The following is a 144,179-nucleotide window of genomic DNA, read 5'->3' on the forward strand; positions in this document are numbered from 1 at the left end:
GTATTTTTTTTTTTTTTAAATCTGACATTTCCGCGGCGATACCACATATGTTTATTTTTATTTACACTGTGTTTTTTTATTATTGGAAATGCCGGGTGATACAAACTTTTATATTAGGGGAAGGGATAATTGAAAGGGTTATTGATTTTTTTTACACTTTTCTTTTGCAATATTATAGCCCCCATAGGGGGCTATAACATTGCATTTACTGATCTTTAACTGTGTTCAATGCATCTCCATAGGGATGCATTGATCAGGGTTTTCGGCGATTGATTGCTCAAGCCTGGATCTCAGGCTTGAAGCATTCAATCGGCGATCGGACAGCAGGAAGGAAGGTAAGAGACCTTCCTTCTGTAGTACAGCTGTTCGGGATGCCGCGATTTCACCGCGGCGATCCCGAACAGCTCCCTGAGCTAACCGGCACTTTTTACTTTCACTTTTAGCCACGTGGCTCAGCTTTGAGCGTGTGGATAAAGGGTTAATAGCGCGCGGCACCGCGATCAGTGCCGCGCGCTATTAGAGGCGGGTCCCGGCTTCACTATGACGCCGGGCCCGCTGTGATATGATGCGGGGTCACCGTGGGACCCCGCGTTATATCACGGGAGCGGGACCAAGGACGTACTCATACGTCCTTAAGGGGTTAAAAGAGACACACTCAGACTCACTAATGACACACACACACAAAAAATTTTTTAAAACTTTAGAAGACAAGATGGCTAGATACCCTTCTGTAACCACACTTAGGCAGATAGTACGTCTACGGTCTCAACTGAAAGATATTGCAGTGGGGAAAGCTGAGAGACTTCTTACTTTCACAAAACAAATATTACATGAAAGCTAATAAACCTGACTGTTGGCTTCTCAACTAAATTCCCAATCTGTTCAAACAAATCCATTTGCATTGACAGACTCCAACGGTCACCTGGTGTATGACCCCACTAAAATGCCTGACTAGTTCCATGATTTCTATTATAAACTATATAATCTAGCTCCCCCCCCCCCCCCCCCCCCGTCAACACAGGATGGTGGAAACATGTCTCAGATCCAAACTTATCTCACCGCCTGTGGTCTCCCAACGATTAAACCTGATGAATTATGTTCACTAAACTCCAGTTTCACAGGAAATACAGAAGGTTATTCAGGAATTGCCACTTCCATATATTTATTATAAAACGCATTCTGAGATACTTTACCCACACCTGTATTTAACTCCTTTCTGCTAAAATACCCCCATCCCACCCAATATCTTAAATTCCTACATCACAGTCATCCCAAAATCCCAAAGTCAGGCAAATACCCATCTGATTGCTCAAGTTATAGGCCCATTTCCCTATTAAATTCAGATTTGAAAGGATTTACCAAACTGCTCGCTAATAGATTAGGCTCTATCCTCCCTTCCTTAACCCCTTAAGGACCACGGGTTTGTCCGTTTTTGCACTCTTTTTTTCCTCCTCACCTTCTAAAAATCATAACCCTTTCAATCTTGCACCTAAAAATCCATTTTATGGCTTATTTTTTGCACCACCAATTCTACTTTGCAGTAACATCAGTCATTTTACTTTTTTGATTGCTTTTTATACATTTTTTCATGATGTAAAAAGTGACAAAATACGTTATTTTGGACTTTGGAATTTTTTTGCGCGTACGCCATTGCCGTGCGGTTTAATTAATGATATATTTTTATAGTTCGGACATTTACGCACGAGGCGATACCACACGTTTATATTTATTTTTATAAAAAATTTGTTTTTTTACACTTTTTTTTGCAGTGTTATAGCTCCCATAGGGACCTATAACACTGCACACACTTATCTTATACCCTGTTCACTGCAAAGCCATGCTGGATGATCGGATCGCCGCGGCAGCGCTGCGGGCGATCCGATGATCCATTTAGAGTACTGCACTGCCGCAGATGCCGTGATCTGTATTAATCACGGCATCTGAGGGGTTAATGGCGGACATCCGCGCGATCGCGGATGTCGGCCATCACCGGTGGATCCCCGGCTGCTGCTAGCAGCCGGAACCTGCCGTGTATGACGCAAGCACCATTCCGATGTTTGCGGTCATACACAGGATGTAAATGTACATCCTGGTGCGGGAAGTCCCAAACCAGGACGTACATTTACATCCGTGGTCGTTAAGGGGTTAAAGTAGGTGCTCCCAGAAGATAGTAAAGTACAGAAACCCCTTATTAGGGAAGCTCTCTGTAGGGATTCCTACGCTTTTAGGTAGAAGCCCCCTGTAGGTAGGTAGGAAACCTCCCTTTTTAACCCCTTGCCGCAGAATGCCGGGTTTATACACTGGAGGGTTATGAAGCGAGCTCGGGAGCTTAGCTCCCATCATACCAGCACGGTCCCGGCTGCTATCAGCAGCCAGGACCCGTGGCTAATGCCGGACATCGCCGTTCTGGCAGATGTTCGGCATTAACTCTTTAGACACGGCGATCAAAGTTGATCACCGCGTCTGAAAGTGAAAGTAAAAGTATCCTGGCAGCTCAGTCGGGCTGATCGGGACATCACGATAAAATTGCGATGTCCCGATCAGCTAGAACACAGCAGAAGGGTGCCTTACCTGCCTCCTGTGCGTCCAAACGGCGACTGATTGCTCAAGCCTGCATTTCAGGCTTGCAGCAATCAACAGCCGATAACACTGATCAGTGCAAAGCTATGGTTTTGCAGTGATCTGTGTAAAAGAGCAGTGTGTGCAGTATTATAGCCCCCTATGGGAGCTATAACACTGCTAAAAAAAAAAGTGAACAAAAAAAGTTAAAAGATCATTTAACCCCTTCCCTCATAAAAGTTTTAATCACCCCCCTTTCCCATAAAAAAAAAAAAAAAAACTGTAAATAAAAACAAACATGTGGTATCGTCGCGTGCGTACAGGCAAAAAAATTCCAAAGTCCGGAATAGCGTATCATATGGATTTCTAGGTGCAAAATTGAAAGGGTTATGATTTTTAAAAGGTAAGGAGGAAAAAGCGAAAGTGGAAAAACGCTATGCCCTTAAGGGGTTAAAGTAGGCGCTCCCAGAAGATAGGGAATCCTTCCCTTTTAGGTAGAAGTCCATATTAGTTAGGTAGTCAGATAGGTAGGAAACTTCTGTTAAGTAGATGCCCACATTAAGTAGTTTCCACCAAGTCCCCTTGGAAATAAAAATACTACTACCTTTCCCTCAGCTCTTGCGCTGAGGCATCTGCATCCTCTGCTTGCTTAGTGGTACAGGACTTTCTTCTGAAAACTGTGCTTGTGCAAATGTCCAGTTTCAGCAGATATTACCAGTATCGGGACATCCCGAAAGTATGTTGCTTATAATGCAGCTAGTGAATAAAGATCATTATAAGCACTTCTCATACGTCCTAAAGCAATTACGGTGGGTTTCAAACAATGTGATTAGAAGTGTTGATCTAGAGCAGTGATGGTGAACCTTTTTGAGCCCGAGTGCCCAAACCGTAATGCACGCCAACTTTTTTTCCCTCAAAGTGCCAGCACAGCAATTAAATCAGAATACACATTAGGTTGGCAGTATAGTTCCCGCACATTAGGTTGGCAGTATAGTTCCCGCACATTAGGTTGGCAGTATAGTTCCCCGCACATTAGGTTGGCAGTATAGTTCCCCCACATTAGGGTTGGCAGTATAGTTCCCCCACATTAGGGTTGGCAGTATAGTTCCCCCACATTAGGGTTGGCAGTATAGTTCCCGCCACAAGGTTGGCAGTAAAATCCCCCCCCCCCCACAAGGTTGGCAGTAAAATCCCCCCCCACAAGGTTGGCAGTAAAATCCCCCCCCCCCCCCCCCCCCCCCCAAGGTTGGTAGTAAAATTCCCCCCACATTAGGCAGGCAGTGTTCCCCCACATTAGGCAGGCAGTGTTCCCCCACATTAGGCAGGCAGTGTTCCCCCACATTAGGCAGGCAGTGTTCCCCCACAGACATACAGCCTCCAGCCATGTACAGTGTATGGCTGCAGGCTGTATGTCTGTGTCTAAACACAGAAGAAACCTGTAGTAATATAGAGAAAAAGACCGCAAAACGGCGCCTCGTGTATTACCCTTTAGAGTAGGTAAGGAGAAGAAGGAGAAGTAAAGCCCCTTAAAAGTGGCTGCTCACCTTGGAGAAGGAGAAATAGTGCATATCACCTCAATCAGAGGTATAGAGGTGGAGCAGGCTGCTCAGCCGGAGGGTCCGCAGGAGTCAGGTGAACCTGTCCTGTTGAAGCATGCGAAGAGGTAGAGAAAAAAGGACCAACGATTTTTCCAGGCGCTGCTAGCTCAAAAACACCGGAGGCATGAGTTATAGATGAAAGATCCTGGCAGGGATCATGTTTATTAAAAAAACACAAAAGTATAGATGACTGACCCATGTGACATCTATACTTTTGTGTTTTTTTTTTATAAACATGATCCCTGCCAGGATCTTTCATTTATAACTCATGCCTCCGGTGTTTTTGAGCTAGCAGCGCCTGGAAAATCGTTGGTCCTTTTTTCTCTACCTCTTCGCAAAACACCGAAGAGGACGTCCCGCTGGTCACTTACCATGCGCGCATCATCCTCAATCCTCCCCGATGCTCCGCTCTGCTTTACGGGCGCACACACGGGACATCAGTGACGTGACATCCCTGCGTGCTGTACCTCCCGGCGGTCCCTGCTTTTAAGCTAACGCGGGACCGCAGAGAGGTAACCGGGACATCCTTGTGTCCCGAAATGACCTTTCGGGACACAGGGATGTCCGGAATGTGATGGGGGCCTGTGGCCGCGTGCCCACAGAAGTGGCTCGGCGTGCCACCTGTGGCATGCGTGCCATAGGTTCGCCATCACTGATCTAGAGCATGGTTCTGAAATAAAAATGTAACATAAATATTAGTCATAATATAAAGCTTTGTTTTCCCCAGCAATTTTTGTGATTTGATATTTTGTAAATTATACTTTGACAAGACAAAAAAATTCAAAAAGTTGCAGGATATCGTTAAGTTACCCTTTATTGCTTTGAAGTAGGACATTATTTCAATTAACTATTCGCAATTAGTCTTAATTTAACAATACTGTCTGCATGATGTACTCAAAATAACTATAGAAAAAAAATACTTAGTGCAAGTCCAGCTTGCCAACATCATCCAATGAAAAATAACATCCGATTATTAATTTTGGTTAAAAAATTCATGTCTGTCAATGTGCATGTTCACAGTGGAAGCTATTTTAAAGGTTTACACATACAAATAAAAACATACATAGGTTTTTTGTTTTACTTTTCTTTACTGGCCTATAGTAAACCTTAAGTTAACAGTGTGTGAAAAGCCAGAAATTAGTCAGTCAGATTTGTGGGCTTTGTATGGAATGGCTTTTTATGCCATAAATAAAAAAGTATTAAGCAATACCATAGCTTGATGAAAAGAAAAAAAAATGTGAGGGATTTATTTTATTTGATGCATTAGGAGGCTGTTTTTGTGGATTCCCCCCTAATTCTGGATCTTGTATTTTTTTTCTTATTGACAGACGTTATTTTTTTTTGCCATTTTTGCACAACACACATTGCTATGTGCATTTAAGCAGGAATTGCCCCAACCCTATATAAAAAAATGACAACTGTGGAACACACAGTATCTCATATAGTATAGATTCATTATCGTTATAAGGTCTCAGGTGTAAAACGGGGGGCAGCTATCTTAAATTTGGTGTTATCGCTCTCACACTCAAATTCTTGTCACTGGTAGTTCAATGTGACACCCTGTGGCAAAAAAACTATGGGGATCTCAAACTTTTGCCTTACATAAAGATGGCCTAGGCTATAAGAAGATTTTCAAGACTCAGGAAAAAAAAAAAAAAAAAAAAAAAGAGTTGCAGAACAATGGGCAAGACCATATTGAGGTTTCACAGGACAGGTTCCACATAGAACAGGCCTTGCCATAGTCAACCAAAGAAGTTGTGAAGTGAATGTGTTCAGCATTATATCCAGAGGCTGTCTTTGGGAAAAAATAAAAAAAAGACATAAGTGTTGCCAGCATTACCACAGAATTTGGCAAGATGAACTGTCTGTGCTTGTCAGTGCTTAGACCATACACCACACACTGCATCAAACTGATCGGCATGGCTGTCGTCCCAGAAAAAAAATCCCTTCTATTTGTGAATAACAAGAAATCCCCCAAACAGTTTTCTGAAGACAAGCAGACTAAGGACATCAATTACTGGAACCATGTTCTGTGGCCCAATGAGACCGATACATTTTATTTGGTTCAGATGGCATAAAAGTGTGTGGCGGCAACCAGATGAGTAGTACAAAGACAAGTGTGTCTTGCCCACGGTCAAGCATGATGGTGGGATTGTCATGATCTGGGCTTGCAAGAGTGCTGATGGCACTGGGGAGCTACAGTTAAATGAGAGCCATGAATGCCAACATGTACTGTGACATACTGAAGGACAGAATGATCCCCACGATCAGAGACTGAGCCACGGGGCAGAATTTTAACATTATAATAACCTCAAACACACCTCTAAGACGACCACTGCATTGCTGAGGTTAAAGGTGGTGCACTGGTCAAGTAGGTCTCTAGACTTAAAACCCTATTGAGCATCTGTGGGGCAACATCAAAACGGAAGGTGGGGGAGCGCAGTGTCTCTAACATCCACCAGTTTCGTGAGGCCTTCGGTGGCAACCTGTGAAGCTCTGGTGAACTTCATGGCCAAAAGGCTGGAAAATAGTGGCCACATAAAATAGACACTGTGTGCAATTTGGACATTTCTACTTAGGGGTGTACTCACTTTTGTTGCCAAGGTTTAGACATTAATGGCTGTGTGTTGTGTTATTTTGAAGGGACGGAACATTAAAACACTGTTATACAGGTAGCAGAGGGTAATTTCTTCAAGATATAAAATATTTTCAAAAAGGCGAGAGGGGTACTCACTTGTAAAACATTGAATGTACGTGCTGCTCTCGGATCTCAGACAAACTGCACTAACAAAAAACCGACTAGCATTAGGCATTTCTTGCACACTCACTGCTGATATTATTGATACCATGAATCCTTTTATAACTTATATATTCATCTATATTAGCTGTTGCTTAAAATAAAGCTAAGCCAACCATTTTTAAAAATGAGCATGCTGTCTCCAGGGTATAAAAAATGTTTCAAATAATTTTAGCTCACATAATGTCCCTCATATCATTGTCCTGAACGTATGTCTGGTGGACGAAGCTGTCTGTCCCCTTCAGCCAGAAAAATCTGCATCGCTTTATAAAGCATATGCACTCCAAGACAACGTCGTCGTGTCAGTGTCCAGTTTTGGGCCTGTCCATAGTAGATACCCTTCTTTTGATTAGTTAGCATTTTTAACCCTAGAAAAAAAAATAGAGGATTATATATAATCATTTACAAAAAAAAAAAAAAAAAAAAAAAAGATACAAATTGTCAGGGTATTTCAACCTAAAAATGAAGCAAAAATAGACATCATTATTGAATTGTGTTACCATTTTGTAAACAGACACCATGTTGGATTTCTTCCTCGCAGGTTCATGCAAAGTTTAAATTGGCACTGTCAGATATAAAAACTTTTGATATTTTGTAAAGCATGCAAAAACAATAGGTTTTGCAATTGCCTTCATTAGAAAATTTTTAGTATTTCATAGTGAAAAAGCAAGTCAAAGAACTGCCCCCCTGCCTCCTGGAATACATTCACTGCTTCTGTGAACACTGCTTCGACCTGGACTCCAGGACGTTTTGGAGGGGGGAGGGGCTGTACACACTGCAGAGACTAATGTGAAGAGAAGTGGAGGGGGAAGGGCAGGAAGCCTGCTGCCGTCTCTCACACAGCAGACATCAATGAGAGAGGCAGAAACATGCATTGCAGATGAAAAAGTAAGTGTCTAAGCGTGTATGTATGTGTGTGTGTGTGGATATATGTGTATGTGTGTATATCAGTGTGTCTATCTAATGTGTATGTGTAAGAATATATGAATCCTGTGTGTCTGTGTGTGTAATAAAGGGGGACTACAATCATATCCTCATGCGGTTTCAAAACTAAAACTCCCAGCATGCCTGCACAGCCAAATGTTGTGTGGGCATGCTGGGAGCTGTAGTTCTGCAACAGCTGGAGGCACCCTGGTTGGAAAGCACTGGACTGAGGAGAGGGAGGGGGAGGAGGGGGAGTGGTTATCACAGTGAGTACCCACCCCCCTGCTTCTGGTAGATAAAATTAAGGTATTTCAGAAATAAAGTCAATTCTGAGAGAAATGTAGGTCACAGACACATACAAAGTACATGTATATGATCAGGATGAGATACTGAGCAACATATAACAGTTTTGTTTTTTTTGAGTGATCTGACGGCTACGCTTTAAGCCTAAATTTCCTAAGTTTCGATTCTTTTAAAGTAAATGGAAGGTATTTCTCTCCTATACACTAATTAATAAGATTCAGGTCTTACTGAGAGGGAGAACACAGGTAAAGGAAGGCAAAGCTGAAAAAAAAATTATGAATGTTATTTCTTTGAATATTAACCCCTTCACACACCCCTCTTATTTTTTTGACCTAAGAAGCTGTATTAGTGTTTATTTTTTGCACCATTAGATGTAGCTTTTAACAGTACAACTTTTGTTTCATTCTGGCTTTTTGATCACTTTGAAACTTCAAACCCTAGAAAAAATATAATTAAAAGAGTTAGCACTTTTGGCATTTAGAGCAGTCATTCAGCGATCGGACAGCGAGGAGACAGGTAGGGACCCTCCAGCTGTCCAGCAAGCTGTTCGGGACACCGCGATTTCATCGCTGCGGTCCCGAACAGCTCCACTGAGTTAACCGGCACAGTTTACTTTAGACGCGGCAATCAACTGTGATCGCCGCGTCTGAAGGGTTAATTCCGGGCATCACCGCGATCTGTGATGTCCGGTATTAGCCGAGGTCCCCGGCCATTGATAGCCGCCGGGACCGATGGGATAAGACGTGAGGTCAGCGCGTTATATCGCGGGAGCCCGCTCATGACGTAAGCATATGTCATATAGCGGGAAGGGGTTAAGAGGTTAAAATTTTGTATATTTTAAATATATTTGATATCATTGTGTGTGTGATTGTTCAAACTATTAAAGGGGTATTCCGGGATCTAACATTTTCTCCCCTATCCAAAGGATAGGGGTTAAGATGTCTGATCACGGGGGGCCCGCAGCTGGGACGCCCCACGATCTCCCTGTAGCACCCGAATTGTATGTGGGGCTGCGTCTCCAGTATCGGAAAACGTCCGGTTTCCGGTACTGGAGATTTAACGTCACGCCACGCCCCCTCCATTCATGTCTATGGGAGGGGGCGTAACTGCTCCATAGGTCCCAGTGTCACACCCCCCCGCGATCAGACATCTTATCCCCTATCCTTTGGATAGGGGAGAAAATGTTAGATCCCGGAATACCCCTTTAATAGTTTGAACAATCACACACACAATGATAACAAATATATTAAAAAAATATAAAATTTTAACCTCTTAACCCCTTCCCGCTATATGACATATGCTTACGTCATGAGCGGGCTCCCGCGATATAACGCGCTGACCTCACGTCATATCCCATCGGTCCCGGCGGCTATCAATGGCCGGGGACCTAGGCTAATACCGGACATCACAGATCGCGGTGATGCCCGGAATTAACCCTTCAGACGCGGCGATCACAGTTGATTGACGCGTCTAAAGTAAACTGTGCCGGTTAACTCAGTGGAGCTGTTCGGGACCGCCGCGATGAAATCGCGGTGCCCCGAACAGCTTGCTGGACAGCTGGAGGGTCCCTACCTGTCTCCTCGCTGTCCGATCGCTGAATGACTGCTCCATGCCTGAGATCCAGGCAGGAGCAGTCGAGCGGCGATAACACCGATCAATGCCCCGCTGTAGCCAGGCAGTGATCTGTGTAGAAGATCAGTGTGTGCAATGTTATAGCCCCTTATGGGAGCTATAACATTGCAAAAAAAAAAAGTGAAAATAAAGTGTTAATAAAGATCATTTAACCCCTTCCATAATAAAAGTCAGAATCACCTCCCTTTTCCCAAAAAAATAAATAAAACAGTGTAAATAAAAATAAAAATATGTGGTATCGCCGCGTGCATAAATGTCCGAACTATAAAAATATAATAGTAATTAAACCATACGGTCTATGGCGATTTGGATTCACTTCCAGGCCGTGGAAGAGGGGTGGTTGTGGTAAATATAAAACAAGTACACTAAGCGATTGTTGAGCTAGCGATTGTGTGTCTGTATACAAGAGTGAAGTATACAAATGAGTGAGTATAAAAGTGATGGGACTTAAAATTAAGGGTATACTGTAAGAAATATTGTGAGCATTTGAGTGCATTTCTGTGTTTTTTTTTTTTTCCCTCTCTCTGTCTGGGAGGATTACAGGTGGAGAGAGGGTGGAGTAACTAAATAATTAGCAGCTGATAAATTGCAGCTGTTTGCAGCCAGCTAGCCATCTGGATTCACTTCCAGGTACTCTCTGGGGTAGAGGTAGGGGAGGATAGTGGGACGGAGGTGCAGGACAGTCAGGCAGTTAGCTGGGTTACAGTTAGAAAACGGGGTAGAGGGAAAAGTGTTAGGGAGGCTAGTCCTGAACTGGCACACTCCAACAAGTTTGCCCGGTTGGCAGATGAGGGGGATGCCATTTCAGAGCTAGTGGTACTGCAGCAGGACTCTGCTTCCTGGTGCTCGAGTTCGGCACATCGTGGATCGGGTTGACAGGTTGCTGGGTGGGGCTGGAGAAGACCCAGCAGTCATGGCACATATTGGCACCAATGACAAAGTAAGAAATAGGTGGAGTGTCCTTAAAAATGATTTCAGGAACTTAGGCTGTAAGCTTAAGGCAAGGACCTCCAAGGTAATGTTTTCTGAAATATTACCTGTACCACGAGCCACACCAGAGAGGCAGCGGGAGATTAGGGAGGTAAACAAGTGGCTCAGAAGCTGGTGTACGAAGGAGGGGTTTGGGTTCCCACTTCGCTGTCGGTTACAGGCTCTACCGTAGGGACGGGCTGCACCTCAATGGGGAGGGTGCAGCTGTGCTTGGGGAGAAGATGGCTAGAAGGCTGGAGGAGTGTAAACTAGGGACTGGGGGGGGGGAGGGAACCTACAACATAGAGGGGGAAGATAGTGTAGATAGAGGGGGGGACTTAATAATGTACCTGGGGGTGGAGCAGAGGGAGGGGTTAGAATAGTTAAAAGGGATAGGCATCATAGGAAAAAAAAACATGCACCATTGAAGTGCATGTTGACTAATGCAAGAAGTCTGTCCAATAAAACTGACGAACTGGAGTTGAAAATTTCTGAGGAGGATTATGACATAGTAGGTATAACAGAGACTTGGTTGGACGATAGCTGCGACTGGGCGGTCAACATACAGGGTTATAGTCTATTCAGGAAGGATCGGACAAAACAGAAAAGGGGAGGAGTTTGTCTTTATGTAAAGTCCAATTTGAAGACCGCACTGCTGGAGGATATTTGGGAGGGAAACGATAATGTGGAGTAATTATGAGTAGAAATATATGGAGATAAAAATAAACAAATTCTGATAGGGTTTGCTATAAGCCACCAAACATAATGGAAGAGCCAGAAGATCAATTATTGAGGCAAATAAACAAGGCAGCAAATCAAAATAATGTGATAATAATGGGGGATTTTAACTATCCTAATATAAACTGGGAGACTTAGACCTGTCAATCTCATAAAGGAAACAGGTTTCTGACTATAGCTAAAGACTATTATCTGTCCCAAATGGTGCAGGGCCCTACCAGAGGGGGTGCCCTACTAGACTTAATATTAACCAACATACCTGACAGAGTAATTAATGTGCAAGTAGATGGACACCTAGGAAATAGTGATCATAATATAATATATTATAACTTGTTCTTCATTAAGGGAATCTCGAGGGGCCACAAAAACAATGAACTTTAGGAAGGCAAAGTTCGATCAACTCAGAGAAGCCCTTAACAATATAAAATGGAATAATGTCCTCAAAAAGAACAATACTGACACTAAATGGGAGACTTTTAAAAATATCTTAAAGGGGTAGTCCAGTGGTGAAAAACTTATCCCCTATCCTAAGGATAGGGGATAAGTTTGAGATCGCGGGGGGTCCGACCGCTGGGGCCCCCTGCGATCTCTCTGTACGGGGCCCCGGCTCTCCGCCGAGATAGCGGGTGTCGACCCCCGGACGAGGCGGCGGCCGACACGCCCCCTCAATACATCTCAATGGCAGAGCCGGAGATTGCCGAAGGCAGCGCTTCGGCTCTGCCATAGAGTTGTATTGAGGGGGCGTGTCGGCCGCCGCTTCGTGCGGAGGTCGACACGCCCCTTTCCCGCGGGCTGTCGGGGCTCCGTACAGGAGATCGCGGGGGGCCCCAGGGGTCGGACCCCCCGCGATCTGCAACTTATCCCCTATCCTTAAGATAGGGGATAAGTTGTAAACCACTGAGTCACCACTGGACTACTCCTTTAAATTCTCACTGTAAGATGTATAAACCTTATGGGAATAAAAGGGTCAGAAATAAAAGAAAACCAATATGGATGAATAAAAATGTTAAGGGGGCAATAAATGACACAAATAAAGCATTTAAATTACTAAAACAGGACAGCAGTGAAGAAGCATTAAAAAAGCTATTAGAGAAAAATGTAAAACATGTAAAAAACAGATAAAAGCTGCAAAAATAGAGACAGAAAGACTCATTGCCAAAGAGTAAAACTAACCCCAAAATGTTCTTTAACTATATAAATAGCAAAAAGGTCAAAAATTAAAGTGTAGACCCTTTAAAAAATGCTGAGGAAGAAATTATAAACGGGGATCAGGAAAAAGCATATATATTAACCCCTTAAGGACTCAGGGTTTTTCCGTTTTTGCACTTTCGTTTTTTCCTCCTTACCTTTTAAAAATCATAACCCTTTCAATTTTCCACCTAAAAATCAATATTATGGCTTATTTTTTGCGTCGCCAATTCTACTTTGCAGTGACAGTCATTTTACCCAAAAATGTACGGCGAAACGGAAAAAAAAATCATTGTGCGACAAAATCGGAAAAAAAAAAAAACGCCATTTTGTAACTTTTGGGGGCTTCCGTTTCTACGCAGTGCATATTTCGGTAAAAATTACACCTTATCATTCTGTAGGTCCATACGGTTAAAATGATACCCTACTTACATAGGTTTGATTTTGTCGCACTTCTGGAAAAAATGCAGGAAAACATGCAGGAAAATTTATACGTTTAAAAATGTCATCTTCTGACCCCCCATAACTTTTTTATTTTTCCATGTACAGGGCGGTATGAGGACTCATTTTTTGCGCCGTGATCTGAAGTTTTTATCGGTATGATTTTTGTTTTGATCGGACTTTTTGATCACTTAATTTTTTTAATGGTATAAAAAGTGACCAAAATACGCTTTTTTGGACTTTGGAATTTTTTTGCGCATACGCCATTGACCGTGCGATTTAATTAATGATATATTTTTATAGTTCGGACATTTACGCACGCGGCGATACCACATATGTTTATTTATAAAAAAATGTTTTACACTGTTTTATTTTTTTTTTATGGGAAAAGGGGGGTGATTCAAACTTTTATTAGGGAAGGGGTTAAATGACCTTTATTAACACTTTTTTTTTAAATTTTTTTTGCAGTGTTATAGGTCCCATAGGGACCTATAACACTGCACACACTGATCTCCTATGCTGATCACTGGCGTGCATTAACACGCCTGTGATCAGCATTATCGGCGCTTGACTGCTCCTGCCTGGATCTCAGGCACGGAGCAGTCATTCGTCGATCGGACACCGAGGAGGCAGGTAAGGGCCCTCCCGGTGTCCGGTCAGCTGTTCGGGATGCCGCGGCGGTCCCGAACAGCCCGACTGAGCAGCCGGTCACTTTCAGTTTCACTTTAGAAGCGGCGGTCAGCTTTGACCGCCGCTTCTAAAGGGTTAATACCGCACATCGCCGCGATCGGCGATGTGTCGTATTAGCCGCGGGTCCCGGCCGTTGATGAGCGCCGGGACCGACGCGATATGATGCAGGATCGCGGCGCGATCCTGCTTCATATCGCGGGAGCCGGCGCAGGATGTAAATATACGTCCTGCGTCGTTAAGGGGTTAAACAAATTCTTCTCCACTGTATTCACAGTGTGATAAGGTAAACTCACCAGTACAGGTCACCTGTCTAACCCAGGAAGAAGTACAGTGCCGCCTACAAAAAAATCTAAATAGACAAATCACCAGGTCCAGATGGCATTCACCCCGTGTTCTAAAGGAATTAAGTAATGTAATAGACAGACCCCTATTTTCATTAAAAATGAAAATGCAAAAACGGAAAATACCCTGCGTCATTAAGGGGTTAAGGACATAGTCAATTTTCATTTTTTTTGTTTGTTTTTTTTTCTTATTTTTCTACCTACAGACCATATGAGAGCTTGTTTTTTGTGACCAATTGTACCTTGTAATAAGATCTTTCATTTTACTATAAAATGTCCCGCAAAAACCTTTTAAAATGTATTATTTGTGAGAGGAAATTTATAAGAAAACTGCAATTTTGCAACTTTTGGTAAAAATGATACATTATTCTGTAGGTCAATGTGATCCCTTTCTGTGGCCCCTTGGCACAGAAAGCAGTTAGGGAAAGCATTAGATTAGGAAGAGACAGTTCGGGGTTAAAAAAAATTTGTCTGTAGGTGTCTGCAGCACCTTTAGCTGCGTGACCACTGCTAAATGTGTCGACGGGCCCTCTTAGCTATAAAAGAGCGGTCCGCCACAATTAGCTAAAGCCCACCCGCCACTGATCAGTCCCGTAGTACTGAGCAGCGTTTTTTTTTTGTGGTGCGGGCACTTTTTCGGGTTAAAGCGTCTTATTTTATTTTTTGCACCTATAGGCGGTCCGTGCCACCAGTAGCAGGCATGTACTGTGTGGACGGACCGTACCTGTGTGTGCAGCCTGCCCCATCACTGTCAGTGATTTATCACTGATCAGCGTTTTTTTTTGGGTTCAGGCAGGTGCTTTTTTTCGGGGTTAAGCGTTTTATTATTATTTTTTCTGTTTTTTTGTGTGGGGGTCTGTGTACTTGCCACAAGCCACTGTTCTGGGCTGAGCGGCAGGACTCCCCACTGACTTCTGCGCCCCCTATTGCCACCAAGTGCTAATCAGTGTGCACATCACTGATTAGGTAAACTTTTTTTGGCGCAGGGTTTTTTGCGCTAGAAGTCTTTTTTTTTAAGATTCTTTTTCTTTTTTTGTTTAATTTTATATTTTTATATTTCTGTTCTTAGGGCGGGTTAGTTACTGTAGGTTGGGTTAGGGAGGTATTATCGCACCACACCACACGCAGCACACACACACCAATAAAGTTTTTCCCCCCACATTTACACATTTCACGCCCCCATTAGAGCAGGGAAATGGCCCGCAGGGCGCTTTCATCGGAGGAGGCATATGCCATACTTGCCTCCGACTCTGAAAGCGTCTCAGAGGACGAGGAAGACCCCACCTTCCTTATTTCCTCGTCCTCTTCATCATTTTCTGATGATGAGCCACCAAGGCGGCGGAGACGCTGCCAAGTGAGGCCGCAAACCTCCTCTGCTCCTGACCCTGTGCCCCATGCTGGTATGAGTCCCCCTGGCGCTCATACTAGTCAAGCCCCCGGCCAAGTTCACTGGTGCCCAATACCGGCAAACTTGTCTGGACTCAGCCAGCCGACCACGAGCCCGTGATTCCTGAGTTTGTTGGCGACTCAAGAATCAAGATTGACATTGTCAGGTTCACTGAAATGGACTATTTCAGTTTTTTTTCAGTGACGACTGTCAATCTGATGGTTGACCAGACGAACCTGTAATGCCCAACAGTCCGTCGCCGCAAACCCGGGCTCATTTTTAGCTAGACCCAATGGATGGTACACCGTCAATGCGGCCGAAATGAGGACCTTTTGGGGCCTCGTGCTGCATATGGGTCTAGTTAAAAAACCCAGTGTCGGGCAATACTGGAGTGGGGACGTCCTTTACCAGACCTCGCTTTACGGTATGGCCATGACACATCCCCGGTTCAAGGCCATTCGGAAATGTTTGCATTATGCTGATAATTTTGGGAGGCCTATGTCCCGGGGCGGGAGGTTGCTATTGATGAGTCTCTCATCAGCTTTAAGGGGAGACTCAGCTTCCGGCAATACATCCCTACCAAGCGGGCGCGGTAGGGTGTGAAGATGTATTAACTTTGCGTGATTACCTCAGGGTACACTTGCAAGTTTATAGTGTATGAGGGACGAGATTCCCGTTTTGAACCCCCAGAATGTCCCCCCACTCTGGGTGTTAGCGGGAAAATCGTTTGGGGCCTTTTGCACCCATTGCTAGATAAAGGTTACCACCTTTACGTGGATAACTTTTATACTAGTATCCCTCTCTTCCCATCCCTCGCCGCCAGATCCACGGTCGCTTGTGGGACAGTCCGGAAGAATCAAAGAGGCCTTCCACCCCATCCCCTACACGCTCCTATCCCCCGGGGTGAGTCCCGTGCCTTTTCCCATGAAAACCTGTTGCTGGTCAGGTATAAGGACAAGACGGATGTCCTTATGCTCACCACAATTCATGGGAATGGCAGCACCCCTGTCCCTGTGCGAGGTACCGCGGGATTGGTCCTCAAGCCCGATTGTATTCTGGACTACAATCGGTATATGGGGGGAGTTGATCTTTCTGATCAAGTCCTCAAGCCATATGATGCCATGCGGAAAACACTGGTATGGTACAAAAAGGTTGCGGTCTACATGGTACACTACATGGTACAGGTTGCCATGTACAACTCTTTTGTACTGTCCCAGTACGCTGGCAACACAGGGACATTCCTGCAGTTTCAAGAGGAAGTTCTAAAGGCCCTCATCTTTGGTGACCGCCAAGGAGAGGGTCAGAGCACCTATGGAACTTCAGTGCCCCAGAAAAAATGCAGAGTGTGTCACAGGAGGGGGATTCGGAAGGACACCACTACTCAGTGTGACACTTGCCCCGATCATCCGGGCCTCTGCATTAAAAACTGCTTCAGGGAGTATGACACTTCCATGGAGCACAACATTTTTCATCCTTTTCCCTGATTTTAATTCCTCTGAATTATACTCCAATGTACCAGTCCAGAGTACATTGTCCTCCAAATTTTAAAACCAACCCCCCCCCCCCCCAAAAAAAAAAAAAAAACTCCCAAAAGCCAATATCCCAATACCCCTGATAAAAAGGGTCATGGGACACAGGGTCAACAGCTTTGGGGGTTTGCAGTTGCCTCGAATGCGCAACACTCTCTCACCACCTGAGCGGGGTGCGCATTTGAGGTAACAGAATAGGGTCGGCCACACAAATCATATTCCCCGAATGATGATTCAGAGCATAAGGTTTGGGGCGGGCATAATTTTTACTTTCGGCTATACTCTGGGTTATCATTCTGGGAATTGGCATATCAGTATTAAAATTGAAATTTTCATCCCCCCCCATATAGCACACCTAATCCATTCCTGGAAAATAAATTTAGGGAACACCCGTCTGTTCCAAATCTCCCCTTCACCCCTATACACCTCTCCTAGGGGGTGTACTGTTTGTAATAGGCTCACATGTGGGGTGTTCCTTTCTTGTATTTTCCTCTGAATGTATGTAACTGTTAGGTCCGTAAGAAACATCGGCCTCAAATGCGAAGAGTTCTCGCTCATGAGCTCTGTCGTATTTCCAGGCGACAATTCGGAGTCACATGTTAGTTGTTCCCAGAAAGATGAAGTAGAGCATAGGTTGAAAATTGCAATTTTCAAAAGCGACCCTTCATCCATTCCTGGAAAATTTATGAAACACCCGTGCATTTAAAATGTCCTCTTTACCCCTATACCCATTCCTCAGGGTGGGTACTTTCTGTTATGGTGTCACATGTGGGTGTTTAATTTTTGTATTTTTCTCTGAATGTATGTAACCGTCAGCTACTGATATGCCATAGGCCTCAAATGCAAACAGACCTCTATGACTTCTGAGCCCTGTTGTGTGCCCTCCCAACATGTTACCCCATATGTGGATGGGTTTCCATAGTCAGGAGAAAAAGCCCTCCAAAATTTGTAACCCAATTTTTCCAATTACCCCTTGTGAAAATGTAGAAAATTGGGTAACCCCAGACACACACATTTTCATTTTACAGCCCACTGTTCAAAAAACCTGTGAGGTGTAAGTACTCACTGTACCCCTTGTTACCTTCCTTGAGGGGTGTAGTTTCAAAATTGTGGTCACTTGCCGGGGTTTATTTTTTAGATTTTACTTCAGAACCTTAACCATTGCAGTGCAAAGCACCACTTTAGGCCTCAAATCTCATCGGTGCTGTCTCACTCCTAAGCCTTGTTTTGCACCCGCATAGTGCTTTACCGCCATATATGGGGTATATCCTTATTCTGGAGAAATAAGGATTTTGTGGAGCTTTTTTTCTCTTACTACTTGTGAAACTAAAAATATTTTGGTTAATACCAGCAATTTGGGCTGTAAAAGTGAATATTTTGGTTTTTAATACTACTGTTCAAAAAACCTGTGAGGTGTAAGTATTCACTGTAACCCTTGTTATGTTCCTGGAGGGGTCTAGTTTCCAAAATGGTGTCACATGTGGGGGGTTTCTGCTGTTCTGGCATCATGGGAGGTTTGAAAATGCACATAGCCCCCGACTTCAATTCCAGCAAAATTCTCTCTTCAAAAGACCAGTGGCGCTCCTTCTGTTCTGAGACCTGTAGTGTGCCAGCAGAGCACTTAACATCCACACATGGGGCATTTTCTTAACCAGGAGAAATTGGGCTTCAAATTTTGGGGTCCATTTCTCAAACTACCCCTTGTGAAAAAGAAAAATTGGGGTAACACCATCATTTTGGTGTTAAAAATCAAAATTTCCATTTTCACGTCCAACGCAAAGTCGTCAAACACCTGTGGGGTGTTAAGGCCCACTATACCCCTTGTTATGTTCCTTGAGGGGTGTCGTTTCCATAATAGTATGCCATGTGGTTTTTTTTTTTGCTGTTCTGACACCATGGGGGCTTCCTAAATGCAACATGGCCCCCAAAAACAATGACAGCAAAATTTATTTTAAAAAATTCCACAGTTGCTCTTTCCCTCTTGAGTCATGTTGTGAGTCCACAGAGCACTTTATGTCAACATATGAGGGATTTCCATACTCGAGAGAAATTGGGCCCCAAATTTTGGGGGGCTTTTTCACCTAATACCACTTTTAAAAAATGAAAAAAATGGGGCTACAAGAACATGTTAGTGTAAAAAATGCAGATTTAGATTTTTCTCCTCCACTTTGCTGCTATTCTTGTGAAACACCTAAAGGGTTAAACTTTCTGAATGTGTTTTTGAATCCTTTGTGGGGTTTAGTTTCTATAATGGGGTCATTTATGGGGTATTTCTCACAGAAAGGCACCTCAAATCCACTTCAAACTTAACTGGTCCCTAAAAAAATTCAGATTTTGAAATTTTTGAGAACATTTTGAAAATTGCTGCTATAATTTGAAGCCCTCTAATGTCTTCAAAAAGTAAAAACATGTCAACTTTATGATGCCAACACAAAGTAGACATATTGTATTTGTGAATCAATATAACATTTATTTGGAATATCCATTTTCCTTACAAGCAGAGAGTTTCAAAGTTAGAAAAATGCTAAATTTTAAATTTTTTCATCAAATTTTGGAATTTTTCACAAAGAAATTATGCAAGTATCGACAAAAATTTACCACTAACACAAAGTAGAATATGTCACGAAAAAACAGTCTCAGAATCAGAATAATCGGTAAAAGCATCTCAGAGTTATTAATGCATAAAGTGACAGTGGTCAGAATTGCAAAAAAGGGCTGAGTCTGGGTTAAAGGGGTACTTCGGTGAAAACTTTTTTTTAAATCAACTGGTGCCAGAAAGTTAAACAGATTTGTAAATTACTTCTATTAAAAAAATCTTAATCCTTCCTGTACTTATTAGCTGCTGAATACTACATCGGAAATTCTTTTCTTTTTGGAACACAGAGCTGTCTGCTGACATCATGAGCACAGCGCTTTCTACTGACATCTCTGTCCATTTTAGGAACTGTCCAGAACAGCATATGTTTGCTATGGGGATTTCCTTTTACTCTGGACAGTTCCTAAAATGGACAGAGATGTCAGCAGAGAGCACTGTGCTCATGATGTCAGCAGACAGCTCTGGGTTTCAAAAAGGAAAATAATTTCCACTGTAGTATTCAGCAATTAATAAGTACACGAAGAATTAAGATTTTTTGATAGAAGTAATTTACAAATCTGTTTAACTTTCTGGCACCAGTTGATTTTAACAAAAAAAATGTCACCGGAGTGCACTACACTTACTTTACAGCCCCTGCAGCATAGTCAAATAAAAAACATTCCTGGAATACCCCTTTAAGGTGAAAATGGGATGGGCCCTTAACCCCTTAAGGACCAGGCCATTTTACACCTTAGGACCGGAGCGTTTTTTGCACATCTGACCACTGTCACTTTAAACATTAATAACTCTGGGATGCTTTTACCTATCATTCTGATTCCGAGACTGTTTTTTCGTGACATATTCTACTTTATGTTATTGGTAAAATTTTGTCAATACTTGCATTGTTTCTTAGTGAAAAATTCCAAAATTTGATGAAAAAATTGAAAATTTTGCATTTTTCTAACTTTGAAGCTCTCTGCTTGTAAGGAAAATGGATATTCCAAATAAAAAAAAATTTTATTCACAAATACAATATGTCCACTTTATGTTTGCATCATAAAATTGACGTGATTTTACTTTTGGAAGACATCAGAGGGCTTCAAAGTTCAGCAGCAATTTTCCAATTTTTCACAAAATTTTCAAACTCACTATTTTTCAGGGACCAGTTCAGGTTTGAAGTGGATTTGAAGGGTCTTCATATTAGAAATACCCCACAAATGACCCCATTATAAAAACGGCACCCCCCAAAGTATTCAAAATGACATTCAGTCAGCATTTTAACCCTTTAGGTGTTTCACAGGAATAGCAGCAAAGTGAAGGAGAAAATTCACAATCTTCATTTTTTACACTCGCATGTTCTTGTAGACCCAATTTTTTTATTTTTACAAGGGGTAGAAAGAGAAAATTTATACTTATATTTGTAGCCCAATTTCTCTCAAGTAAGCACATACCTCATATGTCCATGTAAAGTGTTCGGCGGGCGCATTAGAGGGCTCAGAAGGGAAGGAGCGACAAGGGGATTTTGGAGAGTATGTTTTTCTGAAATGGTTTTTGGGGGGCATGTTGCATTTAGGAAGCCCCTATGGTACCAGAACAGCAAAAAATCCCCACATGGCATACCATTTTAGAAACTAGACCCCTTGGGGAACGTAACAAGGAGTAAAGTGAACCGTGATACCCCACATGTGTTTCACGACTTTTGCATATGTAAAAAAATATATATTTTTTTTCACTAAAATGTGTGTTTCCCCCCAAATTTCACATTTTTGCAAGGGTTAATAGCAGAAAATATCCCCCAAAATTTGTACCCACATCTCTTCTGAGTATGAAGATACCCCATAAGTGGACCTGAAGTGCACTACGGGCAAACTACAAAGCTCAGAAGAGAAGGAGTCATATTTGGCTTTTAGAGAGCAAATTTTGCTTGGGGGGCATGCCGCATTTAGGAAGCCCCTATGGTCACACAACAGCAAAAAATCCTCACATGGCATACCATTTTGGAAACTAGACCCCTTGAGGAACATAACAAGGACTAAAGTGAGCCTTAATACCCCACAGGGGTTTCACGACTTTTGCATATGTAAAAAAATAATAATTTCACTAAAATGTGTGTTTCCCCCCCAAATTACACATTTTGCAAGGGTTAATAGCAGAAAAGACCCCCCAAAATTTGTAAACCCATCTCTTCTGAGTATGAAGCTACCCCATAAGTGGACCTGAAGTGCACTACGGGCGAACTACAATGCTCAGAAGAGGAGTCATATTTGGCTTTTGGAGAGCAAATTTTGCTCGGGGGGGGCATGTCGCATTTAGGAAGCCCCTATGGTGCCAGGACAGCAAAATAACCCCCACATGGCATACCATTTTGGAAACTAGACCCCTTGAGGAACGTAACAAGGGGTACAGTGAGCATTTACCCCCCACTGGTGTCTGTCAGATCTTTGGAACAGTGGGCTGTACAAAATGTTTAATTTGCACAGCCCACTGTCCCAAAGATCTGTCAGACACCAGTGGGGTGTAAATTCTCACTGCACCCCTCATTACATTCCGTGAGGGGTGTAGTTTCCGAAATGGGGTCACATGTGGTTTTTTTTTTTTGCGTTTGTCAAAACCGCTGTAACAATCAGCCACCCCTGTGCAAATCACCTCAAATGTACATGGTGCACTCTCCCTTCTGGGCCTTGTTGTGCGCCCCCAGAGCACTTTGCGCCCACTTATGGGGTATCTCCGTAGTCGGGAGAAGTTGCATTACAAATTTTGGGGGGCTTTTTTCCCTTTTACCTCGTCAAAATGAACAGTATAGGGCAACACCAGCGTGTTAGTGTAAAAAATTTTTTTTTTTACACTAACATGCTGTTGTAGACCCCAACTTCACCTTTTCATAAGGGGTTAAAGGAGAAAAAGCCCCCCAAAATTTGTTAGGCAATTTCTCCCGAGTACGGCGATACCCCATATGTGGCCCTAAACTGTTGCCCTGAAATACGACAGGGCTCCAAATTGAGAGCGCCATGCGCATTTGAGGCCTGAATTAGGGATTTGCATAGGCATAGGGGTGGACCTAGGGGTATTCTACGCCAGTGATTCCCAAACAGGGTGCCTCCAGCTGTTGCAAAACTCCCACCATGCTTGGACAGTCAACGGCTGTCCGGCAATACTGGGAGTTGTTGTTTTGCAACAGCTGGAGGCTCCATTATGGAAACAGTGGCGTACCAGACGTTTTTCATTTTTATCGGGGAGGGGGGCTGTGTAGGGGTATGTGTATATGTAGTGTTTTTTTACTTTTTATTTTATTTTGTGGTAGTGTAGTGTAGTGTAGTGTAGTGTTTTTAGGGTACAGTCACACGGGCGGGGGATTATAGCGAGTTTCCCGCTGCGAGTTTGAGCTGCCGCGCAAAATTTGCTGCATCGCAAACTTGCAGCCTGATACTCACTGTAAGCCCCCTGCCCATGTAAGCCCCCTGCCCACATTCACAGGGGGGGGGGGGGGGGGACCTCCAGCTGTTGCAAAACTACAACTCCCAGCATGCACAGTTTATCAGTGCATGCTGGTAGTTATAGTTTTGCAACAGCTGGAGGCACACGGGTTGGGAAACACTGAGTTAGGAAACAGACAATGTTTCCCAATCAGTGTGCCTCCAGTTGTTGCAAAACCACAACTCTCAGCATTCTCAGGCATGCTGGGAGTAGTAGTTCGGCAACATCTTTAGAGCCAGATGTTGCCGAACTACAACTCCCAGCATGCTTGGAGTTGTAGTTTTGCAACATCTGGAGGACTACAGTTTGCAGACCACTAATACAGTGGTTCCCAATCTGTGCCCTTCCAGATGTTGCAAAACTACAACTCCCAGTATGCCAAAACTGTCCAGGCATGCTGGGAGTTGTAGTTCTGCAACATCTGAAGGGCCAGATGTTACAGAACTACAACTCCCAGCATGCCTGGACAGTAAGGGCATGCTGAGGATGTGTAGTTTTGCAACATCTGGAAGGGCACAGTGGTCCCAAAACTGTGGACCTCCAGATGTTGCAAAACTGCAACTCCCAGCATGCCCAGACGACATTAAAGCCCAGGTAGTGAGGACGTTAGAGAACGTCCTATGTCCTTAAGAGGTTAAAGGGGTATTCCAGGATTTTTTTTTATTTGACTATGCTGCAGGGGCTGTAAAGTAAGTGTAGTTCATAATATAGTGTCTGTACCTGTGTGTGACGGTTTTCTCACAATTCTTCTGTGATTTTCACTCCAATATTTATTTTTACCAGCATACAAAGTTACTGTTGTCTCAGATTTTTCCCAGCTTGCAATACAGCCGAAACCTGACTCACTAGTCGGCTGATGACAGGGAGCCTGTCTGCTTCAATGGGTGGAGGGATCAATTGGCAACTAATGCAACAGCTGGAGGCACCCTGATTGAAAACCACACTGATTTGAATGGATGCAGCTCATTTATGTTTCAATGGGTGGGGTGGCTGATGTGTGGGAGGGAGGAAGATGGCATTGTGGGATTTGTAGTCAAAAAAAGAAAAGTCAAACAGGAAATGCTAGTTCACAATTAGCTAGCCTTAGTATTATGGTAATCTCACAACACAGACATTTAGCCCCAAGACAAGCGCAGATCCTTCCTAAACATGTCCATTACTGTCTGCCAGGTATGTACTAAAATAAGCTTATGCTGGATAACCCCTTTAAGGACCAGAGCCTTTTTTGCACATCTGACCACTGTCACTAGAGATGAGCTAACTTTTGAAAAATTAGATTCAACCGATTCGCCTGATTTGTTCTAATACGCATATGGAGTGTGCTGGGGTAGTGAAATAATACTGTTATTCAGAATAACATGCAGATTACAGGCATCACTTTTGGAATCACTGCCGCAGAGCGGCACAATGACAGAGCCTGGAGGTGGCATCAGTATGAGGAGACCATACAGTGGCTGAATGACACAGCGTGGAGGTGTTGGCAGCATGAGGAGACCATATAGTGGCTGAATGACACAGCCTGTAGCTGGCAGCAGAATGAGTAGACACTAGGGATGTGAATTGGCAAGAATTTGGCGATATGATACGTATCACGATACACCTATGATGAAATGGATATATCCCGATTCTGTTTCAAAGATGATATACTGCGATTTTTCCTATTAATATAGCTTAGGAAAACCTAATCTGCACATTAATACAACATTCACACAAACATTACCGTATAAAATAAAATACATTTTTTAAAGAACAATGAGGACTTACAAAGTCAAACAAGTGTTTAAGCAGCAAACTGTTGTGCTTGCAGGATTAAGGCTGCATTCACATCACGATTTTTCCAATTTCTCCATCCGACCTGAGTACACGATTTGTATAACTTAAAATCGTATGAAATCGTATATAAAGTCGGATCCATTGACCTCCATAAATAAAATTCTGTATAAAATAAATACCAAGGCATGTGCCTTATCAATAAGGTTATTCCTTCCAGTATGCTTTAAAAAAAAAAAAAAAAAAAAAAAAAAGGAAAGAAAGTGCAATCCTGCTTTAATGCATTTTCAGAGTTAGCAAAAAGGCTAACTTGAACTGTTAAATGTTCATTTAAGCTTTAAGGTGCAATATAATAACAGTAGACAACTATTATAAACTCTACACTTAAAAGTGCAACAGCAAAACATCTTTGCAGTATAACAATGGCCAATGCCTGGAATATCTCCTATGACATGACTAACATAAAAGGAACATGTGAGCTTACTTTTTATTTTAATCTTCAGATTCTTGATGAACACAAGCTGATCTACATGCACAGCTTTAACTACACTTCTTTGTGCAGACTGACACATGTCCCCTGCAGTGGAGACAACTCATTCTGCAATATTCTAATCCTATGTGAGGCGCTATTCCAGGCGTTGGCCTTTGTTATACTGCACAGATGTTTTGCTGTTGCACTTTTAAGTGTAGAGTTTATTATAGTGGTCTTCCTGTTATTAATAATAACAGTAAGACAACTATTATAAACTCTACACTTAAAAGTTAAATCACTTAAATCACTGATGGGGATCATATCTACCTGGGGGCGTGTCTACCTACTTGGGAGCTCTACCTGATGATCAGTTAGGGTTTTCCAATAGGTTTATACAGGCCCTCAGATAAATATTACCCCCGGTATTTAAACAATTATGCCCCTTAAGAATATAGTTTTGCTCCTGGTGATCAGGCATGTTCTCATATTAGGCAAGTTTATCTCACTCCCTCTGAATTCACACAGGTCCGCTGTGTATAAATAAAGTACATCCCTCAGCTGCACGGCTATGAACCTATCACTGCTGACCTGCGGGACCACTTAGATTTTTTACAAAGTTCCTTTCAGTTCCACATCTTAAACATATGACCTATATGGATTCCCTATTGTATTGATGTTTTTTAAAGTATTTATATCTTATATGTAAGTTTTACAGCTTTATGTTTTATAATGCAATCATATGATGCCATCCCTGGGCACCGGCCAGTACTAATGACCACACATTGAGACTATATAAGACATGTTTGTATCATGCTGTTTTTTTATGCCTGTTGTACATTGAGAAAGGGTCATGGGAATAAAGGACTTATTCTTAACCTACACCACTTTCCTTGTGTCTGAGCAGTTTGGCGCCGAACTTCACAAGTGATTTTTTCTGCTCCACATCTGTGGAACACTCGGCTGGATACTGAACCAAGGGGGCCAGGAGACTCCTGGATCCAAGCACTGGTCGGCTGCACCGCATTAACACAGAAAACGCTGTTGAGGTAGTTGTGTCCATATACACAACTACAAAAGGTATGCATTTCCTGCATGTTACCACATTTTGCTTAATATACTGCCCCATGAGAAGCACTGCTGTTTTTGTTTTGCCTTAGTACTACATATTGGGTATTTGAGAGACTCATTGGACCACCCGCAGCGCAATCGCAGGTCCTGCTTTGGTGATCTTCTATGGTATGCCTTCTGGCAGCCTATAGAAGTAGATCGCCGATTACACGGATTAATGTTATGTCTAGGCATAGCACTGAACAGTATTTGCAATTAACAGGGAAAAAAAAAAAACTTGGTATCGCTGTGTGTGGAAATGTACCAACTTATAAAATATAATGTTACTGAAACTGTGCAGTAAATGGCATAAAAAAACAAAAAAAAATTGCTGATTGATGGTCACTACATAAAACAAGAATTTTTTTATTATAAAAAGCGATCGAAGTGTCATCAAAACAAAAATGGTACAGATAAAAACTACAGATTAGCCCTCATACATCCCTGATTAAGGAAAAATAAAAGTGTTCTATTTTTAAGCATACTCAGACCCCTTTCACACTGCTGTTGTGCCCCTTTGGAAAACGGCAGTTGGGCTTTTTTTTTGTTTGTTTTTTTAAATGCCTTTAACGCCTGTTATCCGGACGAGGCACTACAGGTAACAACAGGGCCCAACAGATCCCATTTACTATTATGGGGTCCATTGGGCACTTCTTTTTTAACAGGAGTAGCGGGAGAAAAAGACGCGGCGTGATATATTTTTTTTTATCCCTATTCTCCCCTGCTTCCCTGACTGGCATTGTACTGCCATGTTCAGATGGCAGTGTGAAAGAAACCTAATTTATGTACAAAAAAAAAAAATTATTCATTGTAGGTCATTGTATGGACCTACAAATAAAGATATGTAATTTTTACCAAAAAGCACACTGCACAACAAAAGTGCAGATTTTTGGTCATAATACACTCAGACTTGTCACAGCACTGGCAAGACCAAGTATTAGAGTGGCTTCCAACACATCTGCTCATATGCTACTTTCCGGAGAAGCCCTCTAAAGGGTTACTCCGCTCCCCAGCATCTGGAACAATGAGTTCCTGAACGCTGTGTGCGTGCTTCCGTGTTCACGCCCGCCTCCTCATGACATCACACCCCATTATGTTACATCACGTCCTGCCCCCTCAATGCAAGTCTATGGGAGGTGGCGTGACCCTTTAAAGACCCATTCCAAGCTAATATGTACAGTCATGACCAGAGGGTCCTTTGCATGTGCCCCCATCCTTTTAAGTGGCAACTCCTGTAGCAGATAATGATGCAAGCTATCTAAACCTTTACTCAAAGTCCACTACATATGAGTGCAGAATTGCAACACTAAATAGTTCATATTATGCCTGTAGTTCATTAGTTCATGGGCAGGTTCATAAGAGGCTACCCTCTAAATATCTCAGTGTGTTTATTGCTAGGGCGGGTACTTTTACAGATAAAATGAATAAGTTACCAATGGCATCCACCATGCAGGCTTCTCTTGTGTATGCCTCAACTGGGATAGTGTTTTGAAAACAATGGAGAGACAGCACACCTTGACCGCTTTTCCAAATATCAATAATATGCTGTACTTTGGAACAAGGCTGAAAAACAAAAAAAGAAATATATATTTGAATAAAAACATGACTTAAACAGTTGTTCAATGTCTGATTAGAGAGTCCCCTTAAAGTGTTACTGTCAATAAAAACAACTTTTGAAATTTTTATCAGACATGTCAAAAGTTGTTTATCACACCTGGTCATACTGATGAGACCTGCTGCAATTGTGAGTTATCATCCAGGGAATTGGGCAGCATTGCGCTCAGCTCACCAGCTGGCTGAGAGATCAGTCCATTTTTCTGCATTAACTTTTACACACTGGACTTCATCCCTTCAAGCCTAGCCAATCACCACACAGCACTTACCACAATGGTATTAAAGCATTACAGTCATTAGTAAGAACATTTAAAAACAAAGTGTCAGTGTAGTAGTTTGCCCTTAGACCTGTATGCCTAATAAAAAATATAAAAAAAATCATATGTAAAATACCTTTTAATCTATGTTTTACTATGCTCACTCTTCTGGCAGTCCCCCTGAAGGGTCCTCCTGAAGGCTCGGGTCATTTCTTCAGGAGCATGATGAACTTGCTCCTTCCGTCCTCCCTTTTCATTGTTATGGGGCCTGCATATACATTTTTACATTTGCAAAGCTTTAAGCCTAAGTGCATGTTTTTATAACTAATGCAGCCAAGTGGGACCTAATGTGTTACAAGTACACAAGAAAAAACTTCATTTTATGCAAATTTTGTTTAATATTTTTACATTTGCAAAGCTTTGTGCCCAAAGTGGGTGCTAAAGCAGTCATGTGGAACCTATATGGTGCAGATGCACAAGAAATAACTTTATAAAAGGACCAAAGAGAAATAATTTTGCAAATAAAATACTGACACCTTGTATTGCTTGTCAGTGTGCAGGGAAATGCTCCTCTTCTGAAAGGAGCAGAGCAGAGAGATAACCACACCCACTCAAAAAATAGGTCCAAAATATCAAAGTCTTTTTGGTCCTAAAAGAAGATATCAGAGTTAATTTGCAAAACTGCAATCAAATTTTTCTTATAAAAAAGGACATTCGGAAAATGCTTCGTTTTTAAGGAAGTATTAAATTGATAAAAGGTGTTTCTAGCAACAGTAACTCTTAATATTATTGGTAACAGTACACTGAATAGGTTGACTGTGCAGAGGAATGCTTTACACAGTGCAGTTATGGTAGAGGGTGTTGGAAAAGGGCAGATCTTGTTACCCTTAGGGTGGATATTAACCCTTGATATTCGTGACGCAGGGCGAGGTATGACTGCTGGTTCCTGGGCCAGGCGAGAGGCAAATAATCACTCCCATGCAAGATTACAGAACGGCAGAGAGATGTTTAAGTCTTTACATCTCAGTTTAGGCCCAAGGAGATGACCAGTGGACTTTAGGGAGACTTGTGGGTTCGCTGGGACTTGGACTCAATTATGCAATCCCACACTGACTTTAGACTTGACAATGCTGACTAGACTTCTCCCCTGTATTTAGGCTTACCAGGCTTTGACTTTCACCTGTAGTGGGTTCCACGGTTAGTGGCTGCGTGGTTAGGCCTTGGTCTCCCTCAGGAACACCAGACACTCTCAGGTCTTCACTTGACTGTAGCTCAGCTAATACTGGAACTACAAAGTTCGTAGATAGCCAGCACGGCACTGCTTCCCTATTTGAGTGTAGAACAATGATGAAATGGCAGACTTGGACTAGGAATGCTGGAGGTGGTGCTCTGATTGACAATAGTACATAAAAACGTTTCAAAGAAGCAGGAATATAATCGGCAACTCACCGCACCGCTCCATGGCCGGAGGAAGCATGATCACCGTGCGAAACGGAGTTTGGTCGCCATCCTGTGTCCCCCCCACTACCCTCTTCCCTTGTAACATATTTGTGAGTATGAAATAAAAGAAGATTTATTCAGCTGGTTGCGGTGAGTTGCCGATTATTTTCCTGCTTCTTTGAAACATTTCATAATACTGGAACTAGCTAGCTCCTCCCTGCTATATAAGGGAGCAATTTGGAGGGGTCCCATAGGTCACCAACAAGTCATCTGGTCACTGGCACTTTCCTTGATTAAACAGGCTTAGCAACAATATTTTAAAGGCACAAAATGCCTCAAAAGATTAAAACACCACATAAAATCATAAGAAAATACTGCATATTTAACACTTGACAGTCCATAAGAGGTATGTGGACCCAGGGGACACTGACAGAGAATCAGCCACACAGGACGGATAAGTGTACAGGAGGACAACTCCTGTACTGGGCCACCACAAACTCCCCCTCTTAAAAGAAGCAGTCCTCGGCGTATAGTCCTGGAGGTCGGATGAGATGAAGTGACCATTGTAGGCCACGCCATAACAGTAGTAGAGACCGTTCCTGGAGCATTGCGCCAATGTCCTTCATAGGGCTGGTGAACTGGGGAAAAGAGTTCATGTGGCATTTTGATCAATGTCCATACATACTCGGATAAACGGGATATTTAAACTGAGGTGAAATCAACAATCAGATTTTTTGACTTTGCAACTGCCTTTGTAAGAATTGGTGTTGATCAGGCTTGATCTGGAACTGGATGCATAATTGGAAGTATAGGGACGGCTGGTACTGTGGGAGCCTGTGCATAGGCTGGCATTGCAGTGATCACCTCCAGAGCTCTTGGAGCTGGCACATAAGCTGAGGCCAATGGAGATAAGCCAGGAGCTGAAGATTGACAGATGTAGTTGGGTTGAGTAAGTGAGAACATAGGAAAATCCATAGAGGGACGTATCCCTTCGCCAAGAACATATTCACGGACTAGTCGTCTGGCACATGTAGGCAGTGGTGGTGGTGCCACCGAAAGATCTTTTAGACAGATTTTGATGCGGTTTCGGTAGACGACCTGTAGCTCATACATAGACTTCTGGACTTCATAGACATCGGACTCCGGGTAGGGAATAGCAGTCACTGTGTAAGGCTCGGTCTCCCAGATGGAATCCAACTTGTCCTCTCTAGGGACATTTCTTAGCCAGACTTTGTCGCCCACTTGTAGTGGCTTGGCTGTGGCATGGTGGTTGTAATCATCCTGCTGCCTTTGCCGGGCCTAGACGATCTTCTTACTGACGATCTCTTTGGCTTCTAGAATCCACCTTTGATGATCAGAAACCCACTCGTGAAATGCTTAAGGAGAATTGTTGATCAGGGCTTGCAACCCGAACGTCCGATCTTTAGGTAGTTGTCCATGTCGTCCCATCATCAAGTAGAAAGGGGTATACACAGTAGAACAGTGCATGGTATTGTTATAAATCTCCAGCAACTCACGTATTGGCCGGGGGCCATTCTTGTCGAGACACAGAGGCTGCTTGTAGCATATGGATAAAGACTTGATTTAGCCACTTACAGAGCCCATTTCCTTGAGGGCGATAGGCGGTGGTTCGGAGTTTATTGCAATCGTGGAATTGAAGGAGTTCTTTAAAAAGTTGAGCCTCAAAGGCCGTTCCACGATCAGTTAAGACATACTCAAGCCATCCAAGGGTTTGCACTCATTTAGAGTAGAAGATCTGAGCCGCCGTCTTGGCTGTGAGAGCTTTGACAGGGACAACAATAACAAACTTGGAGAAGTGGTCCATCATGGTGAGAGCATAGGTGTACCCGGACCGGGTAGAAGGCAACTTCACATGGTCTAGCGCGACCAGCATATTGGGTCTGTCACTCTGGATGAAGTGGAGGGGTGCTCTTGCTTCCTTGCTCACATTCTTTGTGAAGTTACAGAAAGAACATTTACTGCACCATTCCTCGGCGGACAGTGGCCTCGGTCTTGTGAACGCCAAAGTGTCTCGACTGGTCATAATATGCATTGAGGACCATTGTCGCGTCTCTTCGGGAAACTAGGATCTGATTAAGTCGATCACCAAAGACCGTATCCAAAGAATTTCAGTACAACAGTCCTTTGTGCACAAACAGGCTTTTCCTGTGTCGCCACAGACTCTTCAGCTCAGCCACAGTGGGCCCTGCGTAGACTGGTTGGTACCTTTTTTGCCAAAAGGTTGTCCAACAGATCCCCCATGACTTGACTTTCAGGGGGTCATTCGAGACAGCACATCGGCATTGACATATGATTTACTGCTTCTGTACTTTATGGTGAAACTATAATTAGATAATCTTGAAGCCCATCGCTGTTCAAGGGCACCCAGTTTTGCAGTGTTCAGATGGGCCAAAAGGATTGTTATCTGAGTAGACAGTAATTGGCGTGGCAGCCAAGTAATCTTAAAATTTTTCTGTTACGGCCCATACCAGGGCGAGAAGTTCCAACTTGAAAGAACTGTAATTGGTATCGTTCTTCTCTGCCCCTCGCAGATTTCGACTGGCGTAGGCAATCACCGTCTCTTGACCATCTTGGACTTGGGACAGGACAGCTCCTAGGCCTTCCAAACTAGCATCAGTATATAGCCTGAACCGCTGACTGTAAGCTGGATATGCCAAGATGGGTGGCTGCGTTAGCAAATGCTTGAGAGCCTGAAACGCTATCTCTTGCTCTTCAGCCCAATCAATAGGTAGTCTTCCCTTATAATTCTCCTTCACCGTCCGCCCCAGAAGAGCTGGAAGGGGTTCTGCAATTTGGGCGAAGTGTGGGATGAAACGGCGGTAGTAGCCGCCAAATCTCAGGAAGCTCCTGACATCTTTCACCGTGCATGGTGTAGGCTAGTTCTTAACAGCATCCACCTTTTCAGGATTCAGCTGGACTCCCTCTGCGCTGACAACAGGGTGCAGGTAATGGACTTGTGGTTTTAGCAAATGACACCTGGATGGCTTGATCTTCAGCCCATGTTTGATCAGGACTTGAAAGACATCTGACAGATGACTGAGGTGTTCCTGGTAACACTTGGAATATACAATGACATCTTCCAGGTACAACAAGACACTCTGGAAATTCAGATGTCCCAGGCACCTTTCCATCAGACTGGAACGTAGCTGGGGCACTGCAGAGCCCATGGGTGTCTTCTTCCGATCCTTCTAGGCCATGGGCACTTGCCAGTACCCGCTGGTTAAGTCCAGGGTAGAGAAGCAGCAGACCCGAGGGCAGTAAGCAACTCCTCAATTTGTGTTAAAGGGGTATTCCAGGCCAAAACTTTTTTTTATATATCAACTGGCTCCGGAAAGTTAAACAGATTTGTAAATTACTTCTATTAAAAAATCTTAATCCTTCCAATAGTTATTAGCTTCTGAAGTTTTCTGTCTAACACAGTAAGATGTCTAGGGGCGGAGTACCCCTTTAAGGAATGTAACAAGGGGTACAGTGAGCCTTAACACCCCACAGGTGTTTGGCGACTTTTCGTTAAAGTCGGATGTGTAAATAAAAAAACATAATTCTCACTAAAATGCTGTTTTTTCCCCAGATTTATAGCACACAGGTGTTTGACAAATTTCCGCTAAAGTTGGACGTGAAAATTTAAAATTAGATCTTTTTCACTAAAATGCTGGTGTTTCACTTAATTTTTCATTTTCACAAGGGGTAATAGGAGAAAAAGCCTCATGTATGAAATACCCCATGTGTGGATGTAAAGTGCTCTGCTGGCGCACTACAATTAGAGATGAGCGAACTTACAGTAAATTCGATTCGTCACAAACTTCTCGGCTCGGCAGTTGATGACTTTTCCTGCGTAAATTAGTTCAGCCTTCAGGTGCTCCGGTGGGCTGGAAAAGGTGGATACATTCCTAGGAAAGTCTCCTAGGACTGTATCCACCTTTTCCAGCCCACCGGAGCACCTGAAAGCTGAACTAATTTATGCAGGAAAAGTCATCAACTGCCGAGCCGAGAAGTTTGTGACGAATCGAATTTACTGTAAGTTCGCTCATCTCTAACTACAATGCTCAGAAGAGAAGGAGCGATATTGGGTTTTTGGAGAGAGAATTTGGTTGGAATAGAAGCCCCCGTGGTGCCAGAACAGCGGACCCCCCACACGTGACATCATTTTGGAAAATACACCCCTCACAGAATGTAATAAGGGGTGCAGTGAGTATTTACATCCCATTGGCGTTTGACAGGTCTTTGGAACAGTGGGCTGAGCAAATGAAAAATTTTTTTATTTTCATGGACCAATGTTTCAAAAATGTCAGACACCTGTGGGGCGTAAATGCTCACTGCACCCCTTATTGCATTACGTGAGGGGAGTAGTTTCCAAAATGGAATCACATGTGGAGGGGGTCCATTGTTCTGACACTATGGGGGCTTTGGAAACACACATGGCCTTCAATTCTGTACAAATTTTCTCTCTAAAAGCCCAATGGCGCTCTCTCTCTTCTGAGCATTGTAGTTCACCCGCAGAGAACTTTACATCCACATATGGGGTTACAAATTTTGGGGGGCTATTTCTTTTCCTATTTTCCCATGTGAAAATGAAAAATTTAGGATAACACCAGCATTTTAGTAAAAATTAAATAAAAAAGTTATTTTCCCATTCAAATTTAACAAAAATTCGTCAAACACCTGTGGGGTGTTAAGGCTCACTATACCCCTTGTTACATTGCGTGAGGGGTGTAGTTTCCAAAATGGGGTCACACGTGTGAAAATCACCAATTTAGTCCTCAATTGTACATAGTGCACTCTCACTCCTAAGCCTTGTTGTGCGTCCGCAGAGCATTTTACGTCCACATATGGGGGATTTCTGTACTCAAGAGAAATTTTCTTACCAATTTTGGGGGTCTTTTTTCCTTTTACCTCTTGTGAAAATAAAAAGTTGGGGGCTACACCAGCCTGTTAGTGTAATTTTTTTTCTTCTTTTTTTTACACTAACAGGCTGGTGTAGCCCCCAACTTTTCTTTTTCATAAGGGGTAAAAGGAGAAAAAGCCCCCCAAAATTTGTAACGCAATTGCTCTCGAGTACAGAAATACCCCATATGTGGCCCTAAATTGTATCCTTGAAATACGACAGAGAGAGCGCCATGCCCATTTGAGGAATATATTAGGGATTACATAGGGGTATTCTACAACAGTGCTTCCCAAACAGGGTGCCTCCAGCTGTTGCTAAAGTCCCAGCATGCATGGACAGTCAGTGGCTGTCCGGAAATGCTGGGAGTTGTTGCTTTACAACAGCTGGAGGCTCAGTTTTGGAAACACTGCCATACGAAAAATCAGCCGCAGCTCAAATTTGAAGCAGGAAACTCACTGTAAACCCGCCCGTGTGAATGTACCCTTAACATTCACATATGGGGGGGGCAAACCTCCAGGTGTTGCAAAACTACAACTCCCAGCATGCACTGACAGCAATGCTGGGAGTTGTAGTTTTGCAACAGCTGGAGGCACACTGGTTGGAAAACCTTCAGTTTGGAACACACACAGTTAGGTAATAGAACCTAACTGAAGGTTTTCCAACCAGTGTGCCTCCAGCTGTTGCAAAACTACAACTCCCAGCATATACTGATCGCCAAAGGGCATGCTGGGAGATGTAGTTATACAACAGCTGGAGGTGCGCAACTACAACTCCCAGTATGGCGAGACAGCCGTTTGCTGTTCGTGCATGCTGGGAATTGTAGTTTTGCAAGATCTGAAGGGCCACGGTTTAGAAACCACCGCACAGTGATCTCCAAACTGTGGCCCTCCAAATGTTGCAAAACTAAAAATCCCAGCATGCCCACACAGCAGTTTGCTGTCTGGGTATGCTGAGATTTGTAGTTTTGCAACATCTGGAGGGCTACAGTTGAGAGACCACTGTATAGTGGTCTTCAAACTGTAGCCCTCCAGATGTTGCTAGCCAACTCATCGGCTCCCGTAGGATCGCTGTACGCCGCATGCCGCACCGGGGGGGGGGGAAGAGAGGATCGCCGCCACCACTGGTAAAGGACCTCCACCGCCGCAGGTCACAGGACCGTTCCCCCATTTTGCCCTGATTACAGTCGGTGGGCAGAACGGGGGAACTGAACTTTAACCCCACCGCCCCCGATCTGCTATTGGTAGGTTGCTTCTGACCCGCCAATAGCAGGGATAGGAGGTGTGGCACCCCTGCCACCTAACTCCTGTCCCTTCAGGGGGACCAGGGGTGTCTTGGACACCCCCAATCCCCCTTATTTTCCGGGTCAACGGGTCACTGGAGACCCGTATTACCCGGAATCGACGCAGATCGCCGGTCTGAATTGACCGGCGATTTGCAGCGATCGCCGACATGGGGGAGGGGGTCCCCTGGGCGATATGCTGGGATGGCTGCTGTTAGATAACAGCAGCCGTCCCGGCCCGATCACACTGTCTGGTGACGTGGCGATCCCGGAACACCGCGCCGTAAATGTATGGTGCTGTGCGCTAAGATGCGCTCAACAGCGCCGTACATTTACAGTGCATGTCCTTAAGGGGTTAAATCCAAGCACTGCATTTTCCAATGGCCGGGCTTGTTACAGTAAGGTCTCTGAGTCCCCCAATATCTATTGAGTGGAGGATTATGGTAACTGGGGTAGTGGGGAGCAGGGGGAGGTTTCCTAGGCAAGGATGGGTCAGGTGGAGCAGGACGGGCGGGAAGCTCCTTAACAGCTTTAGTCAGTTGCTCAATGTCCTGCCTAACACTTTGTAATTCTGAGGATGTGGAGTAGGTTGCACTGTTGCGGGGACAGGGGATGGTGATGGTATAGGCCTGGCCGTCGCCCCTAGTGGTTCCTGAGCAGATGCATTTGGGGGGGTACAAACTTCTTCAAACTCAGTCCAGGACTCAATTACTTGTATAGCCCATCTTGAAAGCAGGAAATGACATGTTGGGATTTTGGACTGCTAACATTCTCAATTGGGCCTTGCCCCACTTATTATGGGCACGATCAATAAATCTGTTCATTCACACTTTGTTGCGTTATACAATCTAACTACTGGACAGTCTCTAGGGCATTCTGTAGGGCTACAGCATACGCTCTTAAGGTCTCACCTGGCTTTTGTCGCCTTTCATACAGTCGGAGACGTACCTCTGAGGGAGAATGGGACTATCTGGTACAGTCCTTAAAAAATCTGTTCCACAGTCCCCTTCTCAGATGCTGGCCAGGAGCGGACCCTGGAGATGTCCTTTAAGCAGTTGCACCTTTTGGTTAGGAGGGAAAAAAAGAGTAAAAGATCCTCCTCTTTGAAATACCTCAATTGTAGGAATGAAGGACAGGATTCCTATAAATACCGATGCAGTGGAATCAGTGATGCTCGCAGGAATCAGGACACTAGCTGCTGGATCAGGTGGCGGGCTTGCCGCTGGAGTTGGAGGGGCGCTGACGTTTGGTTGATCTGTGGTGCTGAGTTCAGACATCTTGGAGATTTTTGAGTGCGTTGTTGCTTTAAGGCAAATGAGGTGCTTTTACTTTTAAGAGAGCTGGCGAGGTGCTGCAGCAGCTTCGGTTTGGATGCTTCTATTTTGTAGGTACTCGATAACAGGAGACTTGAAGGGGTACTCCACCCCTAGCATCTTATCCCCAATCCAAAGGCTAGTGGATAAGATGTCAGATCGCGGGGGTCCTGCCGCTGGGGACCCCCAGGATCTCAGCTGCAGCATCCTGCTATCATTATTGCAGAGAGCACACTCGCTCTGTGCATAATGACTGGCAATACAGGGGCCGGAACATAGTTACGTCACGGCTCCGCCCCCCCGTGACGTCACGGCCCGCCCCCTCAATTTAAGTCTATGGGAGGGGGCGTAGCGGCCATAAAGACCCCTCCCATAGACTTGCATTAAGGGGGCGGGCCATGACGTCACGATGCTCCGGCCCCTGTATCGCCGGTCATTTCGCACAGAGCGAGTGTGCTCTGTGCAGTAATGATAGCAGGGTGCTGCAGCGGAGATCCCGGTGGTCCCCAGCAGCGGAACCCCCGGTGATCTGACATCTTATCCCCTATCCTTTGGATGCAGCAGCTGGAGCTTCCAAGATTGCTGCACCAAGGGAACTTCCAGTTTGGGTCTTGTCAGGGAAGTTTTCCCTTGTGTGACACAGGGTTGTCCTTTTGGTTCCACCTCGCTGGGCTGAAGAGGGGGTCACCACTGTGGACTGTTGTGGGCAAGAGCTGCGGGCGCTCGCGCACGGGAATACCTGGACCAGATTAATGCCTGCAGGTATGGGGATTTTACACAGGGCTACACAACTTCAATACTTTTCACAATGGCAGACAAAAAAATGTTTCTTCACCTCCCCCTCTATTTCACAAGCGCCTCTCAACATATGAGTTTTACTGACAAAGTCCCGTACACTTTTGGGCACAATTTCTTTTCGCATGGACGTGCAAATTTTCGGCAATACAGACAGTTCAGACTGGGGGACAGTTCAGGACCGCTGGTTCCTGGGCAAGGCACGGAGCAAATAATCACGATGCAAGCTTACAGAACGGCAGCTTTACTGAGGCAGACAGATGTTAAAGTCTTTACAGCTCAGTTTAGGCCCAAGGAGATGACCAGTGGACTTTAGGGAGACTTGTGGGCTTGCTGGGACTTGTAGTGGACTTGGACTCAATTATGCAATGCCACGCTGACTTTAGAGTTGACAGACTTGACTATGCTGACTAGACTTCTCCCCTGTATTTAGGCTTACCAGGCTTTGACTTTCACCTGTAGGGGGTTCCACGGATAGTGGCTGCATGGCTAGGCCTTGGTCTCCCTCAGGAACACCAGACACTCTCAGGTCTTCACTTGACTGTAGCTCAGCTAAGACTGGAACTAGCTAGCAGCAATTTGGTGGGGTCCCATAGGTCCCCAACAAGTCACCTGGTCACTGGCACCTTCCTTGGTTACACAGGCTTAGCAAAAATATTTAACTCAATAACGACCACGGACGAGTATAGACGCCCAGGTTGGCAGCCGTTCCCGCACCTGGACGTCTATACTCGTCCATTATTCTCGTGGGTGCTGCCCAGTGCACCCACGAGATCGCGGCAGGGACCCTGCTGCACTGCCAGGACCAAAGTAAACTTCGGTCCCGGCAGTTTTAACCCTTACAGCCGCGGTCGGAAGTGACCGCGGGCTGTAAGTGTTATGACAGAGGGAGGGAGCTCCCTCTGTCTCCTCTGCAGCACCCCGCATCGCGGGGTGCTGTGTGTGGCCGCGGCTGTCCGGGACCGGCCGCACTGCCGGGAGTGAAGTTCACTTCACTCCCGACAGTTTAACCCTTACAACCCTTACAGCCTTAAGTGACCGCGCGCTGTAAGGAGTTCTGACAGAGGGAGGGAGCTCCCTCTGTCTCTCCTGCAGCACCCCGGAGCATCGCGGGGTGCTGCTGCATACCTGGGCAGCCGGGGGTCCTACAAAGACCCCCCAGGTCTGCCCTGGGTATTGCCTGTAGGACGTGCCAGAGGCACGTCCTAATATGCTGCCTGCTAGTGAAAACTGGCAGGCAGCATATAACTGCAATGCTTTGGAATACTAAGTATTCCAAAGCATTAAAAAGTGTAAAAATAAATAAAATAAAATAAAAGTGTAAAAACAAATAAAACATGTAATAAAAGTGTAAAATATATATATATTTTAAAAATACATTTATTAAATGAATCTAATAAAAAAAAATGCATAATGTGTAGGATCACATTGGCGGACATCCGCAGCATGTAATATGCTGCGGATGTCCACCATGTGATCCTACACATTATGCAGCAGTCACGGTAATGAGTTCCCTGCTGCGGCTGGGTAGCTTTGTGTGTCCACTCATAGCGGCGGATTTCCCGCCAGCAGTCATGAGCGGACACACTGAGCTACCCAGCCGCAGCAGTGATGGATATATTCGCCATGAGCGGGTGCCTATTTCCACAACATGGCGGATATATCCATCAGGAGCCTTAACTGTCACAGACAGACGCGTTATACTGCCAGCCGACCAAGGACCAGAGAGGTCCCTGGTCCAGCCAATAACTTGTAGGGGTGTGGTATATAAATGGGGTCACTTGTGGGGGTGGTGGTACTGTTCTGCCCTGAAAGCCAAATGGCGCTCCTCTCCTTCTGAGTCCTACCACGCGGCCAAGGAACCATATATGGCCAAAGCGGGGGTATTTCCGAACATGGGACAAGCAGCTAAATAAAATATAGGGTGCATTTCTTTCAATATCAGAAGTGATGTACAAAAAATATGCCCCCAAATGATGCATTTGTGAAAATTGCAAATTTCGAATTTTTAACACTGACTTTGTAATAATTCCTGCCAAAGAACTATGGTGTTAAAATACTCACTGTACCCCCTAGCGAATACCTTGAGGGGTCTAGTTTTTAAAATGGGGTCATTTGGGGGGGGGGGGGGTGTTCCTATGTTCTACTACCTTTTAATTTCTGCAAACCTTGCATAGCACACAAAAAAAGATGTACTTTTCAAATTTTCTAAATTTCAAGTTAAATTGTTAGGCCTCTAACTAATTTAAAATGTTAATGAAAAACAAAAAAATGACGTCAAAATAAAGTAGACATCTGAAAGTATAAGTTTTATAAACTATTTGGTCAGTATGTACAAATATATGCAACCTATTAGTGTTAAAATAGCAAAAAATTTCATGATTTTACACATTGTAAAAAAAAACTACAAATGATATCTGCTTACTTTTACTATGTACATGAAGGACAACTTGTGACAAAAAAACAATGTCCGAATTATCATGATTGGCAAAACATTACCAGAGTTATTCTCTAATAAAGACAGACATCCCCGATTTGAAAAAACAGGCCTGGTCTTTCAGGGGCGTACAGGTTTATTTGTATTGGTCCTTAAGGGGTTAAAAGCACAAATGCCTCAAAAGATTAACCAACACACAACATAAGAAAATACTGCATATTTAACACTTGACAGTGCATAAGAGGAATGTGGACTCCGGGGACACTGACAGAGAATCAGCCACATAGGACAGATAAGTGTGCAGGAGGACAACTCCTGTACTAGGCCACCATACAGTTCTATACAGATGGCATGTGGAGGGGAGAAGGGGTTACTGATGCACTGGGTAGGTGATGGTGATGTGTAAGCAGAAATTAAATAAATGGCAGCAGCAATGAAGGGGGTTTAGACTAGGTGAGGCTGAGAACCTAAAGGGAAGAAAGGTTACACAGCAGCACTGTGGACAAAATGTAATTCTATTTACACAGGCGACAGCCCACCTGATCTTTATATGGGTGGCGAGAGATTATATGGAAGCCTTGATTAATCTTTGCGGATTATAACAGACAGACTGACTCCGCTTTCAAATACACAACCCAGGTTACCTTCGGTTGTCTCTCCTCTCCTGCACAGAACATTGCTAAACCCCACCCCCACTTCTTGTATTTTGTCCTGGGTCTATTACTAGAGACACGTCTCCTGACAACAGGCAGTGGACAACAGATTGCAAAGAAGAAAGACACCTAGTGGCCAAGACTGTTTTCTGATGGGTAAGGAGTCATTCTTTGTTAAAGGGGTATTTAAAAATATAAAACCAGAGCCATTTCTTCAGAAAATAGCACCACACCTGTCCAGCTAGTTTGTAGCATTGCTGTTCAGTTCCATTGAAGAGATCAGCTCTGTTTTTAATTAAAGTGATATACAAAATGTTGTAAAAGCCTTTATGATTCTAAGGAGGGAAGTTTGAAATAACAGTGACCATTTAACCCCTTAAGGATGGACCCATTTTTTACCTTAATCACCAGGCTTTTTTTTTGTGTCTCTTTAAATGGTAATAACTTTAGAAGGTTTCTCAGCGGAGCGATTCTGAGAATGTTTTTTCGTGACATATTGTACTTTATATAAGTGTTGCATTTTTGCTGACACATGCAGCATTTTTGTGAAAAACTTCAAAATATTGTGAAAAACTGGAAAATTTCTGGCTTTTTTAAATTTTATATGGTGTTCACTGTGCGGTAAAAGTGGTGATATATTTATTCTGTGGGTCGGTACAATTATGGCGATACCCATTTTATGTTCTTTTTTTGAGCAAAATTCATTTTTTACCGTTTTTGTGTTTTCATTTTTCAGACAGCCGTAGCTTTTTTATTTTTGTCCGACATCATTGAGTTACTGCTTATTTTTTGCGGGACAAGCTGTTCTTTTTATTGGTATAATTTTTGCCAAACATGCTTCCTTTTGATCTTTTTTATTCCGCTATTTGTACCAAAACTGGCAAATTTTGCGATTTTTGTAATTTTTTTTAAAGTTTTTTTTTTACATCGTTCACTGTGCGGGATATTTTGCATTATAGCTTTAAAGTACACATCATTAAGGACGTGGCAATGCCTAGTATGTATGATTTGTGTTTTTTTATGATAATACAAGGCTTTTATTGGGAAAGGGGCTTTTATTTTATTTTTTTTACATACTTTTATTGAATAACCTATTTTATTTCTCACTTTTTACAGGTTATACTATGCTGCAATACATGTGTACTGCATCACAGCATCACCTGATGAGCTGAACACACTACTACAGCTTGTGGCTGGATCTCACAGACTTCCATAGCTGGCAGACAGGAGGCCATCAGCTGACCTCCTGCTGCAATAGTAACCAACTGCGTCCCGCGATCGTATTGTGGTGCCGCCGTTTTTGAACAGGGGGAGCCCCCTCCCCCTGTCAACACTATAGAAGCCATGATCAGAATTGATCACGGAATCTATGGGGGTTAATGCTGCCAGGACCGGCGCGATTGACAGCTGGGTCACGCCACCGATCTTCTGCGCTGCACGCGGCAGAGCAGGACAGCAGCAGGAGATATGCATACATCCCAGTGCGCAAACATGTCGAGTGCTGGGATGTATGCATACGTCCTGTAGCGGGAAGGGGTTGAAAGGAGATGCAGTAGTAAATTAATACTAAATAATCATTGTTTTCCTTGCACAGCCCAATTTTAAAGTATGCTATAAAAAGTCATACATTTGCACTATTAACCCCTTAAGGACCAAGCCCATTTTAAACTTAAGGACCAGGCCAATTTTATTTTAGTGTTTTCATTTTTTCTTCCTCGCCTTCTAAACTCTATATTTCCATCTACAAACCTATATAAGGGCTTGTTTTTTGCATGACCAATTGTTCTTTGTAATGAAACCTCATTTTACCCTAAAAAGTGTGGCACACCACAAAAATTAATTTTTTTAGGGAGGGAATTTAAATGAAAACCACAATTTTGCACATTTTGGAGGGTTTCGTTTTCACACTGTACATTTTACGGTAAAAATTACATATGTTCTTTATTCTGTGGGTCAATACGATTAAAATGATACCCATGGCTAGATACTTTTTTGTACCACTTTTTGTACAAAATCAGTGATCTAAAATCTCCTTTTTTTGACCACCTATTACTTTTTCATTTTTCCATATATAGGGCGGTATGAGGGCTCATTTTTTGCGCCATCATCTGTACTTTGTATCAATACCACATTTGCATATATAAAACTTTTATACCATTTAAAAAAAAATTTTTTTTTGAATAAAATGGGACAAAAAAAGCAGCATTTTTATTTTTTACGTTTACGCCGTTCACTGTACGGGATAATTAACATATTTTGATAGTTCAGACATTTACGCACGCGGTGATCCCAAATATGTTAAAAAAAAATTATGCTTTTTGGGGGTAAAATGGGAAAAACTGACAATTTTCGTTTTTATTGGGGAGGGGATTTTTCTAATTTTTACATTTTTCAACTTATTTTTTATTTTAATTGTATTTTTTTAGACTTTTTTTATGTCCCCATAGGGGACTATCTATAGCAATCAATTGATTGCTAATACTGTTCAGTGCTATGCATAGGACATAGCACTGATCAATATTACCAGCTATCTTCTGCTCTGGTCTGCTCGATCTCAGAGCAGGAGACGCCGGGAGACGGACGGAGGCAGGTGAGGGGACCTCCGTCAGCCATTACAGATGATTGAATCCCCGCGGTAGCGCTGCGGGTGATCCGATCATCTATTTTAATATCCGCATTGCCGCAGATGCCGTGTATCGGCCATTACCAGCGGGTCCCCGGCTGCTGATAGCAGCTGGAACCTGCCGTGTATGATGCGAGCACCGCTCTGATGCTCGCGGTCATACACAGAACGTAAATTTACGTCCTGGTGCGCGAAGTACAGCCAAACCAGGACGTAGATTTATGTCTGTGGTCGTTAAGGGGTTAATTTGCTAATTTTTTTTTTTATGATGCATTTTTCTTTTTTAAAAATTAAATTTTAGTTAATACGATGACAACAAACTCTGGGGCCAGTGGCCACTAGTGCTGGGCAGTATACAGGTAACAGGTTCATAACGAATACCAAAATTTTTGTGCTGCACCATATACATTTTTCCCATACCGCAATACCAGTTGGGCCCCTCCCCCTTGGGAATTAAAGGAGAAATCCAGAATATAAAAAAACTGTCCCCCATACTGCCGGCAGTAAAAAAAATAAATGGGTACATACCTTCTTCCGCTTCCCGGGGCCTCCGGTAACTGGCTCCGGTCTCTGCCGCGATCCTCTCCATGGTTGCTGGTGGTCGGCGAGTCATACTGCGCTCAGCCAATCACCAGCCGCAGAGAAGTCCTGGCTCGGCCGGCGATAGGCTGAGCAGCAGTGTGAAGTTTTCGGCCCCGGCAGCAGGTGCCGATGTAGTGAAGAATTTTGTGTCCTGAAGCGTTCTCACACTGCCGCTCAGCCTATCGCCGGCCGAGTCGGGACTTCACTGCTGCCGGTGATTGGCTGAGCGCAGTATGACTCGCCGACCACCAGCAACCAGGAAGAGGATCGCGGCGGAGACCGGAGCCGGTTACCAGATGCACCGGGGGAGAGAAGGAAGGTATGTACATCTTTATTTTTTTTTTTTTTTACTCTCGGCAGTATGGGGGACAATTTTTATATTCTGGAGTTCTCCTTTAATGAATTATCAACACAGCGCTGCGCTGTCCCCACATCGGGGAACTAATCCTGTGTGACCCGCGAGCGCTGTTCTGCTTCTCACCCCCCCCCCAAATTAATTATCAGCCCAGCGCTGCGCTGTCCCCATCGGGGTAAATACTCACATATCACCCGCAAGAGCTGCCCTCCCTCGTCCTCCTGTTTGTTGTGGGCTGCCGGCGCTGACACTCTATACTGTATGCTGTATCCCTATGCCCGGGCTGCAAAAGATAAACAAAAAAAACAAAAAACTTTTAAAGCACCTTCCCCCGTCAGTCCGGACCTGCTTCCTGGGGACGGGAACGTCGGAGAGCTGTCGGCCTATCACCAGCCGCAGCGATGTTCCGCCTCCGCCGGTGATAGGTTGAGCCCACTGTCATGTAAGAAGCCAGCCGGCTTTTTACACGACAGTGGGCTCAGCCTATCACCGGCCGAGGCAGAACATCGCTGCGGTCGGTGATAGGCTGGCGGCTCTGTGATGTTCCTGTCCCCAGGAAGAGCATGAGGGAGACGTAGGAAGGTGAATTAAAGTTTATTTTGTTTATCTTTTGCAGCCCGGGCATAGGGATACAGCATACAGTATAGAGTCAGCGCCAGCGGCCCGCTACAAACAGGAGGACCAGGAGGGCAGCGCTTGCACGTGATATGTGAGTATTTACCCCGATGGGGACAGCGAAGCGCTGGGCTTATAATTTGGGGGGGGGGGGGGGGTGAGAAGCAGAACAGCACTCGCGGGTCACAAGATTTGGGGGGGGGGGGAATACCGTTATATACAGTGGAACCGCCATAAGTTACATAATTACCGTGATACACATATTTGGTCATACTGCCCAGCTCTAGTGGACACAATCATATTGATAGACACACATAAACCACACATCCCCCTCTAAATAAACCAGCCACCCATCCAGAAATTAAGCCACCCAACAGTAATAAAATGGAACAATAAAAGGTGGTTCAGGTCCTTACCTGTTTGCAGCTACCTTTGTAGTGAGTTAGTGCTTCGTATAGATGACAGTATGGTCGAGATCTCTTTCCTTTTCCCACATAAAAAACTGCGCTGACAAAAGTACGGAAGCAATCTAGTTTTGATAAGTCTTGACAACGAGATGGAAGATTTTGAGTGACCCTAAGAAGAAAGTTCTGATTTTATTAGAGGTGCATCTGTTTACACATCCATAGGAAATTTCTCCAAAATACACCAAATTGCTTGCAGAAGTTTTTATTGGTGCAAATTATGGGAAACATATACAGGATGACTGTTTTCATTTAAACAAATTACTACGACCTAAGTCCTGGCACCATGTGCCAGTACATAGCTGTAGTTAAAATTAGTCTTCTCTTACCTGGGATCCAACAATAAGTAATTAAAACTTGATTTCAAGACACCCTCTCTCCACTTTCGTGTTTTATCCGGTTGGTCAAATTCTTGTGAAAGCTCTGCCTCATCTTTGCTGCAGTCCGGAATGTTAAAGGTGTGTAAGGCTAAACAGAGTTCTGGGCTATATTCAAAGGACAAACCTATAATGTAAAAAGTAAAAGTCCACATAAAAAACAAAACAAAAAAAAAACACACACACACACACACACACACACACACAATACTGATTGATTCTAATTACTGTATATGAAACAAATGAAAAAGGGGTTTGGACACTGAAAATAAAAATAAAATAAAAAAAAGCCTACACTATATACAAAACTACAATATAATAGGTATTAGGTACTTAAAAGAAATCTGCGAACAGAGGCAGGCTTTGCTGCCCTGCTACACCTGGAGGCCAAATGTAGCGAGGAGCAGAGTCCCATCCCCCCTGCAAGCTCTCATGGAAGGAGGTGGGCAGTGGAGCTGGGCTGCACAGGAGCGCAATAGAAATGGAATTCCCTAAATATGTAAGTAACCCCTCTTATTACAGCTATTGCCCCACTATAACCCACTATGTTTTCTAAATAGGCTACATTAAAGAGAAACTAAGTTTCTTTGTATCGTCTGTGCAAATCCTTTATATAGATGGTTTACTGGTGTTTCTGATATGTGCATTCTTCTGGGAAATCTGTTAACTCAAATATGTCATCTCTCTCTCTGTTCTACCCCTCACCTTCTCTCAGCAAATCACCAGACTTCATGTATGGAGGGTGTTCACAAGCCCCCTGTGCATGGTGATGTCACCACTGCTTCTCTCCAGCTAATGAATAATCATAAAGCTCTGCTACTGTGCATGCGCTGCTTCTGCCATCTAAGATGGACACAACTGTGCTTTCTGGTGTATCCTGGAAGCGGCGCATGCACTTTAGCCACATATCGGAGTGAGCAAGCAGATGAAACTTTCTGAATATTCATTAGCCAAACAGGCGGAGGACCAAGCAGTGGTGATATCACCAGGCCCTCTCCACACCAAGTATGGTGATTTGCATATACCAAAGAACTATAACAGCTGAACGGAGCCATGGATCTGGCAGTGGTAAGTATAATTTTCATCAGTATCCACTGCACTGAAAGCCTGTACCAACAGATTAGTGCAGATGATACCGGTGACAGGTTCTCTTTAAGACATCCCCTGGAAGAGGAAAGAGGTTGTACACAAGGTGCATCAGTGGGGAGACAGACACAAAGTCTGTCCGGTAATTATCCAGCTATGTGCATGGAATATGCATGCCCTGACAGTGCCGACTTTCCAGTACAGTACTAGTCAGTAGAGGTGATCTATACCATTAAGTACTGTGTTGCTTTTGCATTCAAAGCATACCTGTCTTATGCAAAAACTTATATAAAAAGGTAGATCATAATATAATTTTATATGTAATATACATAGCTTCAAAATGTGTATATTTTTTAGGTGAAAAAATGCTCCCCTTGTCCCTGCAGCTATTGCCTATGTGTTTGTGCAGAGACAAAATACAGGTAGAACAAGCAGGGCTGTGTGCAAGCTTCTTACTTGTCAATTAGCCTGCTCTGTGAGACAGGGGTATGTTACAGAGCCTCAGTGCACAAAGCCCTCCTTTTCCATCCAGCACTTCCAGTGACACATATCGGATAGCTGCAGGGAAACAAACAATATACACTTTTTTTAAAAGGGTCTCTAAAAAAATGAAAGCAATCTGATTGGTTGCATTGAGCAACAGATCATCTTTTCTATACTCAAGTTTTGACAGATCTATCCATAATGTTATCTACATTATATATGAAAGTTTTTGCAAGTGACAATGCACATTTAAAATGCCTGAGCATTATCAGGTTCCTAACACTGCAAGCTGCTTTATGTTATGCTTCATTCCGGGCTCTTTGGCACAAGTGAAAAAGGGACTCGAAGCATTTCTTGACAGCAGGTTGAATGATCATTCCTCAATTCTCGACATTAGAAGACTAACTCCTTCCATGGTTAAACAGTTGGTAAAGCTAAGGGATATTATGCCCATGGAGGAGCACATTGCAGCCCCGTCTGCCTGATTAATTTCTGTTTAGTTCCCCTGGCAGCAGTTCATGGACTTCTTGTTTTCTGGAGTTATTTGGCTGAGCCCTGGTACCTTGCTTTTTGCCCACAAGTCATTGGAAGTCTTCTTCCAATCTTTCCTACCCTACCATTTTTCATTCCCCTTTTCTTATTTTGTACTTCTCGTTTTCTTTCTTACTCCACATCTTTTTTTCATAGGTTTTACCACCCTTTGGCTTTTCAACTTGTACACTGTCTATTTGAGCACTCTACCTATGACTTGCTAGATAGGTTTTTGTGCCACTTTTCTGTTCATTGGGAAGTGATCCTATGGGTTTATGTTACCATAAGTAATTGGATTTAGTGTGGGTGAAATAGCTGTAAAATGCTCTTTAAATAAGAGGAATATATTGTACTGTTCTTGAGCAAAGTATAAATGCTTAGCAATAATATACCCTCTCAGAAGTAAAGGAAGTGTACCTGACACATAAAAGCAAAAAAAGGTCAATGACGACCCATGTAGACCTATCAAGAAAGACAGGCACATCTTCATTCTTCACTAAAACGATGATATCATCATCATCATAGCTTCCAGCCTGTCAATATTTAAAATTTAGTTCTATGGACATTTCAGCTCTGTAAGGTGTGGCTTGTCAGTATTTGGATTTTATGTTCTTCCCCATTATGAATTAGTAAAACAAAAGAAGAACAGGCGCTCCCTTGTGGAGTATCAACGAGATCACAGGTGTGTGGGAAAGAGGGGAAAGTGGAGGCTCACCCTGCTATGTTGTGCAAATTCCAACACAACACGGATGTACGTATGAAGTAGTAGTAGTAGAGGTCTGCAGCCTTCCTGGGAACGGTGGAGATAAATATGGAGACACTTCAAAGATACAGGAGTGCAGGCGCTGACCAAGAAGGGAACAAGTGGAACCAGGTAGGTAACGAACAGATTTAATCCAAATGAGACTCGTTTCACCGCGCTTGCGTGGTTTCATCAGGCATCATTATGAATTAGGGACATAAAAGAAATGGGTTCCTTAAAGGGTTTATCCACCAGACTGGTGATTTTAGTACATACCTGCCGGGCTATATTTTTGTTAACTCAGTATTTCCTGTTTGAGTTCGGTCTTAAAATGCACATCCCATAGTTCCATGTTAGTAAGTGTGACAAATGTTACATTCCTCTCTCCCAAACATCAGCCACCCCACCCATTGAAACACAAATGAGCTGCATTTGTTTTTAAAAGACCCAGTGTTCTCTAACCAGGGTGTCTACTTCTGTTGCTAGATAATCTCTCCCACCAAGTGGTTGTTCCACCAATTGAAGCAGACTGGCTCTCTTCGCACAACTGACTAGTGAGGTCATGTCGAGACGCACAGCAACCTGGGAAATCCCGAGACATGAGTAATTTTGTAAACTGTTAAAAATAAATATTGGGGCGAAAATCACAGAAGAATTTTTAGATCACCATCACACACACACACACACACACACACACACACACACACACACAGGTAAAGACACTATATTATGAACTACACTTACATCACAGCATAATCAAATAAAAATAAATTCCAGGAATACCAATTTAAAACAGTACTCTCAGATGCCATTTAAAGTAAAAATTCCACTTTTTCTTAAGTCAATATAATGTTTGTCCTTGATAATCATTTTTCAGAATGAATCCTGAAATTTAGACTGCAAATTAGTATCCGTAATTGCAATTATGACAAGCAAAATTAAATGACATCTTGCACTGGGTATTTTTTTCTCCTCTTTAGACAATCTTCTAGCATTTAGTTTTTGTTTTTTTTATATGATATTAACCCCTTAAGGACACAGCTCATTTTCACCGTAAGGACTGCTTTTACTTACCATTCTGATTCAGAGATAGTTTTTTCGCGACATATTCTACTTTAACATAGTGGTAAAATTTTGTGGTAACTTGCATCCTTTCTTGGTGAAAAATCCCAAAATTTGATGAAAAAAAATTAAAAATTAGCATTTTTCTAACTTTGAAGCTCTCTGCTTGTAAGGAAAATGGATATTCAAAAAAAAATTTTTGGTTCACATATACAATATGTCTACTTTATGTTTGCATCATAAAATTTATGAGTTTTTACTTTTGGAAGACACCAGAGGGCTTCAAAGTTAAGCAGCAATTTTCCAATTTTTCACAAAATTTTCAAACTCACTATTTTTCAGTGACCAGTTCAGTTTTGAAGTGGATTTGAAGGGTCTTCATATTAGAAATACCCCATAAATGACCCCATTATAAAAACTACACCCCCCAAAGTATTCAAAATGACATTCAGTCAGCGTTTTAACCCTTTAGGTGTTTCACAGGAATAGCAGCAAAGTGAAGGAGAAAATTCAAAATTTCATTTTTTGCACTCGCATGTTCTTGTATACCCAATTTCTGAATTTTTGCAAGTGGTAAAAGGAGAAAATTTTTACTTTTATTTGTAGCCCAATTTCTCTCGAGTAAGCACATACCTCATATGTCTATGTAAAGTGTTCGGCGGGCTCAGAAGGGAAGGAGCGACAAGGGGATTTTGGAGAGAACATTTTTCTGAAATGGTTTTTGGGGGGTATTATACCTTTAGGAAGCCCCTAGGGTGTCAAAACAGCAAAAAAAAAAAAAAAAGTAAAAAAAAAAAAAAAAAAAAAAAAAAAAACACACACACATGGCATACCATTTTGGAAACTAGACCCCTCGGGGAATGTACCATGGGATAAAGTGAGCCTTCATGACTTTTGCAAATAAAAAAATGTCTTACCCTTTTTAAAAATGTAACATTTTTGGGAAAACAAGCATTTTAGGTAATAGCAGAAAATATCCCCCAAAATTTGAAGCACAATTTCTCCTGATTCAGAAAACACCCCATATGGGGGTGAAAAATGCTATGCTGGCGCACTATAGGTCTCAGAAGAGGAGTAGTCACATTTGTTTTTTTTTTAAGCAAATTTTGCTCTGGGGGCATGCCGCATTTAGGAAGCCCCTATGGTGCCTGGACAGCAAAAAAAACTGAAAACACATGGCATACCACTTTGGAAACTAGACCCCTTGGGGAACGTAACAAGGGGTAAAGTGAACTTTAATACTCCACAGTGGTTTCACGATTTTTGACATATGTAAAAAAAAAAAAAAAAAATTCCTAAAATGCTTGGTTTCCCAAAAAATTTACATTTTTAAAAAGGGTGATAGCAGAAAATACCCCCCAAAATTTGAAGCCCAATTTCTCCAGATTCAGAAAAAACCCCATAGGTGGATGTTAAGTGCTCTGCTGGTGCACTACAGGTCTCAGAAGAGAAGGAGCAAAATTTGGCTTTTTGAAATTGTTTTGGGGGGCATGTTGCATTTAGCCTGTCCTCAGGGTGCCAGAACAGCAAAAAAAAAAAAACACATGGCATGATATTGTGGAAACTAGACCCCTCAAGGAACGTAACAAGGGGTATAGTGAGACTTAACTCCTCACAGGTGTTTGACGACTTTGTGTTGAAGTTGGAAATGAAAATGGAAAATTTGATTTTTAACACTAAAATGATGGTGTTACCCCCAATTTTACTTTTATACAAGAGGTAATAGGTGGAAATGGACCCCAAAATTTTAAGCCCAATTTCTCCTGATTAAGAAAACACCCCATAGGTGGACATTTAGTGCTCTGCTGGCGCACTTCAGGTCTCCGAACAGAAGGATATATAGAAAATAATTTGTGGCACACTACCAAATAAATGGTTTTGCGGTACAATGAAAAAAGTTTGCGGCACACTGTACCACATTTTGCTGGAATGGTTTTGGGGTACAATGAAAAATAATAATAGGTGGCACACTAGGCTACAGATTCTAATAAAATGGTGGTGGGGGGGGTAAAACTAACTAAGAAAAAACAGTGGCATGTGATGTGATACACGGGGGCTAAGATGGATCAAATTAAAATTGCAGGGATGTGTGATAAATTTTTAAACATGGGATGCACAGTCCCGGCGGAGTGGGGCAGGTCTTGCACTGGTGTGTAGTGTCCCGGTGGATCCCTCTTTTATAGCAGACCCTGCACTTCTTTTGGGTCCTCCCCTTCTTCCCAGTGTGGGGAAATGCTGCCCTGGCACAATCTGTGAGTTCTCGGAAGTGCTGGGGCCTGCACCTTCCTGGTCCCCAAATATCAGGTTCCTTATGACCACCTCCTAAAACTCCAAGAACGTCCCACTCTGGCTGGCATGTCGGTACAGGACAAAGGCGTTATATAAGGCCATCTGTACCATATGCACAGCCAGTTTCTTATACCACGCCCTTGTCTTTCTCATGGCGCTGTATGGCTTTAGCACCTGGTCAGACAAGTCCACCCCTCCCATGAACTTATTGTAAACCAGGATGCAGTCTGGCTTATGGATTTCTGTAGAGACCCCATGTACAGAAACCGGGGGTGGTGGCTTGGCCATGTATTGTGGTGAGTACAAGGACCTCTCTCTTGTCCTTGTATCTGACACACAATATGCCATCGCTGCACAGTGCCCTGCTCTCATGCTTCCGCATGGGGTGTGCCAGCAGAGGTTTGGGGAGGCCTCTCTGGTTTTTACGGACAGTGCCGCATACTATTGTCCCACGTGCAGTGAGGCACTTGAATAGGGGGACGCTGGTGTAGAAATTGTCCAGGTAGAGGTGGTATCCCTGGTATAGTATGGGGTGCACCAAATCCCATACTATCTTGCCTGTAATTCCAAGGACAGGGGGCACTCTGGGGGTTCAATTGACGAGTCTTTCCCTTCATATACACGAAACCGGTACGTGTATCCTGATGCACTTTCAGAGCTTGTACATCTTTACCCCATACCATGCCCTTTTGCTGGGCAGGTACTGGCGGAATTGTAGCCTGCCCTTGAAGTGCACCGGGGACTCATTAATTGATATTTCCCTTTCTGGGACATATGCCGCCTGGAACACGGCATTTAGGTGGTCTATAAGCGGACGCATTTTATATAGCCGGTCATAGCTAGGGTGGTCTCTAGGTGGACAAGTGGCATTATCATTATAATGCAGAAACCTCAATATCTGCTCAAAACGTGTCCTGCTCATCGCCATGCGGTACATGGGGGTGTTATTCAGCAGGTCGTGGCTCCAGTATGAGCGGATACTGGGTTTCTTCAGAAGCCCCATGCTGAGCATTATACCCCAAAATTTTGCCATCTCTGATGGGGTCGCAGGGGTCCACCTATTCAGATGAGCGTAACTAGAGGTGGGGTGTGCAGTAATATATTGGTTGGCGTAGATGTTTGTTTGTGCAACCAAATGCTCTAGCAGCTCATCGGTGAAAAATAACTTTAAAAAGTATTTTTCTGCCAACCCAGCAAATGGGAATTGTATCCCTGCATTCCCTGTAAACCCAGGAATTTGGGGTGTAAAATGGTCTGGGTCTACCCATGTGGAGTCTGAGGGCTCAGAGGGCTCAGAAAGCCTAGATGGGCCTGGTAACGCAGCGGCCGCTGCAGTGGCCTGCCTGCGTCGCCTCCTTGGGGGTGGCACGTCCAAGTCGGATGAAGAGGAGGAGATTAGGAATGTAGGGTCCCCATCATCGCTCACAGACTCAGTCTCTGAGGCCAAAAATTCCTAGGCCTCCTCCAGCGAATACATCCGCTGTGATGTGCCTGACATGTTGTGCACTTAGGTGTACACAACACAAAAAACAGGGGGTGACTACAAAAGGGGTGAAAGGAAAGGGTTTACTTTTTATAACAAGGGGAGGACAATAGGATCAGTGACAAGGGGCGACGATCACAGGGGCGATGGTCTCAGATGACAGGTGACTCCGAAAACTCAGGTGACACGGGCGACGGACGGTGATAGTGGACAGCTCATTTATATTGAAAAATACTAATCAGCACGCCACAGCTACCACCGGGGACAGGGGGAGACAGTCTCAGGGGGTGATCACTGGAGGGTGATCAAAGGACAGGTGAATGGGTGGTTTCAAGCTTTTTTTTTTACTTTTAATTTTTTTTTAACTTTTTGGAACAGTGACAAGGGGCGACGATCACAGGTGACACAGGGGCGATGGTCTTAGATGACAGCAAACTCAGGTGACCCGGGTGACGGACGGTGATAGCGGACGGCTGATTTATATTGAAAAATACTAATCAGCACGCCACAGCTACCACAGGGGACAGGGGGCGACGGTCTCTGGTGACACAGGGGCGACAGTCACAGGCGACAGGGGTGCGACGATCACAGGTGACAGGGGGCAACGATCACACTGGTGCACGTCGCAGCTATCACAGGGGGACAAGGGGCGAAGATCGCAGGGGGTGATGAGGGGCGAAGATCTCAGGGGGTGATGAGGGGCGATGAGGAGCATAGTGTGTGTGTGTGTGTGTGTGTTTTACAGTTTTTTTTTTTTTTTACTATGTGGCTGATCTGCCATGAAAACGGCACATCAGCCCGCAGCACGTCCCGACTCCTCGCTCTTCTCTGACAGACTGACTGTCAGAAGCGCGATCACTGAGCCAAAAACAGTAGTCACGTGATCTGCGCTCTGATTGGCCAGTCTGTCAGAGAACAGCCAATCAGAGCGATCACACAGCGGGACTGCTCTGATTGGATCCTGTATATGTCATAGTGATCTGCACTGCGGATAGCAGAGGAGATCGCCGGCGGCTGCACTGTGCAGAGCCGCACAGTGAAGCCAGGCTCTAATCGCAGAGCCTGTCAGGGAAAAAGCCAGTCAGAGCGATCACACAGCGGGATCGCTCTGACTGGTTCCTGAACATGTCACAGCGATCCCCTGCTGCCGATAGCAGCGGAGATCGCCGCGGCTTCACTGTGCAGAGCCGCACAGTGAAGCTATTAATACAGGACATATGCATACGTCCAGTTGCACGAACCTGTCAGCAGCTGGGACGTATGCATACATCCTGTAGCAGGAAGGGGTTAAAGAATACCTGTCAAAAATAAACTGTCATATTACTTCGTACCTCATCCTGATCATGTACATGTCATTTCTATGCCTCTATCACCTATATTTCAAAAATAGTATATTAAAGCTTATCACTGTTGTCAAAGCAAGGGGTATGCCCCTCTTGTGGAGGGCGTGTCCTCTTGTCTGTACTGTGCCGACTCAGCTTACTCTCACTCTGCTGACTCATTGCTGGCAGCCCTGCTCTAACACTTTCCTCTCTGGTTTTATGCTGTACACACACACACACACACACACACACACACACACACACTGATTATTGGAGATTGTCTGTACTCTACCATGAAAGACAATGGCCCTAATTTACTTAGAAAATCGGGTTGTAAGTCTATGTTGCATTCTTACCAGACTGCTTTTTTCCCCTGGTATTTATTTTTATGTCGCATCCTGTTTGTCGCACTGGGTTTTGTTGGTTTTGGTTTCCAACTCCTCTGAGTTGTCGGGGAAAAATCCACAACAATTCAACAAATTCGGGTTGGAAACCTTTATAAATAGGTGGGAAAGCTCAGAAATGTCGGGTTACGCCCCTTTTTCGGGTTTGGGAGAATCCACATCGGGTCCGTCGGGAAAAAATGTTGCATCGTGTCGCAGACTGGCGTACGATGTCTGCGACATGGCGCAGACAAAGATGCGGCAAAAAAAACAGACAAAACAAGTCGGGTTTACAATAGTAAATGAGGGCCAATATGGTAAGTGTATAATTTACATCTTCCTATGTCATTCATGTGTGTCATCTTTAGGCAGTCCTGTAATGCTGCAACTTGTAGTTTTAGAATAGTTGGAGGTTCAATAGTGCTGCCTTCAGCTGAGTGTCTACTTTGACTGTCCAGTCTTGCTTTGAGTTTTAGTTTTGCAACAGCTGGAGGCACATGATTGGTAAAATTCTGTGTTACAGTAGTTTTGCTGCAAGCCGTGTTCCTCCTGCAGCCTTGTCCATCAGCTATCTCTTGTCCATGACCATTGGACAAGTCGATGCTGCTGTGGGACTCCGTGTCCCAGGAGGTATGGGGACCCCTAGTAGTGGGATTTTCAAAGGCAGTTTTCTTTAATGAAATCATTATTATTATTTTTTTAATTATTAGAAAAACTATTGTTTTGCCAAGATGTACAACATAAAGGTTTATTTTTATATATCTGACAGTGCCCATTTAATTATTTCCTTCTAGAACAATAGTAAACTACAGTTGTCCCACTGTGCTGGGAACATCCTCTTCACACCACTAACTCATTGAGGTTTATTAACCCCTTAAGGACTCAGGGTTTTTCCGTTTTTGCACTTTCGTTTTTTCCTCCTTACCTTTTAAAAATCATAACCCTTTCAATTTTCCACCTAAAAATCCATATTATGGCTTATTTTTTGCGTCGTCAATTCTACTTTGCAGTGACATTAGTCATTTTACCCAAAAATGCACGGCGAAACGGAAAAAAAAATCATTGTGCGACAAAATCGAAAAAAAAACGCCATTTTGTAACTTTTGGGGGCTTCCGTTTCTACGCAGTGCATATTTCGGTAAAAATTACACCTTATCATTATTCTGTAGGTCCATACGGTTAAAATGATACCCTACTTATATAGGTTTGATTTTGTCGCACTTCTGGAAAAAATCATAACTACATGCAGGAAAATTTTTACGTTTAAAAATGTCATCTTCTGACCCCTATAACTTTTTTATTTTTCAACGTACGGGGCGGTATGAGGACTCATTTTTTGCGCCGTGATCTGAAGTTTTTAACGGTATGATTTTTGTTTTGATATGACTTTTTGATCACTTTTTATTCATTTTTTAATGTTATAAAAAGTTACCAAAATACGCTTTTTTGGACTTTGGAATTTTTTTGCGCGTACGCCATTAACCATACGGCTTAATTAATGATATATTTTTATAGTTCGGACATTTACGCACGCGGCGATACCACATATGTTTATTTTTATTTTTTTTTACACTGTTTTATTTTATTTATGGGAAAAGGGGGGTGATTCAAACTTTTATTAGGGAAGGGGTTAAATGACCTTTATTAACACTTTTTTTTAACTTTTTTTTTTGCAGTGTTATAGGTCCCATAGGGACCTATAACACTGCACACACTGATCTCCTATGCTGATCACTGGCGTGCATTAACACGCCTGTGATCAGCATTATCGGCGCTTGACTGCTCCTGCCTGGATCTCAGGCACGGAGCAGTCATTCGTCGATCGGACACCGAGGAGGCAGGTAAGAGCCCTCCCGGTGTCCGATCAGCTGTTCGGGACGCCGCGATTTCACCGCGGCGGTCCCGAACAGCCCGACTGAGCAGCCGGGATACTTTCAGTTTCACTTTAGAAGCGGCGGTCAGCTTTGATGACCGCCGCTTCTAAAGGGTTAATACCGCACATCGCCGCGATCGGCGATGTGTGGTATTAGCCGCGGGTCCCGGCCGTTGATTAGCGCCGGGACCCACGCGATAATGCGGGATCGCGGCGCGATCCCGCTTCATATCGCGGGAGCCGGCGCAGGACGTAAATATACGTCCTGCGTCGTTAAGGGGTTAAAGTAGTAAACAAAAACATAAAAATGCAATCAAACATGAAATTGCACATCTACTTCAAATTGTACACATCAAAGTTCTCAGGTATGCCATAATTTAATGCTTTCGACAATAGCAAAATACAATCACTACTACATTCAGCATCAGATAAAGTTAATGACATTAGTGAGACATTACAAATCCACAAGAAAACCATATTTGCAGTACATTAAATTATACTTGTGGATGATGTACTAATAGGTTTAAGCTGGAGAGAAATGCAATTTCATGGTATCATACAGTACTTGAATGAGACCAATCAAATGCTTTACTATTAGCTTTGGTGATAAATCTATCGGATTTCTTGGAGTAAAACTAGTAGTGGAATGTACAATTATGGAGCAAAGGCTACAGAAAGGCAATAGCCAAAAGCTTATTGATTCACTATAATAGTTCTCATACAATCCAAATAAAAAAAATGGATCTCATACAAACAATTCATAAGGTTAAAAAGAATAGCAAAGCACACAAAAATACAGTAAGCTAACAATAGACAGACTACACAAAAGTATATCCAGAAAAGTTAATTGACAGTTCAAGAGCAAAAGCAAAAATAAAAACAAAAAAAAACAAAAACAGTGTGGTCTGAAGGCTGGTTTGCGTTTTCCTTTGATAATATGCCCACGAACAGATTAATAAAGAATGCAGTGAGATGAATTGGTATAATAAATGGTGATAGACATGAAGCAAACTGCTGAGAGAAAAAACTCTAATATAATAAGTCTTCTGCACATGTTGCTTCTTTTATGTGGGCAAGACAATCCGAAAACTTTTCCTCTGAATCAGAGCATTTTTACTCTGTTTAAACTGGTAGGGCAGCACCCAGATTGATTGCCCACGTGAAAGTTACACAGGAGCAATACTTATGTATTGAGATTTACAGGGTTGTAAAGAGTTAATTTCAAGAGTTCAGAAGGCAGTGGAAATTATTACAACACAAAGCAAGCTGGATAATGAGAGTTAATGCAATGGGTCCGCTTGGATGACAGGAATAGTTTAAAGGGGTTATCCAGGAAAAAACTTTTTTATATATCAACTGGCTCCAGAAAGTTAACAGATTTGTAAATTACTTATATTAAAAAATATTAATCCTTTCAGTACTTATGAGCTTCTGAAGTTAAGGTTGTTCTTTTCTGTCTAAGTGCTCTCTGATGACAAGTGTCTCGGGAACCGCCCAGTTTAGAAGCATATCCCCATAGCAAACCTCTTCTAAACTGGGCGGTTCCCGAGACACATGTCATCAGAGAGCACTTAGACAGAAAAGAACAACCTTTACTTCAGAAGCTCATAAATACTGAATTGATTAAGATTTGTTTTATAGAAGCAATTTACAAATCTGTTTAACTTTCTGGAGCCAGTAGATATATAAAAAAAGTTTTTTTCCTGGATAACCCCATTAAGCTCCTCCGAAACTTTTATAGTTCCCACTAGTCAGTCAGTTTTTAGTTTATTTAGGTCACAAACTAGGTTAGTTTGTATATGGGTTTCCAAGGTAATATTCCGTTAAACGTGTCTTAAAGGGGTATTTCAAGATTTTTTTTTTATTTGACTATGCTACAGGGGCTGTAAAATGTGTGTAGTTTATATAGTGTCTGTACCTGTGGGTTACGGTTTTATCACAATTCTTCTGTGATTTTCACCCTAATATTTATTTTTAACAGCATACAAAAGAACTTTTGTCTCAGATTTTTCCCAGGCTGCAATGCGGCCGAGACCTGACTCACTAGTCAGCTGATGATAGGGAGCCTGTCTGCTTCAATGGGTGAAGCGATCACTTGGTGGGAGAGAAATCAATCTGCAACTAATGCAACAGCTGTAGGCACTTTGAAAACCACAGGTCTTTTGAATGGATGCAGCTCATTTATATTTCAATGGGTGAGGTGGCTGATGTGTGGGAAGGAGGAAAATGGAATTATGGGATTAGAGTCAAAAAGAAAATTCAAACAGGAAATACCAGTTCACAAAAAGCTAGTCACAGTGTTATGGTAATCTCACAACATAGCCATTTAGCCCCAAGACAAGCACAGGTCCTTCCTAAGCATTTCCATTACTGCCTGCCAGGTACGTACTAAAATAACCTTATGGTGGATAACCCCTTTAACGTTATGACATCAGTAGAGACCCGATGACATGATGGTGGGCACAAAACAGCAGTAGTCTCCGTCAGCTTTACACCCCTGCTCTCCTAATTGTCTGTTTACCTCTCGCAAGATTGTAATTACTTATTACTAAACTCAAAACGTAATGAAAAGTGTTATTTTTTTCCCTTGTAGTTTACAAGAGGATGATGCTCCTGCTCCACCTTTACCCTTAAAACCAAACTTGCATTTGTGAGTTAGTGCCAGGGATATGAATTAGCCAGAATCACCTTTAAATAAAATTAAATTTCCCTCTGTAAGAATTGGAATAATAGACACTATAACTAATAAACGCCAATCTTTGATTCATCCTGTGGCGAGTTATGGTACAAGTGACTTTCTTGCATCTAGTACATCTGGCTGAGCAACACTTCACGGAAGGTGTCTAGTGTGCCATACCGATGATACACAGAGGCATGTACTAAGTGGAATGCACTTAGTACATGCCTCTGTGTATCACCGGTATGGCACACTAGACACCTTCCGTGAAGCGTGTTGCTCAGACAGATTTAACATATGCAAGTAAGTCACTTGTACAATAACTCACCACAGGATAAATTAAATTAAAGATTTGTGTTTGTTAACTCACATGGTCATGGACATCAGGGTAATTACTGTTTTGAAATTCCTATGTCCATGACTATGTAAGGCTGCTTTCACACTTTGAGCATTCATCCGTTACTAAACATCCGTTTTGTGTGAAAATGGATGTATAATAACGTATGAATTAACGAGTGCTAAAGGATGAATAAAAATTAATCCGTTAAGACCCATTATAACATCCCTCATGTATGGCCGTAACACCTCTGCCTACAGACTCCCACAGCAGGGACTACTACTACTCCCATCATGGAACAGACTTGTTTCCATGATGGAGTAGTAATTCCCTGGCTGCAGGAGTCTGCAGACAGCTGGGGAGGCTACATTCGTGTTTGTACTACTACCCCCATCATGGAACAGAGTATGTTCCATGAAGGGGGTTGTAGTACAGGGGCTGAGGGATTTATCGCACCATTTTTCAATTCTGAAACCCGATGCGATCAGAAGTTATTAAGCAGGGGAGCAGGCGGCAAGCTTCGCAACCCTGCAATGTATCAGTGTGTTTTAACTTTCATTTTTAAATCCCCCACGGGGAGCCCTGAATGGTCAGTACCGAGGAGCCAATCAGGGCTCTCAGTGGGAGATTTAAAAATGAACATTGGGAGTAGCAGGGGCCATATCTATATTAAAAGTGCATTGGGGAGGGCAAGATATATGGCGCTGGGGGGGGGGGGGGGGGGGACAGACATATAGCCTATATATATCTTGCCCCCTGCAGCTCATTAATAAATATATACCCGGCGCAAGTATAACGTATCCCTCGACGATGCAAATATATATATGTCACCGCTGCGCTATGAATGAAAAGCATTCTAGCAGCAGCCGGCGGTCCGATGCTGCCGATAGAAATACTTTTCATTCATAGCACAGCGCCGACATACGTATATAGAAGTGCTGTGGGGTGCAGATAACGCTATATGTCTGCCCCCCAGCACTTCTATATACATATACCCCTGCAGTGCTATGAATGAAAAGTATTTCTATTAGCAGTGCATAGTGCCAGCAGATGTCTGCTGGCACTATGCGCTGCTAATAGAAGTACTTTTCATTCATAGCGCTGCAGGGGTATATGTATATAGAAGCGCTGGGGGGGGGGGGGGGGGGGGGGGAGACATATGGCTTTAACTGCACCCCATAGCGCTTCTATATACATATGCCGGCGCTGTGCTATGAAAAGTATTTATCGGCAGCATTGGACCACCGGCTGCTGCTAGAATGCTTTTCTCTCAGAGCAGAGGTGACAAATTATATTAAATTATATATATATTATATATAGCAAGAAGAGAGAGGAGTCCAGCGTCCGATAACTCAGAGGATGATATTTATTTCACCAGATGGTCATAACAGGAACAAAAGGTACAGTGACCCGTTTCGGCCTTACAACAAGGCCTTAGACATACACAACAGATAGTACAAAAAGACAGATTTTTATACATGTGGGTGGGCGGACATGACGCAACGGCACACCTGCATTCACAGGTGGACATGACGTCATGAACCACACCTGCAAATTCTGGTATAACCCGCCCACGGGGTTTGCATAAAAGAATGGACACGATTTTACATTATTAATGCACTTTGAGTTTTTTCCTCTATCCCGGGTCACTGCCCATGTGTTTAAATGTTCTTCAGTCAAGATTTGTCTCAATTTTATACAAAATTTATTTTTTGTATTATATATTGTTTTTTTCGGCTACTCATAATGGTAATTTGTTTTTTCATACAATCTAATCTGACTGACCAACATTTATGTTCCCCTCATTTTCCATTAGTATAATAATTTTTTGATATATCATCATGGTTCAAGCTGTTATATTCATAGTGCGATAGCGTAATTCCGAGATACAGTCACATATGTAAATCATGTGTGAATGTTTCCAGGATATGCGGTTTTTCTTTTTTTTCCTCTTTTTTTGTTATTATTATGGAAGACAGACTTCTGTGACATAAAAAGGATACTGACATCTTTCTTCCTTTTAATATATTTGACATATTTTTGTAATAAAGAAACTGCTTTGTCTATGTATTTTTAACACTGTTTTCATGCAAAACATTTACATTTGGTAAATTACATATAATTTTATAGATTTCTTATCAATGTTCTAGATGTTTTGCAGTGGCGGTTGCTACTAGTTTTTACATGTGGGCGGGTTATACCATAATTTGCAGGTGTGGTTCATGACGTCATGTCCACCTGTGAATGCAGGTGTGCTGTTGCGTCATGTCCGCCCACATGTATAAAAATCTGTCTTTTTGTACTATCTGTTGTGTATGACTAAGGCCTTGTTGTAAGGCCGAAACGCGTCACTGTACCTTGTGTTCCTGTTATGACCATCTGGTGAAATAAATATCCTCTGAGTTATCGGACGCTGGACTCCTCTCTCTTTATAATATATAATATATAATATATAATATATAATATATAATATATAATATATAATATATAATATATAATATATAATATATAATATATAATCTATAATATAATCTATAATATATAATATAATCTAATCTAATATAATATATATATATATATATATATATATATATATATATATATATATATGCTGCGGGGGATACATTATACTTGTGCCGGCCGGGGGGGGGGGGTTTAGGAATATATTTATTAATACCCTGCAGGAGGCAAGATATATAGGCTATATGTCTGTCCCCCCCCCTCCCACTGCGCTTTTAATATAGATATGGCCCCCTGCTACTCCCAATATTCACTTTTAAATCTCCCACTGAGAGCCCCAATACTGACTATTCAGGGCTCCCCGCGGAGGATTTAAAAATGTTAGAACACCCTGATATATCGCAGGGTTGCAGAACTTGCCGCCCACTCCCCTGCTTAATAACTTCTGATCGCATCGGGTCTCAAGTGAAACCCGGTGCGATCAATCCCTCAGCCCCTGTACTACAACCTCCATCATGGAACAGATTCTGTTCAATGTTAAAAATAACGGCCGTTAATTTACCCGTTTCTTGTGATGGAAGAAAAATGAGTGCATGTCCCGTTATTTCTCCAGTCACAACTAACAGCCGTTATTCATGATGGGCTATAATGGTTCATAACAGGTAATAAAAAAAATCCAATAGACTTGAATGGGATTGTTTAACGGCCGTTTAACAAGGGTTTTCTGACGAACATTTGTAACGGATGAATTTTTATAGTGTAAAAGCAGCCTAAGCTAATAAACACCAACCTTTGATTTGGTGTTAAGTACCACCAGGAGTGTTCTCTTTACACTTTGAGACATAAAAAATAAAATAAAAAAACAGTCCCAGCTAATTTAGAACAGTTGGTAGCGATGTATAATAAAAAGAATATATCAGTGTCTTACCTTGTGGTTTATTTGAAGTTTGTTCTTTTAAACGCTTGTCTAATAATAAAATGCACATTTTTCGATTTTGTGTGGTTACTTGTCCAGGATCTTCTCCAAGCCCAATTAATCGGCTGGCAATTTCATTATTGGACAATCTGTAGAGTTCTACAGCCACTCTATTAGGTGAATTTAAAGAAGAGGCCTTGTTTATGGTTACAGTGTTACTTTTATAGTCTCTCCAGTCATATAGTATTGTATTGTTTGAATTTTCTGAAGTATCCGTGTCAGACTGATCTATAGAAGGCAAATGTTTTTCGATAAGTACATGTCCTTTTTCGTTATCTTTATAAAGATATTCAACAGGCTCTGCTTGGCTTACATTTATTGGACGTCCACCAGGTGATAATGGCACTTCCTGGCTGACATCATGGACTGTACTTAGACATAACGATACAGTACTTTCATCAGTTTTTGAAATGCAAGAAAGTTTACTGAAGCTGTACCGTGGAACTTTGCAGCTGTTCACAGCTTTGTCTTCTATTAATGTACTATGAAAAAAAAAATCATTATATGAGGATTCAGGCAATAATTTATTTTCCATGGTTGAACTTGCTTTTCCATTTTTAAGATCAGCAACTCCGCTAAACTCAGATTCACCATCTTCTGTTAGCCATTCACTGTCAAAGCCTTCACCAACCGCATAATTGTTACTAGTGGTTTGCTTTAAATGACGGGAAGATCTTTCTTCTGTCTCTGAAGAAAGGTCATCTGTAAGAAAGTTGGTAATATTGAGCGCTGTTTCTGGCTCAGAGAGTTTTTTCCTATGATCCTGTGTAATTTTGTTTGTTGAGGTCAACTCTGGTGAATTACAGGCCAAAGTATTAATAGTACCAGATGTATTTGACATTTTAATCACTTTGTGTGTCATATCAGGAAATTTATTTGGTGGAGGATCACATTTGGAAGGCCCCAGGAGGCCATCTGGACTCCTCACTCGCCTTCCTCGTTTAGGCATTTTCACAGAGTCATCGAATAGTGAAGTATTCTGGCGAAATTTGTAAGAATGAAGTCTGCTTTTAGTACGTGGTGTAAAGAAGGGGATTTTATCCTCATTATTTATGGATTGTGGAAGAAAATTCTTAGTTTCCAACATCATTTTATTTAAGTGTTCATGAAGTTCAGACACTTCTTTTTTGGATACATAATGTTTTTGGGATCCTATAATAAATGTATCTTCAGCGCTACTAGAAGAGGAGGAATTGACATCTATCACTTTCTGGCTGGGGATATGGCTATGTTGTGTTGATTCTGTTTCAACATTTAATTTAGCAGTGTCAACACATGCTGCTTCTAATCCAATCCTATGGCAGGGTTTTGTAGACATTAACAAGTTCCTTAACTGAATTTGCAAATCCTGGCTGCCATGTTCAGAATTAATAGCTTTAACAGGCAGAGTGGATGATGAAGTGCATTGCATTTCCAAGGCTCTTACAGTTTTCTTTGTACACTCAACTGTAAGTGTACAGCTCCTTTCACCATCAATTTGTGTGCGAGCACCTGTTAATTCGTCCATTTCAATTGCTTTGTTATCTTCTTTCCAGGCATCTACAGGTCCTGAACCATGTGCATGTATGGTGCTGCCTGTATATTTCTTTGAAAGGCCTGTACAGATACCATTGCCATTTGATTCCTTTAAGGAATTGTTAATTTTATCGAAGACCCACTGTCGATCATCACTATTCCATGGGTTTGTATTACATTCCCTATACTTACTCCTTACTTCCTTCTCAGAAGTATTGCCACACATAATTGAAGTCTTGTCCATGTCACCATCATTGTATTCTTTGTTGTAGGTGTAAGCATGGTCTGGAGAGGTTACATCCAATCCTTTGAGTTTTTCAAAAACCTGAATATCTTTTATAATGTGATCTAATTCTGGTTTACTCTTTATATATTGCTGTTCTGATGATTTGATATTGCTGCGTACAGAATTGTTCAGGGTCATTACCTTATGTACTGTATTTCTAGTATTACTTTCACAGTTGTTGTCAACCAATTGGCGAGTCTTAATCGACACTTCACAATCAATTTTTTTGCTTTTGAATGAGTTATCTAAGGTAATTTTGGATTCCTCGCAAGTAGAAAAGTATTCACTACAGTGACTACTTTGTAACGTCCTTGTGACAGGAACAGTTTCTGTTGGATTAAATTTATCTTTCATTATTTTAGTGCAATAATTGATTTCTTCTCTTCTGCATTCCTCTTTTGTAGACATAACTGTTATTTCCTCTGGAACAGATGTTGCTGCATTATCCATGTGGTTATTTGGTGTCACAGTTTTGGGAACTAAAATCAAAGGAGAGATTTTGGTACTGTTTAATGGAGAGTTCTCATAGGTTGATTCAAGGAGTAGTGTAATGCAGCTCAGTTCATCTAGTATAGAGGAATAATTCATCGGACATCCTGCGGACAGAATCATGGGATATAAATATCTTCGATTAGAAATGCATCAGACTAAATGCCTTTTACAATATAAAATATACTTACCAGTCTATTTACAAAAAAATACATCACAAACTTTAATTGTTCTATATTTTACTCAATAGTTATAGCTGCTGTGTAAACATTGTTAACACAAGGTTGCTGCTACTGACAGATTCATCAGAATAGGGCTTGCTGAAATCCATGTGTTTGCCAACTAAAAAACCACATTCAAAAAAGTTTTCAGTTGCAAAAATTTTTGGAACAAATCTACTTTCTTTGAACATACCTTAGGAGAAGAATCAGTAAGCCTTTGAGACTATGTTTTAGACTTTAATTGTATAATTGATAAGCACTAGCAGAGTACATACATTATATCTTTTTTTAAAGATAATTTCAGAAAGAAAATTAAAAAACTACATTTGCAAATCTTTATGTGGACAAAGCTACATGCCAAAATAATCAGTTTTTTTTACTACTGTGAAACTACTAATTTTAAAATACACACAAAAAAACGAATTTCTTCATTCACAGCGCCATACGAGGGCTGTTTTTTTAATGCGCCAATTGTACGTTGTAATGACACTTAATTTAACCATAATATGTACAATGCAACCAAAAGTTATTTGTTGGTGGAAATTGAGAAGAAAACCACAATTTAGCACATTATGTGTGTGTGTGTGGGGGGGGGAGCTTATGCAATACACTTTAAGGTTAAACTGACATGTTTATTCTGCTGGTTAATACGATAAAAGCATGTAGCGATGGGTATCATTTACTATTCTTGTACTGCGTTTAGAAAAATAAATGACAAAGCATTTTGGCCTTAAAGTGTACCGGTCGTAAAAAAAAATTTAATACATTATAGATAATTCAATGATATGTATATTTGTAATATATATTGGTTCAAAAACCACTGAGGACAAGGAGGGCTCTGTGCATTGAGGATAAGCAGGGCTTTGAGCAATGAGGACAAAAAGGGCTCTGTGCCGTGAGGCTCCATGACACGCTCCAGGCTCACACATTAGGATGATTGACAAGCCAGGAGCCTGCACAGAGCCCTGCTTGTCCTCCCCTCACTTCCTGTATTTGGGCTAGTCAGAGAGACACACAAGCAATAGCTGCAGGGACAACTTTTTTCACCCAAAATGTAATTTCTTTTTTAATCCATGTATATTACAAATCTAGATGTAATAGTATTTTCTACATTATATCAAAAGTTTTTGTTAATGACAGGTACCATGCCCTCCGGGCCCGTCTGGAGCCACGAGAATGTCAGGAACGCCCTCTGCTTTGAGTTTCCTCATGACCCTGGGAAGGAGAGGAAGGTGAGGGAACAGATAGGGCAAAGCCCGACCAAGGGATCACCAGGGCATCTACGGAAAGAGCCAAGGGGTCCTGGGACTTTGACACAAAGAGAGGAACTTTTTGATTGTGGCGGGATGCGAGGAGGTCCACGTCTGGAGTGCCCCAGAGGTTGCAGATCTCTGCAAACACATCCAGATGCAGGGACCACTCGCCGGGGTCGGCTGAGGACTGGCTAAGAAAATCCGCTTCCCAGTTGTGCACTCCCGGAATGTAAATTGCTAAGATGGCCGGAACCCTGAGTTCCGCCCAGAGGAGAATTTTGGTTACCTCGGCCATCAACGCTGAGCTGAGTGTGCCGCCCTGGCGATTGATGTACGCCACAGCAGTGGAGTTGTCCGACTGGAAACGAACAGGGCGGTCCTGAATGAAGCATGGCTACCAATGAAGCAGGCAAAGATAGATTTCCCTCAGTTCCAATATGTTGATAGGGAGAGGGGCTTCTCGGGGGGGACGGACCAAAGACCCTGAACCGTCCAGTCCCTTGAAACACCTCCCCAGCCTGACAGACTGGCATCAGTCGTGACAACTTGCCAGTGGAGGGGCAGGAAGGAGCGAAGCCACCATAGAAGGGACTGACGAGACCGTCGAGAGAGAACGATCTTGCAGTCGAGACACAGTGGAGACCCACCGGGAGAGAATAGCCAGTTGAAGAGGACGGTAATAAAACTGGGCAAAGGGCACGGCCTCCGTGGCCACCACCATCCGATCCAGGACTTCCATGCAAAAGCGAATGGTCTCCTGACAAGAGAGTTAGCTGCTTGTCTGGCGGGAGACTAATGCGGGCCGCGGCCGGGTCGAACTTGAGCCCTAGGAACACCAGTGACTGGAAGGAGAGAAGTTGGACTTGTCTTGATGGACCATCCAACTGAAGCGAGACAAGGCCTGGAGGGGGGAGTCTATGACTCTCCAGATTCTGAGCCCTGGTTCGAGCCTCGTTCAGGAGGTCGTCCAAGTAAGAGATCACTGAGACACCCTTTGCCCATAAAAGGGCTATCACAGACACCAGGACCTTGGTAAAGACCCGCGGAGCAGTGGCCAGACCAAAGGGGAGAGCTACAAACTGAAAATGGCCTTCCGGGACTGCAAAGTTGAGGTACAGCTGATGACCAGGGAATATTGGAATGTGGAGGAAGGCATTCTTGATGTTCACCGAAAGAAACTCCCCTTGATCCATGGATTCCACTACTGAACGGAGAGACTCCATTCGGAAATGGCGGAGTAAAAGATGCTGATTGAGATGCTTGAGAGCCAAGATTGGGCATACAGAACCGCCTTTCTTGGGGACCACGAAGAGGTTGGAGTAAAAACTTCCAAAACTTTCCCTGGGAGGAACTGGGACAATTACTCCCTGGATGAGAAGGGACTGGAGTGCGCCCCAAAATGCTTTTGCCAGCGAGGGGGACCTGGAAAGAAAAAAAAGTGATCCCTTGGAAGGGAGGCAAATTCGATCTTGTACCCGTTGGCTACCACGTTCCTGACCCAGGAGTCCTGAACGTGCGTGGTCCAGGCATCTCGGAAGAGTAAGAGACGTCCTCTCACCAGAGAAAAATCCCTTCAGGCCGAGGTAGGTTTGCGGGTGCCCGATTTGGCCGCAAAATGGCCAGGACGGTTACCCGATGTCCAGTAGGGACGGGTCTGGAAGGAGGGAGCCTTCTTGTCCCGCGAAGGTGCCTGGCTGGACCCTTTATTGGGACCAAAAGTCCGAAAGGACCGGAAAGAGGACTTCCTACGGGAAGTAGAGCGAGCCTTATTCTAAGGCAATAAGGAACGCTTTCCACCCATCGCCTCTGAGATAATCTCATCTAGGCGCTTGCCAAAAAGCCGAGAAACAGCAAAGGAAAGTTCAGTTAGAGACTTCTTGGAGGCGGCGTCTGCATCCCAGGCTTTAAGCTACATGGAGCGACGGAGGGCCACCCGGTTGCCTGTGGCAAAGGCAGTCCAGCGGGCCGACTGCATGGAAGCAGAACACCGAAAATCTCCAGCCTTGGAGCATTGGAGAGCTAGGTCAGATAATTCCTCCGGGGGGATCCTGAAAGAATACCCTGGCGGAGTTGGGAAGACCAGACTAAGAGGACTTTTGACACCCAGACAGAAGCGAAGGCAGGAAGTAGTGAGGAACCTGCTGCTTCGAAGGCAAATTTTGCCAAGGTCTCCACCTTCTTGTCTGCTGGATGCTTGAAGGCAGCAGCATCAGCCAATGGCTGGGTAGTCGCCTTAGAGAGGCGGGAGACCGGTGAATCCACAGTTGGGGAGGAAGTCCACCGAGCAATGAGGTCCTTGGCGAAGCGATATTGTGCTTGAACCTTCTTTGTTTCCTGAAACTTCTTGTCAGCGTGCCTCCAGGCGGACTCAAGCAAGGCGTCAAATTCAGCGTGAGAGCTGAAAATCTTGGGTGCCGGTCGGGCACGATGAAAGGAAACTTCTGGAGCTACGTCCGAAGTTCCTGAGTCCTCTAGGTGGACGCACCGTGTCAGACAGATCTGAGCGGTCCTCTGAGAGTCAGAGGCCGAATCAGAAGCCTCATCTACAAGTTCTCCAGGTGAGTGGGAATGGGTGGAGGCAACCCTGGCAATCAGGGTGGAGCCAGAATGGCAATCAGGGGAGCGTCCTCTAGGGGGAATGACACTTGTGGCAGACTGGAGCAGAGGGGCGATGCCTGTGAGGGGAGCGCCTGTGTCTGCTAGAAGACTCAGGAGAAGAGTCGGATGATATACCCCTATTACGTTTGCGTGAGCGGTTAGTATAGGGAGGGGGGGGGGGGGAAGAGTGGGTCTCTCTGGAGGGTCGGCTTAGGGAAGACCTCGCTAAGGCAGTCACCACAGAACGGGAGACCTGAGACAAGTCGGAAATAGACTGGGAGAGGGAGGATACCAAGACTGGAGGGATAGCCGAGCCCACAGGGTCTGGAGGAGCATCCTGAGCAGAAATAAAAGGGGGGTCAGGGGGAGCTGTTGTGCAGGGGGAACAAGTTGGTTCAGCTGAACCAGACCTTTTAGCATTACAGCCCTTGCAGCTATAATAGATGACCAGGGTCCCAGTTAGCTGCTTGGAGGGAGGAACAGGTCTGGGCTTGGACATACTAAAATGAAACAGTCTCACCTGGTGTCTGTGTCCCCAGAGGGCAGCTGCTGTGAGGAGAAACTCCGAGTAGGCAAGAGAGGGAAGCGAGGGGAGGGGCTGAGAATGCAGGACCAATGAAAGAGGGGGCCATGATAAAACAAGGGCGACTGATTGGACCTGAAAAATTCCTCTGAACGCGTACAGCGCTAATTGGTGTAAAGCCCTGCTGGCAGCGGGTGGGCTGGGCTTAAGTCTGTGCAGAGCCCGCGGCTGATAACATGTGGCCGGGAGTTAATGGCGCCCACTCCCAGCCCTGAGCGCATATGCGAGCGCAATGGAAAGGGAGCGGGTGAAAACACAGTCGGCAGCTTCTACACGCTGCCGACGGGAACTGAGACACGGGCGCGAGATGCGACTGAGGCTGAAGCCGGCACTCGCATAAAGTGAAAGTCGGCAGCCACGGCTGCTGAGGGAGGGGAGCCGGGGAGAAAACGCCAGTGCCTGAATACAGTCCACATCACTGCAATATGTGCCACACCCCTGCATATGTCCCCCAAACACCTGAAAGTTAGGGAGGGCTCCTTAGTCCCTCCTGAACATGCCTCCATGACCTCTGTGAAAAGAGTTGCCCAGGTGAAAATAAGGAGTGGGCCAAAAACTGGGGGTCTCCAGAGGCTGAAAGTCCCCTAACCTGAAAGAAAAAAGGAGGGAAAAATACTCACCTCAGTCAAAATAATTTACCTCATGAATTCTTCAGTCAGCTTTTGTCACCTGCATCATGCCGGGCTGTAACACCGAGACGAGCAGGGAGATAGGGGGACCCGGACGCATGAGGTACAACCCCAGGCACTGACCGTTGGCGAGAGGGGGTTGACCGTTCATACACTATACCTGTGCCCCCTCAATCGCAAATGGGGAAACAGTGAACGCTATGTTCCTGAGTCCCCACCTGAAAACAGAAAAGAAAAAAGGGAGATAAATTCTTAATGTCCCTAAACTTACACTTAAAAAAATAAAAAATGTGTGACCTGGTCTGGGGAGAACCCAGACCAGCGTCTACCTCCTTAAGACACTAAGCTAAAACTGATTAGCTCAGATGCCTGTGGGCGGGTATACGCTGCTGGGAGGAGCTGACTTTTCTGTTGCCATAGTATCAAGCCTCCTAGAGACAGCATCATATACCCATGGTCTGTGTCCCCCAATGGAGCAGATAGAGAAAGCAGCAATTTTGGACTTTTTTTTACATTTACGCTGCTCACTGTATGGGATCATTAACCCCTTAAAGGGGTACTCCACCCCTAGACATCTTATGGGATAAGAGGTCGGATCGCTGGGGTCCCGCTGCTGGGGACCCCCGGGATCTCTGCTGGGGCACCCAGCTATAATTTCTGCACAGAGCACGCTCGCTCTGTGCGTAACGACCGGCGATACAGGGGCCGGAGCATAGTCACGGCTCCGCCCCTAGTGATGTCACAACCCGCCCCCTTAATGCAAGTCTATGGGAGGGGGCTTAAGCCACCACGCCCCCTCCCATAGACTTGTATTGAGGAGGCGGGCCATGGCATCACAAGGGGCGGAGCTTTAACATAACGATGCTCCGGTCCCTGTATTGCCCACCATTACGCACAGAGCCAGTTTGCTCTGTGCAGTAATGATAGCGGGGTGCCGCAGCGGAGATCCCGGGGTCCCAAGCAGCAGGACCCCGGCGATCTGACATCTTATCCCCTATCCTTTGGATAGGGGATATGATGCTAGGGGCGGAGTACCCCTTTAAGGACAAAGCCCATTGTCACCCTAATGACTAGAGCAGAAACCCCCCACGTGACACCATTTTGGAAACTAAACCCCTCAAGGAACGTAACAAGAGCTTCAGTGAACCTTTGTACCCCACAGATGTTTGGAACAGTGGGTGGTAAATATGAGAAATTAGACTTTTTAAACACAAATGCTTTTGTAACCCCAAATTTTGCATTTTTTTTAAAAGAGACAATAGGAGGAAAAAAAAACTCCCAAACCTTGTAACTCAATTTCTTCTTAGTGAGAAAAATACGCCATATGTGGTCGGTCATAAGTAGCTTTTTGGCCACATGGTAGGACTGAGAAGTGAAAGAATATCCTGTGGATTTTATAACATAGTAATTTTACCTTGAATTAGTTTTAGGCCCCACTGCACATCATTAAAGGATTTGAACTTGCAAATGTTGTAATACCCCCCTGTGTGAGCTCATTTCTGATTGAGAAGTTTTATAAGGGTTTTGGTTGAATTTGTCATAAAAAGAGCAGGAATCTTGTTAAACAAGTATGCATTTATTGTGCTGCTGATCCGGTTTTAGAAATATTGTAAAATACTTTGTCTTAAACTGAAAAAATGGGGATCAAACAAAAGCGTCAGTTTCAAATAATGTCACTAACTTTGTATTAGTTTTAATATGACAATATCATGCTAATAATGTAGCTGACCAAAACGGTGTCAAGCCATAAAAAAAAAATAATAAATAAATAAAAATAAAACAACTGCTGAAGTGAAGGGTAATACATTTTTGACAAGGAGGGAAACAAATTTCAGCTTATTCCAGGATTAAAGAACTGCAACAGGGCTACATATTTTATTTTTTGTGTTATACAAGACTGGTTGTACGTGTTTCTGGCCCATCAATCCCTATATAAAAGGGAGAAATGTGCCAGGTTACATCGGGACACTAACAGATTCCTGACCGGCAAGGTAGGAACCAAAATGTGGGCAAAACAACCAATCACATGCAGACATGGCAATGTCAAACAAGACGCGTGGACAGTAAAAGGATTACTATAAAGGTATTGTCAGGTATAGTAAAATACACAAAAAACTGCACAATGCCATAAAAAAAAAATCCATACTGTACTCATGTTTCAGATATTCTCCAAACTTATCACCAATTCTAACAATTAAGATAACAGCTTTAAACAGCATGAAAGTCATAATAACTGGTCAAAAATTTCATGAATAAAATTATATTAGCAAAATGCCAGTTCAGCGCTTTTGTTTGGCCCCATTTCTACAGATATACCACGGAAAGTATTCATCTAGGGGATAGTGAGAATTTCTAATGTGTATGCTTTTTTTATTTTATTAAAATGTATTTATTTATTTTTAACACACCACACATATTGCAATTTAGTGTCATCAGTTGGAAAGTAATCTCCCTCTATATATTCATCTAGGGGTATAGTGAGAATTTCTTATGCGTACGTTGTTTTACACCTATTGTAATTTAGTGTGACCAATGGAAAGGAACTTCCCTCTATGTATTCATCTAGGGGTATAGCGAGAATCTCTTATGTGTACGTTGCATGGAAAGGATAGCATCAAACGTTGGTTGGTGGCCTGGACTTCAACGTGTAGAGACTAGGACACTGTAGTTAAAGTCCAAATACAGACTGTGCTTGGGTTTATTTAAATGTCAACAGAAACATAACAGCCTAATGTGACCTCCCACCCATATCTTGGCCACTCTAGGAAAACAGACACTGACTAAGTGGGTTGGAACCACTTATACTACAACTAGGATGTGTCAGTAACATAGTATCACTGACACAAAACTTTCGGTTTTCCTTCACCGAACCTAGGCCTTTCGGTGACACGTTTCTGTCCACAAACTGCCTAAAGCCACATAGAGCATCCTAAAGAAAATATAAACTCCCTCAATAACTCCCCCGTCACTGTCTCTCAGTTGTTTTGTCCAGCAAAAACCTCCAAGCCACTAAGGGATTCTCCAGGCGCAAGCAGCTGACAGCAGCAGCATAAGGTATAGCAGCAGTAGATATGAATGACGATCAGTGGCAAAAAAACCAAGGGGATTTATTAAGAACAACGCGTTTCGACGCCAGGACAGGCGTGTTTCTCAAGTTCATACAACATAATGAAACATATCCAATATATATATATATATATACACAGAGACATACCGTATTGCAAACCACAATTGGCCTGCATCACACCATGAGACCAGGTTCCAGGAGATTGGCGAAAGTGAACCACAGGTCAGACGAACAAAGAGGAAGTTGTCATCAACACAAAAAAGTAAGTAATATAAAACCGACAAAAAAAACTAATAGTTAATCATAACCAAAATAATTCATTAATATATAATCAAAAATGGCATGGTTGTAGTCATAGAAAAATGTTCAGATTATGCGGTACGCAACAAGAAATACTAGAATTAACCATTTATGCTGTATTCTCGATGATTTCATTTAACCCATCCGGGTACAAGCATTTAAGCTTGAATATCCAATATGATTCTTTGTTGATTAGCTTTTGAAATCGGTTTCGAATATCTTTGGGTATCACCTCGATTTTACTAAGCTTCAACAATTCAGGATTATTCATATGTTTTAACACAAAGTGTCGTGACACACTATGCAAAGGAAACCCTTTCCGAATATTGAACCGGTGGGTATACATGCGGGACCGCATCGTCTGAACAGTGCGGCCCACATATTGCAGTTGGCACGGGCATTCCAATAAATAAACCGCATAATCGGTTTCACAGTCACAATCAGTTTTAATAAAAAACAACTCATCAGTAGTATTGGATCGGAAGATGTTACAATTATCCCGGATAATACTACAACATAAACAGCGTGATTTATTGCACTTCTTGATGTATTTATTGCTTTCAGATTTTTTTTGCATATTGGTTGCTATTGGTGACATCTTTAAGTTTACTAGGTGCTAAAAAATTTCGGAGAGACATAGGTTTTCTAAAAGTAATCCGTGAATGGGCAGGTACTAAATCTTTTAAAATAGGGTCACATTTAACAATCGTCAAGTTACATAGTTACATAGTTAGTACGGTCGAAAAAAGACATATGTCCATCAAGTTCAACCAGGGAATTAAGGGGTAGGGGTGTGGCGCGATATTGGGGAAGGGATGAGATTTTATATTTCTTCATAAGCATTAATCTTATTTTGTTCCAGGAATGTATCTAATCCTGTTTTAAAGCTGTTAATTGTTCCTGCTGTGACCAGTTCCTGAGGTAGACCGTTCCATAAATTCACAGTCCTCACGGTAAAGAAGGCGTGTCGCCCCTTGAGACTAAACTTTTTCTTCTCCAGACGGAGGGAGTGCCCCCTCGTCCTTTGGGGGGGGGTTTAACCTGGAACAGTTTTTCTCCATATTTTTTGTATGGGCCATTAATATACTTATATACGTTTATCATATCCCCCCTTAAACGTCTCTTCTCAAGACTAAACAATTGTAACTCCTTTAATCGCTCCTCATAGCTAAGATGTTCCATGCCCCATATTAGTTTAGTCGCGCGTCTCTGCACCCTTTCCAACTCCGCAGTGTCCCTTTTATGGACAGGTGCCCAAAACTGAACAGCATATTCCAGGTAAGGCCGTACCAATGATTTATAAAGGGGGAGTATTATGTTCCTGTCCCTTGAGTCCATGCCTCTTGATACATGACAATATCCTGCCGGCTTTGGAAGCAGCAGCCTGACATTGCATGCTATTCTGTAGTCTGTGATCTACAAGTACACCCAGATCCTTCTCTACCAGTGACTCTGCCAGTTTAATCCCCCCCTAAGACATACGATGCATGCAGGTTATTAGTACCCAGATGCATAACTTTACATTTATCCACATTGAACCTCATTTGCCAAGTGGATGCCCAGACACTAAGTCTATCCAAGTCATCTTGGAACTTATGCACATCCTCTATAGACTGTACCGTGCTACAAAGCTTGGTGTCATCTGCAAAGATAGAAACAGAGCTGTTAATACCATCCTCTATATCATTGATAAATAAATTAAACAACAGCGGTCCCAGTACTGAACCTTGGGGTACACCACTAATAACCGGGGACCAATCAGAGTACGAATCATTGACCACCACTCTCTGGGTACGATCCATAAGCCAGTGTTCAATCCAGTTACAAACTAAAATTTCCAAACCCAAAGACCTTAACTTACCTGTCAGACGTCTATGAGGGACAGTATCAAATGCTTTAGCAAAATCCAGAAACACTATATCCACAGCCATTCCTCTGTCAAGGCTTCTACTCACCTCTTCATAAAAGCAAATTAGATTGGTTTGACAACTTCTATCCTTAGTAAACCCATGCTGGCTATCACTTATAATACAATTATCCCCTATGTATTCCTGTATGTAATCCCTTATAAGTCCTTCAAACAATTTACCCACAATGCACGTTAAACTTACCGGTCTATAGTTTCCTGGGGAAGACCTAGAGCCCTTTTTGAAGATTGGCACCACATTCGCCTTGCGCCAGTCCCTTGGCACAATACCAGACACCAGAGAATCTCTAAATATCATGAACAGGGGTACAGATATTACTGAACTTACCTCTCTAAGAACTCTTGGGTGTAGTCCATCCGGTCCTGGGGATTTGCTTACATTTATATCACTTAACTTACCTTGTACCATCTCTACATTAAGCCAGTTCAGTACATTACATGATGTGTTACCAGCACTGACCTGGCCAATGTCAGCTCCTTCTTCCATAGTGTATACAGAACTAAAGAACCCATTCAGTAGCTCCGCCTTCTCTTGATCGCCTGTGACAACCTCCCCATTATCATTATTAAGGGGTCCTACATGCTCTGTCCTTGGTTTTTTTGCATTTTTATATCTAAAAAAATATTTAGGATTAGTTTTGCTTTCTTTGGCCACCTGTCTCTCATTTAGAATTTTTGCTGTTTTTATTACATTTTTACAGATTTTATTAAGCTCCTTGTACTGTTTAAATGTTATAGCTGACCCATCAGATTTGTATTTTTTGAAGGCAATTTTTTTGTTGTTTATTGCTCTTTTAACATCATGTGTCAGCCATGTAGGATTTAGTTTTAATCGTTTATATTTGTTCCCCTTTGGTATATATTTAGCTGTATAGTTATTTAGAGTTGATTTAAAGATGTCCCATTTACCTTCTGTATCAGTATTTGACAACACCTCCCCCCAGTCTATGTCCTGTAGTGCAGCTCTCAGCCCAGGGAAATTTGCCTTTTTAAAGTTATATGTTTTTGCCTTCCCCGTCTTTGTTTTCTACATTTTAAGTCAAAAGTAACTATATTGTGGTCGCTATTACCAAGGTTTTCCCGCACAGTTACATTACCAACCAGCTCTGCATTGTTGGAAATGATCAGATCCAACAAGGCATCACTTCTTGTTGGGTCCTCCACAAACTGGCCCATAAAATTATCCTGCAATAAATTTAGGAATTGTCGACCCTTTGTAGTTTTAGCCAACCCCGGACCCCAATCTATATCTGGATAGTTAAAATCTCCCATTATTACCACTGTACCTGCCCGGGCGGCCCTCTCTATTTGTTTATGAAGCCGAACTTCTCTCTCTTCAGTGATATTAGGGGGTCTGTAGATTACACCAAATACTATTTTTTCAGTATTTCCCTCCTTTTGTAATTCTACCCACAATGATTCCACATCCTCAGAATCACCACACACTATGGCATCGTTCACACTGACTTTCATACCACTTCTTACATACAGACAGACCACCACCTTTTCTGTTCATTCTATCCTTGCGAAACAATGTAAACCCCTGCAGATTGACAGCCCAGTCATGCAAGGAGTCCAGCCATGTCTCAGTGACCCCAACTATATCATTATGTTCCTCCAGTATCAAGGCCTCAAGCTCCCCCATTTTATTTGCTAGGCTTCTGGCATTTGTGAACATACACTTCACATTTCCATCCTTTATGTTATTGGGGTTAATGGGATTCAAGGGTGTAAGTTTTATTTTCCTATGAAGCTTATTCCTATTAACTATTCTAACCCCTCCCTCCGCTCCACCCCAGGTACATTTATAATTCCCACCTCTCTATCTAAACTATCTTCCCCCTCTTTGCTGTAGGTTCCCTCCCCCCAAGTCCCTAGTTTAAACACTAGTGTTTAATTAAAATCTTTCTAACAGCATAAATGGTTAATTCTAGTGTTTCTTGTTGCTTACAGCATAATCTGAACATTTTTCTATGGACTACAACCATGCAGTTTTTGATTATATATTAATGAATTATTTTGGTTATGATTAACTATTATTTTTTTTTTGTCTGTTTTATATTACTTTTTTGTGTTGATGAGAACTTCCTCTTTGTCCGTCTGACCTGTGGTTCACTTCCGCCCATCTCCTGGAACCTGGTCTCATGGTGTGATGCAGGCCAATTGTATTGTACGGTATGTCTCTGTGTATATTTATTAGATATGTTTCATTATGTTGTATGAACTTGAGAAAGACGCCTGTCCTGGCGTCGAAACGCGTTGTTCTTAATAAATCCCCTTGGATTTATTGCCACTGATAGTCATTCATATCTACTGCTACTATACCTTATGCTGCTGCTATCCGCTGCTTGCGCCTGGAGAATCCCTTAGTGGCTTGGAGATTTTTGCAGGAGAATTGAACACCACGAGGTGGTGGAAGGGATTGGCTGCACGTTGGAGTCTATACACACCTACACCAGTGTTGTGCCTGTCTGTTTGTACAACTATTTTGGGTAAGAGCATGACTTTAGCCCATACGTGGTTTACCCTGTTAATTGCACTATGGAGAGCTCTCTGTTTTATGTCACAGTTGTTTTGCACATATTGTAATTTAGTGTGACCAATTGGAAGGGAACATCTCTATACATTCATCTAGCAGTATAGTGAGATTTTGAAGTTTAGTTTGGGGGGTGGGGGGGGGTTAATAACATTTTCAGTGGGCAGTATGTTTAAACACAAACTGAATTTAAAATGCCAATGGGGCATAAAAGACTAAAAAGAAGGGAAAAATTTAATTTGGAAACATTCTGGTGGGGCACGTGTTGCACCGATTTGTAGAGCCTTTTCTCATCCCTCTATGGGCACGCACCCAACACCGCTTCTGTGCAATTTTTCTGTTGAGGAGACTTCCCCGGGAACAATATGGCTGATGTTCACGCCTGGAACTGAGGCCTCCTCTACAGGACTTCCAAAGAAAAGGGCCTTCATTATGTTTTCCTGAAAGGAAAGAGCTAGTGTTCCCTGCCTCCCATGCCACTAGAAAAGCATTATATAATAGGTAGACTCCCAGCTTCTTATACCATGTCCTGGTCTTTCTCATGGCATTGTAGGGCTTGATGACTTGGTCAGAGAGGTCCACCCCACCCATGTAGCAGTTGTAGTCCAGTATGGAGATTGGTTTCTAGACCTCAGTGCTTGACCCACGCACAGGAACAGTTCTGTTTTCGCCCATGTGAATGGAGGACAGAATTAGAACCTCTCTTTTGTCCCAGTACTGTACTTGAGAGAGCAGGTGCTCTCTGAAGACTGCCATTTTGATTTTTTCTTATAGTTCCACAAGCTACTGTGGACCTGGCAGCAATGGACTTTAGGAGGGGAATACTGTTATAAAATTATCAATATACAGATATCCCTTGTCAAGAAGTGGGTAAATCCATACAATTTTACCTGTAATACCCAGGGATGGGGGCAATCAGGGGGCTAAGGGAGGAATCTTTTCACTCTTAAACTTTAAAGCGGTGTGTGTAGCCCCTGTTACTTTCACACACTTTATACATTTTGATCCTGTACTGGGCTCTCTTGTTAGGGAGATACTGGCGGAACATCAGCCTCCCTTTAAAGCTTACGAGAGATTCAACCACCGCTATATTTTGTTTTTGGGTAAATACTTCAGAAAATTTAGATTTTATGTAATCCATTTTGTATAACCGATCATAATTGGGGTCTTGGCGGGGCAGGCAGATGGTGTTGTCCTTTTAATGCAGACATTTGAGAAGGATCTCAAAGCGGGTCCTACTCATAATTAATCAGTAAAAGGGAGTATTCTACAATACATCAGTGGACCAATAGTCCCTGATGGGTGGCTTCTTAATTATCCCCAAGTTTAAAAATAGGTCCTAAAATTTACGGATTTCCACTGGGTCTGTGGGGGTCCAATGTTGCCCTTGGGAGATTTATGAGGTGGGAGGCAAGGAGTTTCTGGGCATACAAATTAGTTTGGTGGATCATGTTATTTACAAATTCCTCAATGAAAAATAAATTTAAACAATCTATTTCCTGGAATCCCTCTGTGTTTACTTGGACAACTGAGGAGGCAGTAAAGTTGGGAACCTGTGGGGTGTAGTTCATAGCAGGTACCCACATGCCGTCCGTGTCCATGGATTCAGACTCTGCAGCTACTCTTCTGCGCTGTGGATGAGTATGAGAATGCAGATGACAGAATGAATTCATCCTCGCCGTCATTAGCGCTGTCTGTATCAGCAAATATTAGAGTTAAGGCCTCCTCTGCGCTGTAATACCGTTGCGCCCTGTTTTGTTTTTTTGGTCTTTTATGAGCGAATCTGATGACTGAAGAAACTACTAAAAAAAATGTTTTAGTTTGCAGGAAGGGTTAAAACAATTACAGCACGAATATAATATCTGACTCCATCAGTGACAACAGGGATCAAAATGACTGACAGCACAGATCAGATGACTCAACAAACTTTTTTTGAGGGAAGGGTTAAAACATTTAAAGCATGGATATGATCAGTAACTCAGTCTGACGCATGGTTCTAATAACTGATGGCTTAGATCTGATGACTGACGGCACAAATCTACTTACTGACAGCACTGATATGTTGTACTGATTTAACTGACTAAACAGGGCGATTTAATTTTTTTACACCGTTAATTTCGTTAAGCCAGTAGAACTGACATTTTTATTAGGGGAGGGGCTAATTTATATGGTAAAAAGATAAAATATATATATATATATATTTTTTTTTTTTTTTTTTTTTCACTGACTTTACATTTAGTAAGCCCCCAAAGGGGACTAGTAATAGCAATCATTCGATTGCACTGATGGAATGGAATGTGGGGACACAGGGCTAATGTGGCAATCACAGCAATATAAAAGGGTTCATATAGGCCTACTTACATTAGTCTTCATTTACAGAAATGATTGGACTCTCTGCCCATAAAAATAAATAATATTACCATGTATTTCATCCAATTCTGCCAATTGATCAGACATTCTCTCTTTGTGTTCCTGAAGAGTGACAACACACCTCCTGTTATTCTCCATTAAGGCCAAGTCCAGTGCTGTATTCCCATCCTGTGATATGAAAACACGTCATGGTAATGTTCATTAACAGCAACAGAATTCAAGAAAATAAAACGTACTACTTTTGGAAGTAAAAAAAAAAAAAAAAGTAACCTGATCCTGAATAGAAGGGTTGCCACCTTTCCGCAGTAAGAAGATCAGAGCCTTACAACAACCCCAAGAAGCTGCTACATGTACTGGGGTCAGATCATCTGTAGACCTAAAAAGTGAAAAGAAAATACATAACCCGACTGCATTAATTCCCACTTTTTTTATGAAACATTAAAGGGGCATTCCAGTGAAAAACATTTTTTTTTCATAACAACTGGCTCCAGAAAGTTAAAAAGATGTGTAAATTACTTCTATTAAAAAATCTTAATCCTAACAGTACAGCTGCTGAGGTATTATTTTGTGTTTGGCAACAGTGCTCTCTGCTGACACCTCTGTCTGTCTCAGGAACTGTACACAGCAGGGGAGGTTTGCTATGGGGATTTGCTCCTACTCTGGACAGTTCCTGAGACAGACAGAGGTGTCAGCAGAGAACACTGTTAGACAGAAAAGAACAACTTCAGTAGCTGATAAGTACTGGTGGGATTAAGACTTTAACAGAATTAATTTAAAAATCTGTTTAACTTTCTGGAGCCAGTTGATTCAGGGGTGTGAAAAAAAAACAAAAAACACAAAAAAAATAAACTACTTGTCCAAGGGACTAAAAGGGAGCAGAATCTACTTATCTCTCATAATCCACTTTTCCTGGTACCCAAATAGTATGTAAATAAGGTCTTTTATTAATGAAAACTTTATAGGCAGACCAGTATGTCACCCCATCAGGTGGATAGGGTCCTTGATAAGTAAGTCCGCCCCATTAAAAGGAATACTGCAGTGCAAAATAACTTATCCTGACCGCTGGGAAACCCCTCCCCCCCCTCGATCTCCTCTAAGGGGCCCCTGCAGGAATGGGGGCTTGTCCGCATGACGCAGCGCCCGACACGCCCCCCAATTATCCCATAGATACATGGATGGGGCATTTCAGCAGCCGTGTCATGCAGGGACGGAACATTCCCTTCATGCCGTCTGCTGGGGCCTCATACAAGAGATTGGGGGGGGGGGGGGTTTGTCCCAGTGGTCAGACCCCTGCGATCACTTATGGGGATAAGTTATTTTGCACTACAGTACTCCTTTCAGTAGGTAGTCCCCCTTCAGGTAGATATGTCCCTTTATCAGGTAGGGATCAAGTAAGGCCCCATGTCATTATATCCCCACCCCCTCTTCACTGATGCCCCCGTGTAATTATATTTCAGCCTAACCCTCCTCTCCTGTACCACATTATTTACCAAACCTCCCCTCTCTGATCCCCTGCTACCTGTCCTCCGGCCCCATGTGTGCTCCGGCAGGCTCAGGGGCTCAGCGGTCACTGTTAATGGACCGCATCCTCGGTCTGGAGGACACATTGGGCCGCAGGACAGGTATCAGGGGATCAGAGTAAGAACAGTGTGGCAGAGAAGGCTCACTGTATAAGTCACACATTACACTCTGGGCAATGGTTTCTTAAAAATCTTGTTAAAATGTGACCAACCCCTTTAACCCCTTCCAGACTGGGCTTGTTACCCTCCTTTTTGGCCAGACATTGTGGTTTACTCTTTAGCACATCATATTTAAAAGATATGTTACCTTTCATTCAGGTATTCCAATAGTTTTAGCACCATTTTTCAATAAACTGCTAGAAAGATTTTAATTTCATTTTTATTTAAGTACATTGTTTATGATATTGAGAGAACATGTAAAACATGCATTTAATAGCACAAAGTGTCACTAAAATGGTTCTTAAAACCACACCTATTTTCCATTACACCAGTTCAGTCACGCATATAAGGACATAGCTAAACCGGAACTGGTAACTAGGAGGGGACCAAGGTAATTAATGGTATGAGTATCAAGGTATTGGAGAAAAAAAAAAAAAGGACATCTTGGGGGCAATTTAATCACAATATTCAAAAATATTAAGGGACACTACAGCGATCTTTCTAGGGATATTTTTCTACCTAGGCCCCTACCCCTACAGGAAAGAAGGTTTCATAATCATCTCAGACAGAGATTCTTTATTGTAAGAGCAGTGAGACTATGGAACTCTGCCACATGATGTCGTCATGTCTGTCTCTAGCAAGTTCAAGTTCAAGCAAGTTCAAGTTTTTCTGAAAAAAAAATAAATATATTACAAGTTATGGATACTAGATTTATGTGGATAGAATGTTGAACCATGCATTCATTCTGATTGCCATATTGGAGACAGGAGAGGGGGGGGGGATGCGCCTTCCACTGGAACACAGAGTCTTAGGGATGGATATTTTTCAACCTCAAACTATTTAACAGGCACACACAAAAGACCTTTAGGTTGCTTCCCAATGTAATATATATATATATTTTTTTTTTTTCTTGTCTCCAATGTATAAAGTTGATTGAGAACTACATGTTTTAGAAAAAAAAATTAAATCTGCATACGAGTCTCAAAAACAACAAGAATATGATGTAGTGTCCTGGCCAGAGCTGCATTTTATGAACTTTATTGAAGTTTTGTTTTTGACAAAGCATTGAACCCAGCAGCTTGTTAGCCCATTGATAATAAGTGGCCTTAGTCCATTTCAATGCTCAATTGTATGGGTCAACAGCGCATCCAACTGAAGCTTAAAAGGGGTACTCCGGTGGGATTTTTTTTTTCTTTCAAATCAACTGGTGCCAGACAGTTAAACAGATTTGTAAATTACTTCTATTACTAAATCTTTACCCTTCCATTACTTTTTAGCAGCTTTATGATAAAGAGGAAATTTTTTTTGTCTTGTCCACAGTACTCTCTGCCGACACCTGATGCCCGTATCAGGAACTGTCCAGAGCAGGAGAAAATCCCTATAGCAAACCTATGCTGCTCTGGACAGTTCCTAACACGGACAGAGGTGTCAGCAGAGAGCACTGTGGACAAGACAAAAAAGAAATTCAAAAAGAAAACAATTCCCTCTGTACTATACAGCTGCTAAAAAGTACTAGAAGGGTAAAGATTTTTTAATAGAAATAATTTACAAATCTTTTTAACTTTCTGGCACCAGTTCATTTAAAAAATAAATAAAAAAAAGTTTTCCACCGGAGTACCCCTTCAGGGTGCGTTCCCACCTGGCGTATACGCAGCGTATTTTACGCTGCGCAAAATTTGTGGCAGCAGTGGGAAATACGCTGCGTATTCCTCGCTCACTATACACACACAGGGCTTTCCGGCAGCAGCCCTATGCGTGTAGTGAGTTTTGGAGGCGGGGCAGTGTGCCGCCGTGACTGATGCGCAGCTCCGCCTCCAAAACTCTCTGCACGCATAGTGCTGCTGCCGGAAAGCCCTGTGTATATAGTGAGCGAGGAACACACAGCATATTTCCCGTGCTGCCGCAAATTTTGCGCAGCGTGAAATACGCTGCGTATATGCCAGGTGGTAATGCACCTTTAATAGTCCTGATTGCATGTTGGAAGTACAGGTGGGATCACGCTGGTTGGTTATAACTGATGTTCCAAAGCTGCCTGTGCTCTGTAACTTTCATTTTTGGAGGCGAGAGATATAATTTTACCCCTGATAAAAAGTCTTATGTCTTATTCTTTATAAAGCATTGGTACGGCCTCACCTGGAATATGCTGTTCAGTTTTGGGCACCTGTCCATCAAAGGGACACTGCGGAGTTGGAAAGGGTGCAGAGACGCGCGACTAAACTAATATGGGGCATGGAACATATTAGCTATGAGGAGCGTTTAAAGGAGTTACAATTGTTTAGTCTTGAGAAGAGACGTTTAAGGGGGGGGGATATGATAAACGTATATAAGTATATTAATGGCCCATACAAAAAATATGGAGAAAAACTGTTCCAGGTTAAACCCCCCCCAAAGGACGAGGGGGCACTCCCTCCGTCTGGAGAAGAAAAAGTTTAGTCTCAAGGGGCGACACGCCTTCTTTACCGTGAGGACTGTGAATTTATGGAACGGTCTACCTCAGGAACTGGTCACAGCAGGAACAATTAACAGCTTTTAAACAGGATTAGATACATTCATGGAACAAAATAACATTAATGCTTAAGAAATATAAAATCCCATCCCTTCCCCAATATCGCGCCACACCCCTACCCCTTAATTCCCTGGTTGAACTTGATGGACATATGTCTTTTTTCGACCGTACTAACTATGTAACTATGTTTGTGCTATCCATGACCAACTCTGACCAGAATCCAGCTTGATATGGTCAGTAAACTAGTTAGAAAGACGTCCACTTAAGAACGAATCTTTGGGTTAGTGAGTCGAGCTTCATGAGGGTATGACAAGTTCGTTTTTATAATTAATGTCTGCACTATATAAGTTGGTTTAAAAAACAATGTATGTTTCACTTCACTTGTCTGACTATACCTGCAAGAGTTAATCTCCCTACACAAGTGATGTTATCTAACAAGTCTAAGAACAGTGTATAGTAGTCACCTGTATCTAGTGAGATCATCAGCCTGATGAAGCACGCACAGACGTGAGAAACAGCTGTTGCCGATCCCCCTCATCTGCTCTGAGCTACTCCCTGAGCGTGTATGTTTTAATGCAAGTCGAAAATAAAAAATAAATCGAAGAATAGGTACTACACCAAGGTACTACAGTTGGTGAGTTGCAGTTTTTTTCTACCGCTACTATGTGCACTGGACTGTACGCTGTTAATTAGAACGAACACCACCTATGCTGTATCAAGACTGCATTGCCAGTTAACCCTTCCATTTTTACTTGTATCCAGGTAAATGGCACTCCATTTTGTATATTATCTTTATATCAGTATATATTGTTTGACAGTTCATGTAACGCATCCTATAATCACACCATATTGTTTTTGATGACATTATACTATATATATTTTGTTTCCTGTACATTCGTGCTTTTACTACTAGTATGTATTTTTTGCCAGGTGTTTTCATGTTTTTAGCATGTAGCACTTCACTGTGTGGCACTTACCTCCCCATCACCTGAGCACTGTATAAAAACAGTTTACAAATACTGCTTCTTGCCAAGTCTTCAGTATGTTTATTCTTTTGGACTGCACCTGTGCAGGTTCCTGGCTTTTGTTGCCTTTAACTTTTTGGCCAGTGCGCCTGCTCTGTTGAGCAATGATTGTCATGTGAACACTGTTAGGTCATATGATGTTGGGCATTTGTGCCTAAGCTATAGGAGGCAGACATTGAGGCATGCACAGTGGTCTCCAAAAGGGCGGCAGACACAGAGGTGTCTTTTGTTGCAGTGAATCAGCGTGTCTCTCCCTAGCATTTCTTTATAAGGTAACCAGCGGTGCTGTGAAGTGTGCATGATTTGTTCTGCGATACACTAGTTCAATTAGCTTTTTGGCTTCCTGGCTGGAGCTCCCCTAGCTAATTTCTTGCTGCTTGGTAGTCTCTGTGACTTACTGAGTGTGGACTCCTGTTTTTAGTCTTTGCAGGACAAATCATACAAGTTACTTTTCCCTTATTTGTATATGCTTTTTCTTTGTTTTTAAAGTCAAACATGTACTGAGCCAGTGGTGACACCTATTGCTACTAGAGTGGGTTGTTTTTATCGATTTATGCATTTATAACTGTGGTAGATTACACTGGTTTAGACATGGTTTTATTTTTATAGACTGTGCAACTTTATACTAGGCATATTTTGCTCATTGTTTCCCTTCCTGCATTCCTGATGAATGTCACTCGTTTTAGGTTTTTAAATTCAGTAAATTTCTTGATTGTAGTTTTTGGCTTTCATGTATTTTGAATAGGTCCTGTAATTGGCTTATATACCCATACACATGAAAATGCTCCAGTGCCCAAAAAAGATCCAAATATTTGGTTTACACTGCATCATTGAAGACTAGTCAAGATAGAACAGTATCCACTGAAAAAGAAAAACCCCAACTGAGGGAAAACAAAAAAAGGTATTGGACAAGCATGTAAGAAATAAAAATGGGGTGACCTGTAAACAGACCAGCCTCCCAGAGCCGGTTATATCAAAGTGTCAAAGACCTAGAAACAATAAGGCGATCTACATAACAAGCTGGCCCCAAAGTGTACAAGAACCTAAGGGACACTGCATAGACCCTAGATCTCAATTACTGAGAAAAGGAGAAAAAATAAAAATAGATATACAAAAAGGACATGCCAAACAGGGAAAAAATAAAATAAATAAATAGGGTAACAGAAGGAATGTGTAAAAGAGGCAAAGGTAATGAGAAAAGTTAGCTGGAGACAATAGAGGAAAAGTAGCATAGCATAAAGGTATAGATGAATTGAGTAAGCTAGGAACAAAAGACTGAAAGGGTATACTGCCAAAGAAGAGCAGAAGAAAAATGATACAGTATACATTATTAGGGAACTCTATTCTATGTACGCATCTTGTAAAACACACTACTACAACAAAATAAAAGTAAATGAAAACTCAAAAAGGACTTCAAAGTGGCAGCTGTAAGTAAAAGAATGAAAAATTATGAGATCACCGTCACAACTTTCAGAAACCAGAGAAGAAAGGTCCCAAAAATATTTAACAAAAATTCTCATGTACTGGGTAAAATGCACGACAGCTAATATATCTTACCAATCATATCAGCTTGGGTAAAGAAAACTGTGTGTATAACCAGTAAGTCACCCAGCCTGCATGGTAGAAACTCAGGCCCTCTTGTGTGGAAAAGCCATGCATTGCCAGGTGTTTTGTAGGTCGTGGACTGTGAGAGGCAGAAACCGGAGCATATGTAATGAGTTGCATTGGAACCGTAAGTTATAGGACAACCGCCAACAAAAAGAAATCTGTGCCTTCCTCAAGGCTAGCATGATCAGTCTTCTCTGGTGCTGAAGCTCCAAAGTGAAAGGAGCAAGAGCCGCATAGAAATATACTGTACGATATCTGATAAGGCAGTCAGGTTGCACATGACTCCCAATATCTGATCCCTGATTTCAGAGTAGTGCAGCTTATGTCCTGAGGAATACAGTCATGGCCGTAAATGTTGACACCCCTGAAATTAAGAATTTCTTACAGAAAAGGACTGCAGTAACACATGTTTTGCTATACACATATTTATTCCCTCTGTGTGTATTGGAACTAAACCAAAAAAGAGAGGAACAAAAAAGCAAACTGGACATAATGTCACACCAAACTCCAAAAATGGGCTGGACAAAATTATTGGCACCCTTAACTTATTATTTGGTTGCACACCCTTTGGAAAAAATAACTGAAATCAGTCTTCCTATAACCATCAATACCCTTCTTACACCTCTCAGCCGGTATGCTGGACCACTCTTCCTTTGCAAACTGCTCCAGGTCTCTTATTGGAAGGGCGCCTTTTCCCAACAGAAATTTTAAGATTTTTCCACAGGTGTTCAATGGGATTTAGATCTGGACTCATTGCTGCCACTTCAGAACTCTCCAGCGCTTTGTTGCCATCCATTTCTGGGTGCTTTTTGATGTATGTTCGGTGTCATTGTCCTGCTGGAAGATCTCGGACGAAAACCCAGCTTTCTGACACTGGGCTGTACAGTGCGACCCAAATTCTGTTGGTAATCCTCAGATTTCATGATGCCTTGCACACATTCAGGGCACCCAGTGCCAGAGGCAGCAAAACAACACCAAAACATCATTAAACCTCCACCATATTTCACTGTAGGTACGGTGTTCTTTTCTTTGTAGGCCTCATTCCATTTTTGGTAAACAGACTGATGTGCTTTACAAAAAAAAGTTCTTTCTTGGTCTCATCTGTCCACAAGACGTTTTCCCAGAAGGATTTTGGCTTACTCAAGTCCATTTTGGCAAAATGTATTCTTGCTTTTTTATGTCTCTGTGTCAGCAGTGAGGTCCTCCTGGGTCTCCTTCCAGAGTTTCATTACATTTAAATGCTGATTGATCGTTCGCACCGACACTGAGCCTGTAGGACAGCTTGAATATCTTTGGAACTTGTTTGGGGCTTCTTATCCACCATCTGGACTATCCTGCGTTCACACCATTCAATTTTTCTCCCAAGTTGGGTCCCTGATATAGTGAAAAATGGTCAGTCTGAGAATGGCTTGGTAATACTAACATAGGCTTAGTTAGTGTAGTAAGATAAAAGTAAACATAAGAATATGCTGGGAGATCACTACGGGGCCCTTGCAGTTCCACCCTGATCCAAATGAAATAGTATAATTAGTATCTGCACAATGGATATATGAATATACACATGTAAACTGCTTGGTAAGTTAGAGAAAGATAATACCTAGCTTTGCAAGGTGAAGTCCTGTAGTAGCAGTTTATAGTTACATATGAGTTTGCGTGGTTATAAAATTAATTAGTCCAAAGTCTTAGCCTATGAAAAAAGGTGAAAATAATTAGCAAAATTGCCAATGTGTGCTGTTCGGGGTGAGTCCGGAATTCCTGTAGAATAAACAATAATATGCAATATTGGCACTGTGTGCCTTTCTCAGTTCTTCTATATCTGCATAGAAAAACTGAGAAAGGCACACAGTACCAATATTGCATATTATTGTTTATTCCACAGGAATTACGAACTCACCCTGAATGGCACGCATTGCTAATTTTGCTAATTATTTTCACCTTTTTTAATAAGCTGTGACAGACACTTTGGACTAATGCATTTTCTAACCACGCAAACTCATTTGTAACTATCAACCGCTACTACGGGACTTCACCTTGCAAAGCTAGATATTATCTTTCTCTAACAGAGTTGCTACACTATCTTACCAAGCAGTTTACATGTGTATATACATATATCCATTGTGCAGATACTTATCTCACTTGTTTTTAGCTACTTTTATTCTTTTACCATAAGTGTATTTTTATACAATTTCATTTGTATCAGGGAGGAACTGCTAGGGCCCTGCAGTGATCTCCCAGCATATTATTATGTTTACTTTTATCTTATTGCACTAATTAAACTAATACAGTAGTGGATAATAAATTATCCCTATGCGAAGGATAGGGGATAAGTTATAGATCGGGGGGGGTCCGACTGGGGCCCTGGCAGTCTGCAGGAAGGGTGCATTCTGTCCCCGCATCATGTGGCGGCTGACAAACCCACTCCATGTATCTCCTTCCAATAGGGGATGTTATTTTCCACTACAGTAAACCTATGTTGTTATTATTAAGCCATTTCCAGACTGATTGTCAATTTTCTACTTTGTCAGGGACCCCACCTGGGGTCCATAGAAGCTTTTGAGGACTGTGCCCCCCTTTTTTTCACTTGGTAAAGTAGTATGTTTAGCCACTAGCAATAGGAACATCAACCTTAGGTACTGTGTCCCAGTGGCGTCAGAATCAGCAAAAGGGTAACTTCTTTTAAAACCCTTGGGAATAAAATGAATCTTCAATGGGCACTTTCAGATACAAAAACTTTTGATATGTTGTATAGCATACAAAACCAACAGATTTTGCAATTGCTTTCATTAGAAAATTTTCAGTATTTCATACTGAAAAAGACAAACAACTGCCACCCTTGCCTGCTTGGACACATACTAGTCCTGCTGTGTCCATGCATCATCACCTACGTCATGGACACACTTCCTTGATTGACAGCTGTGTGCGCAGGGCTCACAGCTGGAGGAAAAATCCTCCCACTGTCAGCTTGCGTCCTGCTACTGTCAGTGAGGACAAGCTGGGAGTTGTAGTTTTGCTAATGCTAGGTGAGATGTGAGCAGACAGCATACTGAGAGAGGGGGCAGAGACCTGCACAGTGAGGCCACGCCCCCTGTGAGGAATTCAGACTAGTGAGCTAAATTAAAAGTGTAATAAAAAATAAATAAAAAATTAAGGTGCTAGACACATAAAAGTTAGATGTTCATGGTCAAAATTAGGTACGGAGTGATATATAAAAAAAAAAAGAGAAAAAAAAAGTTTTTTGTTGGATCTGGACGCTTTAAGCTTATTCATCTTTAACCTCTTAAGGATACCTGTACGACCTGAGCCCGGTGTGAAAAACGGGGTCATGCCGTGACCCCGCATCACACCGGTTCGGTCCCGGCTGCTAACGATAGCCGGGACCCTGGGCTAATGGGCTAACAGCGTGCGACACCGAAGTTGACTGACGCGTCTGAAAACGAAAGAAAACGCTTCCCGGCAGCTCATGTTCCGATCATCTGGGACGCAGGCGGAGGTCCCCTTACCTGTCTCCGCCGCGTCCTATCGGGGTTCGATTGCTCCAAGCCTGAGCTACAGGCTTGAGCAATCGAGCCCCTATCTTGCTGATCCGTGCAAAGCTCTGGCTTTGCAGGGATCAGCATAAGAGATCAGTGTGTGCAGTGCTATAGGTCCCTATGGGAGCTATAGCACTGCAAAAAAAAAAATATATATTATATTATATATAATAAATAAATTTAAAAAAGTTAAAGGTCATTTAACCCCTTCCCTAATAAAAGTTTGAATCACCCCCCTTTTCCCATAAAAAAAAAAAAAAAAAAACTGTAAATAAAAATTAAACATATGTGGTATCGCCGCGAGCGTAAATGTCCAAATTATAAAATGATATCATTAAATTAAACCGCACGGTCAATGGCGTACGCACAAAAAAATTCCAAAGTCCAAAATAGCGTCTTTTTGGTCATTTTTTATATCAAAAAAATTTATAAAAAAGCGATCAAAAAGTCGGATCAACACAAAAATGGTACCGTTAAAAACTTCAGAACACGGCGCAAAAAATGAGCCCCCATACCGGCCCGTATGTGAAAATTAAAAAGTTACAGGGGTCAGAAGATGACAATTTTAAACGTATAAATTTTCCTGCATGTAGTTATGATTTTTTTCAGAAGTGCGACAAAAATCAAACCTACCGTATGTATCGGTGTATAACACGCACTTTTTAGGCAAAATTTTTTAGCCTAAAGTCTACCTGCGTGTTCTACGCCGATAAGCCGCTGCAGTTCAATGATTTAAAGCAGGAGCTTTAAAGCAATGAACTGCAGCGGCTTTGCAGGTGCTGAGACCGCCAGCGCTGCCGGCTTTTCTGCCCCTGCCTGCCCTGGGGTCTAGAGCCCTGCTGCCGGCCGTTCTCTCCCCCTGGCCATCGGCGCCGCTGCCCGTTCTCTCCCCCTGACTATCGGTGCCGGCGCATAATTACCTGTTGTCGGGTCCGCTCTGCTTCAGGCCTCCAGTGTGCGTCCCCTGCGTCGTTGCTATGCGCTGCATGGCGCGGCGGTAACATGACTAATGGCACTGCAAAGTAGAATTGGTGGCACAAAAAATAAGCCATCATATGGATTTTTAGGTGCAAAATTGAAAGAGTAATGATTTTTAGAAGGTGATGAGGAAAAAATGAAAATGCAAAAACGGAAAATCGCTGAGTCCTTAAGGGGTTAATAATCTTGTCTGTTTTCATATACAGGAAAGGAGGGTAACTTGCGGTCACCAAATACTCCAATCATGGATTGCTCACGATATTTTGAGTTGTTCTAAGGTCTCGTTAACATTGCTGTCGGACTCCGCTATTTGGTGTTCCGTCAGCAATTCGGCCAGAAGGATGGGAATTTAGCAGAGAAAAAAAATAAATTTGTGCAAGCACTATTTATTTCTCCATTAAAATCCTGGAAAATTACCGGGTCACTGATGGACCCCATGCAAGTAAATGGGGTCCGTCATGACCCGGTAGCAGCAGTTTGAATCAGACCCATTCAGGTAAAAAAATTATCAGACCATTAACGGGTTGGATGCAAACTGCCGTGTGAACCTAGCCTAACACATCTAATTAATTATTTAATCTCATCTGAATTAATTAGAAATTTTGTGTCTAGAATCCTCGAGGAATGGGGGCTATCCACACATTACCACTACCACAGATACCCTTATTAGGGAAGGCAATAAATGCAAAAACACAAGTGCCATCCAGGCACAAAAAGGCATATATATCTCTAATATTAAGACATAACTTTTATTAAATATATCCTAAAATGACGTAAATATTAAAAACTCCTATGTTGTCACGGTTTGGAAAATCAACAGTAATAACAATGTTAAAGAGTATTGGAAAATGTTTAACTCCAATACTGAGGCTACTGCCCCATCATTGTGAAAAATGAGATAATGTTAGATGTATTAGCCTAAGGCTGCAGTCCATTGGGCAATTCATGTGACAACAGTGATTTTTTTTTTAAACTGACAGACACTGCCACCTAACTAGTTTCACTCATATACATGAGCTTCCTCAGAGGTGCAGGCTTGTGACTATCCACACATTCACCCCTGTTTACATCCTAATGAGAAACTCAGTCATCAAAATCTGAAAAAGAGACCACCATAAATCTTTTATGAGCCCTAGTGGATGTTGATAGAACAGCGAGACTGGAAGAAGTGGATTTTGCAGCCTGAATTTCTGAACGTCATTTTCCGAATATCTTTCATCTTTCAGAGACCATCTTAGCAATACAATACAAGCAGCTTATATGCCAATACTGCAGATTGCTTATTACAAATTAGGGCTGCACAATATTGGGAAAATGTGAGATTGCGATTATGGAAGAAAATGTTGCTATTTCAATATGCGATTGCAATGAAATAAACAAATTGTGAAATCCCCCCCCCCCCTCCCCCAATTTCATATAGCCATTCCCCTCAATCCATAATATGTAATTAAAGGAATGGCTATGAGGGAAATTAGCTATATGATATGAGAGGGAACAGCCATCTAAGGGGAATATAGGCTATATAAGGGGGGACAGGCTTTATGAAAGAATGTTTATATGAGGGGGGACATGGGCTATATGAAGGGAAATGCCTATATGAGGGGTGGCGAATATATGGGGGGGGGGGGGGAGGGGGAACGGCTACATGAGGGGAAATATAGACTATAGGAGGGGGACCAGCTATTTGAGTGGGAATATAGGGGAAGATTTTATCAAAACCTGTACAGAGAAAAAGTTTGTTAAGTTGCCCATAGCAACCAATCAGATCGCTTCTTTCATTTTTCAGAGGCCTTTTCAAAAATGAAAGAAGCGAGCTGATTGGTTGCTATGGCAACTCAGCAACTTTTCCTCTGGACAGGTCTTGATAAATCTCCCCCATAGACTATAGGAGTGGGGCCAGCTATATGAGGGGGAACAGCTAAATTCATATAGCCATCCCTCCTCATAGCCATTCCTCTCATATTGCCCATGTCCAGACGCCTCATACAGCCCATGTCCCCTCCGTATCATTATCAATCATTTGAATATGAAATGGGGAGGAATAAACTTAATTCTCCCTTCCCATTTCATGTGTAGACATGCTGCACTGTAGAGGCTGTAATGGGCTTGTTTGAGACAGAAAATCCGAGGGAAGAACGGGTAGATAGAAGGAAGAGCCTTTATGGAAAAGAAGGGATTCCCGGGATCTCTTCTCTGGTCAGATGTGACGTCAGAAGCCATTCATGCGACCTGCAACAGACCCCGGAGGCCGGCAGGTGCCTGAAGATGACTGACATAACTCACTGCCACGGAGGCCTCCGGGCCTAGCAACACCACAGCCTCTTCACCTGAATCGGACTGTGGAGGAACTGCATGGGCGGGATTGGAAGGCAGATCCGGCCCATCTCCCCTGCATAAACATACCTGGGCACTGCAAGGAGAGATAATGGCCGGAATTCAACTCTGAATACCAGACAGCCTCAGAACCAGATTTAACTGGTAAGAAAAAAAAAAAAAAAAAAAAAAAAAGCTTCTTTGCAGATAATATATTTTAAAAATATTATAAGAATTTGGAAATACAAATATCACTAAAAATTAAAATAGTACTAAAAATATCACTAAAAATAGTAGTAACCTGCTAAAATATTACTAAAAATATTTTGCTCATAATCCAAGCAATATATATTTATAGAAACAATAAATTGTTTACATAAATATTGTTTATATAAATGTGAACTTTCAGGCCGATAGATGTTAACTTATACCGATATTCTGTGCACTTTAAAACAAAAAAAGGGCACAATCCATCATAGACAGGGACACATGAAAATTTAAAACATGCAGAATTTGGCACCAGTGGCACATTATTTTAAAGAACAAAAAAAAAAAAAAAAACGGAATACCCCTTTAGGAATGAAAAACACACACATAAAAAAGGTGTCTGGTCATGGGTTAAAGGCTATGAACACCTTTCAACTGGATGCAAATGCACAAATTTGTTGCTTATAAGGGCCTTATTACATGGTGTGATTATTGAAAAAATAAATAAATAAAAAAAATAAAAAAAAGAGGCCAATATCACCCTTTGTAATGAGGCCAATGATCAGCTGGTGAACGAGGAAACACTTGTTTGTTGGCCTATTGGTATTAGGGGAGGTGCACCTGATGCACAAACATTCCAACAATCAGGCGGGGAGCCCTCGTTGCCCAGAACTTAAGCAGTATAAATGAGATGTGCAATCATTTACAGTGCGGATCGGGTCATCTAACAGGGATCTAACATAGATGCACAGGGGTGTGGAAATTTTATAAAAAACGACTTGTCCACGGGTCTAAAATGGAACAAAATCTACTTGTCCCTCATGACAATCCACTTGTCCGGGCCAATTTTTGCTTTTACGCTCTGATTTTTTCCTCCTCACCCTATAATAGCCATAAATACCTACTATAAGGATACCTTTTAATTTTTCAATAACATTCTCTGAACAAAAAAAAATAAAAATTTAAAAAAAAAATAATAGATAGATATATATGGAAGAGATATTGAAATAGTAAAAGATAATTTAGCAGATTTGGTGGTTTTTCTTTTCTGCGCCATTTACCTTGTGGTTGAGATAACATGTTAGGTTTATACTTTAGGCCACCTGATTACAGCGATACCAGATTTGTATCGTTTACGTCATGTTTTACTAATTCTGGACTTTTTCTAATTTTTTTAATTGCCATTTTTTTAACCCTGTAGCTTTATTTTTTTCCCACATACCAGGCTGTATGAGAGCTAATTTTTTGCGCCATAATCTGTTTTTTGTATGGGTACCATTTTGGTATTGATCTGACTTTTTAATCGCTTTTTAACTTTTTTTTCTGGGATATTATAAAAATTGCAAATCTGTGGTTTGGTATTTTTTTTACATTTACCCTACGGGATACATAATGTTATATTTTAATAGGTGATACAATTAAGCACGAAGTGTTCATTTTTATTATGTTTGCATGTTTTTATATAGGAAAAGGGGGCGAACTTTTAACATGGAAGGGGTTAAAGGAGAACTACGGGATTGAACATTTGATCCCCTATCCTAAAGGATAGAAGATAAGTTTCAGATCGCGGGGGGTCCGACCACTGGGGCCCCCCACGATCTCCCGTACGAGGCCCCGGCTCTCTGCCTAGAGAACGCGTGTCGACCACCGCACGAGGCGGCGGCTGACACGCGCCCTCCATTTACTGCTATGGGAGAGCAGAAGAGCTGCCTTCGGCAATTTCCGGCTCTCCCATAGCAGTGTATGGAGGGGGCGTGTCGGACGCTGCTTCGTGCGGTGGTCAACACGCCCTCTCTAACCAGAGAGCCGGGGCCCCGTACGGGAGATCGCGGGGGGCCCCAGCGGTCGGACCCCCGCGATCTGAAACTTATCCGCTATCCGTAAGATAGGGGATAAAATTTTCAATCCCGTAGTTCTCCGTTAATGCAGCGGTCTTCAAACTGTGGCCCTCAAGATGTTGCAAAACTACAACTCCCAGCATGCTCGGACAGCCAACGGCTGTCCTGGCATGCTGGGAATTGTAGTTTTGTAATATCTGGAGGGCCACCGTTTGAAGACCACTGGGTTAATGTGTGTCTTTAAAAAAAAAAAAAAATTTTATAAAAGTTTGAAACAATTTATTACACTTATATGAGGAATTAGATTCCTCAGACAGATGAATAGAGTTCTATTGAACTCTATTAATCTGTGTGCTCTGTGATCCATTGATAGAGCCTGGTCCAGCCAGGATCTATCAATGACAGAGCGGGACAGCAGGGAAGCAGAGGTAAGCCCTCCGACTACCTCTATAGTGGATCTCTCCCCCCCCCGCGATCGCGCTGCGGGGGGGGCGAGACAGCCCACTAGCCCACCAGGGAGCATTCACATGTCCCTTCAGACGCCGCTGTCAGCGGCGATCTAAAGGGTTAATAGCCAGCCGCGGCGATCGCCGCATGCTGGCTATTAGCGGCGGCCCCCGGCTACTGAGAACAGCTGGGGGCTGCAGAGTATGGAGCTGGACGGAATCCCGAGCCCGCTCCATACAGACTGCAGAGCGCCGCATGCATCTCCCCGTGCAGACGTGCCTCCTCCCCTCAGCTCTCCGAAGCTACAGCTGGGGGGAGTGAAGGCAGAGGACGCAGATCTGCACATGGAGCAAGAAGCCACGCCCCCTCATCTCCCCCCCGCAGATCTGCAGAGCAGGGGAAAGGAGACAAATCCACAGCTTCTCATCTCCCCTGCTCTGCTTCGGAGAACACAGTTTTTTTTACAGACGGGGGCTGCAGAGTATGGAGCGGGCAGCCCGCGCCATACAGACTGCAGATTGCCGCAGCGCTTGTCAGGTCCGGGCTAAGGGGCGGACAAATTCACCTGCCCGGCACCCAAAACTGCATGTCCCGGGCGTCTGGCAATAGAAATTCCACATCCCTGATGCAATAGAATAAAGTACCTAAATTGTAAAAGGCCTAAAAACCTTCAAGGCTTAGAACAACTGATCACATTTTTTCCTAGGCATACCTGACATTGGGATTTCCACCATGTTGCAAAATCAGTGTCAAGCATCTCAAGGCACACTCGTTCTCCTTTCCTGAAGCAAGGTGAATGGCTGCAATGCCAGTAGAAAGAACTAAATTCGGATCTGCTCCATTCTTCAACAGATTTTCAACTTCCCTGAGAAAAGATAATATAACCACAAATCTGTATTTTCATTAATTAACCCCTTAAAAACTGAAAATTTTTGCAAATTTGACCTGTGTCACTTTATGCATTAATAACTGAGATACTTTCACCCATCGAATTGATTCTAAAAGTTTTTTCGTGACATATTCTTCTTTATTTTTTCGTGACATATTCAATGGTATATGATTGCATAAGTGAATCATTTCTTTGTAAAAAATAAAAAAAATCTACATTTTATGAAAAATTTGCATCAAATTTAAAAAGACCTGCCTGTAAGGAAAATGGTCATGCCAAATAAATGACATTAATTCCCATATACGATGAGGGCAATTTATCATTTCTGTTTGTGGTAGACTAGTTTTACAGTCAATTTTCTGCTTTGAAAGTGCTTACATGCGTCAAATGTATTAAATGGCGCAAAGCAAATGATCAGTTTATAGTCAGCCAGGTAAAATTACCTTAGAACGGGACAATTTTACACTGAAATGAAAAGTGGCTGTGATAAGTGCTACGTCTTGCTGTATTGCATTGCTGACCCTCTGCTTACCCCTATAACCTTTTTCCGTATACAGGGCTGTTTGAGGGCTTATTTTTCTTGCCATAATCTATAGTTTTTAGCAGTACCACTTATGCATGCATGTTCTGGTCACTTTTTTGTGTTTTTTCTTTCTTAGATGTGATGTGACCAAAAATCAGCAATTTTGGACAGTATTTTTTTTCACTTTTACGCCATTCACCGTACGGGACCATTAGCATTCCTGCACACAGCGATACCAAATATGTTTAGACCCGTTTGGCCCGGAAAAGCCATGATTCACTGTTCAGAAGTAATCACTGTTACGGGAGGGTCTCAGGACTCCCCTGGGTGATAGATAACAGCAGCCATTCCAACCCGATCACCTCGTCCAGAGATGCAGTGATCACAGAACTTTTGGTTTATAGAAATACCCCATAAATGACCCCATTATAAAAACTGCACCCCTCACAGTATTCAAAATGACATTCAGAAAGTTTGTTAACCCTTTAGGTGTTTCACAGGAATAGCAACAAGGTAAAGGAGAAAATTCTAAATCTTCCTTTTTACACTCGCATGTTCTTGTAGACTCAGATTTTGAAATTTTACGAGGGGTAAAAAGGAGAAAAAGCCCCCCAAAATTTGTAACCCAATTTCTCTTGAGTAAGGAAATACCTCATATGTGGATGTCAAGTGCTCTGTGGGTGCACTACAAGGCTCAGAAGGGAAGGAGTGACAATGGGATTTTGGAGAGTGAGTTTTTCTGAAATGGTTTTTGGAGGGCATGTCACATTTAGGAAGCCACTATGGTGCCAGAACAGCAGAAAACCCCCCACATGGCATACTATTTTGGAAACTACACCCCCCAAGGAATGTAACAAGGGGTCTGCTGAGCCTTCACACCCCACAGGTGTTTGACGACTTTTCGTTAAAGTCGGATGTGTAAATTAATAAAAAAAAATCCCCAAAATGCTGGTTTTCCTCCCAAATTTAAAATTTTTACAAGGAGTTATATGAGAAAATGTCCTCCAAAATTAACCCCATCTCTTCTGAGTATGGAAATACCCCATATGTGGATGTAAAGTGCTCTGCGGGTGAACTACAATGCTCAGAAGAGAAGGAGCACCATTGGGCTTTTGGTGAGAGAATTTGGTTGGAATAGAAGTGGGAGGCCATGTGTGTTTACAAAACCCCCATGCTGCCAGAACAGTGGACCTCTCCAACATGTGACCCCATTTTGGAAACTACACCCCTCACAGAATTTAATAAGGGGTGCAGTGAACATTTACACCCCACTGGCATTTGACAGTCTTTGGAACAGTGGGCTGTGCAAAGGAAAAAAAAAAAAATTTTCATTTTCACGGACCAATGTTCCAAAAATCTGTCAGACACCTGTGGGGCGTAAATGCTCCTTATTACAATACGTAAGGGGTGTATTTTCCAAAATGGGGTCACATGTTTGGGGGGGGGGGGGTCTACTGTTCTGGCACTATGAAGACTGAGAACACATGTGGCCTTCAATTTCGGACACATTCTCTTGCCAAAATCCCAATGGCGCTCCTTCTCTTCTGAGCATTGTAGTTTGCCCGCAGAGCACTTTACATCCACATATGGGGCATGTTCTTACTCAGAAGAAACGGGGCTGCAAATTTTGGGGGGCTTTTCCCTATTCTCCTTTGTGAAAATGAAAAATGTAAGGTAACACCAGCATTTTAGTGAAAACATTTCTCTCTTCATTTTCACATCCAACTTTAACAAAAATTTGTCAAACACCTGTCGGGTGTTAAGGCTCACTATGCCCCTTGTTACATTCCGTGAGGGGTGTAGTTTCCAAAATGGGGTCACATGTGGGTATTTATTGTTTTGCGTTTATGTCAGAACCACTGTAAAATCAGCCACCCCTGTGCAAATCACCAATTTAGGCCTCAAAGGTAAATGGCGCGCTCTCACTTCTGAGCCATGTTGTTGGCCCGCAGAGCACTTTACGCTCACATATGGGGTATTTCTGTACTCGGGAGAAATTGCATTACAAATTTTGGGGGTCTAACATGCTGGTGTAGACCCCAACTTTACCTTTTCATAAGGGGTAAAAGGAGAAAACGCCCCCCAAAATTTGTAACCCAATTTCTCCCTAGTACGCAGATACCCCATATGTGGCCCTAAACTGTTTCCTTGAAATATGACAGGGCTCTGAAGCGAGAGAGCGCCATGCGCATTTGAGGCATAAATTGGGGATTTGAATCCGCCAAAAAAATACCCTACGGCAGTGTTTCCCAAACAGGGTGTCTCCAGCTGTTGCAAAACTCCCAGCATGCCTTGACAGTCAGTGGCTGTCCGGCAATATTGTGAGTTGTCTTTCAACAGCTGGAGGCTGTTTTGGAAACCGTGCCGTACAAGACTTTTTTTTTTGGGGGGGGGGGGGGGGGGCAGGGGCAGACTGTGTAGGGGTATATAGTGTTTTACTTTTTATTTTGTGTAGTGTTTTTAGGGTACATTCACACCGGTGGAGGTTTACGGTGAATTTCTCGCTGGGAGTTTGAGCTGCGGCAGAAAATTTACTGAATCTCAGACTTGCAGCTGAACTCGCTGTAAACCTCCGCCTGTGTGAATGTACCCTGTACATTCGGGGGGGGGGGAGGGGCAAACCTCCAGCTGTTGCAAAACTACAACTCCCACCATGCACTGACAGACCATACATTCTGGGAGTTGTAGTTGTGCAACAGCTGGAGGCACATTGGTTGCGAAACATAGAGTTTGTTACTTAACTCAGTGTTTCGCAACCAGTGTGCCTCCAGCTGTTGCAAAACTAGAACTCCCAGCGTGTACAGTCTCAGTACATGCTAGCTGTTGTATTATTGCAACAGCGGGAGGCACACTGGTTGCAAAACACTGATTTAGGTAACAAACTGTTTCACAACCAATGTGTCTCCAGCTGTAGCAAAACTGCAACAATCAGCATGCATTGCCAGACGAAGGGCATGCTGAGAGTTTTAGTTTTGCAATAGCTGGAGGCACACTACTACAACTCCCAGCATACCCCTTGGTAGTCTGTGCATGTTGGGAGTTGTAGTTATGCAACAGCTAGATGCACACTTTTTCATAGAAAAAATGTGCCTCCAACTGTTGCATAACTACAACCCCCAGAATGCTCAGACTACCAAAGGGCATGCTGGGAGTTGTAGTTGGAACTCCTGCTGTTGCAAAACTACAACTCCCAGCATGCTCTTTGGCTTTGCATGCCGAGAGTTGTTGCTAAGCAACAGCAGGAGATGAACAGGCCTCACCTCCTGCTGTATGCTGCTGCCCCTGTCACCACCACCGATCTTGAGGGGACCCCCACCTGACCAGGGCAAAGTATTTTATCCCCACCGGCGCCGATCTCGATCCGATCGCCATCCCGATCACTGCCCAGCAGGTCAGTGATTGGTCGGTCATGCCGACCAATCAATCACATGATTGTGAGACGGCAACCGTGCCACCTCACTCCTGCTGGGTAAGGGTAAATGGGGCTATTGACCCGGAATAGCCTCAAATCGCATGTCTGAATTGACAGGAGATCGCCGATATGGGGGGACCTCAGGACCCTCCTGGGAGCGATATGCTGGGATGCCTGCTGAACGATATCAGCAGGCATCCCGGTCCGGTCCCTGCCCGGCGAGCAACAGGGGCTGGAAGAAGGGCGTACCCATATGCCCTGAGTCGTTAAGGACTCGAAACGGGGGCATATGGATACGCCCTGCATCCTTAAAGCGCAACTGTCATGAAATATTGGTGCAATAACCTGCACACAGCCTTTGTACTGTGTACAGGTGGAGGGTATAGCAATATTTTTACCTCATATTTGCAGGCTTTCATGACTGCAAAAAGGAGATTTTTATGCTTACCGTAAAATCTTTCTCGAAGGATCCATTGGGGGACAAAGACCATGGGTGTATGCTGCTGTCACTAGGAGGCTTGGCACTATGGCAACCAGAAAAGTCGGCTCCTCCCAGCAGGGTATACCCGCCCACAGGCACCTGAGGTAATCAGTTTTAGTCCCAGAGCAATAGGAGAAGACCGACAGGTCAAGAGAAAACCACAAACTGTCCGAGCAACCAAGAGAAAAGGCAACTGAACACCTTTAGGACAGATAACTGAAATAGGAACACCAGAAAAGGATGGGAGCTGGGTCCCCCAATGGATCCTTTGAGAAAGATTTTACGGTAAGCATAAAAATCTCCTTTTCTCTAATCGGCTCCATTGGGGGACACAGACCATGGGACGTACCAAAGCAGTCCCTTGGGTGGGTAAGGAATCAGACAGGAGGACGGTTGGACCACCTCCTGCAACGTCTTACAGCCCAGAGTAGCATCAGCTGATGCGAAGGTATGAATCTGGTAGCCCCTTGAGAAAGAGTGCAAAGACGACCACGCGGACGCCTTACAGAACTGCAAGGCTGAAGCCGCGGAGAGCCCAGTATGCCCCGAAAATCGGGCGGAATGAGCCAAAACCCTGAAGGGTGGGATCTTCTCCTTGTAGCGTTAAGCTTCCGAAATGGTTATCCTGTCCGACGACCACAACAGGTTGTGGAACAAACGCTTCCAGTAATGTGAAAGGGGCCGGACAAAAGGACGGTAGGACGATGTCCTCATTGAGATGAAAAAGTCAAAACCATATCAGGTACGAAGGACGGACCTGGACGGAAAACAAAAAACTCGTCCTGGTATCAACCAGAAAGGGAGAACGATAGGAGAGAGCTGCCAGCTCTGACACCCTCCTAATAGAGGGAAGAGCAATAGGGAACACCACCTTCTGGGGAAGGAGGCGAAGAGAAATGTCCCCGAGAGGTTCAAAAAGGGGGGCCTAGCAGGGCAACTAAGACGAAGTGCAAGTCCCAAGTGAAAAAAGGGACTGATAAGAAGGGGCAGCTTGTGCCACTCCCTGAACCAGGTTCGGACATGAAAATTGAACGCCAGAGGACGTGGAAAAAGAATGGAAACTGCCGAACCTCTGACCCCTAAGGGAGCTGAAAGCCAATCACGACCAGATAAAAAGGCCGAGTTTCACACCAACAGAAATAAGACCGCCAGGTATGGTGGTAAATCTTTGCAGAGGAAGGCTTGTGAGCCCTCAACATTGTACGAACCACATGGAAAGAGAAACCGCGGGTCCTCAGAAACGCCATCTCAACAGCCACGCCGTCAAAAGCAGAAACGGTAAATAGGGGTGGCACAGGAGACCTGATATAGAAGGTCTGGACGATAGGGAAGGCGCAGCGGTAAGTCATTGAGGAGCCTGACCATGACGACGTACCACGCCCGCCGGGGCCAGTCTGGGCCACGAGAATGGCGGGAACGCCCTCTGCTGTGAGTTTCCTCAGGACCCCGAAAAGAGAGAAAGGGGAGGAAACAAAAAGGTAGGGCAAAGCCCGACCAAGAGAGAGGAACACTGGTTGTGGCGGGACATGCAGAGGTCCACGCCTGGAGCACCCCAGAGGTTGCAGGTCACTGCAAACACCTCCAGATGAAGGGACCACTCGCCTTGACGGCTGAAGACCGGCTGAGAAAGACCACATCCCAGAGAAGCCCGGAATGAAGATCGCTGAGATGGCCAGAAACCTGAGTTCTGCCCAGAAGGGAAATACCCAAGAAGCAGGCAAAGAAGGAATTGCCCTAGGCCCCAACATGTTGAAGGGGAAAAGGGCCTCTAGGGGAACCAAGATCCCAGAAGGGCCGGTCTTTGAAAGCGCCTCCCCAGCCCGACAGACTGGCAAGGAGGGGCAGGAAGGAGCGCCCTCGAGAAAGCAGGGGGGGACAAAGCCACCATAGAAGGGACCGAGAGAGACAATGGAGACCTGTCTCACCGGAAGAGAATCACCAGTTGAAAAGGTCGGTGATGAAACTGGGCAAATGGCACGGCCTCCGCTAACCGACCCAGGGCGTCCATGCAAAAGCGAATGGAAACTGGAGCAGGGTGCTGAAGTCATCGGACTCTTGATAAGAGAGTCAGCCAATTGGTCGGCGGAGTCGAAAGCGGGCAGAGGCCGCGTCGAACTGGAGAGCCAAGGCCTGGAGGTTGAGACTAAGACCCTCCAGGATCTGGGCCCTGGCTGGAGCTCTGATCAGGAGGTTGTCCCAGTAAGGAATCACATAAACAGCTGTTGTCCGTAAAAGGGCTATCACAGGCGCCAGGACTGTGGTAAAGGTCCGGGGAGAAGTGGCCAGACCGAAAGGAGGGCCACAATAGAAAATGACCGTCCGGAACTGCAAAGCGGAGGTACCGCTGATGACCGGAAAAACAATGAGATGTGGAGGCAGGCAACCTTGATGTCCACCGAGGAACGAAAACTCCCTGTGAACCATGGACGCCAGCACCGAACGGAGAGACTCCATTAGGGATGGGAAAGCAGAAAATGCTGGCTGAGATACTAAGGAATCAAGATTGGACAAACAGAAACGCCTTTCTTGGGGACCACAAAGAGGTTGGAATAACCATGAAAATGTTTCCCTGAAGGAACCTGGACAATCACTCACTGGATAAAAAAAAAAAAAAAGGGGGCCCTGCCCCGAACTGCCTTCGCTAGAGAGGGGAAACCGGAGGGCCCAGGAAAGAAAAAGGCAATCCCATGGAAGGGAAGCAAATTCGATCCTGTATCCGTTGACTACCACATCCCTGACCCAGGAATCCTGAATGTGCCTGGTCCAGGCATCCTGGAAGAATAAGAGGCGACCAACCACCCGAAAAAGGTCGGCGGGTGGGGGGCCACCCTTCAGACCGAGGAAGGCCTGAGGGGGCCGCAAAACCCCCGGAACGGATAGCCGACCTCTGGCAGGGACACGTCCGTAAGGAGAGAGCCCCCTCCCCAAGAAGGCGCCTGGTTGGACCCTTTGTTGGTACCAAAGGTCCGCAGAACCGGAAGGAGGACTTACAACAGAAAGTGGTTCTGTGAGCCTTATCCAGAGGTAAGAAAACTCTTTTCCGCCAGTCGCCTCACTTCTAGAAGGCAGCGTCCACATTTCAGGCTTTAAGCCACCTGGAGGGACGGTGGCTACCAGGTAGCTTGTGGCAAAGGCAGCACAGTGGATGCGCATGGAAGCAGAACACAGAAAATCTCCAGTTGCGGAGCATCGGAGAGCTAGATTAAATAAATCCACCAGATGGATCTTGAAGACCACCCTGGCGGAGTTGGGAGACCATACTGAAAGGGCCTTCGACACCCAGGCAGAAGCAAGAGCAGGAAGAACCCGCTGTCTCAAAGGCAAAGTTTGCCAAAATCTCCACCCTTATGTCCGCTAAATCCTTGAAAGCAGCCGCATCAGCCAACGGTCGGAGTGGAGAAGATGACTGCCGGAGAAGAAGGACAGCCCGGACCGGTTCACTCTTCACCCGGAATGCCTCCGGACTATACAGGAAGCATGGATGGCCCGTACCACCCCCATTATGGGCAAGTTTAATTTTTTTATTGACTCGGAGGGTGGGGGAGGGGCCCGACCGGTATAGCTGTATGGGCAAAAATCCATACCGGTATACCTCCCAGCATCACGGTGGGGGGTGCGACGCGGTGCGGTGGGTCGGGGGCGCGGTGCGGCGGGTCGGGGGGTGGCGTTCGCGGTGCATTATCGGCTTATCGGCAAGGTAATTGCCGATACCGATAATGCCCAAAATCGTGATTATTGGCCGATAATATCGGCCATACCGATAATCGGTCGATCCCTACTCCGGTGGGCTGGAAAAGGTGACTACAGTCCTAGGAGACTCTTTCCTAGGAATGTATCCACCTTTTCCAGCCCACCGGAGCACCTGAAGGCTGAACTAATTTATGCAGGATAAGTCATCAACTGCCGAGCCGAGAAGTTCGTGACAAATCGAATTTACTGTAAGTTCGCTCATCTCTAGCCGGTATACCCTGCTGGGAGAAGCAGACTTTTCTGGTTGCCATAGTGTCAAGCCTCCTACTGACAGCTGCGTACAGCCATGGTCTGTGCCCCCCCCCCCCCAATGGAGCCGATAGAGAAAAAGGCCTTCATTGAAAGCCACTGACTGACGGATAGGCGTGGCGCGAGGTACGCGATGCCCGCCACCACCATGCCCACCCCCCATGCCTACCCCGTATGTCTGCGCTGGGACCTCTGTGTGATAGACACAGGTCCCAGCACATGCGCCCTTCAGCTAATCTAACCTACGCGCTGCTTTGTGTCATCCAGCAAGCGCTCGCTCCTGCCGCCGTCTACCTCCTCAGTGCGCCTGCGCAGAGCAGCACGCAATTAGGTTAGTTTTCCATACTAGGTGCAGAGAGGAAGCGCGCTCTCTGCACCTAGCACTGCGCAGGCCCACTGAGGAGGAAGACTGCGGCGGGAGCGAGCACTTGCTGGATGACACACAGCAGCGTGCAGGTTAGATTAGCTGAAGGGCGCATGTGCTGGGACCTGTGTGTCAATCACACAAAGGTCCCAGCGCGGACATACGGGGTAGGCGTGGGGGTGGGCTTGGTGGCGGCACACCTCGCGCCACACCTATACGACCGTCAGTGGCTTTGAATAAAAGCCTTTTTTGCAGTCATGAAAGCCTGCAAATATGAGGTAAAAATATTGCTATACCATCCACCTGCAGGCAGTACAAAGGCTGTGTGCAGGTTATTGCACCAAAATTTCATGACAGGGGTTAAGTTTTTATTTTTTATTTTTTTATACCTTACAGAATGGAACATTTGATTTAAAAAAAGTAATCTTTTAACTAGCACGATTACCAGCACTAGTCAACTCTTTTCTTGCTGGGCTAGAGCATACCACTTAACCCAGCAAGGGTTTACTAAAGCGGCAAACTATACAGATCGCTTACAGTAAGCCAGCAGTGGAAGCCTAGACTTAGAAGGTGAGGAGGAAAAGCCAAAGACACTAAAATATAATTGTCTGTGTTTGACCTTAACCCCTTAAGTACCAAGGCAATTAAGCTTGTACGACCCTTAGAGTACCTGTCACCAAACTAAACTTAATATATTGTTCCTTATGTAATTATAAGACATGTTCTGTTCCCTGATGCAAGTCAAACAGTTAGTTTGGTCTCCACTTAGACTTGCAGAAGTCCAAACTCAGGAAGTGCGTGTGGGGCATGGCAAGGCACAGCTCTTGCGAGCTTCAGTGACATCACACCTACTAGGGAACGCCCACTTTTTCCTACTGGGAGCTCATCCAATGTTAGCAAGGGGAAGGTATGATACACAGCTTTTTAAAGCTCGGGAAAAAAAATTTTTAAGGACAGAAGGGTTTTAGGTATAAAGTTTACAAAATAAGGTTTGATGACAGGTACTCTAAACACCAAGCACGTTTTTTTTCAAATTGGGGAAGCCCGACTTCATTTTAGGCCAAATGGATAAGGCTGTACTTAGTGCCTGCAAAGGCCAAAACCATACAGAACACCACCTAAAGTATTAATCTAGAGCAGTGTTTCTCAGGCGTGGTCTTCAAGTACCCCCAACATGTCATGTGTTCAGTATTTCCATAGTCTTTCACAGGTGATTTAACTGTGGTGATGCCTGATTCACTGACCATAATTATATCTCCTGTGAAAGACTAAGGAAATCCAGAAAACATGACCTGTTGGGGGGGTCTTGAGGACTTTGCTTGAGAAACACTGATCTAGACCAGAAGTGAGTACTTTGTATCCAGGGATGTGGAAATCCTATAGGCCGACGCCCGGGACAAGTAGTTTTGGGCGCCGGGCAGGTGAATTGTTAATAGATTTAGCCCTGTATCGGGCAGGGACAGACAGACTTCCCCCTTATTTTTCTTTAATGTCGGTGTGAGGCGCAGGAGCCGATGGAAGTTTACACCTCACACCAACTCTGAGCCTTATCTCCCCTCCCGGAGGATGGAGGACGCAGCTCAGAAGACACAGCAGGGTGAGAGAGGATGTTGACAGCTCCGTGCACAGCTCCATCCCCCGCACACAGCTCTATCCCTCCCCCTGCTCTGTCTAGACAGGACCTAATCCACCACGGGGCGGTTGCTTGTTTGCACGGGGAAAACACAGAGCAGGGGGGAGGGGAGAGAGGAGAGGACGGAAATCTCACCTCACACCGGCCGGGACTACAGCTCTGATGTCCACTCATGGCAGCTCAGGTGAGGAGACCAAGAATACAGGCGGCGGCAGGAAGGGTGGTTGTATATGTATGGTGTGAGTGTATGTGTGATGTGTGTATGTAATGTATGATGGGGGGGGGGCAGCGGCAGGTGTATGTATGATGTGTGCATATGTATGGTGTATATCAGTGTTTCCCAACCAGGGTGCCTCCAGCTGTTGCAAAACTACAACTCCCAGCATGCCCTGGGCATGCTGGGAGTTGTAGTTTTGCAAAAGCTTGGAGGCACCCTGGTTGGGAAACACTGGTGGATATGTATGGTGTGTGTGATGTGTGTATGATGTCTATGTGTGATGTGTATATAATGTATGATGTGTGTATGTAATGTATGATGTAGGGTGGGCAGCGGCAGGTGTATATATGATGTGTGCATATGTATGGTGTGAGTGTATCTGTGTGTATGTAATGTATGATGTGGGGGGGCAGTGGCAGGTGTGTGTATGTATATGGGGCAGTGGCTGGTGCATGTATGATATGTGTATGCATAAATGTTTTGTATAGGGGCAGACGGGCATTAGGGCAGTTGTGCCATCTAGTTTTATTTATTTTTAGTGGCACCCACACTAAATTGCACCCACAGAATCCCGCCCCCTTCATACTCACCCGCCAACCAAGAGTCCCACGGATGCACGCAAACACGCCCAAACCAAAACTACAACTCCCAGCATGTTGGACCATAACCTAAACTGTAGAACTATAAAGTGCAACATGCTGGGAGTTGTAGTTTTGGTTCGGGTCAGCTGCAGAGCCATAGGCTGCATCAGGGCATGCTGGGTGTTGTAGTTACTAACTGTAATTCCCAGTATTCCTTGACACAGCCTATGTCTCTGCAGCTGACACAAACCAAAACTACAACTCCCAGCATGTTACACAATAACCTTAACTGTACTATACAGTGCAACATGCTGCAACACCCACACAACCATAGGATGTATCAGGGCATGCTGGGAGTTGTAGTTATCTAGTAACTAAATGCAACTTCCAGCATTTTCTGACACTAAATGCAGCACACAAACTGGAGAAGCAGAACCCCCCCCCCCCCCCCCCCAGTAACACATAAGTCCCTATGAAGACTGAAAAATAGTGATTCAAATATTTTAAAAAGTGTGTATACATGTGAATAAGCCCCTTTCCTAATAAAAGTTTCCAATTTTCTTTAAAAATAATGTACAAAAATAAACATAAGTGGTATTGCTGCATGTGGAAATGTCCAGACTATTAAAATATGATGTTAATTAAACCGTACGGTGAACGGTGTAAATGTAAATAATTGTCCAGAATTGCTCATTTTTGGTCACTTCATATGAGAAATTTTTTATAAGGTGATCAAAAAGTAACATCTAGACTTTTCTGGGCTTGTCTCGGGTGTAAGAGGAGCTACAGCTCTCCGGCCGCTAATAGCCTGGCATGCTGCGATCGCCTATTAACCATTAGATTACCACTGTCAGCAGTGTCTAAAGGATCTTATATCCATCCCTGGTGGTCTAGTGGGGGGGGGGGGGGGGGGGAATCAGACTATTTTGGTGGAATTTATTTTATCTGCCAGGACAAGTGGATTTTCTTGAGGGACAAGTAGATTGTGTTCAGCTTTAGTCCCTTGGACAAGTAGTTTTTTTTAAAATTTCCACACCCCTGGTATCTATTCCAGCCACACAAAAAGGACTCAGGATTTCAGGACATTATTATTAAAATTATAGACCCAACTCCATGCCTGCAGAGGATTGAAGATGGTAGATCCATACTGCACCCCCATAAGGGACCACTTTTTAATAATGACACCCCTAATGTATTCACTTGGGTTAGTAGTGCGTTCCATGAGGCCTTTTTGTGTTAATGGCATAGGTCAGTGTAAAATATTTAAATGAGCTTTTTCCCATATGCATCATTTGTGGGATACATTTAAAAAAATATAGCTTCTGAAATGAGTGAAATGCACACCAAGTTTTATTACTCTGCTTGTCCCATGTTAGGGAGTACCCCCGCTTTGGCCACATTTGGTTGCATGGCCACATGGTGGGAACCAAAAAGGAGAGGAGCCCCATTTGGCTTTCAGGATATTATACAAATTATAGGCCACACTTCATCTTGCAAACCATTCTAGCTGTCAGAACAATTCTGCACCCCCAGAACTGACCCCATTTTCAAAAGCATTCACCTAGGGCAAAAGTAAGTACATTGAGCCCTTATTGGGTGGCTGGCATTATTAATATGGAAAGTCAGTGGGAAAAAAATTTAAATTACCTTTTTTTCACAAATTATTTGTGGAACATTATTTTGGTACATCGCTTCTGAAATGGAGGAAATGCGCCCCATATTTTATCACTGTTCGTCCCCGGCTGGACAGTACTCCAACTTAGGCCATATCTGGTTGCCTGACTGCCTGGTACAATGTAGAAGGGGAATAGCGCCCTTTGGCTTTCAGGACATTATATGAATTATAGACGCACTCTATGCCTGCAAAGGATCGGAGATGGCAGAACAATACAGCACCCCTACAAGTGACCCATGTGGACTGCAAAATTTTGGGTCTCAGAAAGAAAAATGTATTAACTGGACCAGGGACCGCTCTGATCGCTCCTTTGTGGTCGAATAGCAGTGACGCCGTCTGTGACAGTTTAAGTTCCTGACGGATATATTTGTCATATTGTGGCCATAAGCACCCGCTCATGGCGAATATATCCAGCACTGGGTGTTAAACAATTCATTTTTTTTCACAATAAAAATTTTTTTTTTTTTTTTTTTTGGGGGGGGGGGGGGGGGGGGGGTCGTAGTCCCTATTCACACTACATTTCTGCAGTATGTTAGAGGTGTCCATTGGAGACATGTCAAAAAAGGGGTGCCAATGTATACTGTAGCAGTCTCATTCAGAAATGAATGGGGCTGCTACAGTATGCGTCTGCATCACTTTTTTGACGTGATGCTGACAGATACCTGTAACACTGCAGAAACGCAGTACAAATGGGGCCTTTGTAAAAAAAATTATTTACAAGTTTACAATTACAAGAGTGAGCTCACTGCTGCGGCTGGGTAGCTCAATGTGTCCGCTTCTGGCTGCCTGCAGGAAATCCAAATAAAATCATGGGGTGCATCAATAGGGGCATAGATGCCCACGACAAGGAAATAATTCTACAGCTGTACAAATCACTAGTCAGACCACATATAGAATACTGTGTACAGTACTGGGCACCAGTGTACAAGAAAGATGTAGTGGAGCTGGAGAGGGTTCAAAGACAGGCAACCAGGGTAATACGGGGAATGGGAGGACTACAGTGCCAAGAAAGATTATCAGAATTAGGGTTATTTAGTTTAGAAGAAAGAAGGCTTAGGGGAAACCTAATAACTATGTATAAATATATCAGGGGACAGTACAAAGATCTCTCCCATGATCTATTTATACCCAGGACTGTATCTATAACAAGGGGGCATCCTCTACATTTAGAGGAAAGAAGGTTTCTACACCAGCACAGACGGGGGTTCTTTACTGTAAGAGCAGTGAGACTGTGGAATTCTCTCCCGGAGGAGGTGGTCATGGGGAACTCTGTAAAATAATTTAAAAGGGGCTGGATGCATTTTTGGAGAGTAATAACATCACCGGTTATGTATATTAGATTTATAGGGACAGAACATTGATCCAGAGTCGGGAAGGAATTTTTACCTCTAGTATGAATTTTTTTTTTGCCTTCCTCTGGATCAACTCAGTAGGGACTCATTAGGGATATAGGCTGAATGTGATGGACTCTGATCTTTTTTAAACCTTATGAACTATGTTACAGTGAGTGGACACACACAGCTACCCAGCCGCAGCAGGTAGCCAACTATTGTGACTGTCGACAGGGCATCAGCAGCATGTAATACTCTGCAGATGTGCTCTGTGTTACCCTACACATTTGTATTTGATTTTTGTATTTTTTATTTAATAAACATTTTATTTCTTTTTTTTTTTACACTTTTTTTAATGCATTTAAAGCATTGCAGTAATATGCTGCCACTCCCCTAGCGCAGTCTTCTTCCTTCTTCTGGGGGGGGGGGGGGGGGGGGGGGGGTAGATGCATAACACTGTAGCTCACCTAATTAACGGGCACTGCGATGCCACGCCTTCGGCCAGTTATAGGAAGAGTGGCAGGGTGTCGCTGGGCACTAGGAAGAATACCACGGCCGGGGCTCAAAACGCCACCCGGCTGATCAGGAACATCACTGTTGATGGCGATTACTTAACCCCTTAAGGATGCATGAGGTACTCAAACGGCCCCTTTTCTGAGTCCTTAAGGACTTAGGACGTTTGAGTACGTCCTGTCAAATCCCGGCCCCCCCCCCCCGCCACTAGCCGGAGGGGAGCCGGTGCCCGATGCCTGCTGAAATCGTTCAGCAGGCATCGCAGCATATCGCCCAGAGGGGGGGGTCATGATGACCCCCCCCCCCATGTCGGCGATGGCCGCAGATCGCTGGACAATTCAGCCCAGCGAACAGCCTGACGGCCCCGAACAGCCATAGCCAGCAGGGGTGAGGCACTGGTGCCACCTCACGATCACCCTGATTCGTCGGCTGGTTTACCGGCCGACCAATCAGGGCACCTGCTGCGGGTGTCACTCCCGCAACCCGCTCCGCCCCTCTTCCGGAGGACGTGATCGGGTGCGGGAAGAGGACCCCGGCAGCTGGGGATCCCGATCCCCGGCGTCAATGTTGGGATCGTGGCCCCAGGAGCGGCGGCGGCGAGGGACTGACCTGCAGTGGCGGCGTGGATCAGCAGTTGGAGCTGAGTGACAGCCTCCTGCTGTTGCTTAGCAACAGCTCCCAGCATGCAAAAAGGGCATGCTGGGAGCTTTAGTTATGCAACAGCAAGAGGCAGACCACCATAGCTCCCAGCATTCCCTTATGGGCATGCTGGGACTTCTAGTTTTGCAACAGCTGGAGGCACATTTTTTTCTATTGAAAAGTGTACCTTCAGCTGTTGTATAACTACAACTCCCAGCTTGCACAAACAGCTGAAGTGCATGCTGGGAGTTGTAGTGGTGCATCTGCTGGTTGCATAACTACAACTCCCTGCATACCCGTTGGCTGTCTGTGACTGCTGAGAGCTGCAGTTTTGCAACAGCTGAAGGCACACTGGTTGTGAAACACTGAGTTAGGTCAAACTCAGTGATACACAACCAGTGTGCCTACAGCTGTTGCAAAACTGCAACTCTCAGCATGTACAGTCTGTCAGCACATGCTGGGAGTTGTAGTTTTGCAACAGCTGGATGTTCCTCCCCCCCAACGTGAACGTACAGGGTGCACTCACATGGGCGGAGGTTTACAGTAAGTATCCGGCTGCAAGTTTGAGCTGTGTCAAATTTTCTGCCGCAGCTCAAACTGCCAGCGAGAAACTACTGTGAACCCCCGCCTGTGCGACTGTACCCTAAAGACACTACACTACCACAAAATAAAAAGTAAAAAACACTACATACACATACCCCTACACAGCCCCCCTCCCCAATAAAAATGAAAAACGTCTGGTACGCCACTGTTTCCAAAACGGAGCCTCCAGCTGTTGCAAAACAACTATTCCCAGTATTACCAGACAGCCACTGACTGTCCAGGGATGCTGGGAGCTTTACAACAGCTGGAGGCACCCTGTTTGGGAATCACTGGTGTAGAATACCCCTATGTCCACCCCTATTCAAGTCCCTAATTTAGGCCTCAAATATGCAAATATACACAATATATATATATATATATATATATATATATATATATATATATATATATATACATACATATATACATATATACATACATATATACACACACACATGCGCAAAAGTCGTGAAACACCTGTGGGGTATTAAGGTTCACTTTACCCCTTGTTATGTTCCCCGAGGGGGTCTACTTTCCAAAATAGTATGCCATGTGTTTGTTTTTTTTTGTTTTTTTGCTGTTCTGGCACCATAGGGGCTTCCTAAATGCGGCATGCCCCCAGAGCTAAATTTGTTTTCAAAAAGCCAAATGTGACTCCTTCTCTTCTGAGACCTGTAGTGCGCCAGCAGAGCACTTTTCACCCCCATATGGGGTGTTTTCTGAATCGGGAGAAATTGGGCTTCAAATTTTGGGGGGTATTTTCTGCTATTACCCTTTTTAAAAATGTAAAACTTTTGGGAAACCAAGCATTTTAGGGAAAATTATTATTATTTTTTTTTTACATATGCAAAAGTCGTGAATCACCTGTGGGGTATTAAGGTTCACTTTACCCCTTGTTATATTCCCCGAGGGGTATAGTTTCCAAAATGGTATGCCATGTGGGTTTTTTTTTTTTTGCTGTTCTGGCACCATAGGGGCTTCCTAAAGGTGACATGCCCCTCAAAAACCATTTGTCGCTCCTTCCCTTCTGAGCCCTCTACTGCACCCACCGAACACTTTACATAGACATATGAGGTATGTCCTTACTCGAGAGAAATTGGGTTTCAAATACAAGTAAAAATTTTCTCCTTTTTACCCCTTGCAAAAATTAAAAAAATTGGGTCTACAAGAACATGCGAGTGTAAAAAATGAAGATTGGGAATTTTCTCCTTCACTTTGCTGCTATTCCTGTGAAACACCTAAAGGGTTAAAACGCTGACTGAATGTAATTTTGAATACTTTGGGGGTGTAGTTTTTATAATGGGGTATTTCTAATATGAAGACCCTTCAAATCCACTTCAAAACTGAACTGGTTCCTGAAAAATAGTGAGTTTGAAAATTTTGTGAAAAATTAGAAAATTGCTGCTGAACTTCGAAGCCCTCTGGTGTCTTCCAAAAGTAAAAACATGGCAACTTTATGATGCAAACATAAAGTAGACATATTGGAAATGTGAATAAAAAAAAATTTGGAAAGTTAGAAAAAGTTAGAAAAATGCAAAAATTTCAATTTTTTTCATCAAATTTGGGGATTTTTCACCAAGATAGGATGCAAGTTACCACAAAATTTTACCACTATGTTAAAGTAGAATATGTCACGAAAAAACAGTCTCGGAATCAGAATGATCACTAAAAGCATTCCAGAGTTATTAATGTTTAAAGTGACAGTGGTCAGAAAATGGCCTACACAGCCCATTCCATCTAGGCGTAGAATCCACCTAGTTTCTTACCTTAGCAGAATTTCATCCTTGTTCCATCCGTCGCTAGCACACTCCACCCTTTCAATGCCAGTGAATTTAAAGGGTTCAGGTTCATTCTTATGTGCTTCCATTATGTGTTCAATGAAGCGTAGGGCTCCTGCTCTGGTTTTTAAGGATAGAGTGTGCTCACGTATACGATGGAACAAGGGTCTCTTGGTTTTACCAATGTAAAATCGCTTCCATTTACACGTGAGGGACATATACAATATGAGATGATCTGCATGTGATAAGTTATTTAATCTGGATATCATAACCATTTAAGGTTAATGTTTTGGCTTTAGAATTTAACTGGCAGAAAGAACAGGAACCACATGGGTAATTACCCATTGGTCTCTGTTCAGACAACCAGCTTTTGTTTTTATTCCTATTTAGTTCTTTGCGTTTTTTTTTAGGATATCCCCAATTGTTTTGTTCTTTTTAGAAGTTATTAATGGTCTTTCTGTTGTTAACTTAGCTAAATCTTCATCATTCTGTAATAAATTCCAATTGTTATTAAAGGGGTAGTCCAGTGGTGAAAAACTTATCCCCTATCCTAAGGATAGGGGATAAGTTTGAGATCGCGGGGGTCCGACCGCTGGGGCCCCCTGCGATCTCTCTGTACGGGGCCCCGGCTCTCCGCCGATATAGCGGGTGTCGACCCCCGCACGAGGCGGCGGCCGACACGCCCCCTCAATACATCTCTATGGCAGAGCCGGAGATTGCCGAAGGCAGTGCTTCGGCTCTGCCATAGAGTTGTATTGAGGGGGCGTGTCGGCCGCCGCCTCGTGCGGAGGTCGACACGCCCCCTTCCCGCCGGCTGTCGGGGCTCCGTACAGGAGATCGCAGGGGGCCCCAGCGGTCGGACCCCCCGCGATCTGCAACTTATCCCCTATCCTTAGGATAGGGGATAAGTTGCTCACCACTGAATCACCACTGGACTACTCCTTTAATAGCTTTTTTGATTGTGTCATTTAAGGGTGAATTTTCAAAAGCAAAAACGATTCTTCTCTGTTCGCATTTGTTTTCTCTGACTTTTTTCCTTTTTAATAATTGTTCCCTTGGAATTTTAGTTGCTCTCTTTCTCTGGCTTTTTTTTTTTACTATTCTTTGGGGTATCCCCCGTCTATGAAACGTTTCTCTAATTCATTAGCTTGGGTACTGTATTTTTCCTGGGTACTATTTACTCTTCTTAACCTTAGAAACTGGCTATAAGGTATGTTATGTTTCACATGGGCCGGGCGGGAGGAGTCAAAGTGCAACACAGCGTTTTTAGCGATTGTTTTCCTGAAGCCAGACGTAACGATACGGTCATCAATGACATCTATCTGCACGTCCAGGAATTCAAGATGTCTATTCCCATATTGGGATGTTTCCCCCCCCCCATATACCACTTTAGAGGTGGAGAGGAGAGAGGTGGGGGTCTGACATCTGATGATCTGCCACTCCATTGTTTACAAGGAACATTGTCCTACAGGGCCCAGTACTGCAGCCAATGGGATCGGACAGCAATGCAAGTCAACGCTACCACCAGCTGGAGCGCTGAGCCCCTTCTGTCACGTGATCAGTGGGGGCTGGACCCCCATCCACCTCAAATAAGCAGCATTCTTACTAATGACAAAGCCAGATACATCCATACATGTAACACGTCGTACAGTGACAGGAGTATAGCGGCTATACTATAGCCGGTGCAGCTGGATACAACAGACACAGGAGAAGTATTCTACATATACACTCACTTGGCGTCTTCATTCTCCACCGCTTCACACAACCTTCCAGCCAACTCCTCCATCCTGCTGGAAACTCGTCAGGGCGACCATAGAATGGCGAGAACTAGAAGGGTTGACGGTGCAGCAGTGCGTCCATTCCAGCGATCCCGCCCGCTTGTGGAGTGACTGCTGTGCACAGGGCAGAAGATAATACGGAAGCTGCAGCTGTCCCTTCATGTGCTGAGGGCAGACAAGGCGCCTTTCAAACTTCCCTCCTCTCCCGCCCTGCAGGCTCCGCCCCTGGCACAGGTCTCCGGTGTGTGACTGGACACTGTTCCCCGCTGTGAGGGCTGCACGGGGCGCAAATTTCCACCTCACTCAAGGCAGTAAATATATGGTTTGTGACCGGCCACACGTGTTTATGCATGGCCCAGTCTCCAGAGGAGATAACTATAGAATACACTATTTCTATATCGGAGCTCCGGTGTTCGTTCCGTGTGCAGTAAGATTAGGCAGACAAGAAGATACACCCGCAATGGACATTCCTCCTGCTGCCGCCCTGGTGATAGAAAGGAATAAGAGGACAGAAAACCTATATGGGCACTACCTGGGTGGTAGCTATTTAGTGGCATCAGTTTTTCATCTGTTAGTAGTGTCAGCTGTCTGCAGACTCCTGCAGCCGGGGCTACTCCCATCATGCAACAGACTTCTTTTCATGATGGGAGTAGTAGTTCCCTGGCTGCAGGAGTCTGCAAGTGGCAGAGAGGCTAGATTAGTGCTTGTACCACTACTCCCATCATGGAACAAAGTCTTACATGATGGGGGTTGTACAGGGGCTGAGGGATTGATCGCACAGAGTCTCACTTCTGAGACCCAATGTGATCAGAAGTTATTAACCAGGGGAGCGGGGGGCATGGTCCGCAACCCTACGATGTAGATCATGTATGTGTTTTTTACATTCATTTTTAACCCCTTAACTCCTTGGGGACGGGAGCATTTTTTGCAATTCTGACCACTGTCACTTTAAGCATTAATAACTCTGGGATGCTTTTACCTTTCATTCCGATTCCGAGATTGTTTTTTCGTGACATATTCTACTTTATATTAGTGGTAAAATTTCAGCGTTACTTGCATCATTTCTTGGTGAAAAATACCAAAATTTCATGAAAATTTAGCATTTTTCTAACTTGGAAACTCTCTGCTTGTAAGGAAAATAGACATTCCAAATAAATTATATCTTGATTCACAAATACAATATGTCTACTGTATGTTTGCATCATAAAGTTGACATGTTTTTACTTTAGAGGGCTTCAAAGTTTAGAAGCAATTTTCCAAATTTTCATGAAAAATTCAAAATATGATTTTTTCAGGGACCAATTAAGTTTGAAGTGGATTTGAGTGGCCTTTCTGTGAGAAAAACCCCATTATGGACGCCAATATGAAAAGTGCACCCCTCAAAGTATTCAAAATGACATTCAGAAACTTTGTTAACCCTTTAGGTGTTTCACAGGAATAGCAGCAAAGTGGAGGAAAAAAAATCTAAATCTAATTTTTTTACACTAACATGTTCTTGTAGACCAATTTTTAGACTTTTTACAAGGGGTAAAAGGAAAAAAGACTCCTAAAATGTATAGCCCAATTTCTCTCGAGTATGGCAATACCTCATCTGTGGATGTTAAGTGCTCTGCGGACGCACAACATGGCTCAGAAGGGAAGGAGCAGCTTTGCTATTTTGGAGAGAGAATTTTGTTGGAATGGTTTTAGGGGGGCATGTCGCATTTAGGAAGCCCCCATGGTGCCAGAACAGCAAAAAACAACCACATGACATACTATTTTGGAAACTACACCCCTCAAGGAATGTAACAAGCATTACAGTAAGAACTTATACCTCACTGGTTTATTGAACAGTGGGTTGTAAAAGTGAAAAATGTGATTTTTAACACTAACATTTTTGTGTTACCCCAAATTTTTCATTTTAACAAGGTGTAATTGAACAAAATTCCCCCCAAAATTTGTAGCCCAATTTCTCATGAATAAGTAAATACCTTATATGTAGACGTAAATTGCTCGACGAGCGCACTACAGGTCTCAGAAGAGAAGGAGAGCTGTTTGGCTGTAAGAGAGAATTTTGCTGAAATTGAAGTTGGGGGGCCATGTGCATTTACAAAGCCTCTGTGGTGCCAAAACAGCGGAAACCCCCCACATGTGACCCCATTTTGGAAACTAAACCCCTCAGGAAACGTAATAAGCATTACAGTAAGAACTTATACCTCACTGGTTTATTGAACAGTGGGTTGTAAAAGTGAAAAATTTGATTAACACTAAAATTTTTGTGTTACCCCAAATTTTTCATTTTAACAAGGTGTAATTGAACAAAAATCCCCCCAAAATTTGTAGCCCAATTTCACATGAATAAGTAAATACCTTATATGTTGACGTAAATTGCTCGGCGATCGCACTGCAGGTCTCAGAAGAGAAGGAGCGCTGTTTTGGCTGGAATTGTAGTTGGGGGCTATGTGCGTTTTAAAAGCCCCCATGGTGGCAGAACAGAGGATCCCCCCATACTGTGCCATCTTTTTGGAAAGTACACCCCTCAAGGAATGTAACAAGGGGTACAATGAGTATTTACAACTCAGAGGTTTTTAGAACAGTGGGCCGTAATACTTAAAAATCTAATTTTTTACAGTGAATTGCTACTGTTACACACAATTTTTCCTTACTAACTGTGATTATTGGAGAAAAAGCCCCCCAAAGTTTGGTGCCCAAGATGTAACGTGCTGTGCGGGTGCACAATTGGGCTAATGAGTGAGAGAGCACCGAGCACCTTTGAGGCCTAAGGTGGGGATTTGCCCTGCAATGGCAGAGGTTCTGACCTAAAATAAAAATAAAAAACCTGGCAAGTGACCTGAATTTTCAAATGACACCCCTCAAGGAATGTAACAAGGGGTACAGTGAGTAGTTACACCTCATAGGTTTTTGCATTAGTGGGCTGTAAAACCGAAAAGTGTGTTATTTTTCACTAAAATGCTGTTGTTATCAAAAATGTTGCTAATTTACAAGGGTTAATCAGAGCAAAATCCCCAAAAATGTTTAACCCAATTTCTCCTGAGTAAAAAAAAAACCCCATATGTGGACATAACATGCTGTGCGGGCATATAACATGCTCAAGACTCATAGAGCAATGTTTGCATTTTAGGCCTATGGCATATCAGTAGCTGACGGCTACATACATTCAGAGGAAAATAAAAGAAAGGAACACCCACATGTGACACCATTACAGAAAGTACAACCCCTGAGGAATCTTTATAGGGGTAAAGTGGACATTTGGAACGGTCGGGTGCTTCTTAAATCTATTTTCCAGGTATGGATGAAATGTATTTTTGGAAAAATGAAAATTGCAATTTTACAACTGATATGCTATCTGTGTACTGAGTATGATGACCCAGAGCATAGGCAAAAGTAATATGTGTGCCCATCACAAACCCTTTGCTCTGCTTCATCATTATGGGAAGCTTTTTTTTGGGGTGGCCATCCCTAAACGGTTACCTGAAAATGCACACACCGCTCAGGGGGGGAGGAGAGAGCACTGCGCATTTGAAGCCTGACGGTTACATACATTCAGAGGAGAATAAAAAAAGAAACAGCCACATGTGACCATATTTTGAATGGATGGCCGTTTCCTAGATTTATTTTCCAGGAATGGATGAAGGGTAGTTTTTTGAAAAATGAAAATTGCAATTTTCATAATAATTTGCAAATTGGGTAACCAGAATGATGACCCAGAGTATAGCCAAAAGTAAAAATTATGCCCGCCCCAAACCCTATACTCTGATTCATCATTCTGGGAATGTGATGTGTGTGGCCGTCCCTATTCTGTTACCTCAAATGCGCACCCCGCTCAGGTGTAGAGAGAGCGCTGCTCATTTGAGGCAACCTGAAAACCCCCGATGCAAATGACTCTGACACATGACCCAATACCACCAGAGGTCTTATCAGGGGTATTATTTTATTGGGTTTGGGTTTTTTTCTTTTTGGGGATGGGGGGGGGGGGTTAAAATTTGGAGGACAATGTACTCTGGACAGGTACATTGGGGTTAAATCAAGGGGAACTAAAATGGGGAAAGATGATTTTAAAATTTAACGCTCCATGGAAGTGTGATACTCCCTGAAGCAGTTTTTAATGCAGAGGCCCAGATGATCAGGGCAAGTGTCGCATTGAGTGGTGGTGTCCTTACGAATCCCCCTCCTGCGACACACTCTGCATTTTTTCTGGGATCGCCCCTTCTTTCCAGTGTGGGGGACCTCACCTGGAAAGTGCTGGCCAGGGACGATCCTGGCACCTCCAGTTCCGGAAGTGCCGCTCCCCCCTGACCACCAAAGATCAGGGCCTTTATGAGCACCTCCTGGAACTTGAGAAATCTCCCTGTGTTGCCAGCGCTCCGGTATAGTACAAATGCATTGTACATGGCAACCTGGACCATGTAGATTGCAACCTTTTTGTACCATGCCAGGTTTTTGAGCATGGCATTATATGGCTTGAGGACTTGATCAGAAAGATCAACTCCCCCCATATACTGATTGTAGTCCAGAATACAATCAGGCTTGAGGACCGGTGCCGCGGTACCTCGCACGGGGACAGGGGTGCTGCCGTTCCCATGAATTGTGGTCAGCATAAGGACATCCCTCTTGTCCTTATACTTCACCAACAACAGGTTTTCATGGGAAAAGGCACGGGACTCACCCCTGGGGATTGGTGCCTGGAGGGGATAGGTCGGGAGGCCTCTCTGATTTTTCCGCACGGTCCCACAAGCGGACGTAGATCTGGCGGTGAGGGATTTGAACAGAGGGATACTAGTATAAAAGTTATCCACGTACAGGTGGTAACCCTTATCTAGTAGTGGGTGCAAAAGGTCCCACACGATCTTCCCGCTGACACCCAGAATGGGGGGACATTCTGGGGGTTCAATACGGGAATCTCGACCCTCGTATATTCTAAACTTGTAAGTGTACCCGGAGGTACTCTCACAGAGTTTATACAGCTTCACGCCATATCTCGCCCGCTTGGATGGGATGTATTGGCGGAACCCGAGTCTCCCCCGAAAACCGATAAGAGACTCATCAATTGAGACCTCCCTATGGGGAACGTAGGCCTCCAAAAACTTGGCCCCTAAGTGATCTATGACCGTCCGTATCTTGTACAGGCGGTCATAGGCACAATCACCTTGGGGAGGACATGCTGCATTGTCATTGAAATGCAAACATATCCTTATGGCCTCAAAACGTTCCCGTGCCATGGCCATACTGTAAAGCGGGGTCTTGTATAGGATGTCCCCGCTCCAGTACTGCCTGACACTAGGCTTTTTGTCCAGGCCCATATGCAGCACGAGTCCCCAAAAGGTCCTCCTTTCGGCTGCATCGACTGGAGACCAGCCATTTGGCCTGGCCAAAATCGAGCCCGGGTGAGCGGCGACAAACTGCCAACAGTACAGATTTGTCTGTGTCACCATCATGTTGACAAAGTCGTCACTGAAATAATGACTAAAAAAAGTCTATTTCAGTGAACCCGGCGATGTCAATTCGGATTCCTGGGTTGCCAACAAACCCAGGAATCACGGGCTCCAAGTTCTCTGGGGTAGTCCAGACAGGTTCACCGGTAGAGGGTACTGGTGGTCTTGCCTGGTGGGCTGCCATGCTAGTACTGGCGACAGGATCGCTAGTACTAGTATGGGGCACAGGGTCAGTTGCATGGGGGGGTTGTGGTCTCGCACGGCGGCGTATCCGCTGCCTTGGGGGCTCATAAACACTAGATGATGAGGAGAGCGAGGAAGAGACCAGGAAAGTGGGGTCTTCCTCGCCCTCACTGACGCTTTCAGAGTCGGAGGCAAGTAAGGCATATGCCTCCTCCACTGAAAACGCCCTGCGAGCCATCGCCTAACACTTATGGGAAGGGGGGGAGTGTATATGTGTGTGTGTGAGTGTTTTACTTTGTGTATATGTGTGGGGGAGTTCTACTTTATACCAAACCTAGAAAATAAAAAAAAAGCGTGTGTTCTAATGCAAAAAAAACCTGCGCCAAAGAGCGTATACCTAATCAGTTGTGTGCGCCACTGATTAGGGCTCAGTGGCAGCAGGGGGCGCAGAAGACACCAAAAAGGTGGGGGAATAAAAAAGCACCTGCCTGAACCCTAAAAAAAATGCTGATCAGTTATATATTACTGTCAGCGGTCAGGGCAGGCGCACACAGGGGTACGGTCCGTCCACACAGCACGGACTTGCTGCTGGTGGCACGGACCGCAAATCCCCAAAAAAGGTGCTATAAAAAAAAAAGAAGAAAAACTCTTATTAACCCCAAAAAAATGCTGCACCCCAAAAAAAACGCAGTGGGGTGGGCGTTTCGCTAACAGTGGCCGGATGCTCTTTATAGGAAAGAGGGTCCGGCCAAAGTTAGCGAATAAGGGGGAAAGCGAATAAGGGGAACAAAAAAAAAAGCTTACACCCCAGAAAAAATATATGGGGGTAAGCCGCAGCGCCCCTGTAAGGGCTGGGGCATACAAAAAAAAAAAAAAAAAAACACCCACAGATAGAGGACTCTGCAAAAAAATGTTTATTTTTTTTTACTTTTTTTTTTTTTCCACGGGACAGGGGGCTACAGGGGACCTAAAGGGGGGCTCATAGGGCACAGTAAGGGGGGGGGGGATTTCACAAAGGTATTTTTTATTTTTTTGTATTAACTTTTATGCACATATAACACCACTTTCCCTCACAGGACAAGGGGCTACAGGGGGCTACAGAGGGGTTCTAAAGGCACAGTATGGGGGGGAATTTGTAGTTCACCTCAGTCTCTGCTCAGCTCACCAACTACAAGCTTTTGGTGGGCTGAGCAGGACTTTTCAGGTGATTTGGGGGCATCTGGAGGGCAAGGGGAGGGTGCTCCCCTCCCGCCAATACATTTGATTGGATGGTCGTACCGATTGGATGGGAGGATCATCACTGATTCCTCTCACAACTAACATTGAGGCCAGCTAAGTCACGTGTGCTACGGCACACGTGACCCTTTACATCCGGGTCACAGACCCTGAATGGCCGAAGAACGCCGCAAGTCACTCAGGTAGGTCGTAGCTGTGATTTTCTGCGATCGTATTTTTAAGGGGATCTCAGGACCCCCCTCGGCGATGGGCTGGGATGCCTGTTGAATGATTTCAGCAGGCATCCCGTTCCGATCACCGCCCGGCGAGCGGCGGAGATCGAAATCATTGCAAATCGCTCGTCTGAATTGACGAGCGATTTGCAACGATCGCCAATATGGGGTGGTCTCATGACCCCCCTGGGCGATGTCACGGGATGCCTGCTGAATGATTTCTGCAGGCATCCCGTTCCGATCACCGCACGGCGAGCTGCGGTGATCGGAAATACGGAGGGCGTATGGATACGCCCTCCGTCCTTAAGTGACGGGACGCGAGGGCGTATGCATACGCCGTCCGTCCCCAAGGAGTTAAAGGGTACCTCTCATCAAATAAACTTTTGATATATTTTAGATTAATGAATGTTGAATAACTTTCCAATAGCATGTTAATGAAAAATATGCTTCTTTCTATTGTATTTTTCCCGATCAGTCCTGTCAGCAAGCATTTCTGATTCATGCTGGAGTCCTAAACACTCAGAGCTGCCAGCCTGCTTTGTTCACAGCCAAACAGGCTGTGAACAAAGCAGGCTGGCAGCTCTGAGTGTTCTCCTTTGTGAACAAAGCAGACTGGCAGCTCGTAGTGTTTAGGACTCCAGCATGAGTCTGAAATGCTTGCTGCCAGGACTGGTAGGGAGACCCCTAGTGGTCATTTCTTCAAAGTGGAAAATTAAATAGAAAGAAGCATATTTTTTAATAACATGCAATTGTAAAGTTATTCTGCATACATTAATCTATAATATATCAAAAGTTTTTTTGATGAGAGGTACCCTTTAACCCCTTCCCGACCTATGACATACCTGTACGTCATGAGTGGCAAGGTGTTCCCGACCCATGACATACAGGTACGTCACGAACATTTTTGCCGCTACTTGCGGCATCCCGCAGCGCCCGATAAGATGGTGGCTATCACTGATAGCCAGCCATCTTACCATGCGACCACGGGGGGTTTCTGATCCTTCAGATATTGCCGAACTACAACTTCCAGCATGCCTGGACAGTCTGGGCATGCTGGGAGTTGTAGTTTTGCAACAACTGGAGGCACACTAGTTGGGAAACATTGTCCATTTCCTACCTCAGTGCCTCCAGCTGTTGCAATTGTTGCAAAACTATAACTCCCAGCATGCACTGACAGACCATGCATGCTGGGAGTTGTAGTTTTGCAACAGCTGGAGGCACACTGGTTTGGAAACACTAAGTTTGGTTGCAAAACACTTGACTGTTTATAACTTATCTTAGTGTTTCCAAACCAGTGTGCCTCCAGCTGTTGCCAAACTACAACTCCCAGCATGCACGGACAGCCAAAGGGCATGCTCGGAGTTTGCAACAGCTGGATGTTTGCCCCCTCCCCCCAATGTGAATGTACAGGGTACACTCACATGGGCGGAGGTTTACAGTGAGTGCTGCAAGTTTGAGATGGCGCAAATTTTGCTTCAGCTCAAACTTCCAGCGGCAAACTTGCTGTGAACCTCTGCCCATGTGACTGTACCCTAAAAACACTACACTGCACTAACACTAACCTAAAATAAAAAGTAAAAAACACTACATATACACATACCCTACACAGCCCCCCTCCCCAGAAAAAATGAAAAACGTCTGGTACGCTACTGTTTCCAAAACGGAGCCTCCAGCTGTTGCAAAATAACAACTCCCAGTATTGCCGGACAGCCATTGACTGTCCAGGCATGCTGGGAGTTTTGCAACAGCTGGAGGCACCCTGTTTGGGAATCACTGGTGTAGAATACCCCTATGTCCACCCCTATGCAAATCCCTAATTTAGGCCTCAAATGCGCATGACGCTCTCTCACTTTGGAGCCCTGTCATATTTCAGGGCAACAGTTTTGGGACACAAATGGGGTATCACCGTACTCGGGAGAAATTGCCTTACAAATTTTGGGGGGCTTTTTCTTCTTTAACCCCTTATGAAAAGGTGAAGTTGGGGTCTACACCAGCATGTTAGTGTAAAAAAAAAAAATTTTTTACACTGACATGCTGGTGTTGCCCTATACTTTTCATTTTCACAAGAGGTAAAAGGGAAAAAAGACCCTCTAAATTTGTAATGCAATTTCTCCCGACTACGGAGATACCCCATATTTCGGCGCACAACAAGGCCCAGAAGGGAGAGTGCGCCATGTACATTTGAGGCGATTTGCACAGGGGTGGTTGATTGTTACAGCAGTTCTGACAAACGCAAAACAATAAATATCCATATGTGACCCCATTTTGAAAACTACACCCCTCACGGAATGTAATAAGCGGTGCAGTGAGCATTTACACCCCACTGGCGTATGACAGATTTTTGGAACAGTGGTCTGTGAAAATGAAAAATAAAATTTTTCATTTGCACAGTCCACTGTTTCAAATATCTGTCAAACGCCAGTGGGGTGTAAATGCTCACTGCACCCCTTATTAAATTCCATGAGGGGTGTAGTTTCCAAAATGGGGTCACATGTGGGGGGGCCCACTGTTCTGGCACCATAGGGGCTTCCTAAATGGGACATGCCCCCCAAAAACCCTTTCAGAAAAACTCACTCTCCAAAATCCCATTGTCGCTCCTTCCCTTCTGAGCCCTCTACTGCGCCCGCCGAACACTTGACATACACATATGAGGTATTTCCTTATTCAAGAGAAATTGGGTTACAAATTTTAGGGTGATTTCTCTCCTTTTACCCCTTGTAAAAAATAAAAAACTGGGTCTACAAGAACATGCGAGTGTAAAAAATGAAGATTTAGAATTTTCTCCTTCACTTTGCTGCTATTCCTGTGAAACACCTAAAGGGTTAAAACACTTACTGAATGTCATTTTGAATACTTTGGGGGGTGCAATTTTTATAATGGGGTCATTTATGGGGTATTTATAATATGAAGACCCTTAAAATCCACTTCCAACCTGAACTGGGCCCTGAAAAAGTACGATTTTGAAAATCTTGAGAAAAATTGGAAAATTGCTGCTGAACTTTGAAGCCCTCTGGTGTCTTCCAAAAGTAAAAACTTGTAAATTTTTTGATGCAAACATAAAGTAGACATATTGTATATGTGAATCAATATGTAATTTATTTGGAATATCCATTTACCTTTCAAGCAGAGACTTTCAAAGTTAGAAAAATGCTAAATTTTCAAAATTTACATGAAATTTTTAGATTTTTTACCAAGAAAGGATGCAAATATCAGTGAAATTTTACCAATAACATCTCGGAATCAGAATGATAAGTAAAAGCATTCCAGAGTTATTAATGTTTAAAGTGACAGTGGTCAGATTTTCAAAAAATGCCCAGGTCCTGAAGGTGAAAATGGGCTGGGTTATGAAGGGGTTTTTTCCTCCTTACCTTTTAAAAAATCATAATGCTTTCAATTTTGCACCTAAAAATCCATATTATGGCTTATTTTTTGCCCCATTTTTTTCTACGGCGAAACAGGAAAAAAAATCATTGTGAGACAAAATTGAAGAAAAAAACGCAATTTCGAAAATTTTGGGGGCTTCCGTTTCTACGCAGTGCATTTCTTGGTGAAAATGACACCTTATATTTATTCTGTAGGTCCATACGGTTAGAATGATACCCTACTTATATAGGTTGGATTTTGTTGTACTTATAAAACTTGTAAAAATACTTGTAAAAATCATAAGTACGTGCAGAAACATTTATACGTTTAACCCCTTAACGACCAAGGACGTATATTTACGTCCTTGGCCGGCTCCCGCGATATAACGCGGGGTCACGGGGTGACCCCGCATCATATCGAGTCGGTCCCGGCATGTATCTGATGCCGGGACCTGGGGCTAATAGCGCGCGGCAGCGATCGCGGTGCCGCGCACTATTAACCCTTTAGACGCGGCGTTCAAAGTTGAACGCCATGTCTAAACCGAAAGTGAAAGCTGCCCTGCTGCTCAGTGGGGCTGATTGGGACCACCGCAGTGAAAATGCGGTGTCCCGATCAGCTGGGACACGAGCGGAGGTCCTCTTACCTTCCTCCGGCGTGTCCCCTCGACGATTGATTGCTCCAAGCCTGAGATGCAGGCTTGAGCAACCGACCGCTGATAACGCTGATCATTTCATAGATATTGCTTTGCAGTGAACAGTGCTGGCAATCAGTGTGTGCAGTGTTATAGGTCCCTATGGGAGCTATAACACTGCAAAAAAAAAAGTTAATAAATGTGATTTAACCCTTTCCTTAATAAAAGTTCAAATCACCCCCCTTTTCCCATGAAAAAACCACCATGTAAATAAAAATAAATATAAACATATGTGGTATCGCCGTGTGCGTAAATGTCCGAACTATAAAAATATATAATTAATCCCCATGGTCAATGGCGTACGCGCAAACAAATTCCAAAGTCCAAAATAACGTATTTTTGGTCGCTTTTTATATCATGAAAAAATGAATAAAAAGCAATCAAAAAGTCTGATCAATACAAAAAATGGTATCGCTAAAAACTTCAGATCACGGTGCAAAAATTAAGTCCTCATACCGCCCCATACGCGGAAAAATTTAAAAGTTATAGGGGTCAGAAGATGACAATTTTCAACGTATAAATTTTCCTGCATGTAGTTATGATTTTTTACAGAAGTACAACAAAATCAAACCTATATAAGTAGGGTATCATTTTAATCGTATGGACCTACAGAATAAAGATAAGGCACCATTTTTACCGAAAAATGTACTGCGTAGAAACGGAAGCCCCCAAAAGTTACAAAATGGCGTTTTTTCTTAAATTTCGGCGCACAATTATATTTTTTTCCTTTTCGCCGTAGATTTTTGGGTAAAATTAATTATGTCACTGCAAAGTAGAATTGGTGGCGCAAAAAATAAGCCATCATATGGATTTTTAGGTACAAAATTGAAAGGGTTATGATTTTTAAAAGGTAAGGAGGAAAAAACAAAAGTGCAAAAACGGAAAAACCTGTGGTCTTTAAGGGGTTAAATAAAATGTTTAACTACAAAGTACAATTGGTCATGCAAAAAACATGTTCTCATAAGGCTCTTTGAATGGAAAAATGAGAGTTATGTCTCATTACTTAGAAAACCCCAAAAAGGGGTATGGCAGCTGGGAAAAGGGGTGTGGCCACTGAAAAAGGGGGTGACCCCAACAGCTAACTTTGAAAAATCCCAACATAATTACAAATGATCCCACATAGAATGTGGTGGATTTGAGCTGTGGAAAACCTGACAAAGAAATGTGCAAAACATGGTGAAAATTAGTAAATACCATGGGAAAATACCTGTTGGGGAAAAATCTCCACAAAGAAAACTCCACTCCACCCCTGTGTATAACATAAATACTCATTAAGGGTCTATTCACACGTACAGTATTCTGGGCAGATTTGATGCGCAGGATTTTCTGCTGCAGATTTCAATGTAAACTGAACACAGCTTGAAATCCTGCGCATCAAATCTGCGCAGAATACTGTACGTGTGAATAGACCCTAAAAGCGTTGAGAGTGAAAGTTGACTGGCATTTTTCCCACTCCAAAACATAATAATAACCTTAAATATTTTTTTAATTGGAAAAAAAAAAGATAATGGTTAACAGAGGAAGAGGTAGAGGAAAGAGCACCTCTGCCATGTCCTCTGCCAATAAGCATGCTGGTGGCAGTAGAAGCTATGTTGGCACCACCCATTTGCCCAGGCCCCAGTACAGGCAGCACCCCGGAGCCTCGTGGTGATAGTACTAGTAGCAGCAGCAAGGAAAAGTCTCTGCCTCCCAGGGGTTGTGCAGTTTTGGAGGATAATGAGGCCCTTGTGCACTGGTTGACTCGTTCTCCGTCATCTCAGGAAGAAAGAGTCTGACATTATGACATTGAGCCAGGTGTCAGTGGATTCCCCATTGTACAGTTACACGGTGTGATGAAAATGTCCATCCTAGATGGTCTGTTCCATCATCTCTGTCTTTGCTTCCCCCCACTAGTACTAAGCAGAAGGCTAGCATTAGCCAGTAGGAAAAGTTGTGTGAGGACAGTTAGCATTTGGAGTCTATTGCAGAGGTGGTGGAGACAGAAGCAGTGGATGAGTATTCCAGTAGTGGGGGGGAGAATGTAAAGCATCATGGTGGCTATGCTGAGGGGAAGCAAGAAGCTCATGATCAGAAGTTCATACTGAGGAGTGCTGGGGACGATGAGAATTTTGATGATAATGATATCAGCGATGAAGAGCAGAGCCAAAGTAGGGCCAGAACCTCTTACAAACATAGCAGACATAGGCCTCTTAGGCTGGGTTCATATAATGATTTGAGTGTCTGCTGCACATATATACGATTTCGGAACCTCAAATCGGCTGAAATTGTATCTGTGCATGGACATGTATGGACGCATTAACTTCTATGGGGCGACGGACCTGATAGCATGGGTTACTGCATGTCACCCTAACTTTGACATTAACTTAGCCTCTAAACCACTATAAAACTACTGGAATACATTCCTGGGTGACCCTAGCAATGTTATTCAGGGTTCAGAGCTCTTCAGCAGTTTTCAAGGAGTTCTGCAGTTTTAGAAACGTATTCCCTTTTTCTGCAGTCTGATCGCAGGGGGTCCGACTGCTGGGACGCCACGTGATCTCCCATACGGGGTCTTGGCATTGCCATGGCTAATGCGTGTGTTGTTGACCTCCCTTAGGTCGACGACACGGCCCTTCCATACAGCTCTATGGGAGAGGCGGGGATGCATGAATGCTGCAACTCCGCCTCTCCCATAGAGATACATGGAGATTACTTGTCGGCCACAGAGTCAGGGCCCCATACAGGAGATCGCGGGGATCCCAGCGTTTGGACCCCCCCGATCAGACACTTATCCCCTATCCTGGTAGGGGATAAGTGTCTAGAGCTGCAGATTTCCTTTAATGCTTATTGCATTGCTGGTTTGCAGAGAACCTGTTTGCTGTGAACCAAACTTTTTTGGAAAGTTTCGCAAGCCTGCTGAGGGGAACTTTTCAAAACTTCACTTAACTCTATTCCTAACTGTACTAAAGAGGGTAGTCAATGATGTGAAATTTGTTTGGATTTTTTACTTTTGTTCTTAAATGTATTTGTTTTTAATTATAGAAGACCTGTTAATCCACAAAATAAATTAAAGCATGCAATCACAAAAACTAACTGCAGATGGCAGAGTGGTATAGGAGTTCTAATGAAAACAATACAAAACAATATACTGTATAAAATACATTAACATTTACATTTGAATGGAGTACTAATCTGACAGGGCATTTAGCTAGTTATGAGTTTATTGAGGATTACATTTGCTTATTTTATTAGGCAATATTAAAATCTAGAGGTACACCGAAATGGAAATTTCAGAACCGAAACGAAACCGAAATAAAAAAAATGTCCGGCCGAAACCGATACCAATACCGAAAATGACTTCTCCCCGTCTTCTGGTAAAATGCAGCGCTCCGCTCATTAGATTAGATTAGATTCCCCCACATTAGGCCGGGAGTTCCCCCACATTAGTAGGCAGCTCCTCCACAATAGTAGGCAGCTCCCCCACAATAGTAGGCAGCTCCCCCACAATAGTAGGCAGCTCCCCCACATTAGGTCAGCATTTCCCCCACAATAGCAGGCAGCTCCCCCCAACAATAGTAGGCAGTTCCCACACAATATTAGGCAGCTCCCCCCAACAATATTAGGCAGCTCCCCCCACATTTTTAGGCAGCTCCCCCCCACATTAGGTCAGCAGTTCCCCCACAATAGTAGGCAGGTTCCCCACAATAGTAGGCAGCTCCCCCACATTAGGTCAGCATTTCCCCCACAATAGTAGACAGGTTCCCCACAATAGTAGGCAGCTCCCCCCAACAATAGTAGGCAGTTCCCACACAATATTAGGCAGCTCCCCCCAACAATATTAGGCAGCTCCCCCCACATTTGTAGGCAGCTCCCCCACAATAGTAGGCAGGTTCCCTAAATACTAGGCAGGTTCCCCACAATAGTAGGCAGTTCCCCCACAATATTAGGCAGCTCCCCCCACATTTGTAGGCAGCTCCCCCCCCCCCCCCGCACAATATTAGGCAGCTCCCCCCCCCACAATATCAGGCAGATCCCCCCAACAATATTAGGCAGCTCCCCCCCCCAACAATATTAGGCAGCTCCCCCCCCCAACAATATTAGGCAGCTCCCCCCCCCCAACAATATTAGGCAGCTCCCCCCCCCCCCAACAATATTAGGCAGCTCCCCCCAACAATATTAGGCAGCTCCCCCCAACAATATGAGGCAGCTCCCCCCAACAATATTAGGCAGCTCCCCCCCCCCCCCAACAATATTAGGCAGCTCCCCCCCAACAATATTAGGCAGCTCCCCCCCCCCACAATATTAGGCAGCTCCCCCCCCCCACAATATTAGGCAGCTCCCCCCCACAATATCAGGCAGCTCCACCCCAACAATATTAGGCAGCTCCCCCCACATTTGTAGGCAGCTCCCCCCCCCCACACATTAGGTCAGCAGTTCCCCCACAATAGTAGGCAGCTTCCCCCCACCCCACAGACATACAGCTTCCAGCCATATACAGTGTATGGCTGGAGGCTGTATGTCTGTACTGCTGCCCCCACAGTGTTCCGGTCACCGCAGTGACCGGAACACTGAACAAGATGACGCGGTCACTTACCAGGCCCCGGCCAGCGCGCGCTCTCCTGCGACGATCCTGCGGTCCTCCTGCGTCTCTATGGTTGTACGCACGGGACGTCAGTGACGTCCTGTGCGTACGACCATAGAGGCGGAGAAGCGATGGACCGAAGGAGGATCGCAGGAGGACGCCGGGGAATGGTGAGTGACCGGCGGACATCCTTATGTCCCGAAAAGATTTTTCGGGAAACAGGAATGTCCGGGATAGGAATACTTCTTTTTATGTGCCCGGGCCGGCTCCCGTGTTTGGCTGCAGGCGGGGGCTGACCGGAGCATATAAAACCTAATATTGTATACTAAAAACCAGGGGGCCTCCAGCTGTTGTGAAACTACAACTCCCAGCATGCCCGGACAGACTTTGCCGGTCCGGGCATGCTGGGTGTTGTAGTTTCACAACAGCTGGAGGCCCCCTGGTTTTTAGTATACAGTATTATATACCCCCCCCCCCCCCCTGCACCCCCACGAATGCCTCTGCCACTGGCAGTGTTTGTAACTTGTGCTGTGGGCGGGCAGGGGAGGTGGGTCATTATCGGCACTTTTTTTGTTGTTTCGGCATTTTGCCGAAATAGCCATTTTCGGCCGATATGTATCGGCCGCCGATATATCGGTGCATCCCTTTTAAAATCCATAATAAAGTTCACTAATAAAATCACATCCATAATAAAATCACTCACTGATTCCAGCCCTTACATAGTCCCTCTATTATTTGTGTGTACTATTGGGCATGTTACACACCAAAATAAGAATGGAAAATGCATGCAATATGCATCTGTTTGTTTCATTCAGTCCAATTGCCACAGTTGTATAAAATGATGCACCTACCAATGCAATCTACCTTTTCAATTATTTGTGGAAAAATGGACTGTAAATAGTGTGGTTCTGTAATAGCATGATATTATAGCCTCAAGTTACTTGATATTTAGTATCTACTAGATTTTCAGTAATCAGCTGTGAATAGTTAAATATTGAAAACATGTAAGCATTTAGGAAACACAGAACTTAGATCATCTGACATTAGTGGAGATGTGTTCTCTGGAGTGACGAATCACGGTTTACTATCTGGCAGTCTGGTTGATAAGTCTGGGTTTGGCAGATGCCTGGAGAACATTACCTGCCTGGCTGTATTATACCAACTGTAAAGTTTGGTAGAGGAGGAATAATGCTATGAGGTTGTTTTTTAGGGGTTGATCTAGGCTTCTTTGTTCAGTGTAGTGAAATTTTTATACTTCCACATGCCAAGGCATTTTGGGCAGTTGTATGTTTCCAACTATTTGGGTTTGGCTCTTTTGTGTTCCAGCATGCCTGTGTCACAGTGCACAAAGCAAGGTCCAAAAAGTCATGGTTGGGTACATTTTTTGTATGGAAGAACATGATTGGCCCACACAGAGCCTTGACCTCAACCCAGGGTTGGTTTTAAAATGTGTCTCTGGGCAAAATTTAATTTGGGACCCATTGTCATATGACCAAACATGGCTATGTTGTGCTCCTATCCGCAGGATAGGGGATAAGTGTTTGATTGTGGGGGGTCCGAACACTGGGAATCTCCTGCACGGGGCCACGGCTCTCTCGTGCAGGAGGCATGCCGGCCGCAGCATAACATCGCGGCTGACACGCCTTCTCCATGTAGTTCTATAGGAGAGGCGGGGAGGCAGAGTTTGTGCCTCCCCGCCTCTCCCATAGAACTGTGTGGAGTGGGAGCGGGGAGAGGACATAACCGTCAAATCTCTCACGGTCGACGCTACGCGCATTAGCGCTCTTACTAGCGCTAATGCGTGGGCCTCGTTCAGGAGATTGAAGGGGGTCTGACCGCTGGGACACTTATCCCCTATCCTGTGGATAAGTGTAATAACGCTGCAGTTGTCCTTTAATGTGGGTAAATCGGGTTGCAATGCAAACTGCAAGTGGCTGCGACTATGAACTGACAAACATGATATCTCCATCCAGGATGGATTAAAGGCTATATTTACATTGGAGATGTATGTGTAGCCCAATTTAAAGGGATACTCTGGTGGAAAACAATTTTTTTCTGATCACCTGGTGCCAGAAAATCTTAATCCATCCAGTACTTATCAGCTGCTGTATACTATAAAGGAAGTTTAGTTGTTCTTTTCTGTCTGACCACAGTGCTCTCTGCTGACACCTCTGTCCATGTCAGGAACTGTCCAGAGCAGGAGAGGTTTGCTATGGGGATTTGTTCCTGCTCTGGACAGTTCCTGACATGGACAAAGGTGTCAGCAGAGAGCACTGTGGTCAGACAGAAAAGAACTATACAACTGCCTCTGTAGTATACAGCAGTTGACAAGTACTGAAAGGATTAAGATTTTTAACCCCTTAAGGACCAAGGATGTACTGGTACGTCCTTGGTCCTGCTCCCGTGATATAACGCGGGGTTACACGGTAACCCCGCATCATATCACGGCGGGCGCCGCGCGCTATTAACCCTTTAGCCACGCGCTCAGAGCTGAGCCGCGCGGCTAAAAGCTAAGGTGAACAGCTTACAGGACACCTGCCTCTTCACTGTCTGATCGCCGAATGACTGCTAAGTGCCTGAGATCCAGGCATGAGCAGTCATGCAGCAGAATCATCGATCACTGGTTTCCTATGAGAAACCAGTGATCAATGATGAAGATCAGTGTGTGCAGTGTTATAGGTCCCTATGGGAGCTATAACACTGCAAAAAAAAAAGTGAAAAAAAAAGTGAATGAATATAATTTAACCACTCCCCTATTAAAAGTTTGAATCACCCCCCTTTTCCCATTAAAAAAAACCCACTGTAAATAAAAATAAACATATATGGTATCACCGCGTGCGGAAATGTCCGAATTATAAAAATATATCATTAATTAAACCGCTCGGTCAATGGCGTGCGCGCAAAAAAATTCCAAAGTCCAAAATAGTGCATTTTTGGTCACTTTTTATATAATTAAAAAATTAATAAAAAGCGATCAATAAGTCCTATCAATGCAAAAATGGTACCGTTAAAAACTTCAGATCACGGCGCAAAAAATGAGCCCTCATACCGCCCCATACACGGAAAAATAAAAAAGTTATAGGGGTCAGAAGATGACATTTTAAACGTATTAATTTTCCTGCATGTAGTTATGATTTTTTCCAGAAGTACTACTAAATCAAACCTATATAAGTAGGGTATAATTTTAATCGTATGGACCTACAGAATAAAGATAAGGTGTAATTTTTACCGAAAAATGTACTACGTAGAAACGGAAGCCCCCAAAAGTTACAAAACTGCGTTGTTTTTTTTTTCATTTTTGTCACACAATTATTTTTTTTTCCGTTTTACCGTAGATTTTTGGGCAAAATGACTGACGTCATTACAAAGTAGAATTGGTGGTGCAAAAAATAAGCAATCATATGGATTTTTAGGTGCAAAATTGAAAGAGTTATGATTTTTTTAAAGGCAAGGAGCAAAAAACGAAAATGCAAAAACTGAAAAAAACCCGGTCCTTAAGGGGTTAAATAGAAGTAATTTACAGATCTGTTTACCTTTTTCTTTTTGGTACCAGTTGATTAAAAAAAATTGTTTTCCACTGGAGTACCCCTTTAATAATGTCACTTTTTATTCTTCATACTGTAATAGTGTCTGTACATACTAAAACAGTCATCTCCTCAGTGCTGACAATCAGTAAGGCTAGCTTCACACGTCTGTTGTCCCCCATCCTGATTTTCTCCCGTCAATGCTTCCTAAATGGACCATATTAATAACGGATGTAATCTAAAGCAAAGGGATGCCATTTCATCCGTTAGTATGAAAAGTTAGCTGCCTACAGACTCCCGCAGCCAGGACTTCTACTATTCCGATCATGGAACAGACTTGTTTCCATGATGGTAATAGTAGTTCCCCCGGCTGTGGGAGTCTGTGAGTATCTGGGGAGACTACAGTAGGGCTTGTACTACTACCCCCATCATGGAACAGAGTCTGTTCCATGTTTTGGGTAGTAGTAGTACAGGCACTGAGGGATTGATTGGACTGGGTCTCACTTCTGAGACCTGATGCGATCATAAGCTATAAACCAGGGGGGCGGGTGGCATGCTCCACGCCCCTGCGATGTATATACTGTCTTTTACTTTCATTTTCAAATCCCCCGCTGGGAGCCCTGAGTGGCCGGTACCGAGTGGTCATTCACGGCTCTCTGCTGGGTTTTTAAAGTCAGTCAGTGCGGATCGGTTATTTAACATTAAGCCGGCCAGCGGGGGAAGCAGGCGGCATTGTGCTGTGTTCCCTGGCCGTCCAGACACGCTGTTGATCCGGGGGGGGGGGGGGGGGGGGGGTGGGGGGGGGGCAGATATATAGATGTGTTGCTTGGGGAAAGATATAAGAAGCACTGCGGGGGGCAAGATGTATAGATGCACTGCGGGGGGCAAGATATATAGATGGTGTGCGGGGGGGCAGACACATAGAAGCGATGCGGGGGGCCAGACAAAGAGCGCTATATGTATGGTCCTGTGCAGTGCTTCTATATATCTTGCCCCCCGCAGAGTTTCTATATTTCTTGTCCCCCGCAGCACATCTATATATGGTGCCCCCTGCAGCACTATATATCTGACCCCATCCCCCCCTCCCCATAGCTATCCCCGCTGAACAGCAGCAGGGAGTGAAAAGAATCAGCAGCGCATCTGGCCATCCGGGGAACGCAGTGCAATGCCGCCCGCTTCCCTGGCCAGCTGGCTCAATGTTAAATCACCGATCCGCACTGACTGACTTTCAAAACTAAAGTAAAAGACAGCATATACATCGATAATAGCTTATGATCGCATCGGGTCACAGAAGTGAGACTCAGTGCGATCAATCCCTCAGCCCCTGTACTACTACCCCCAACAGGGAACAGACTCACTACTGCACTACTCTAGTCTCCCCAGATGACAGCAGACTCCCACAGTCGAGGGAACTACTACTCCCATCATGAAAACAAGTCTGTTCCATGATGGGAGTATGTAAAATATTGTGCATAATATACAATATCATTATAATCCATGAATCAAGGTAATTGAGCAAGGGTGTTGAATACAAGATGGCTGGACTTGACTTTTGAAACAAGTTAAATATATACAATTTGAGCTAGCTGAATCCTATAGATAGAATAGCTGAAGCTAAGAAGTATTTCATGACCATACAGTGGAAAGTTTGGGCACCCCAGGTCAAAATTTATATTAATGTGCATAAAGAAGCCAAGGAAAGATGGAAAAATCTCCAAAAGGCATCAAATTACAGAGTAGACATTCTTATAATATGTCAACAAAAGTTAGATTTTATTTCCATCATTTACACTTTCAAAATAACAGAAAAAAAAAATTGTGTCTGCAAAAGTTTGCGCACCTTGCAGAATTTATAGCATGCACTGCCTCCTTTGCAAAGCTGAGACCTGCCAGTGTCATGGATTGTTCTCAATCATCATCTGGAAGACCAGGTGATGTCAATCTCAAAGGTTTTAAATGCCCAAACTCATCTGACCTTACCCCAACAATCAGCACCATGGGTTCTTCTAAGCAGTTGTCTAGAAATCTGAAACTGTAAATAGTTGATGCTCACAAAGCTAGAGAAGGCTATAAGAAGATCGCAAAATGTTTTCAGATGTCAATATCCTCTGTTCGGAATGTAAGAAATGGCAGTCATCAGGTGGAAGTGGAAGTTAAAGCAAGATCTGGAAGACCAAGAAAAATATTAGACAGAACAGCTCGCAGGATTATGAGAAAAACTATTCAAAACCCACGTTTGACTGCACAATCCCTCCAGAAAGATTTGGCAGACACTGGAGTTGTGGTACACTATTCCACTATAAAGAGATACTTATACAAATATGGTCTTCATGAAAGAGTCATCAGAAGAAAACCTCTTCTACGTCGTCACCACAAAAATCAGCGTTTGAACTTTGCAAATGAACATATAGACAAGCCTGATGCATTTTGGAAACAAGTTCTGTGGACCAATGAGGTTAAAATTGAACTTTTTGGCCGGAATGAGCAAAGGTACGTTTGGAGAAAAAGGGGAACAGAATTTAATGAAAAGAACCTCTGTCCAACTGTTAAGCATGGGGGTGGATCAATCATGCTTTGGGGTTGTATTGCAGTCAGTGGCACAGGGAACATCTCACGAGTAGAAGGAAAATTGAGTCAATAAAATGTCAGCAAATTTTGGATGCTAACTTGATGTCATCTGTGAAAAAGCTGAAGTTAAAGAGAGGATGTCTTCTACAAATGGATAATGATCCTAAACACACCTCGAAATCCACGGCTGATTACATCAAGAGGCGTAAACTGAAGGTTTTGCCATGGCCTTCCAATCTCCTGACCTCAACAGAATTGAAAATCTATGTATAGACCTTAAAAGAGCAGTGCGTGACAGACAGCCTAAAAATCTCAAAGAACTGGAAGACTTTTGTAAGGAAGAATGGGCAAAGATACCTCAAACAAGAATTGAAAGACTCTTGGCTGGCTACAAAAAGCGTTTACAAGCTGTGATACTTGCCAAATTCGGCTGTAAAAAATATTAGTCTGCAGGGTGCCCAAACTTTTGCAGATGCCATTTTTTTGTTTTCTGTTATTTTGAAAGTGTAAATGATGGAAATAAAATCTAACTTTTGTTGACATATTAGAAGAATGTCTAATCTGTAATTTGATGCCTTTTGGAGATTTTTCAATCTTTCCTTGGCTTCTTTATCACATTAATACAAATTTTTACCTGGGGTGCCCAAACTTTTGATCCTCACTGTAACTGTATACCATAACTATATGCTTACATGAGCAAACCTAAACAGAATCTTTGGCTTGTAAGGAAGTCAATAGTATATAAGTTCAAGATTTCAAAGCTGAAAGAACTATGGAAGGAGGCGATGCCATGCCAGACCAAGCCAGCCAGAAGGAGGGCACATGAGAACGTCTGGATGAAGAAGAATGGAAGAAGGAGGAGGCCATCTTAAAAGGACATTTCAAGATGAATCCACCATGTTATATGAACTTATTAGGCCTAAAATGGTGAGATTAGATTATTCTGCCTCTATTATTATTTAAAGGAGTATTCCAGCGCAAAATAATTTATCCCCTATTCAAAAAAAATACTGCATGCAAGGTCTTTTTTCTCCGCTAAAAATAACAGAATAGGAACCAAACAAGTTCAAACGGGCAACAAAGGACTGTAAAAAAAAATGGGATCTATTTACTGCTGTTTGCAAGCCATTTGCAAAAGGCTTGAATGGATTGAAGAACGAGCATGAATTAACTGGGACAGACGTTATTGTGAAAAAGCCCTAATAGTGCCAATTTTATGCCTCTCACAGTATCAGTTGTCCTCGTAATGCCACACACTGTAATATTGCTCCTTTGTGCCCTATAGCTGACACCTTGCCTTCATTTACACTATTGTACTGTCAGCCTGAACACTATGGCCAAGATTTATCAAACTGTGTGAGAGAAAAAGTGGAGGGATTTTTCCATAACAACCAAACACAGCTCAGCTACCGAGCTCTGGTAAAGTGAAAGCTCAGCTGTGATTGGTGGCTGTGGGAAAATCTCTCCACTTTTTCTCTCAAACAATTTGATAAATGTGGGCCTATATACTTTATATTAAAAACAGATTGAAAACTCAATAATCTCCCACAAAACTTTACACTAGGGATGGTTTTCCTAATTTTTTTTCTGCGGGATCTGTTTTGTCATATAGAATACAGGCTGCTCAGTTACTGAACACAAACCATGTGATACAGTACAGCCTAGATCCTAATGAAGGAAAATGCATTTAAGGCCATAACGCAATCAAGTAAATAGTTTTTTACGCTTAACCATGTGAAATAAATCAGACTTCAAAATGCCTCTGTATTCTGCTTCTGACCTGATCAGACAGTCCTTGGTGTGCTATGGTCTCCTCTAGAGATGAGCGAATTTTTGGAAAATTCGATTGGGCCGATACGCCGAATTTTCCCCAAAAATTTGGTTCGTCCGAATTTATTCGCAGCAAATTGCTATTAAAAACAGCTATTTCTGGGCTACAGAGAACCTCAATAGGGGTGTAGAATACATTGCCTTGTCGTGACACGCATAGGCAGTGTGCTGTGTTAGGCTGGGTTCACACCACGTTTTTCAAATACGGTAACCGTATATGGTTTTCCGCAAAAAAAGTATATGACCGTATCCGAAACCGTATGCATAGAGAATGCATTGTAAACCGTATTCCAAATGTTGTGTACGGTTGCATCAGTTTTGCCTCGAATACAGTTTTGCCGATTTTTCAACCGTAGGCAAAAACGCTGTTGACCACGTTTTTGCCTCCGGTTGGAAAACCGTATGCGAACCGTATGCGGTTCTTTTAACATTATTGTCTATGACAACCGTACACAGAATTTCAGAATACGGTTGCACACGGTTTTTCTAATCCGTTTTTGGAGTTGACACATGCGCAGATCTTTCTAGAATTCATCCCAGACATCCCACTCCCACATCCTTTGGAATTTCAATAGAACAATGGTAACTTTATTAAATTGCTGGAAAACTAATTCCAACAAAATAGCAAAAACGGATGCAAAAGGATAGAACCATACATACGTTTTGGAACCGTATACGGGGGAAAACCGTATACATTTTAATTTGGAGTCATACGGTTGCATACGGTTTCTGCCATACGTTTTAGCGGAAAACCGTATACGATAACCGTATTTGAAAAACGTGGTGTGAACCCAGCCTTAGGGTTCACACCACGTTTTTGCAATACAGTTCCCATATCAGGTTTTTGATAAAAAAACGTATTCCTCAAAACCTGACTAAACTGTATGAATACATTTGTACAAATTTGAATCCATACACAGTTGAAAACCGTATAGGGTTTGAAAAATGATGTCCAGTTGCATCCGTTTATTAAGGAAAAACAAAAGTATACGTTTTTTACTTTTCATTCCATTTTGAATAAAGTTTCACTTGTTTGATTGAAATTCCAAGAAAAAAATCTGTGCAAAGTTAAAAACCGTATGGTGAAAGCCAGATGTAACCGTACGCACATACGGTTCTGTACTGTTCCCATTGACCCCCATGTTAAAAAGCGTTTACGTTTCAATACGGTTTTTCACCTAGACCAAAAACCGTGGTAGACTATGGTTTTGGGTACGGGAAAAAAACTGACAAAACCATACATAATGCAAAACGGACATAACTGGATGCATCTTTTGGCATATGGTTTTCAATGAAGAATCAATTCATACAGTTTTCGAATTGAAAACATATACGGGAACTGTATTTCAAAAATGTGGTGTGAACCGAGCCTTAGTGAAATTACACTGTTATTCAGTATGACATGCAGATTGTTTTGGAAATGTCCTTCATGCCATGAAAACGAAGTGACATTCCATTCAGTACTTCTTATCTGGCTTTTATGTATCGAAATTATTTATTTAAATTCTATTACATTTTATTAATTTTACAAGTCACTCTTCATCAATTATAAAACTTAAACGTCTTTAACGCCTTATGGACCCATTTTGGCCTTAAGGACTCAGCAAATTTTATTTTTATGTTATCTTTTTTTCCTCCTCGCGTTCTAAAAATCATAACTCTTTTGTATTTTCATCCACAGACGAGTATGAGGGCTTGTTTTTTGCACGACCAGTTGACCTTTTTAATGACATCATTCATTTTACCATAAAATGTATGGCGCAACAACAAAAAATACTATTTCTGTGGGGAAATTGAAACAAAAGCTTTTGCAATTTTGCTAATTTTTTGAGGACACCATATAGTGGCTGAATGACAGTGTGTAGGTGGCGGCAGCATGAGGAGACCATATAGTGGCTGAATGACAGTGTGGAAGTGGCAGCAGCCTGAGGAGACCATATAGTGGCTGAATGACACAGCCTGGAGGTGGCATCAGCATGAGGAGACCACATAGTGGCAGAATGAGACAGCCTGGAGCTGTCGGCAGCATGAGGAGAACATATGGTGGCAGAATGAGACAGCCTGGAGCTGGCATCAGCATGAGGAGAACATATGGTAGCAGGATGAGATGGTCTGGAGCTGGTACCAGCATGAGAAGATATGGTAGAAGAATGAGACACCCTGGAGCTGGCATAAGCATGAGGAGAGCATGTTGTGGCAGAATGAGACAGCTTTAGCATGAGGAGAACATATGGTGGAAGAATGAGATGGTCTGGAGCTGGCACCAGCATGAGGAGAAGATATGGTGGCAGAATGAGACAGCCTGGAGCTGTTATCAGCATGAGGAGAACATATGGTGGCAGAATGAGACAGCCTGGAGCTGGCATCAGCA

General features: G+C 43.5%; 1 protein-coding gene across 11 annotated transcripts; it reads right to left on the reverse strand.

Moving 5' to 3' along the window:
• Positions 1-4,963: 4,963 nt before the first annotated feature.
• On the reverse strand, positions 4,964-118,822 carry ANKLE1 (ankyrin repeat and LEM domain containing 1). Of its 11 annotated transcripts, none has more exons than XM_056570311.1 (9): positions 118,164-118,822; positions 98,526-98,678; positions 81,953-82,058; positions 81,733-81,850; positions 63,861-66,305; positions 46,157-46,331; positions 45,780-45,939; positions 27,928-28,057; positions 4,964-7,322 (listed from the first exon to the last, which is right to left on the reverse strand). In XM_056570311.1, the coding sequence occupies exons 1-9, from the start codon at positions 118,214-118,216 to the stop codon at positions 7,150-7,152; spliced, it is 3,513 nt and encodes a 1,170-aa protein (XP_056426286.1). In that variant the 5' UTR covers positions 118,217-118,822; the 3' UTR covers positions 4,964-7,149. The 11 variants fall into 11 exon arrangements, 7 of the variants coding, with proteins under 7 accessions (XP_056426286.1, XP_056426295.1, XP_056426276.1 ...); XM_056570320.1 differs by having other exon boundaries at positions 63,861-66,188; positions 98,526-98,705; XM_056570301.1 differs by having other exon boundaries at positions 98,526-98,705.
• Positions 118,823-144,179: the final 25,357 nt, after the last annotated feature.

Source organism: Hyla sarda, chromosome 1, assembly GCF_029499605.1.
Source record: "Hyla sarda isolate aHylSar1 chromosome 1, aHylSar1.hap1, whole genome shotgun sequence".
NCBI lineage: Eukaryota > Metazoa > Chordata > Amphibia > Anura > Hylidae > Hyla > Hyla sarda.

What these genes read in the sequence shown, in the direction of transcription:
- ANKLE1 (XM_056570301.1), bottom strand. Translation starts at nt 118,216, where the DNA reads ATGGAGGAGTTGGCTGGAAGGTTGTGTGAAGCGGTGGAGAATGAAGAC. An exon ending in AACTTCAAATAAACCACAAG is followed by an intron (nt 46,332 to 63,860) that starts GTAAGACACTGA and finishes TTTACATTATAG; the next exon opens with GTTTGTCCTTTGAATATAGC. An exon ending in CTGCATGGTGGATGCCATTG is followed by an intron (nt 7,323 to 27,927) that starts GTAACTTATTCA and finishes TTTTTTTTCTAG; the next exon opens with GGTTAAAAATGCTAACTAAT.